Genomic DNA, 144,179 nt, shown 5'->3' on the forward strand with positions numbered 1-144,179 from the left:
CTCCACCAGGGAACCCCCCCATACAGACCAGCTTACACATCAACTCTTTTGCAGGGCTTCCCCACCTCCCAGAAGGAGAGTAGGAAGCCCCATCCTCTGTCTCTAGAACTCTTCATATTCATATTTTTATTATAAAGAGTATTGTATTGTTGCAAACATTCATTTTTATGTCTATTTCCTGTGAATTTTCCAAACGAAAAATCCTATCTTTTCCTTTCATTTTCGGGTCTATTTCCCTGTTTATATCTACAGGACCTCCTTGGGAATAAAAACAATATCTGAAACAATATTGGGCACCTTGCGCTCTGTCCCAGTGTCACATTGCTTTACTATTATAATGGTAGGTTTTACCATGTGGAAGTCATCCCTCACTACTCTTCTTTTTTTCATAATTTTCTTAGTTACCACATATATTTTTTTTCCAAATGAACTTCATATTCACTTTTAAAATGCAACACAATAACAGCAGCAGCAGCAATAAAGAACAATTCGAAAGCAGTAACAACAATAGCAAGAAGGAACTTGGTGGGGTTTGGATGTATTGTATAATAGTTATAGATCATCTTATAAATAGTTGGCATGGCTTTGACATTAAGTTGTTCCATCTGTGAATAATGGATGTCTGTGCATGTATTCCAACTCTCATTTTCTTCAGTAATTTATAGTTTCATTTCTTTTAATGATAGATACTTCACATTTCTTGATGAATTTATTCTGAACTTATGAGTTTTTTAATAGACTTTTCTGTTTTCTCTTATGCTGGGAAGCTATTGCATTTGTTCTATTTTTTTCCACTGGATGTTTTCAGGAAATCTCATTTGTTCAAATCATCTTTCAGTTGACTCTCGTGAATGGTCCAAATGAACAATCCCACCTTTGCTAAAAAATGTTACTTTTATGTTCTCCTTTCCAATATTAGAATCTTATTTTACAGTAACTTCTGTCAAGTTACATACAGCACAGCTTCTGTGACAATGTGAAATAATAGTGGTGGTGAAAGGTGTGACTGTCTTATTCCTGGCTTTGATGTGAGTGTCTCAACTACTTGAGGCTTAAGTATAAAGGTGATTATTGAGAGTCAGTAGATACGATCGTTATCATTTTAACAAACTGTTTTTCCCCAACTTCCCTATTATCATTTTATTTTTTTTATTTTTTTAAATGTTTATTTATTTTTGAGACAGAGAGAGACAGAGCATGAACGGGGGAGGGTCAGAGAGAGAGAGGGAGACACAGATTCTGAAACAGGCTCCAGGCTCCGAGCTGCCAGCACAGAGCCCGACGTGGGGCTCGAACTCATGGACCGTGAGATCATGACCTGAGCCGAAGTCGGACGCTTAACCGACTGAGCCACCCAGGTGCCCCCCTATTATCATTTTAAATGAAGGAATTAAAATTACACTTTTATCAAATGTCCTTGAGGCATCTGTTGAGATGGTCATCTGCTCTCCTTTGATTTATTAATGAGTTCCCAATACTGAGTAATTCTTATATTTTTGGAATGTAACCTGCTTGGCCACTTTGAATTGTTCTTTTAATACTTAGCTGGATCATATGACAGACATTGTATTTATACCTCTATATAGTGTACGTGACATTAATACGTGTATAGTATGAGTAGTGTGTCTGTGTGTGTGTGTGTGTGTGTGTGTGTATGTTGATGTCAGGTTTTGAATATCAGGCTTCTACCAGCTCTTAAAATTAATTAGAAAGCTTTTCCTGTTTTGAAATTTTCTGAGATAATCCCCCAAACTTAGGAATTATATACCATTACCATTTAAGGCTGGTGTTTTCTCCCCATTGTATTCTTTTTACTTTTTTTTTTCTTCCCAATTTCAATTAGCATATTAATTGAATATGTCTTGATGAGTCATTTTTTTCTGTTCAAGTGTTCAAGTTTCATAATACACTGACGCTTTTAAATGTATTAGTGTAGAAGTGTCTGTACTGTTCCCTTATAATATCAATATCTTTCTTAGTGATAGTTATATTCCTTTTTCTTTCCTAAGGTTGATTATTAATATTTTCTATTTTCTGCTCAGCCAATTTATTTTTATTCTTTCTTGCCTAATGCTTGAGGCATATGAAACCACAGTTTTTCTCTAAATAAACCGGCTATACACTATGTCTTTGATATGTTGTTTTATTGCTATCATTACTATTATTATATTTATTTATTTATTTATTTATTTATTTATTTATTTATTTATTTTTGCCTAAAAACTCTAGCACTGCAAATTTGACTTCCTCTTTGACCCAAGAGCTATTCAGGGAAGTGTTTTATCAGCTCCTTTCTAACACTGGCCATTCTCCTGCGGTACAATGAAAGGCACAGAGAGTATATTTTTAGCAGGAGATACTGAGGGAAGTCCAGCCTGAGACTGTGCTGGTACAGGCAGCGTGGACAGAGTGCCTGATAAGCAGTCTGGGGTTCCTCGGTGAAAGATGCAAAAAAAAAAAAAAAAAAATAGGGCAGAGCATGCTCCGAGGAAACTTGGGAGAGAATTCAAAGCAAACTTCAATATTTGACAACCTGTTGGTCTTGGTTCCGGCCTCTCTGGAGGTGATGGTTGATGGGTGCCGTCCTTATCTGGCTAGACCATCTCCAGACTTAGCAGCTCATGAGTGCTGTGGGGGACATCGAGATTCACACACCATCTGTCTCTCTCTCTCTGTGCTGCAGCAGCCACTCGAGAAGCCAGCATGACATGACAAGGTGTGCATGCCACCTGGGAAAAAGAGGCCTTAAAACTGCATCCTCTGTCTTTCCCCATCCGTAGGGATCTCCTCTCAGGAGCTATGAAAAGGACCTCCTCTCTCTAACTGGCAAAAGGTGGAAAAGCTGGATGATACACTTGTCTCTCTTCTCTCTCTCTTTTTTTTTTTTTCTGTCCATATTTATCCCTTTTATTTTCCCCCAGATTTATTAAGATGTAATTGACATATAACATTATATTAGTTGAAGGTGTATGTGATTTGCTACGTGTATATAGGGTGAAATGATGGCCACACAAAGTTTCATTAACATCCATTACCAGTACAAATATCTTTTTCAGGGCACCTGGGTGGCTCAGTCGGTTGAGTGTCTGACTTCAGCTCAGGTCATGATCTCACGGCTCGTGGTTTTGAGCCCCACGTTGGGTTCTGTGCTGACAGCTTGGAGCCTAGAGCCTGCTTCAGATTCTGTGTCACTGACCCCCCTCTCTCTGACCCTCCCCCACTTATGCTCTGTGACAAAAATAAATAAACATTTAAAAAGTATTAAAAAAACAAGTATCTTGGGGCACCTGGGTGGCTCAGTCGGTTGGGTGTCCGACTTCAGTTCAGGCCATGATCTCACAATTTGTGGGTTCGAGCCCCATGTTGGGCTCTGTGCTGACAGCTCGGAGCCGGGAGCCTGCTTCAGATTCTGTGACTCCCTCTCTCTCTGCCCATCCCTTACTACTTCTCTCTCTTTCTCTCGCTCAAAAATAAATAAAAACATTAAAAAGAGAGAGACCAAATATCCTTTTCTTATGATGAGAGCTGTTAAGATGTCCTCTCTTAGCAACTTTCCAATGTATGATACAGCATTATCAACTATAATCACCATGCTGTACCTTCCATCCCCTGAACTTCTCTTATAATTGGAATTTTGTACCTTTTGATCCCCTTCACCCATTTTCCACCCCACTCCCCCTACCAACACCCTGCCTCTGACAACTACTTTGCTCTATTCATGGGAGTCCAGTTTTTTTTTTTTTTTTTTTAGAATCCTTATACAAGTGAAATCATACGGTATTTGTTTTTGTCTGACTTATTTCACTTAGCACAGTGCCCTCCAGGTCCCTCCATGTTGTTGCAAATGGCAGGATTTTCTTCTTTTCAATGGCTGAATAATATTCCGTTGTGTGTATATACACCACACTTCTTTATCCATTCATCTATTGATGGAAAGTTATGTTGTTTCCATATCTTGGCTCTTGTAAATAATGCTGCGGTGAACAGGGAAGTGCAGATTTGTCCAAGACGGTGATTTTGTTTCCTTCAGATAAATACCCAGAAATGGAATTGCTGGATCAGATGATAGTACTATTTTAAATGTTTTGAAGAGCCTTCATTCTGTTTTCCATAGTGGCTGCACCCATTTATATTCCTACCAGTGGTTCACAAGGGTACCGTTTTCTCCACATCTTTACCAACACTTGTTATTTTGTGTCTTTATGAAGATAGTGGATCTGGCAGGTGTGAGGTGGTATCTCATTGTGGTTTCGATTTGCATTTCCCTGATGATGAGTGATGTCGAGCACCTTTCCATGTACCTGTTGGCCATGTGCATGTCTTCTTTGGAGAAATGTCTATTCACTTCCTCTGCCCACTTTTTAATGGGATTGTTTGTTTTCTCTTTTCTACTTGGATATAGCACCAGTGCCTTTTGCCACAAATGACACAGCAACTCCCTTTGGCAAAGATGGACTTCATTTTTGGATTTTTTTTCTGTTTTCTTTTCTCTTTTTGGTACAGCTTAAGCACTGCCTGTGTTTGGCTTGACAAGTGAACCTTCACATTGACAAGCAGTGGCTTGGAGGAGGCCTGAAATAAATGGAAGACAGGGTCAGCCTGTACCTCTTTCTTTGTCACAGGTGTTGGCATTCATTTTTCTCTTCCTTCTTTCATCTGGAGCAAGCTCGCTGGGTTCTGGGTGTGGGGGGTGTCTGCCCACCCCCTTCCTGTTGTTTTCCGTTTGTAGGTTGGATGGGGCTCTCAGAGAGTTCTGGCTGAGCCAGTGGCTTTGCTCTACCCCATACGATGGCTTTGGAAGGGAGCTTCCTGGTTGTTTGGCCTTAAACTGGCCCTTCTGTATTTCAGACTTGTAGCAGGACGTCCCATGATGGCTGGTGGCCCTGGCCAGACACAGCCTGGATTTTAGGAGGAAGGTCACAACTTTTGATCTGAAGCCAGCCTAGGGACAGCATGACTTTTGAAACAAACTCTATGCAGTAGTGTCAGTGAGTCCCAGGAGAAGTTTGAGGAAATTTATCATCAGGTCTATTCTCTTCCTTTTAAGTATTTTCTCCAAATATCGTGATGCCTCCTTTCTCCCTTTAGAGAATTTGGTATTTCTTCGTCCAGTTCACTTCTGTTCTCAAGAAATGATTTGTTAGATTCCTCCCTCCTGGGGCAGTATTTCTCCATTGTGGGAGAGACTTCCAGTTGCCCCCTGATTCCCATCCTTCAGGCCCCGAATGCTTGAGCATTACTTGGGCCTGCAGAAGCCCAGAATGAAAGACTATATTCCAGCTTCTCTCACAGCTCTCCATGGCCAAGTGGCTGGGTTCTGGCCTGTGCTGCCTCTTCTCTGCCTGCATCCTCCCTTTCCAGTGAGTGGAACGCAGATGTGCGGAGGGCCCCATTGGTTCACATGAAGGAGGACATCTGACTAGGGTTGACAGAGCAGCACGACGGATGGAGCCTGGGTCCCAGATACTGTGGGACTTCTGTTTACCCTTAGTCTCTGGTGTGGCCTGATCCTCATGATGCCCATGAGATATTGGTTGACAGGGTCTGAGTCACAAAGCAGCACCTGTTCTGTCAGAGGGAATCAGTAAAGGCAGGTTGTGGCTTTATATCACTTTCCGGGGGACTTGTCACATCTCTGATCACGCTTGTGCTCAGGGGCCCATTTTAAAGTCTATAATGATGGTCTTTCCAAGTGAGTTTTCTACTTCTGAGCTCCCTGCAATCTTCATCCAACACAGCATATGTAAGGCAGGAGAAAGCCCACCATGCTTTCTGAGCAAACATTGTGAGCTGTCCTTGGAAATTGTTCCATATACTGATGTTAGAACAGCCAATAGGGGTGCCTGGGTGGCTCAGTCGGTTAGGTGTCTGACTCTTGGTTTTGGTTCAGATTGTGATCTCATGGTCATGAGTTCGAGCCTTGCATCAGGCTCTGCACTGACAGCATGGAGCCTGCTTGGGATTCTCTCTTTCTCCCTCTCTCTCTGCCCTTCCCCCGCTTGACTTATTCCAAGTCAAATAAACTTTAAAAAAAGAATAGATAATAAATCTTTTTCTTGCATATGAAAATCAAATGTTCTTTCTGTTTCTATGAAAAGCATTTGTAATTTTAAGCAATTCTCTGGCATGAGATATATATATCAGGTAAAAATAAACAACTAGAGACCACTTCTTAGAAAATAAGTTGTGTGAAATAGTTTAGGACAAAGGTTGGCAAACTTACTGTCAAGGGCCAGATAGTAAATGTTTTTGGGTTTGTGGGGCCAGTATGGTCATTGTCACAGCTACTCAACTATGCTATCATAGACTGGAAGCAGGCATAGACAACAAATACGTAAATGAATGGCTGTGGGTGGATGCCACTGAAACTTCATTCACAAAAACATGCAGCAGACTGGAGTTAGCCTGTGGACTGTAGTTTTGCTGATCCTTGATTTAGAGTTTTTAAAACTGTTCATTTTTCAGGGAAGTTGTATACAAGAGTGTTTAAAGGATTAACTGCTTTTTGCATTCTGCTTGTTTTGAATCACAAGTATTTTGACAGTTGCATCAACAATAATCTATCTTATGAAAAGTATGTTAGCATTTCAGTAGTCTCTTTGCTTGAACACGAATGATATTACTAGTAAATTAGAAAATTTGTTTGCCAATAGGCAAACTCTCCATATTGACCATATGAGGTAAATGCTTCCAGATAGCAGTGAGGGAAGGGAATGGGCTGGGAGCCTTGGCTCCTAGATGTGGTGGAAATATTTTTTTCAAGAAAGTAGGTTTTTCAAGACAAAAAACCCCGAGTTATGAGTTGATTTCTTTCTTACAGAATTATATTTTTAATTTTTTAGAAGTTAATTTGTTCATTTACTGAGAGAGAGTGAGAGAGAAAACGCAGGCGGGGGAGGGGCAGAGAGAAAATCCCAGGCAGGCTGTGCACTGTCAGTGCAGAGCCCAGTGCAGGGCTCGATCCCACAGACTGTGAGATCATGACCTGAGCCAAGATTAAGAGTTTGACGCTTAACCAACTGAGCCATCCAGGCACCTCTATATTTTTAACTTTTAATATCATTTCCAGTAGCTGTATGGAAGACACCAAGCCTAGGAAAGAGTTCAAAGCTGTGTGCATCTTTTGTGCCTTTAAGGTTAGAGTTTTAGTGCATGCCTTTTAAAGTAGGGACTCAAGGATTATTTGTTGGTCTTTTCTTCACAAGGGAAGAATTAGAGATGATTGGACATTTTTGTGCTTTCATTTTTATTTAGGAAATCCTGACAGGAAAGAGGCACACCCATTGAGAATTTAGCAAAACCAGAGAACCATGCCATAATATTGGGGGATTTATGTATGTGCTTTCTAAGGTACTTCTGTAGTCAAGTGTCCCTGTGGTTTTGGATTGAGGAATGAGATGTTTATTTTCCTCTTGGAAATCTGTGCCTGTGCTTTGATTTCAGTTCATTTAAATTCAATGTCTTCAGTGAATACGTTCTATATGCTCATTCCATATAGGCTAAAATTGGAAAAGAATGGGAGATCCCGGAGTTTCCACACAGAAAAGAGGCTCATTGTTTTAGATCTGATGCCCTATTCCCATTGTTTGCATAGATCAGCATCCTAATATAGGAGGACTTATCATGGTTTTCTCTGCTGTTTTACATCGGTACCTAGAAGAGAAAATATACAACCCTCTGGTCCTTCAACCCATCCAAAATTGCCGGATGCTTCTGGGCATTCCCCTTCTCTCTGATGTGTCTTGTGGGCACATGATTTTTTAAAAAAGTAATGTCATCACAGTTCTCCTCAGAAAAGTGTCACCCTGTGGTACTGAAAGGGATCCAAGCTCGCCTCATCAAATTCCTGCTTCAGACCCAGGGAAAACAAACCATGTGGACACAAGATAACCCCTTCGGCAAACAGGGTGCCCTTTGAAAGTGAACACAGCAAATACTTGAGGTGCTTTTCTTCTCGCCTTTCCTCTCCTAAGCCATTTATGGCAGAGAGGCCATAAGGAACAGCCTTGCTGCTTTTAATAAAAAGAATTCTTTGATGTTGGGGACTGAACTGGCCTGTTTTGGGACTGTCGGGGGAGGGAGTCAAGGGAAAGGGGAATTAAAGTTCATGGAGGAAGCTGTAGTCTTAAGGCCAAGCTGAGATGTGACCCTCAGAGCTTGCCAAGTCCTGAGGGAACATAAGTTGCCTTTGGATGGCTTCTCAACAGCACTTGTGTCACCCTGAGTCCCAGGCCCTGTTAAGATGCTCTCTAATGTGAACGGGAAGGTCAGCCCACACAGCAGGGACCTGCCCTATCCACACAGGCTGCTAACCAGTGGCATCTTCCAAGTAGAGACTTGGAGAATAGAGACATGCATATAAAGCTCTTAGCCCAGTGCCCTAGCTACCTAGTTCTGTTGATTGGTTTCTCTTCCACCAATAAAGAGGAATGCTAACTTTTTGGTTTCCACTCCTACAGAATTCACTGGTGGAAGGTAAACTACTTTTTTCTACTTAATTTACAAGCTTCCAGCCCTCCTCAAGTCCTGCGAAAATATTTCAAATATGTCCTGCTGATCCTGAAACTCCTAAAATGACCACTGCTTTCTGTGACCCAAACTCTTGTTTTTTTAATCCTCTTAAAAGTCAGAATTGTTGCCAGGCCATAGTTTTTGTTTGATTTTATGTTTTGTATTCTCCCAGGGACACGAGGAACATCAATTTGAAAAGGGGTCATGTTTATGGTTATTGTCTAGTCAGTTGGCCTTTCTAGTTCTTAGGCACTGACCTAAGACTGTTGTGTTTGGGTTCCCAACACTACCGAGAATGTTGACATTTCAAATCCCTTTTGACAATCAATCAATCTCTCTCTCTCTCTCTCTCTCTCTCTCTCACACGCACACACACACACACACTCCATATTAAAGGAAAAGACTTTAAAAATACATCAAAAAAAGACTTAGTTTTTATTTTGCCTTTGTATCACTAGCATATTTTTAAGGCAATTTTTTCTTTTGGACTTTAAAATTAGTTTCCGGAGCCTAGACATTTGTGGTGACATGTTGATGGCCAGTCAGAATGCCTGGGAGACGTTTTAGGTCAACAATCAACATGCTCTTCCAATCTGGTTGTTTTCCAGGCCTCTTGAGTTTGGAATGCAGGTTAAAAAAGTCTTCTGCATCCTGATCTCATTTTTTTTCAGGAAAGTTTCAGAGGGATAAACAAAGACTTTGACATAAGAAAGCCTCAGGCTAGAACCTCACTCACGTTCTATCTGTGTGAAAAGTTACTTGCAGGGTGCCTGAGTGGCTCAGTGGGTTGAGTGTCTGACTCTTCAGTTGTAGTCATGAACCCAAGTTCATGGGATCGAGCCTGTGTTGGGTTGCACTGAACATGCAGCCTCCTTGGGATTCTGTCTCTCTTTCCCTCTTCCCCTCTCCCTTCCTCTCACTCTTTCCCTCAAAAACAAAAGTTACTTGTTTTCTCTAAATCTCAATTTCCTCATGTGCAAAATGCAGATAAAACCTGCTTGATATCCTTCTGAATATTGTGATCTTGTCTATAAAGTGCCCAGCTCAATGTCTGATAATAGTGCATAGGAGATGTTTGCTTGGCCCTGTTCCCTCAATCCCTCCATGTCTGTCTATTGGCCCTTCTCCTTGCAGGTATGTGGCCTATGGCCGAGCTAGCACATCACTCTGTTGTAGCCCCAGTGAGGGATGTTGAGACTGGCCAGACAAGGTTGCATGGTCAACCCAGGTAGGGCAGAGAATCCACCCTTCCTGTCCATGTTGAAGGCAAGGAAGGCAAGCTCACCTTTAGGGAGCTCTCTTTGAGCACCTTTGGGCCTTTTCTTATATATTCATTCATCCTCAGAATCAACAGCCAGACTGAGCTGGAGACACTACCACATGGGCTGGTCTGGCTGGACGGTGTTTGGCTGCTGCCCACTTGACAAGAATGAAGGATAATCAATACCTGTTCCTGATGATGTGATGCATGCTGTGGCAGGCACATGGAAGGTCACCTATCTGAGGGGCCACCCTTTATCTTTTGATTTTCTGTAATTGAAGGGTAGGAGAAATGACAAGACACACAACATTCTCTAGAGGCAGGAGGCCACATTACAGGAATGTTACTTATTCCCTCCGAACATTCAGTGTGATCATACTTGAGGTGGGTAAGTACAGTACTAGGTGTTTTTTTTTTCCACAGTGCTGAGAACATTGTTGGCATTAAAAAGAGTTGGGTTGATGAAGGAAAGGAGGACCTTCTCTTCCAGTGCTGATAGCCCCTCCTACCAAAGATGGTTCATATGATACATACTTTTTCTTTTAAATATTCTCGCTCTCCCAGAGTATGAGGGTATCAGCTAGTAAGCCATTGGCCCCTGTGCTGACTAGTATTCTCAGAGGAGTTTATTCATAGAATCTGGCCCATGTTTGCCCACTTGATATATTTCTTCTAATATCCCCTCCATACTTCTTGATCTTTGGACTATAACTCCAAATGGTTGTAGATACTGGCTCGAGTCATCTCAACTTGCCTATTTATTTGGAAGCATAATTAACAGTGCAAAACACCACAGATTCAGGCCTTAAAATAAGTGGAGTCATTCATCAAGAGAAATTAAGCCAGAATCAAGTGAAGACATATTGAAGACTGAAGGATATCACCACAGCACCAGCAGTATATTAGTTGAAGTCACCAGCACTCAAGGCTTTTGGCCATCTCATTGTCTTGACATTGATGTATGGGCTAAGAATGTTGATTAAACTAACAGACTTTAGAAAGCATCTTCTAATGTAGTTTCTATTAAATACTTCCCCTGAGTTTATGAAAGATCCCCAGAGTGCTGACTCTGACAATCTATTAATGAAAATGTACACATGAAATGACTTGTTGTCTTTATATAAATGCTTACCCAGGAAGCTGTTGTATATGGGGGGGGGGGGAGGGGGTGTTTTGTGACCAGGAAAATGCAGTCATCTGAGAGAACTATGGCAGAGAGCACTGTGTGAATAAGGAGGTGCTCCTTGTGAGACAGACCCCTTTAAAGAGCAAGAAGGGAGAGGGGGATGTGAGAAGGACTGAGTAGCACTGAGCAGTGTGGAGCAGACCTACTGAGCTGGTTTGCAGCATAGGAAGAAGGCAAGGAGAAACTGGGCTGCGATAAGGTGCCCAGAAAGTGACCTCCTAAAAGCCATTTTGTCAAGTGTCTCCCTGAGGAAGGATTCATGCCCTTGGGATCAATGGGGGATACTTTAGGTTTAATGGAAGATCTTCCAAGGACCTCTCAACTTGCTGCATCCAGCGATCTCATCAGCAATTATTCTGTGACACCATGATAGGTAGTAAGGTTATGAAAAAGTACGCATGACACTACCTGTCCCTTCACTGAGCCAGCAGTTTCTGAAGGGACCAGATCTACACAGACACACGCACAACCTTATTTGTTTCATGATGAACGTCACGGAAAGATGGCTAATGCAGTGTGGCACGTACTATGCGAAGGATGAATCAGCCTGCCAAAACCATAGTCTGATTCACTGCTTGACAATCTTTTTCTCTGACAATGAACTATTTTTTAAATGTAAATGAATTTCAGATTTCTCTGAAATGACCAAAGACTACTTTTGTTAAAAAAAAAAAAAAGCCAAGGAGCTGGCTTCCCAGTTTCTTTTTTCCCTGCTCATAAAGGCAACCATGGAAGAAGGCTTAAGAGGGGCTCTGTGCTCAGGGAGGCCACATGACATGGGTAGCAGGTTCCACCCCAGGAACTCAATGTGGCCAAAACAGAGGCAGTGGGATATTGCTTCCCCCACTGCCCTGGTATGAACTGTTCTCTGTCTGAATGTTTTACCCTTTGAACTTTCCCCCACGTCACCAGAGCCTTTTACGGATGATCTCATGCATTTACTTATTTATTGATTCAGCACATATTTTGACCCCCAACTATTTGTCAGGCATGGTATAAGTTACTGCAGATTCAATGATAGACAGGCCCAAACAGTCCCTGCCCCCAAAGAGCTTAAACTCTAGTGAGGGACACATTATAATTTAATAATAATTGCATATACTGTTTTTGTTGTCTGATTACTGCCTAAAATTACAGTTAGGCCAATTATAAGATCATTTACAAAATGCCCAGCAACTAATGATTATGAGTAGTCAGTTTCTGAAAGGTACACACATCATAATTTTGTTATAGTGCCGATGGGTGCGACGCTGGCAAAGGATAGGGTGTGATGAAAGACTGTGGTGGTCAGGGAAGGCTTTGCTGAAGAAGTGAGTTGTAGTGTAAGACTGGAAGAATGAATAAAAGTTGGTCAGGGGAAAAGGACGTAGAGATGAAGAACTGACAGTGATCCAGGCAGAGGGAACAGGACAAACAAAGTCTGGATTTGTAAACCCTTTGGGGGATGCTCCAGACTTGTCCCATTCTACTTTTCAAACAAAGAAGTTTCACAATGCCTTCAATTACCCACATCATGTACTTTTCTGTCTCCCTGCTTTCAAGTTCTCTGCCCGTAATGTTGAGCTGTGCAAGAGGCCATGTATTTTACAGATCTCCTCCTTGACCCTGGTCAGCAGGGCTTTGGTAGAAGACATAAGTGTCTAGACAAAAGATTGGTTAGTCTTTGCAAAAATAAGTGTTCCAGGTCTGACTCAACCTGACCAAGAGCCAAGAGAGATGATAAGGCTGACGGAAAAGATCTCCTTAATGAATGGTAGTAAAAAACAGCCCAGAGGTGAAGGCACGAAACAGCCTTGGCGTTTCCTCAGGCTGCTGGCCCCAGACAGGCTCTTGAAAGTATCAAGGATCAGAGGTGGGCAGGTTATTTCATTTCCTCTCTGCTACGGGTGCTTTAACACTTTCCTGCCTCTCACTCGGGTCTCCATTTCCCACACCTCCTGCTCCAAACAGTCACCCTTCAGTGTTGAGGAGGTAAGCACTATCCCTCTTAAGTTGGATTAAATGTCTAGGTTCCACAGTCTATAGGAAAGGAGATTATTCAGTCCCCTTTCCTGGTCGTCCCCTGCTTTTTAACCCTTTGGACCTTAGGATGTTCATTTATAAAATGGTTGCAGAGATGAGCCTATGATGTCACCCTGAGGGCTGAGAGTTTAAAGAGCAGATTATAAATTATATGGAAAGCTGGATATTAAAGACAAAAATTCCCTTATTATTGTCTAGTATCCACAGGTGGCCATTACCCATGGTGAAGTTGTCACCTTATGGGTACTTAAGGGATCTCACTTCAGGGGACTACTAACATACCAGTGACCTTGCAATGCTTTTTTTTTTTTCTTCCAGAAATAAGAGATATAAACAAGGTTTAATTATTAGCCAGGAGACATACTTTGGTCTGTCTTAATGAGAAAAATTTCAAAAATAAAGCCACATCTAACTTTTAAAAAACACATTATAATGTAAGAGGCCTTTTCAAGATAGTGAAATATAGATCTCATTTAGATGTCTTCCTTTCCTTTTCCAGTGATCCTTGTGAGGTAAGGAACACAGCTCTTTATATTATAGACAGGAATTGGGAGGCTTAGAAAAGTGAAACTTCTGGCTCAAGCCCATGTCACTAGCAGGTAGCAGAGATAGGTTTTTGACCTAGATGTTTTGATTGAAGGTTCAGTGATATTTCTGCTTTATTTACTACCTCTGGGCCCAGGAACCCATGCTCCTGGAATAAGAAACACCTCAGTCAATGGAGGGAACCTGCTATGATTTGTCATGGCATCCTGGTATGTTTTGGGAGCAATATTGGAAAAGGAAGATTTTTTTCCCCATTTAGTATCCTGGTTGGTGACTCAGGTCTTATAAAGGAGCTCCTGATGGTCATCTACTGGCTGGGATTTTGGTGCATGCCCTGAAGATCCTCAAAGTGATTAGATCAGAACTCAGTCTCCAGTTCTCTGTCTGGGTGGGTGGAGGTAGGTGTTTGGGAATGAAAGGGAGGAGCACAATGCAGAGAGTAATGAAGATTCGTGTTCCTTCTGCTGAGACCCCGTATGATCATCTTGCTCTACCCACTTCATGATGGAAGCACTGCTAGACGTTTAGAAACGCTTTCAAGCTGAGGAAGTGGGACTCAAAGAAACCCTTTCCATAAGGTTTAAAGGCTTGTCCTGGGCTCCCTTACTTCATCGGGAGAGACAGAGAAGTGGAATGATAATGGCCTTTGGAGTCAAGTAGACACAGGTTCAAAATTGGGCACTGCTGCTTTTGAGTTTGTGTGAGCTGAACTTCAGTTGTCTTACTGGTCAACTGAAACTAATAATACCTCTATCAGAGCATTTCCCTGAGGATTTAACTGTGTGAATGAGGGTCACCCCACAGTACATGTCAGAGGCAGTGCTCAAATGTTAATAGCCACACTCCTGCACATATGATAAGAGAACTCTTATTGTATGATTATTTATTTTACTATATAATTGTTATTTATCATCTGCCCTTCTATTAGAATATAAACTCAACAAGGGCAGTTACATCATCTCTGATGCCTACACTAGTGCCTAGAACGTGGTACATATGAATAAACATTTGCTTAATAAATAATATTATTTAAATAAATGTATTGATGCTAAAGCAGAGAGGTAGAAGTCCTCAGAAAGCTACAAGAAGATTCAACGTTTTAAAGCTAGCATATGTCAAAACCGTGAGTGGCCCAGGGAAGGACGTAGCTGTCTCAGGCAACGGCAGGCCTTGCTGGGTAGTGGCCTCCCTGAGGCGTGTGGTTAGGGGGCTCTGGAGGGTACCATCTCCCTTCAGGAAGAGGGTCTGCCTTCACCCCTGGAAGACCTGCATCCTGTAGCTACAGGGGTTTGCTTGCATCTGGGGCAGGGAGTCAGGCTGACCACAAATGCCAAGAAAAAGTAGCTCCTGTTTCAACATATATAGGATCCATCTTCCCTCCCTCTGGGTCTCTAGGATCATGGTATTATGAGCTGGATAAACCTATGTTTGGACAGTGAAGAGGGTAGCTGTGCTAAGCCTCTCCTCAGCATGTGCCTAGGAATGCTCTGTGGCCCAAAGAAGCAACTGGTTGGTATTCAGGCATCCTTGGTTTAGCACAGAGCGTGAACGGGTAGACCCTTCTGCCTTTGCTTGCTTATGGGAAAGCCCATCTCTGCCTGAACTTCTAGAATGCCTACTACTGTTACACAATCCTAGTTGGGGGAAAAGTGTCGAAGGAGCAGGACACACAGAATTTCCCAGTAGTCAGGCTGCAGATTCACTGTCTTTATCAAAGGTGGTGGCACGTGTCAAAACCATGATGACACATGGGGCAGCCTTTGGTAGTTGCTTAAAAATAGCTGAGGGTTTGGTTAACCACAGGAAAGCCTGGGCAGGGGGTAGTCCCTCCCCTCTCACGTTCCCTCCCTGGATGATTCAGGGTGGTCTCTAGCTCAGTGTCAGGAAGCCGGATCTCTGCAGGCCACCTATTGCCAAATGACAGGACTCATCTGGCACAAGTCATGGACAGTGACCAGAGAGGGCAGGGCAGAGGGGTGGAGCCTGGAGGACTCACGGAAGCTGCTACAGCCACATGCACATGGCCTTACGTTAGAGCTCTGTTGCTGATGATCCAGAAAGACATATGGTTGACAGATGTTATTTACAAGCAGGACTGAAGAAACTGAAAGAAGCAGAATTCTATGTAGTGTAGTCAGAAAAAAAAAAATTAAAAAAACACAAGCCATTACCACACCCATGACATTTACACATTTCTTTGTGTTTGGGGTTTACTTCTGAAACTCACATTTTCTTGTGGACTGGCTTGTGTAAAAAAAAATGAAAGTGAGCTCGGAGTCACTTTGATCTCTTTTGCCTCAATTTGGGCAAGTTCTTTACCACGCATTGTAGCACAGTTATTAGACAGAAGGTCTCTGCTTCCCCTCCCCCCCAAATGGTGAGCTCCTTGAGGGCAAGAGCCAGATAAGACCATCCTAAATGCCAACCCCCCCCCCAATATTCCACACATAGTGTTGTTACTGTTTTGACTTCTCTTCTGCCATTGCTGCTATGCATGTAGCATATTTTGTAGGTGAGTATTCTCTCCTCTTATGTGTTGGCATGCCACACAGAACTGGCTTTTTGTCCAAGGTGGTCCCAAGCTTGGCATTGGGATGTGAGTTCATGAGGGGAGTTGTTTGGTACTAGTCATGGAGAGGGATGGGAATGAGAAGGACAGAGGCACTAAGGGCTCTCCTCCCGAGAATGGGGGTCCTGCTGTCCATGTGGTGGTTCTGAAAGCAGACCTTCCCCACAGTGGCTTCTCTCAGATTCCAGCAGCATCTTTGGCAGGGCCTCTCAGCCTGCAGGATTGGAAAGAGCAGGCCTCGAACGGGACACCCAAGCCCTCACTGGGGCTCTGCTCTGTGACCATGCAAGCCCTGTTACATCTTTGGGTTTCAATTTCTTCATCTGTGAAAAGAAACTGCGGGGTTGATTACCATGGTGGTACTTGTTAGCTCAATATGTAGTGAACCATCTCCCCATCCAGTACTAGGCCTCCTCCTTGTATGAGTGTCTGCCTACCCACAGGTGACCTCCTGTCACAATTGTGGTGACTCTTAGAATCATCTGGCAAGTGACCGGATTCTCTTCATCCTGGCTCTCTTGGGTAAGGTCTATGTTTACAAGTGTGGGGCTGGGGTCTAGGAGAGCAATTTATGGAATAGGAAGGCGGTCTTAGTAGTACCATGGGGTGCCCTTCTTGTGGGAAGAGCTGTCACCCAGGAACTGTTGCCAGAATTCCCAGGACTGCCCTCATTCAGCTTTAGAATCTGATGTACAAAATCTGACTGGGGCCTATGGCCCTGGCCTGAATCAGACTAATGTGCCAGATGCCAATTTATAGAAATAGCAAGGAGAGACTTGGAGTCTACATGCCTATCTTCCTCTTGGTGGGCTTAGAAAAATAAGTCCATTGGAATTTACAGTAATACAACTTTACAAATGCAGACTCTAACAATTCTGTGTGTGACCATGATTCACAATATATCCATCAGAGTCCTCTGCAGTTCAGATTTTCTTGGGGGCTGGTTGGTTCACCCCATGCTCTTCTCCTTCATGCCTACCTATCTTCATTGAAATGTAGGTGAGAGTGAAGATCCAGAGACTGGCAGCTTTCCCTTTTGCTGGACCTCACCCTGTTCGCCTGGGGAGTGGGATAAATTCCTTCCTTCCAAGACTCTTGTTATGAGTAGTTTATGCAAAGCCTTCAAGGTATTTGGATGCCAAGGTAAGGCCATCCAGTGCCTTAATCTGCCCATTTGAACTACTAAGGACATTGCCAAGAAGAGCACATGATTTGACATATTTCAACGCCAATGCAGAATGGCTCATCAGAGAACCTGAGATTGCATATGGATGGCTGGATCAGGTCCACATGGCAGAAAGGCTGAGTGCTCACTCTACTTCTCCAGCAGCATTTCTGGCTCTCCAGGAGATGCCACGTGCATTGAGTTGGGGGTGATGACAAGGATATGCAGCAGGTGCTCTGTCCAACATAAGGGTCATTCCAGGAGCTTCTTTCTGAATCAAGTACAAAGCATGGTATTTGATTCCACAATTCTCTGTTCTGTTAGAACACTTGGAAGTCCAGTGAATGATCATCTTATTTGGAGTTGATTAATTCCATAAGCCTCAATTTATAAATGTCTGCAATAAAGAGCAAGCAGCGATAATTGACAGAGCTTCAAGTCTTTAATGTCACCCTTGGACCAAACAGATGAGTCCTTGTGGGTTGACTTTCCTGGTGGAGCCAGGCATTGGGCCGGTAGGGAGGCATCTGGCCTGTTTTGCAGGCCCACCGAGGCCCAACTCAGATCCCGTCTCAGGGGACCTGTTGGAGAGTTAAGACTTGGCAATGTCTTGGATATAAAGTTGGAATCTGCTTTAGAGTCTTCTGGAAGTCAAGGTCAGTTTCTTGGTAGTTTATGAAATATTAACTTTTTACAGAGATGAGAAGTAAAACAGTAACAAAAAATAACTTTTCAGCTTTATTTTTTTATAAAATTTATTTTTTTATAAAATAAAATAAAGTTCACCAAGCACCCAATACACATTACACATATGATCTGGAAACCATATCTAGGCTAGTGCAGGAGACTTGCTGTTTGCTTCTGAGGTGTGGCCTGCTTCCACATCTGGAGGTTTTTCATCTCTTATGAAGAAGTCTCTTTAGGTGCTTGGAAAAACCATATATACGTTTCTCTCGTGCCTTGTCTTCCCATCTAGACAATAGCCTTCTCGAAGAGCAGTGATGCTGTCGAAGATTAATTCGCATGCTCCATTGTACCAGGCATAGTGCTTGGCCAAACAGGTGCTCTGTGATAGTTGATTTGATGCACGATAATCCTGCTATTTCTTAGTATCTCAGGGATCCCATGCAGATGCACGGAACAGATAATCATGAGACGGCTCTGATCCTCCGTGTGAGTTGAATTCCCAGGGAAGCAGATGCTGAGATGGAGTTGGAAGCGCAGGAGGTTTATGGAGGGGAGCAATAACGCCTATAAAAGATAAAAGGTGGGGAGGAAACAGGATCGGGCAGCGAACGTGCTCTGAGATTAGTGCAGATCTCACACCTGTGACAGGAAAAGGGGGAGGAGGCAGGACGCGAGCCAAGGGAGTGGCAAACTCCAAGGCAGATCCGACAGAGTCTTGGGGAATCCAAAAGGGAGTTCCCGAGAAAGAGATCGTTCTTGCAGGAGTGCGGTACTGGGCAGAAAGGACGGGGCCCTAGCAGCCCTGCCGTGTAAGAGCTGCCCGAGGAAAGCGTGTCTTCAGCACAAAGGCCAAGGCAGATCCAGAAGGCGCCAGCACTTGGGAGGCTGTCCACTAAGTGAAAGTCACGCAGCTGGACTGCAGCTTCCTTCTGGAAGGGAGGTGGAGGCAATGCGCGTCTGGCTGCACACACTCCTCCCTCGTTTCTCCACCTCGCCTCGTTGTACACATCCATACCGCATTTGTAGCCACTGCCATTAAATTTGCCCCAAAGATATTTTGCAGGTTGGATTACTTCTCTGTGTCTCCTGCACGGGCCCAAGGGAGCGTCCTCTCTTTCCTGGACTCATAATCAATTTCATGAGAATGTGGCCAGTGCTGTCACACAGAGTCCCACATTCCAAAGGACACTCCACTTAGGCTTTTGTGCTCTGCCTCAGCTGTTTCCAAATTCTTAATTTTATCTTTGAATTTGTGTCTTGTAAGTGAAGCCTGATGGGACGGTGGAGTATGTGCAGGGTTCTTGGAACCTTGGCTTACACACATTTCCACATCCTGCTGCCTCCCTGCCTCCTCAGACGTCTCTTGGCTACTCGCTGCCCCGGTCCCTGGCACCTGCCTAGCCTTCTCACCACCGCTTTGACTACTGCCACCTTCTGCCTCTATGGGAACCTGGGAAGAGGTGTGTGTGTGTGTGTGGGGGGGGGGTTGCTGGGATTGGGTATGGGTCTTGGGACGGGCCTGGGAACGCCTGTCTCTGCCCTGGCCTGGAAGTGCCCGGATGTATTTGGCAGGTGGCTCAGCTGGGGGGAGTCTCTCGCTCACAGCCAATCCAAGGACCTAGTGTGTCCAGGTGTGGAGGTTGCAATACTTTTGAAGGTCCCTCTCTGCCATAGGCAGGCTCATGGGAAAAGGAGATTTCTGGCTCAACTTCCCACTCCTAGCTGAGGCACACATCAGTAGGGCTGACAGCATGCAGGGGCGGGGTGGGGGGTGGTGCTGGCAGCTTTTGGGCTGCATGTGCATATTGAGTCACAGGATAGGACCCCAAGGTGTCTGTGATGGTCTGCACTCACCGCATGAGTATCTCCATGCCCAAGGGAGCGTGACACTAAATAGCAAGTAGATGGGCCCTAGAACATTCCCCTCTGATCTCCGTCCCCCTCCCAGCACACCATGGCTGGGCCCCTGCACACCCCACTGCTCCTTCTGGCTGCCCTGCCCATGATCCTCAAGAGGGACTCCGGGGAAGAAGAGCCTCACATGGACCACGCTGGGTGGAAAGCCGACATCGAAGAGGAAGACGTGCAGGAGGCGCTGAACTTCGTCCTCAGCGAGTAAAACAAGACCAGCGACCACGAGAACCCCAGCCACGCGCTGCAGGTGGTACACGCCCGCAAGCAGATCATGCCTGGGATGAACTACTTCCTGGATGTGGAGTTCGGCTGAACAAAATGCCCAACGTGGACAGCTGTCCCTTCCGTCAGCAGTCAGACCTGCTGAGGAAAAAGCTTTGGTGCTTCCAGATACACACAGTCCCCTGGCTGGGCAAGACTTCCGTGGAGAAGTCCAGCTTCCAGGGTGCACAGGGGACCCTGTAACAGGCCCCTTCTCACCATCATCCCCTCTTGTAGAGCTGCTAAGCCTCAGATGGGTGCCCCTGCCCTGGTGAATGTCCCATCAGCATGCCGGCTCCAGGAGGCAAATAGAGAAGGGTTCTGGGATGTTTTTGAAAAGCTTAGTGGTTCCACCTCCTTTCTTTTCATTGCTTTCCAAATGCACCAGATGTAGTGCACGTGTTCTGCTCTGTCTTAATCAATAAACACTAACATCAGCTAATAAATAAATAGCCTGTTAAAAACATAACACCAGGACAGAGAGCAGAAGAAAAGAAAGAGCTTAATATTTTAATCTAAGCACTTTTATCCTGCTTTGTGAACCAGGGGCCTGAGGTTTCATTTTGCACGGGTCCCTACAAATAATGTAGCTTGCCCTGGATTACATCCGTAACTTCCTAGCTGTCTCTTGACATCTACCTTAGTTGCCTTCCAACCTATTCACATTGCAGACAGATTCAACGCTCCAGACCAAAATCTGATTGGTTCCTGCCTCCCTCCAGATAGGGCTGCTGATAGCTCCCCATTGGTCTCAAGGTAAAGTCCTTTAAGGCCTGTCACAGACAAGGACCATGCTCTTCCTGTTTACTACACCCGAAGGCGATTCCTCTGCGTGCAAACCGTTTTCTGCTTTCTCTTTCCCAGAAGGCATGTGAGGTTTCCAGGAGCACCCCTTGAGACAGTGGGAGTTGGGGATTAATGGTCCATCATTCTTTGCCCTCAGTGGGACAAATCTGAGGTATGTTCTACATGGTCTTTCTGCTAAGCTCACAGCACAAAAAAAACCGTGTAGCACTTTTCACTGCCTGCATTATTGCTTTCCTTTCTTCCCTCCCTGCTTCTCCCTCAAGGAGCTTTCTGGAATCACCACCTGTTAAACTACGTGAATCCATTCCTCACCTCAGAGTCAGCTTCTGGAGGAACCCAAACTAAACCTGGCCCCATCTGCCCTGTAGCCTCATCCTGCACTGTTCTCCCTCTCACTGCCCCACATACATATGTGCTGCTCTTTCTTTCTGAAAAGGATTCCTATCCCCTTCTCCATCCCAACTCCCCCTTCCTGACTAACTCCTATATGCCCTTCAGATCAGCTGGAAAAACCTCCACAGGGCAGCCTTTCTAGAGTCAGTCACAGATTGGTTTTTCAATTCTACTTTCTCAGACCCTCTGACCACTTAAATTTGGTCAAATTTGTAAATTTGTGTGCATGATTATGATAATTTTATTAATACTTTACCCTCAGTAGACTGTCAGCTTCTTGAAAGGAATGACCACATGCCTTATTGCTTTCCATTTTCTCTCCCAAAAGCACCACAAAGCCAGGCTTGTTATTGGTGTCCAATTAATATTCATTCAAGCCAAATGAATTTGAAGATATTTTAAACTTGTCACGGAGGTTACTCACAGCAATGACTCAAGAACTCTCAAATCGTTTAAGCTGTGTGACCTTGGGCACTTTCCTTCAACTCTCTGAGCATCAATTTCCTAACATGGAAATGGGGGTCATAACAGCCCGTAGGTTACAGGGCTTTCTTAAGAAGCGAATGAGATCTCGCAGGTAAAGTACTTAGCAAGGTGTCTGACACATTCTAAGTCTGAATTAAAATATTAGGCTTCTTTCTTTCCATCGACACAGTTGGTGAGAGACTGGGGATTACATGGAAGGATGAGGAAGAGCTAGAAAATAAAACCTATGGGAAAGGCAAAAATGATGGAATCAGTAGGTCTGGAAAAAAGAAAGATGAGGGATTCTGATATGCTACACCATGAATGAAAAGAGGTAGGTCCCCAGGATGTTCGAGTGGGCTCTTCTCCGTCTTCACTCAATATGAGATCTGAGAAAATTTCGACAGACGTGAGCACGTGAGATAATTTTGTTGCAAAGTAAAATTTCTATTAGGAACCCAAGTTAATTGCTGCTTCCCATCTCTTATTTCTATTCTTCAGTATTGTGATAATTTGGTCTACACGTAAGCGTCTCCGTGTTGCAAGAGGCTTGTGGTGTGTCACTAGAAACTGACATCCGTGTTTCAGGGTAGTGTATTAATTTCTATCCAGGCATAGTCAGCCAAGGCACATCCTGCCTTTGCGTGTTTTCTTTGACATGTGCTCTCCAGATGAGCAATTAACATTTAAATGTACATTTCAGTGCTTTTTAAAGATGAGGAAATGTAAGACAATGGAACATACTTGTGACATAAATTCTCTGACATAATTAAAAGTTGAGATGGGTGAACTGTTGCCTAGGACTTAATTCCTATAACCTGAATCCTATTTCATTTTTGCATGTTTAGTTTAGTTGTCTACTTACATACTATGTATTATATTTATTTTTGCATTTAAATATTTAATATTTTTATCCTGTTATATGTGTACTTATTTAGACATTGAACAAATATTTATTTATTAAGCATCTTCTAGGTGGAAGGGGTAATGTGAGGACTCAGGAAAGAGCTGGAGATATTTCCAACTCTAGAGGGCCTCAATCTGACAGGAGTGAAGAATATAGAACAGAGATAATTCCTCACGCGATCAAGGATTATTTGGCACTGCTATGTTCCAGGCACAATTCTAGGCACTGATGATACAGTCTTGAGTAAACAAGATAGGGTTTTTACTTTTTACAGGCTACAGAATATAATTCCAGATTATATATGATATGTTTTATAAATGAGCAATACCAAGGCATTCACAAATTTGGAAAGGAAAGAGTACATCCATCCAGGAGATTTTCAAGGAGGAGAGGGACCTTAGAGAAAAAATAAAAATGTGACATCTGGATAAAAAGCCCTGGGCTTTCCGGGGGGGGGGGGGGTGGTGAGAGATCATAGAGGGGTAAGATTCTGATTCCTAATTCCAGTGTGTATGGTTTTTAAAAGCAATTCTCTGTAACACCAGTTGGATGTCCTACAGTTCCACACAATTCTGACACTATCTACTGGGAGATAGCACCAGATGCCACAGGTTGAGGGCCTATTCCTACAAGACTGTCTCCACTTCAGATGCCAATCTCAAGTTCCTGTACTTCTGACCAACTGGCTATAAATCAGATGTTCCCATGCTCCCCGCTTTGGGTTCAATTAATTTGCTAGAGCAGCTCATAGAACTTAAGAACTTGCTTACTCACTAGATTACTGATTGATTAAACAAAAGATATTAAAAGATAGAATCAACAGCCAGATGAAGATATATAGGGCAAAGTCCCGAACAAAGGGGCAAGTCCTCAAGGAGTTTGGAGCTTGGCATGGTGGCAAGTAGAAGAGTTCTGGTTCACCAACTTGGAAGCTCATCCTTTTGGGCTTTAATGGAGGCTTCATTACATAGGCACAATTGGTTAAATCATTGCCCATTAGTGATTGATTCAAACTCCAGTCCCTCACGCCTAGAAGTTAGGGGTAGGACTGGAAGTTGCAACCCTCCAATCACATGGTCAGTTCTAACAACTAGCTCCCACCCTTAGGTGTTTTTCAAAAGTCACTCTAGTAACATAACTAAAGATATCTTTATCACTCTTTTCACAAGAAAATTCTAAGGGTTTTAGGAGCTCTGTGCCAGAAATGGGTCAAAGACCAAATATGTATTTCTTATTATAAATCACAGCATCACGGGGTCTTGAGTGGTTGAACACATGAGCCATGTTCAGGGGATTGCATGTTATCCATTAAAGAGTTGACTGTGAAAAAAGAAGTGGAGATAAAGTTCTAGAACTCTCTCCATAGAGCTATACAGGGTTTCTCAACCTCAGCACTATTGACACTCTGAGCTAGATAACTCTTTATTGTGGAGGTTGGTCCTGGGCATTGTAGCATGTTCAGCCAACATCCCTGGCCTCTATTCATTAGATAACAGAAAGTAGTGTAGGGGACGAAAACTTTTTCCTTCATCGCTTTTAGGTTCTTTGGCTGGTCTAATAATTAAATTGACATAAGACAGGTTAACGGGAGAAAAACAAATTTAATTACATATATACAGGAGCCCCACAAAAACATGAGATTGTTAGGAAGCAATTAAGGTGTATAGGCCATCCTGAGCTGGGAGAAGGGGATGGGGTCTGAGACTAGAAAATGGGGAAAGATGATTCACAGGAAGATGGGCAGAATAAGAGTTTGGTAAACAACTATTTGCCATGCCACCAGGAAAAGTCTTTCTTATGTAAAACAAAACAAAACAAAACAAAACAAAAAAGATATTTCTTCCTGGTACAGGCTGTCTACCTAAATTCTTTTATTAAGGGTGAGGTAAAAAAGCTCTTATTGAGTCTGTTGGGCCTTAATCATCTTCAGTCAAAATAATTCACATGCCGAAATGGTGCATTCTGGGGCAGCCTGCCATGAACCTCATCAGTAGCATGTTCCCAGTTGTGGCAAACAAAAATGTCTCTAGACATGGCCAAATGTCCCCTGGAGGACACAGTGGCCCCACCTGAGGACAACCACAATAGAGGAAGACTAGATTGTGTGTGGTGACCCTTCACAACCAAAGTAGAAAGTACTGATTTTAATTGGATGTAAAGGGCCCATCGATATCAACTCAGGATTGAGCTATTTGCTTTGGGTGTCACATGGAAGTTTGAAGACATTGAGAGGGTGTTGGAGAGGTCACTGAAGGAGACTTGGTAATCAGAGATTAGCCAGGTCATGAGAGGAAGACGAGAAAAGAAAGACGATGGTAGAAATATTATTTACCTACCTTTTTCCAGTTTCCAAGTCTTTTCCAACTATCTCTTTGTTTTATTCTTCTGATTGTTGAAGGGCTAATGGCTGAAATTTGCTCTTTGAAGGAAGATACTGCACAATGTTATAAAAGTAACTTCAATCATTTCTATGTTATAGGTGAAGTAGATTTCTTAAGGGACACTTGTGCCTTGGGGAGGTAAAGGATAGAAAATTGTGCAATTATGTGGGTTGATCTGGGACCATGGGAAATTGGAGACAAGAGATTTAGTCCTCTCAGGGCTCCCTGGTGGTATTTCCAGGCTGGCGAAAGTTGAAAAGATGTGCTTAGAAAAACTTTCCAACTGTAAATTCAGCCATCTTTATAAAAAACTTTGGAAGAACAACTCTGCATCCATCTTGTAGTGTGCGAGTTGTGTGTGTGTGCTTGTGTGCATGTGTGTATCTACATATGTGTGGTTCCTTTTTCTTGCCTTAACACTGTTAGGGCTTGAACTTATCTGCATGCCCCAGTATGGTTCTCTGTTTCAGAGTGGTCGTGACCAAGAAATATGGAAACCTGGTGGTTTCCAAGCCCAGTACTTCTGCTGATACACTGTGGGATGTTGGGCAAACCATTTAACCTCCCTATGCCACTGCTTTAGGTCACTGAGAATGAGGAAGCAAGATTCCATAAGACATTTAACTTTCAAAATAGGTTGTGGTCAAAGAGATTGAGTGTCCTGGCTAATTGGCTCTCTCTCAGTCAATCTCCCATTTCTAGATTATGATAAAATTTTGGAATGTGGTAGAGTCAACAGCTACTCAGCCTGTCTGTGGTTTTACCATAAGTTTGATTTTAAGCTTAGATATATGGGTCCAAATTGTAGCCTTTAATAAACCCTCTCAAAATCTTCCTGAGGCTCCACTGGTGGAGAGCAAGGTGTAAGATGTCAGGAAAAAAGAGAACACCTGAATAATCTAGTGGTCAGAGCCAGCTTTTAAGAAATAATTTTGCCACCCTGCTTAGACCATTGATCTTTCAGCTTAAAAACAACTTGATTTGTCTTACACATTTTTTTGGTTTAACTCAATATGTACTAATTAAGTGCTTCCTAGCACCAGGAGCTGGGCAATAAGCAGAAAACAAAAAAAACACCTGAAGTTCCTGTTGTCATGGAGGTTACATTCCAGTAGGAGGAGACGATCCATACAGAAATAAATGTTTGTGTAATTTTTATTTGGGTTATGATAGGTGATAAATAAGTTATCATAGAGGAGAAAGGATGATGGGAAGGTTTTAATCTTTTAGATAAGGTGGTCAGAGGAGGCATTTCTGAAAAGTGGCTTTTGAGCAGTGACCTGAAGGTAGTGGAAGAAGGAATGTCACAGCCAGCTGGGGAAGAGCATCCCTGGGCAGAGGGGAGCAGAGATGAACAGATTCTGAGAAGAAAGACTGGTGTGTTTGCTGAGCACAGAAGAGACTGCATGAGGCTCAGACTATGGCTATAAACAGGCTAAGGAATATCCCGAGGTCCTGAGAGACAAGCAAGTGTGCTCAGCTATTTTGTGTCCCTTTCTGTTTTTTCTATTTCCGGTTCAGAAATGTGCAAAAATACCTGTTGCTCTCTAGTTCACTGGGAAAAGCTAGGTTCTGGTTTAAGGCAGAACAACCAGCTTGTTGGAGAAAGGAGAAATTCAGAGAAAACTCTAAATGATGTAGTTTTTCTACCTATTGGAATGAGAGCCAATACAAATGGATTGGGGTTGGAGAAATGAGTGAGAGAGATTTGAGCATTATGATTACCATCTGTGAATATCAGCACCAGGACGCTGTGAACCTTTGGAGGGTCCTCTTGGCCCAGGGAGTCCAGAGAAGGTCAGCAGTATGTAGAATGCGGCTCCAATGTTTAGTTTCCTTTTCAAGAGGGGCCATGTCTTCATTTCCTGGCACCTCTGATAGCTTAGAACACAGTACTAGACAAATCATCAGCACGTAATCAATGTTTACTGAATGAATATGTTGTAATTGCATCTGGTGGAGCCAGAAGAATCTTGGGGGAGATTGAGGTCCTGGCCCTTGCTTATTAAAGTATGAGTTTGTTGCAAGGCCAGTATGAAAAATATCTTCTAAAGTTATCTCAGTATGGACTCAGTAGTCATAAACCAATAGTTTTCCATAAAGTGGACAGCAAGGGGTATTGTCCTGATAGAGATTTGTTACCAAAGCTGTAGTGGTCACAGGATTCTGGTCTCATATGAACAATGACTTTTCGATGACCACATCCATAAAACACTTGCATACTTGCCAAAATTGAGAAACACATTAGTGGCCATGATTTTCTCCTGTATTTGTACAGCATGTGAGATCTCACTGTTGAGTGGAATATTCCAGCTCCCACTCCTGGGAGATGAATATCTTATATTTTATATTTATCTATTTTTTATGAGATCTTAAGTGAAAGAGAGTCCACAAAATCACTTGGAAAAAGTGTGAGGAAATACTAGCATTCCTTTATTTTTTCTATCATCATCATCATCATCATCATCATCATCATCGTCATCATCATCATCATTTTCATTACTACTGTGTTAATTTTTTTTATTGCTTAGAGTGACCTTTAGTTATTTTTCTTCCAGATATGTTACTGAGGACCCTTTGCCATAGGGTAAATTAAAGAGTTGCTAGTTTTTTTTCAAGGAGAGTAATGATTCAAATTTCATTGATTGGAATAATAATCCATCAAGTCATGCAGAGCTGATGCTATAGTCCCACTGTTCTGCAAAATAGCATTGCATTTGTTTGCTCTTGTTTGAAACCTCTAACTTTCTTCATGACCTTAGAGTACATTATTTAGCATCTCAGAACCTCATTTTCATCACATGTAAAAACAGATTTTTTTTACATTTTAAAATTTCTTGAAATGATTGGTATATGCATTCTTTCAGGTCTTGTGAGCTGAAATCATTAGCTGTGATCATAAATAGAACTGGATAAAAACTATAATAACTGTCAGATAGAGTTTACCTATGTTAATAAGCACACTGCTTAGCTTTTTAGACATTCAAAGAGCTCCTAGGTAGACTAAAGTCTTCAGAAATAGGATTGGTCTCCACATGTTCAGACCAGCATAGGTTAAGCAGTTTAAATGATTTTTTTCCCCTTGTTGTCAACACTTCTCGCATCTGATATCCTGATTACACATTTATACTTCCCTTAGCATTATCACTCAAATTTTGATTTTTAAAAAGTCAGTATAAGCAGGGATAATCTGTACAACTATGATCAGAAAATCGTACGGGAGACCTCATTCAGCTCTGAGATTCTCTGAGCTTCAGCCCTTATGTACCATGGGGTTGGTATACTCAGTCATAGCAATTATGGTAACCATTTTCTAGAAGAGCACACTGACATGCAGAGGTATAGTAACTTCTCAGCACAAGTTCACACATTATATAAAGTGGCATTCACACCCAGGCTGACTTGACCTCAGTGCTTATTTCCTTAAATACTACATTACACTGCCCATACCAAAGAAAATTGTAACCCCTCAAAAATTCTCAGGCAATACATTTTATTTTATTTTAAAATATGAACATAGTAACAAGTCATAAAATGATGGAGATTTAAAATAAAGCAATGTACATTTTATATAATATCTGGGGGTATGGATATGGAGTTGGATTTAGACAAATGAAATAGTATCAAGGTTTCTTAGCCACTGTTGTGTTTTATTACTTTAGGTGCAATTTGACCACCATGAGTCACAAGCTAAGAAGACTGAGCAGTTCAGCTTAGTATTGTCACTTAATTCAATTACAATAAATTTGATCATACTAAGATACATATGAGTTCTGTTGTATTTTTTTGGTGAGTGGCCATAGTTTCATGGACATTGGGTTACATTTAGTATTTCAATGATTACTTTAGTGTGGATTTTATAGGAAAAATAAAACCTGTCTTCTCCCATTTTATAGTTTAACCAGTGTTAAGAATTGGTCTCATTAGGAATACTTTTTTTCTGGTGCTATGTTCTTTTTCATTGTTACCATCATCACCAGGCATATAATCACATTCGGGCCCTAGATTTTACTCTCCAGTAGAGTTCTCTGGTTCTTGATTTTGAATATGCTGTGTGCGGTGCTGGGATTTTCTGTACCCTAGTCTAATGCTTCACGCTTCCTGGCCTTCTAATTTGTTGGGGCATCTCCAATACTATGATGCAGGTCTAATTTGAAATCTCTTTCATTCTTTGCAGAATATGGGTCAGTCCGTGGACCTTGTTCAGAAAGATAGAGTCAGCATATCACATTGGGGTTAGTCCCAAAGAACTGGGTCATCAAGAACCTCTAGAAACTGAGGTTGTCTTGGGGGCCAGGTTAGGATCAAAGCAGGCCATGACTCCTTTTGAGGAATAAGATTGTCTTCAGGAAGGGGAGAGGGCCGAGTCAGAGTGTGCCCTGGACTCTGACTTTGGACAGGTGGGGCAGGAAGATGGGAATAGACCAGATACCTTCTTGCTCCTTTTGGTTAAGTGTTCTGCCACCTCCCATTCCACTTCAACACTGGAACACAATGCAACAGAAAATTTCCTGCAGGAAAAGTTTAGGTTGGAGGTGAGTTTTAGGTATAACAGAGCGTGAGGGGTAGGGAAACTTCCTTGACTTCACCAAAGCCTCCTGCCAAGATCTCCCCATCTGTTTTCTATTGTCTGAGATTCCTTTAACATATGTTTTTAATTGCATAATAAGAGATTAAAGGCTTGAAATTGCAAATACGGTAAATGATGAGTTCTTTGTTGAATTCAAAGTAGGGGTGACAAAGGGGACTTTAGAAATACATGAAAAAATGCCTGACCTTTATAATGTTCCTTGGGCCAGTCCTGTCTATTTTTATCCTGGTGAGACCCTTTGTGTAACAGGTTTTTTGTAGAATGATTCTTCATGCTCTGAACCTCTAATCACAAGTCATCAGTGTCTATTTTTAAAAATTTTTTTACATTTATTTATTTTTGAGAGACAGAGAGAGAGAGAGAGAGAGAGAGAGAGAGCACAAGCGGGGGATGGGCAGAGAGAGGAGACACAGAATCCGAAGCAGGCTCCAGGCTCTGAGGTGTCAGCACTGAGCCCAATGCGGGGCTCGAACTCATAAACTGCGAGATCATGACCTGAGCTGAAGAAGGACACTCAACCAACTGAGCCACCCAGGCACCCCATCAGTGTCTATTTTAATGGTGTTTTGCACACAATGACACTGTCATCAGTGAATAAGTCTGACACGTTGGAATATTCCAAGATTCTTTTAAAAAGTGCTTTTGGAGGATTTATGTTACCTCTGGTAGGTGACAGTGGTGTTCAATGCACCAGCTATATACATCTAGCAAGAAGGCAATCTGGGACATCATCTAGAAAATTGAAACAAAAACAAAAGGGATGTTAGTCATTGAGGGAAAAGAGGAGCATTGTCTTGACTTTTATGAGTGAGATGCTTATTTTGGATTGAACTGAGCATTTTATTTATTTGAGTGTTCATACATTCAGCAAATACTGACCCCAAAGCAATCTATAGATTCAATGTAATTCTTATCAAAATACCAATAGCATTCTTCACAGAACTAGAAAAAATAATCTTAAACTTTTTCATGGAACCACAAAGATCCTGAATAGCCAAAGCAATCTCAAGAAAGAACAAAGGTGAAGGAATAATGCTCCCAGATTTCAAAGTATACTACAAAGCTGTGGTAATCAAATCTGTATGGTACTGGCACAAAAACCAACACACAGATCAACAGAACAGAACAGAGGGCTAGATAAACTCATGACTGTATGGTAAATTAAATAAATGAGAAAGGAGGCAAGAATATACACTGGGGAAAAGAGAGTCTCTTCGATTAATGGTGCTGGGAAACCTGGACAGCCATATGCAAAAGAACGAGACTGGCTCTCTTTCTTCTACCATATACAAAAACAAACTCAAAATAAATTGAAGACTTCAGTGGAAGACATGACACTATAAAACTTCTAGAAGAAAACATAGGCAGTAAGCTCTTTGACATCATATACATATATATATATATATATCTATATATCTATAGTAACTGTCTCTTGAGGCAAGAACAACAAAACCAAAAATAAATGGGACTACATCAAACTAAAAAACTTTTGGGGACTTTATCAAGATAAAAAGCTTCTGCACAGTGAAAGAAACAACCAACAAAACTAAAAGGCAGCCTATGGAATGGAGAGAAGATATTTGCAAACAACATTTCAGATAAAAAGTTAGTATCCAAAATCTATGAAGAACTTATTGAACTCAACACTCAAAAACACAAATAACCCAGTTAAGAAATTGGTAGAAGACATGAATAAACACATTTCCAAAGAAGACATCCTGATGGCTGACAGACACATGAAAAGATGCTCAACATGACTCATCAAAAGGGAAATACAAATTAAAACCACAATGAGGTATCACCTCACACCTGTCAGAATGGCTAAAATAAACAACACAAGAAACAACAGATGTTGGTGAGGATGCAGACAAAGGGGAACCCTCTTGCACTGCTGGTGCAGCCAACACTGAATTGAAAACTGCTGCAGCCATTCTGGAGAACAGTGTGCGGGTTCCTTAAAAAACTAATAATATAACTACTCCACAGTCCAGCAATTGCACTACTAAATATTTACCCAAAAGAAACAAAAATACAGCTTTGAAGGGGTACATGCACCCCGATGTATATAGCAACATTATCAACAATTGCCAAACTATGGAGAGAGCCCAAATGTACATCAACTGGTGGATGGATGGATAAAGAAGATGTGATATATATATATATATATATATATATATATATATATATATATATGTAATGGAATATTACTCATCCATCAAAAAGAATGAAATTTTGCCATTTGCAACAACATGGATGGAGGTAGAGTGTATTATGCTAAGCAAAATAAGTCAGTCAAAGAAAGACAAATACCATATGATTTCACTCATATGTAGAATTTAAGAAACAGAATAGATGAACATATGTGAGGGGGGGGAAGAGAAGAGAGGAAAACAAACCACAAGAGACTCTTAATGATAGAGAACAAACTGAGGGTTGATGGAGGGAGGTAGGTGGGAGGTGGGCTAGATGGGTGACAGTTATTAAAGAGGGCACTTGTAGTGATGACCACTGGGTGTTGTGGGTGTTGTATGTAAGTGATGAATCACTGAATTCTACTCCTGAAACCAATATTGCACTGTATGTTCATTAAATTAAAAAAATAAAAGTAAAAAGCTTTTGCAGGGTGAAAGAAACCATCATTGAAATGAAAAGTAGCTTACTGAATGGGTGAAGATATTTGCAAATGATATATCTGACAAGGGTTTAATATCCAAAATTATAAAGAATTCATAAAATTCAATATAAAAAAACCAATTCAATTAAGAAATGGGCAGAGGACAAGAATAGACAATAGTATGGAGGTTCTTCAAAAAATTAAAAGTAGAACTTACCGTTTGATCGAGCAATTCCACTTCTAGGTATTTATTAGAAGAAAATGAAGACACTAATTTTAGAAAACATATACATCTCTTTGTTTATCACAGCATTATTTACAATAGCCAAGATATGCAAGCAATCTAGTTGCTCGTTGATAGATGAATAAATAAAGCAGATGTGCTTTATCTATAATATCTATCTACCTATCTATACCTATAATATATTATTATAGATTACATCTATCCTTTATGTATCTCTAGCTCTCCCAACTCTATCTCTGTTGAACACAAAAAAGAATGAAATGTTGCATCTGTGACAACATGGATGGACCTAGCGGGTATTGTACTAAGTGAAAAGTCAGACACACAAAGACAAATACTATATCATTTCACTTATATGTGGAATCTAAAAAGACAAATGAGCAAATGAAACAGAGACACTTTCAGGTACAGAGAAAAAAACTGATGGTTGCCAGTGGGGGGAGGGTAGGGAGAAGGACAAAATAGGTGAAGGAAATTAAGACCTATAAACTTCTGGTTATAAAAGAGATAAGACAGGAGAATGTTACATACCACATAGGGAATATCGCCAACAATTTTGTAACAAGGTCATATTGTAAAACACAGCAACCAGATTTAGTGATGAACATTTCCTAATGGATCTAAGTATTGCCACTATGTTATACACCTGAAACTAATGCAATAGCGTATGTCAATTATACCTTAATAAAACAAAAATACTCAGCACTTGTTATGTTCTAGAAAGAATACTCAGTGCTGCATTTACAGTAGTCAACAGGAAAGATGTGGTTCCTTCTTGCATAGAGCATAGTCTGGTGTCTAGAAGTGAGCCAAAAGATTCCATGAGATCAGCTGGTCTAAACCTCATTTTATAGATTAGAAAATGGAAGCACCAAGAGGTAAAGGAAATTGCCCTTTAGCATAGCTGGGTAGTGGCAGAGCAAGAACTGTAACTTGACTCTTGCAACTCCCAGTCCAATTCTCAGCTTAAACTAACCAAGTGAGTTAGCACAGGCCCACAGGCATTGTGGCAATAATCCACCAGACAGTTCCCAGTGGCCTGAAAAGGTCCCTGCCCTTCCTTAAGTCTCAAAAATGCTCCAAAAGTGACTTAAATGTTGGGATGAATTTGGTTCATGACATTGAGCACGTTGAGGTGTGATGAAGAAGCAGAGCCATGAATTCATTTGGGAGAAAGTCGTCTTTTCCCCCTCCTTCCCCACCCTTCCCGCAGCCCCTCCATGCATTTCTGGGCCTGCCTGAGCAGAGGAGTTTGGCCGACTACTGGATTGTTATTAAAATGATAATTAAAGAGGTAAGAGGAAAGGAGCACGTTCCAATACCATTCAAAAGAGTCAGCACTTTCCCTGGATAATGAATTCTTTATACCCCGGGTTATTGCTCAACTGAAGGGAACCTGCAACGCAGTTGTGTCTGGAATCAATGAGTATATATTCTCAACCAATAGATTCAAGGTTGACTTCTTGTTTATAAACAACACCTTAGAACAGGAAAGTAGGTGATGGCCTTGAATCATCATCCAATGCAATCATATTGTATCTGCTGCTGTTCTTTGCAAGGCTTTTGCAGGCAATTTTTAACCTCCTTTTAAGATTGCCTTTTAGAGAGCTCCATATTCCAGGGATTTTCCTGGAAAATAGGAGTTTTAAGATTTTATTGGGAGCTTTCTTTTGGGGCACCTGGATGGCTCAGCCGATTAAACATCCAACTCTCGATTTCGGCTCAGGTCACGATCTCACGATTTGTGAGTTCTAGCCCCACATCGGGCTCTGAGCTGACAGCATGGAGGCTTCTTGGGATTCGTTCTCTCCCTCTCTCTCTGCCTCTCCCCTGTACTCTCTCTCGCATGCTCATGCTCTCAAAAATAAATAAATAAATAAATAAATAAATAAATAAATAAATAAATAAGAAAAAAGTTTTTTGGGAGCTTTTAAATTTATTTCATATGGCACTGGAAGTGCATTTTAGCATGGAGGGTTGGGGGTTGCTCCTGCAGGCCACCCAAAGTCACCAAAGAGAAGGGTCTTTCTTGGAGTTTCTCCCAGCACCAATTTGACTAGTGGTCTTTGTGTGTGCACGCATCCCACTCCCATGGGTGAGCCCGGGGTCCAGGGAGCCACTGGGTGGCACTACCATATCTCCCCTTTGTCTCCCACTCAAGTTTCCCACTCAATGAGTTTCCCAAACTCATTTGACCTCTGAACCCTTTCTTTCTGGGTTTTCCTATCAATAATTCATGGAACTACTGTTCTGAAGAACCAAACTTGAGAAACAATGAGAAACAGACATGAAGCTGGGTGAATGTGATGATGTTGCAAGACTAACCTTGCAGCAGTTCAGTTTATGAAAACGAAACATGGAATTCACAAAATTCTGCACTTTATTTTTTGTCGTCAGTTCCCATAGGAGTTGGCACAGGACTGACAAGTGAATGGAGCTGTTAGGTCTATCGCCTTTAGTTCTGTAGACATGGGAACCACCGTGAACCCCTTGGGCTATGCACAGGGTCCACTTCTGCACCAGAGCACTTGCCCCACGGAGGATGTGCCTTAGATTAGCAGGGCTTCCTCATGTCTGTGGGCTCACCGATGCCTCATTTCCCATCAGCAAGAGAGGAAAAGCAGGCAAAAAGATAGTCACTCAATTATTAGTCATGCTGGGAAACTTATCTGTTTCAGGAATTGGTTCCTCTCAAGCAAGGGTGGCAGATATGTGGTCCAGCTTGCAGACTAACGCATTTCCCAGTACTATCACTAATACTCAATGTGTGTTATTTCCAGCTCGTCATTTGTTCCCTGGCTTGCGAAACTACCATACAAGAGCGCAAAAACATTTCTGCTCCCTTGGGCCATTTCCTCCTGACATTCTTTGATGATTACCTCTGAAGCAGTGGGGATCACTTCTTCGCTTGGTCAACATATTTAGCTGATGGCACTTTGTCTCACCAGAAACAGGCCAGCCCTGGCTGGTCCTGGCAACAAGCCTGTGCGTGAAGTTCAGGGATACAGGGTCCTGGCCTGGCTCCCAGCTAGGCTGCACTTAACAAAGCACATTTTGGAGGCATGATGATGGGAAGGTGTTATGATGGCGTGAACTGGTGGAATTATAAATATTTAGTCTGTCCCCCAGCCTCTAGCAAGAATGAATCTAAGCCAATACAGACTAGTAAGAAGCAGAGGTATTATTGAAGGTCCATTGAAAAGGAGATTCTATAGTCACCTTCCTCCCACTTTGGTAGTTATAAACTTTGATATTTCCTGGTGATGGAAGAACTAAGGTTTGCCATTATCCAGAGAATTTTCCTTAAAGTCCACTGAATTAATCCTATATATATTAATGATATAGTACATATGTCCTATATATATATTAAACATATATCACTACCTACTAGTAATAGTGATATATATGTTATATATATATATGTATATATATATGATATGTAATACATATCGCTCACTATATATATCATATATATGTATTATATATATGATATATATGATGTATATATCCCTTACATATGATATGCTTTATATATAATGTGTATTTATTTTTGAGACAGAGACAGAGCATGAACAGGAGAGGGGCAGAGAGAGAGGGAGACCCAGAATCTGAAACAGGCTCCACGCTCTGAGCTGTCAGCACAAAGCCCGACGCGGGGCTCAAACTCACAGACCATGAGATCATGACCTGAGCCGAAGTCTGATGCTTAACTGACCAAACCACCCAGGCGCCCCTGATATGCTTTATATATATGATATATGTATCCCTTACTATTACCAATAGGCACTGTGGTGGGTGTCCTTGTGAGTGTTGGGGAAATATAAAAATATATAACAGGGGCACCTAGGTGGCTCAGTCGGTTAAGGGTCCAACTTCAGCTCAGGTCATGATCTCATGGTTTGTGAGTTTGAGCCCCACATTGGGCTCTCTGCTGTCAGGATGGAGCCTGCTTGGGATCTTCTGTCCGCCCCCCTCTCTGCTCCTTTCCTGCTCTTTCTTTCTCTCTCAAAAATAAATAAACATTAAAAAAAATGTAGAACAGTCTGCATCCAAAGGGAATTTAATCTATTTAAAAATATAAGACATATGCCAGACTATATATCATAAGAACCGTGTGAGTCTGGATCGTGAGCTGGGATTATCGTGGAAAGCATTATGAAGGAGGCACATCTTCCTCTGGGCTAATGCCCAATAATACTATGATTACCACCACTACCACTTTTTAACATTTATTGGACACTTACCAGATTTCCGGTATGGTTCTAAATACCTTTACATCTTATTCTAGGCGTTTTTTACATGTTTGCTCATCATATTAACACGGTAACACAGAAGGAGGAGGAAACGGGCATAAAGAGCCTAAGAAACTTGCCCAAAGTCGCACAGCTATAGCTAGTTGGTGGAGCTGGATTTAAATCACATGCAGACTGCAAAGCCCCTGCTCCTGTCTGCCGAGCACGCTGCCTCTGATGGAAGGATTTCAATATGTGCAGAGAAGGGCAAAGGCACTCTTCATGAGGGGAGCCCGGTCAGCAAAGGAGTGGGAGTGGTAATGTTTAAATGGAAAAGGACTGGCTGGTGGCTGCTTGGTGTAACACTTGACACAATGCCCGAAATAGAGTAAGTGCTTGATAAATGTTTGTTGGATTATTGACCGAATGCTTAGAGAGAGAGAGAATGCTGGGGAAATAGGCTGGTATCAGATCATGTAGGGTTTTGAATTACAGTCTAAGTGGTTTAAACTTAGTCCAGTGGATAATATCTTCTCTAGAATGCTTGAGTTTCTGGGGAGGGCAGCATACTAGTTCATAAACATGCCATTCTAACCTGTATGTTCTCTTCTTGAGTACTTGCTAAAGAATTGCTAGAAAAAAAAAACAAACAAACATGCTAATGAAGCCTATTACAAAATCATGCTCTCTGAGTTTTGTGGAATCTTCACTGCAAAAGTCAGATGCTACTTACACTTGACAAGTCAATCTTTTTCTTATGCCTGTAATCCCTTTTAAATACATGCTAACGGGGTCACCTGGGTGGCTCAGTCGGTTAAGCATCTGACTCTTGGTTTCGACTCAGGTCATGATCTCATGGTTCATGAGTTTGAGTTCCCTGTCAGGCTCTGCACTGGTATTGTGGAGTGTGCTTGGGATTCTCTCTCTCTCCCTCTCTGTCCCTCCATGGCGTATGCTGTCTCTGTCTCTCTCAAAGGAGTAAAATAAACTTAAAAAATAAAGAAGGAGCAGGAACTGAAAGGTCATGCCGGAGAGAAGAGCCAAAGAGGACACAACAAATGGCATGTTTACTAACAGGATGAGGGAAGCAGGAATAAGAAGTAAGCAGAAAGCATGATGTAGAGAGAAATTACTTTATGTAAGTCTTGAGCCCAAGTCTTTTGATTTCAAATTCAGTTCTGGATACTTCCTGAGATTCTCCATATTATAAATCCTGCCATTCCTTGTGAGTATTCATTGTCCTTGACTTTTCAGCTGTGCTTTATGTAATTGCTCCTTTACCCCTTTTTGAAACTCTTTCCACTGAAGTGCCCTACTCTGGTCCCTTCCTCCTACCACTGCTTTGTCTTTTTAAGCTCTTCTTCCTCTATGCCCAAGGCCTGCCTGTGTCATTTTATCTATCTCCAGGCTTTATGCTTATATCACTTTGCATATGGTGCCCCAAAGTAGGTACATAATCTGCTGGTATCTTTTCTGAGTTCTCAGGGAGCTCATATTTCCAATTGTTTGCCCAATATCTCTAAATAGTTAACACTCACCTAATTAGAGAAGGCTCCATGCAGTCCCATGGTCATCTTGCTTGGAGTGTCTCATTTTCCCCCATTGACTTTGGAATGGGTCTAATTTCCTATCCGGAACAGGCTACAGCTTGCAATTGATTATGCACAATTGTTTATGTTGAGGTCACTGGATTTCCATGTAACACCTAGCTCAAGGGAGGAGACTGAGGGTCCCAAGACACTGAGGTGTGCTTTGGCTTTTCCTCTGCTGGATCATTCAGCTAAGGAACTGCTCTTGCATATCTGTTATGTACCAGGCCAGTGCTGCTGTTGAAGACAAATTAGTCACAGGTGTTAGACTCAAGAAATTATGACTATAATATTAAACTTTTAAATTCCCATCAGGCTCACATTTTATAACTTTATAATTATACATTTATAATTTTTAGCATGAGCTATAGAATAATGGGTTTAGATATCTATTAATACTCTTCATGTGGTAAGGTCAATTTTATGTAGAGGTTAAATAGGGAATCCCCATGATCGAGAGAGGGCATGTATCATTGATGAAAGACACTTTCCCCACAAGGGTCTCCTTTCACCCTTCAAGTTCCCACAATATATGTTTTTTTACTTTGTGTTTCAGGCGATAAAGATTAGCACTACGGATTGTTTTTGGAGTGGCAAATTCATTAAGCTTATTAAAATGACCATTCAAACCAGTATATCAGTTTAATTTCACCATGAAGCTCTAGATCTTTTCTTTATGAGTCCTTTCTTCTTTTTTCTTCCGATTGGGCGATTCTGCTTCCCTTAGGCTCCTACATTCTGCTATTTAAGAGAAGAAACACTAAAGGTAGTGAGTGGGAGCTTCCTGAATTCTTAGTGGAAGGATAGAGTGTGGATTCAGTGGCAAAGATATAAGAACTGTGGTAGTCTACTAACCATGAGGTGGGTGCTGAGTAAGGTACTGAGAATAGGTGAGTGTGCAAGGGTTGGCAATAGCATCAAAGGCACAAAAACAGCTGGAAAAAGTGAAATTTGTGGTCCAGTCAGTACTGTTTGGTTGTTTCTGGTACAAACAAGTAAACAGGTAGGTGGATGGTGTGTGTGTGTGTGTGTGTGTGTGTGCGCACGCGCGTGCACGCACGCGTGTGAGAGAGAGAGAGAGAGTCAAGTAGAGAGACACAGAGAGACAGAGAGAGAAAAAGAGATAGCTAGCTAATAGAAAAAGTAAAAGATACCTGCTTACTGTTCCCACTTGTCCTAGCCCCACAGAGTGACTCTAATGATGAAAATTTCAAGCTAGATGAGAGGGGAGCCCATGGACTTGCCCCGCTGGGTGGGAGGTGTTTTGGGGGCAGTTGCAACTCTGTAGCCCCCTCAAAATACTCCTTGAAACCCTCTGAAGTGCGAGGCTACCCACATTTTCTCTGGATTGAAAATGATGAGGATCATGTTGGACCATCCCAAATGTCTTGGGTGTAGCCTCAACTAGCCCTCTAAGAGATTGCCTGAGGCCAGTACATTGGAGTAATACCAGCAATACAACAGCCGCCGTATTGCAGGCCAATTCCATGGCACACCCTCACCCTAGACTTCTTTGCTTCCATGATTTCCTTTAATCCTCTCAATGAGCACATGAAGTATTACTAACGGGTTTATGGATGCAGAAACTGAGGCTCAGAGTGTTTAAGTAACCTGCCCAAGATCTAAAATCAGGGGGTTTTGATAAAATGCATTTCTCTTAGACAATGTCTTGATTCTTTCTTGACCTATGATTTCACTTAAGTGCATGGCTTTCTGAGAAGGTTCTGTATTCTGTCCTAGTGAGAAAAGGTCACAGGGCCTCAAGGTCTTGGAGCTGATCTCTCTAATATGACGCAGAACAGAGGCCTCATTTCCACACTGCCATCTCTCCTTGCATGCTAGCTTGCTACAGCTGGCTCTGTGATGCAATGTCCATCTTCCTACTCTGCTCATAACTTGGTGATATCAACAGCAGAGCGGTGGAACATCTGTCCCTTGAAGACCACAAGGGAAGCTACTGTCTTCTCTCTGACAACATAAGTGGCAGTGGAGAAAGATGGGAACTGCCTCAGCCTGGGGAATCATGATGTTAAGTATCAAAGGGTTAAGGAAGAATTGCACTGAATTTGGTATACAAGTTGTTAGTTTGGTTAATCTTTGTTTCCTGGCGAACTGTTCACTCCAGGCAAAGAATTTGCCTTTTTGTACAGAGCTTGCATGTATCTCAAGTTTCTGAATTTGCACACTCAGCTGATCCCCTAAAAATTGTCAACTGATGTAAAACAGCAAAAGTCAAATTGTTCAAATGCTCGGTGCTGCTGTTTATTCCAGTATGACAGATTTTACTTGTCTTTGGGTTGTACATCTGGACGTTTGTTCTTAATATACAATAATAGTAGTACTGACATGAACGATAAAATCCCTCCAGTCCATCCTTCCATGTCTGTGTCCATGGTTAGATCCTGCATCCCAACCCCGGGACCCTGACTCCATGGACACATGCCGTGAGCTTCTCTTCTTCAGCTTTGCAGCCCTGCTCCCTCCTTGGTTTTCCCATGGTCTCCTCAATTGCACTCTAAGCTTTGTGGGCTCACTGCAAATAGAATTTCACTCACATGGTTTAACTGAAGAAATCATGGTGAAGAGACTATGCAGAACAATTGAAAGCAGGTTTAAAGAAATTTGAGGTGCTCAGGCACTAGCAAACCTGAGAAGCCATTGGCTTCTCTGGACCTAGAGAGGCAAGGGGAGAAATAGCTTTTCTGACTCTCAGAGAAGGCTGGAGCCATGGAAGATGGGCTGCCAGGCAGGAGCTATACTAGTGAAGAAAAGTGATCACATTCACTCCTCAGAGATGAAGTAAGGAGGGAGCAGGAGGAGAAATACGCCACCCTTTTTCTTGCCATTTCCAATCTCCCACAAGGGCTCCCATTGTGTGAGAGTAATAGACAACCAGAGGTAAGGGTGCCTGGCGGTACAGTGGGAGTTGAACTCATGCAGTACAGGGTAGAGCAGGAAAAGGACAGGATGGATGTGGCAACGAGGGAGTAACAAATGGAGAAAAACCAGCATAATGTCGAATTACTCTTTGGATCCCCAGTGGATTGTATAGTGCCCAGCACTGAGTAGAAAGTTAACAGGTGTTTTTAAATGGAACAGAACTGGAAGAGATCTCAGGGCTCAGTGGGTTCAGATCCCTGACTTTATTGCTGAGGAAGCTGGAATTGAGAGATGTGGAGATGACTTACTGAAGACCATGTTAACGGTCAATGGTTAAATGAGGATCCTGGGGCAAGTGTCTGGGTTCCACGACCAGTGTTCCCTCCACACCACCACCATCTGTGGGTGAGCACAGTCGATCATATTCTCTCAGCTCATTCTTCTGCTCCTCATTATATTCATCTTGGTCTTTTTAGTCCTTCTTGCCTCTTTCACCTTACTCCCACATCTGGAACAGCTTTCCTTTTCTTCCTCTTCATGATCACATGCATTACCGAGCACCCATTGTGCACAAGACAATGCACTCAGTCCAGAACCTACAAATGTGAGTAAGTCCATGCCAGTCTCCATGCTCTTTCTGCAGCCACTCCTTAGCACTGGCCATTCCCTATCCTTTGGAATGTAATTCATGTCTGTGATGCCCTGACCAATTCCCGTCCAGTAGTCACAGCTCAGCTCTCATGCCACTTCTTCTGAGGGGCAGCCCCGACTCCCTCTTTCTGGCATTTAACTCATTGCACTGCTATTATCTGTGTATACATGGTGCTCCCTTAATTAAAAACAAGCACTTGTATTTTAGCATGGTTCCTATCACACAGTAGGTTTTAATAAATGCTTGGTGAGCAATTGAATAAAGGGTGATGAGGAAAGGATCTGCCGAGTGACTGCATTTGATACCCTTTGCTTCCCCCTCTATCCTGCCATGGCTACCTCCCAGCCACTCTCAGAAAAATCAACACTTTTTATCCTTAGGGGTGTTACTACTATTTGTGGGGCACTATGACCTGCCAAAAGCTAATTTAGTTGCCATTCGACTGGTGAAGAAACTGAGTCGCAGAATAAAGACCTGCCCAAGGTCACATGGCCAGCAGATTTGTGCTGAAATTTGACCCCAAGACTGCCTGGCTCTAAGTGTATGAACTGTGCTGCATTGTTTAATCTATCTTATGCTTATAGGGATATATTCATTGATTAACTCATGAAATTCAAATATTTAATTAAAATGCCACATGAAGAACACCTTCTCCAACATTTTCTTCATCACGTTCATCTCTTCTGCTCTAAATGTAATCATTGCCTTTCACTTTATTTTTTTGTGGCACTAAGATGGTCACTATGCTCCTACCATGTTCGTTGTGCTACATGATTTTCAAAGATTAAGATAAATATCACGTTTTATGTTTTCTGAAATTACCTTTAGTGCTCTGTATGCATACAGTGAACAGATTTTATCATCCTGTGACATTGGAAAGAGACTGAAATCTCCAGTTTTGAAAGAAGGCCAGATTGAGCTTGGTGTAGTTAAGCAATTCAGCCAAGTTCTCACAATGAATGGTGGCCTAAGTTTGACCACAACTGGGAAAAATGGGAAGCACAATTTGTTTCTTGACCTACTTATCTCAGTATCAGAACTTTTTGGGTCTTAAATATTGAATTATAATCTAAAGAATCTGTGGTCTGTCCTAAGACAAACTGCATTTTTTAAGTCCATCTTTAAGATTGGAAAAAACCCTCTAAAACTAAAAAGTGTTGAATCGAAATGGCAGAATGGCAGATAATCCCATTAGTAATTTGGGCAGCAACCAGTTGTTTATACTGAGAGTGATTTAAAACCAGCTTCACGTAAGAATAAGACCTCAGCTTCTCCTGTTCTCTGATTTCTTAGGGGTGTTGATGCCCGTCTCCACCCTTGATGGTCATTTTTTCTTCATCTGCACAAGAGCTCTGACATGACCACCAAAGTAAACCCAGGGCCGTCCAAGTCCTAGCAAAGAGACCTGGACTGACATGAGCTTGGAGTGGGTGTGATGCATGGTCTTGTAGAAGGAAACTGTGGTGCAGACAAAGCTTAACGTAATTTGTTTGATCCTGAGAGGGACTTATATTTTATATGGGAGACAAGCTGAAAGTTAAGGAATTTGTTAAGAATTTGCCTCGGTAGATCCTGAAACTGTAGTGGGCTACATAGTTCCAGGAAAGGCAAAGAAACACTTCTGGTGTTCAAATGTGTGTATCCAACAGGGAAGGAAGAAGGCAGAGAGAGAGAGAGAGAGGGAGAGGGAGAGGGAGAGAGAGAGAGAGAGAGAGAGAGAGAGAGATGGAGGGAGAGAAGGAGGAGGAGGAGGAGGAGGAGGAGGAGGAAGAGGAGGAAGAGGAGGAGGAGGAGTTTTGATCAATATCTTTCTGGTCTCTAACCCTGAGGTGTTGATCATTTCTGTCATTATGATGGGTCTGGCAGCTGACACTGTCAGGCATGAGGTCAGCAGGTTCTTAACAAGGATGATACATCCATGAATACCAATAGAGGGGGCTCCTGGCCACCCTCCTGGAGTGGCAGACACTCAGGCATGGCTGCTGCCTGGGGAGGACAAGGGAGGCCGAGTTCCCTGTGATGAGGAGGCCAAACAGGGAGGGTTTGTACACAGGTGTCGCACATCACTGACTTGCTGGCCTATTTGTGTTCCATGGGTTTGTATGTGTGTACAAGAGCATGTGGGTATGTGTACCTTTTTCTGTTGCACCTTAATATATTTTTCCCCTCGGTATATTCAGTGGTTTCCTGCATGAATTCTGGCCCTGGAATTGTTGCAACCACTGATCTTATTTTTTCACACTTCATCTACACTTTAGATCTCTGGGTACTAGAACATCATAAAGATTCATGTGTTGGTGTTTCTCATCTACCCAGCTTGGTTACTGCCTAAACTCCTGTAGGCACTGTCCTTCATTTATTTGCATTTTCCTGGTCATCTTATGTCATTGTTTCAGCACCTGGCAATTACCTGCAGGATTGGCAAATACTTTTATTATATGCACTAAGAAGAAAGTAGTCACTTTGCTCTTAATTGCCATTTCCACATTTCAGTGCTGTTTCTGGTCGCACTGCAATGATATATCTGTAGACTTTGCATGCTTACCGCTAGATCTGTGGGCTAGGAGCCTGTTTGTAACACTGCCCACACCTTATATCCTACTCTTGTTCTTTAGATTCCTGGGATAAAAATAGGATTCTTTGCTCCATAAAAAGAGATTAAAGCTCTCAGAGCTCTGTTTTGTTTTGTTTTTGATTTGTAAGGTTAGAGGTAGATCTAACTAAGATCAAGATACTCTCTCAACCAACAAATGAAACATGCTTTGGCAAAGATACATATACTCGTGTGAACAACAGGTTTCAATATTTGAAATCCTAAACTAAACCTTTCTTTTTTCATGTATAGAAACACCTTTATTTTTCTCTTCACTCAAAAATTAACTTGGATGGCTGTTGATTTCTTGGTTGAGAACTGCCATGCACAAATGTGTGGCATTATCAAATTTAAGAAAAAATATCCATCTCCCCAACAAAAATATGGCTTAAGAGTTTTTAGCCAACCCAATATATAATATTTCACATGGAACAAGAAAAGAGTAATCCATATTTATAATTTTGCATTCATTAATTTTGTAACATGAACATTTAAAACAACGTATTACAAAAATCACATTTTAGTTTGAAATACTGCTTTCTTGCTTTCTTGTTTTCTTAAATAGCTCATATTTCCATTATGAACTAAACTGAGATAAAATGTGAGGCTCTTTCATAGGTCTTATTCAGCTCTCAGATTCCAATGCAACAAATATTTATTGAATGGCTAATTTTGTGTAAGGCAAGGAATTCGCCTCTTATGATGTGGTGTCCTGTGCTGAGGACATGAGCTCTGTGCTTATATCTCAGCCTGTGGTTAGTGTCACGAGAATTCTCTCACAGAGCAGATGCTGTGACTCCAAGATGGCAGTGGTAGGGAGCATCTGCTCGGGTGCAGTGGGTCATGCTGTGACTCAGGAGCGATAATTTGACATGCAGGGACAGGCTCTCAGTTTGGAAGGAAACTTGTTTTAGATTATCCTTAGATTATTAGAAAACAAAGTCAGAGAATGGGTAACCACATTCATTCATTTGTTCAATAGACATTGAATGAACAATTAAGGTAGAAGGCACTCAGGAAAAGAGAAATGAACAAGATGATTGTTTTCTCCAGCTCTTATGGAGTTTACATTGGTAGGAAAAACACACTTTACCAAAGACCTCCATATTTAGTCGTTACATTCCAATTATAATTACTTTGCAGGTGGAACAATAGGCTGCTGTGAGACAATACAACAGGGACACCTAATTTGGATATTCCAAAAAAGTGACATTTAGGTAGAACTATGATGGGTAAAAAGAAATTAGCCCAGTTAAAGTGGTGGGCTGGAGGTGGGAGGAAGGTTGTGATTCAGGTGAGGACATGGCATGTGATAAAATCCCAAGGCAGGCAGGTGTGGTCAGGGAAATAATAGAAGGACAAAGTAGAGCTTAGTGGGTTTGACCAGGCTGAAGGAGGGTTGCTGACTATGGTCTTGACTTTAACTTTATTCTAAGAACAGTGAGAAGGTTTTGAGCGGGGGCAAAACACGAGATGTATGTTTCAAGAAGAAGGACCGGCTGCTGGTGGGAAGTGTGTTGAAAGGTGGTGAAGAATCCAGAGAAAGTGGGAACAAGGCCATTTCAACAGTGGAAACCAGGGATGTGGTTTCTGTGTGATTTGATGCGCTATGTGTCTACTGTGTTTGGGGTGCTTGATCAGGATTAATTGGTGCTATTGAGAGTATGCGTTTCATGGGTGGCTTCTCAGTGTTAAGGTGAGAGCATTAAAGGTTTGGCACCCAGTCCCTTGGACCAATGACACATCTCTCATTTGGGGTTGTGTTTAGGGATATGTATAATGATACATGTTTCCTTAGAGCTTAGCACCCTGCAAAATTTTTTATTTATTTATTTTTAATTTTTTTGACATTTATTTAGTTTTTTTTAAAGAAAAATTTTTTTAATGTTTATTTACTTTTGAGAGAGAGAAAGCAGAGTGCAAGCTGGGGCGGGGAGGGGCAGAGACAGAGAGGGAGACACAGAACTCAAAGCAGGCTCCAGGCTCTGAGCTGTCAGCACAGAGACCGACGCGGGGCTCAAAATCACAGACTGAGAGATCGTGACTTGAACTGAAGTCGGATGCTCAACTGAGCCACCCAGGCGCCCCTTAGCACCCTGCAAAACTTAAAGCAGCAAGTTCTATGAGCTCTGGCTTTTGTAATAGGCAGCGAAGTTTTGATTATTTAGCAGCTATCTGGCTGCCAACATTCTTACTCGTGTTATTTTGACAGTTAGCGTGCCATGCTATTGGACATGCCCTATCTATTGCACAACAGCAGGGTGACTAAGTGAGGCAGGATTCCCCACGTGAAGGAAACGCTCCTACCTCCTGATGAACATCCTAAATGTCAGTTTCGGGATCAGATGCGCCCGGACTCTGCAGGTTGTGTGCCCTGTCTTCCTGCCAGTGTTAGGGGTGCTGCTGCTAATGATGGAAGCTAGGCAGCTCTCCGGCCCCTGAGATGCAGCCTCCTAAAGACAGAGCCAGCTAATAGTGGACAAGTCTTCTTGCTAGTTGCTTGTTAAGTTTCATCAGGTTTCCTAGCCCTTGGTAGGTGGGAGAAACAGAGTGGAAAGACTGCAAGCTCTGAAGATAGGCACGTTTTGATTGCGCCGTATGAAGCTCTGTAAACTTAAGCACAGTGTTTATCCTCTCTGAGCCTGACTCCCCTCACCTGTGAAAAGGGGATAATACAATGTTAGCCTCTTGGGATTCTCTTGAGGACTAGACGTCACAGCACATGCAAAGGGCCCCATAGAGGCTTCCCACACTGCAGGCATCTGATACATGTGAGTTTCCTTCCCTATGTTAGCCATGTAATAACTGTAATAACTATCTCGCCTGATGGAACCCAGGGGCCCCTGTTTTGCGGTAGTGGTATCAACCACATCCTCATATTTTGTAGCTGATTTGTGAGATTGTCACTTATCTGTGCTGTACCTTCTTTCTGAGGGCGAGGTTAATTGACTTTTCAGTAGAAGCATGAAGCAGATAAGACTATCAGCTCTGAGTATATCTGACTATAATTTGTAGACTGTCAGTAACGTAATGTAGCCAGTCTGGCACTGGTCTCGGACAAATTCATGAGAAGATGCTGTGCTGCTCTCAAATAGTTAAGAGAGTGGATCTTTTATCTATGCGTTTATTGAAATCTCATCAGAACCTGTGATGCCCGTCTACCACATTTTCAGGCTCATAGGTCCATGAATGTATTAACTCCACTCAAAGAAGTGCTTTCTCATCAGGTCTTAACTTGCCTTTTGCTAACCTCATAGCATGCTCCTTGGTTCTAATATTTTCTTGGATTGGGGAATAAATTCTAACCCCTGTTTTCATTTTAGGCAGGTGAGCAACAGTGAAAAAACATGAAAAAGCACTGGCCCTGGACTCAGGAAATTGGCTGAGAATTTCATTTCTGCTGCTTGTCAATTGGATAAATGTAATTTCTTTGAGACTCCATTTTCTCGCATTTGGAATGGTGATAATGATACCTATTCTGCCCACTTTATACATTGGCTGTGAGGATGGAAGTCTATCCCTGAAAGGTACGTGAACTGTAAAGCACCAAACAAATGATTTTCCTCAGATGATGGCATCACCACAGGGGTTAAAAACAATTCAGATGTCAGTCCTCCCCCCAGTTCCACTGAATCAAGATGTCTAGTGGTGGGATCCAGGCACTTCTATTTATTCGTTTATTATTATTATTTTTTTTTTTTAATTTTTTTTTTCAACGTTTTATTTATTTTTGGGACAGAGAGAGACAGAGCATGAACGGGGGAGGGGCAGAGAGAGAGGGAGACACAGAATCGGAAACAGGCTCCAGGCTCTGAGCCATCAGCCCAGAGCCTGACGCGGGGCTCGAACTCACGGACCGCGAGATCGTGACCTGGCTGAAGTCGGACGCTCAACCGACTGCGCCACCCAGGCGCCCCTCGTTTATTATTTTTTTAATGCTTATTTATTTTTGAGAGACAGAGAGAGACAGAACACGAGTGGGGGAGGGGCAGAGAGAGAGGGAGACACAGAATCGGAAGCAGGCTCCAGGCTCTGAGCTGTCAGCACAGAGCCCAATGTGGGGCTCAAACCCACGAACCATGAGATCATGACCTGAGCCGACACCAGACGCTTAAAGGACTGAGCTACCCAGGTGCCCCTGGAACTTCTCTTTAAATTAATGAATGAGCAGTGTCTGGGTGGCTTAGTTGGTTAAGCATATGACTTCTGATCTCAGCTCAGGTCGTGATCTCGCGATTTGGGAGACGGAGCCCTTGCCTAGGGCTCTGTGCTGTCAGCGTGGATCATGCTTGGGATTCTCTCTGCCCTCTCTTTCTGCCCCTGAGCTGCTTGTGTCTCTCTCTCTCTGTCTCAAAATAAATACATACACTTTCAAACAAACAAACAAACAAACAAATGGATAATATGTATCCATACATTTAACTAAGTGTCTGAAGCAAGGGTGGAAATCCACTGCCCTGTAAAAACAGGATGATGTCGCTATTCACAATATTAGAGGCTTGATTTTTCCAAAGGATGAGCTTGACTCCTTCTGGCCCATCTTCAGCTGCAAGTCTTTGCCCCTCACACTCTGAGTATTTTCGGACTTAGCCACATTCTCCCCTCCCGTCTCATCTTGCGACAGCACAGTGCTCCAGCCATGTTAGACTAGCCTAGCCTCCGTTGGCTGAAAACCCCATTCCCTTCCTTGCCTTTGTGATCCTGCCCTGTGATTCCTTGAGAGGACATTCTCACTGGGGACCAGGGACCTGGTCTTCACATAGCACCGATAATTGAGACGTAGACATTTCAAATGGGAAGCCATCTTACGACCATTCAGTTTATCTTCTGTTTCACAGAGGAAAACTCTGAGACCCAAAGAAGGTAACAGGCCAGACCACAAGGTAACATAGCAGGTTAATGATAGAGTCAGGATTAGAATCCAGGGTTTCAGACTCCAGACCACTGCTCTTTACACCACTTACCTAAAGCCATTAATGGAACAGCTATTGTGTTGCAGGTGCTGGCATAGAGTTGTAATGTTAACATGCAAAACTGTGTCATGTATCTATCACTCCAAACACAGAACGCTTATCTCTAGCACTTAAATTTTTTATCATTTTTTTTATTTTTTATTTTTTTATTTTTATTTTTATTTTTATTTCTTTATTTTTTTTTATAATATATGAAATTTATTGTCCAAATTGGTTTCCATAAAACACCCAGTGCTCATCCCAAAAGGTGCCCTCCTCAATACCCATCACCCACCCTCTCCTCCCTCCCACCCCCCATCAACCCTCAGTTTGTTCTCAGTTTTTAACAGTCTCTTATGCTTTGGCTCTCTCCCACTCTAACCTCTTTTTTTTTTTTTTTTTCTTTTTTCCTCCCCCTCCCCCATGGGTTCCTGTTAAGTTTCTCAGGATTCACATAAGAGTGAAACCATATGGTATCTGTCTTTCTCTGTGTGGCTTATTTCACTTAGCATCACACTCTCCAGTTCCATCCACGTTGCTACAGAAGGCCATATTTCATTTTTTCTCATTGCCACGTAGTATTCCATTGTGTATATAAACCACAATTTCTTTATCCATTCATCAGTTGATGGACATTTAGGCTCTTTCCATAATTTGGCTATTGTTGAGAGTGCTGCTATGAACATTGGGGTACAAGTGCCCCTATGCATCAGTACTCCTGTATCCCTTGGATAAATTCCTAGCAGTGCTATTGCTGGGTCATAGGGTAGGTCTATTTTTAATTTTCTGAGGAACCTCCACACTGCTTTCCAGAGCGGCTGCACCAATTTGCATTCCCACCAACAGTGCAAGAGGGTTCCCATTTCTCCACATCCTCGCCAGCATCTATAGTCTCCTGATTTGTTCATTTTGGCCACTCTGACTGGCGTGAGGTGATACCTGAGTGTGGTTTTGATTTGTATTTCCCTGATAAGGAGCGACGTTGAACATCTTTTCATGTGCCTGTTGGCCATCTGGATGTCTTCTTTAGAGAAGTGTCTATTCACGTAGCAATCTCTTACTCGACACATCCCCAAAGGCAAGGGAATTAAAAGCAAAAGTGAATTACTGGGACCTTATGAAGATAAAAAGCTTCTGCACAGCAAAGGAAACAACCAACAAAACTAAAAGGCAACCAACAGAATGGGAAAAGATATTTGCAAATGACATCTCGAACAAAGGGCTAGTATCCAGAACCTATAAAGAGCTCACCAAACTCCACACCCGAAAAACAAATAACCCAGTGAAGAAATGGGCAGAAAACATGAACTTATATATTTTTTTAAATGATTCCTTTTAGTATACTTAAAAATGCCCTAAGGTGCCTGGGTGGCTCAATTGGTTAAGTGTCCAACTCTTGGTTTTCACTCAGGTCATGATCTCATGGTTCATGAGATTGAGCCCCACGTCGGGCTCCGCGCTGAGAGCACGGGGTCTGCTTGAGATGATCTCTCCCTCTGTCTGCCCATCCTCACTGGTGCTCTCTCAAAATAAATAACTAAACTTAGAAAATAAATAAAAATTAAAATGCGCTTGATCTTTAAAGTTTTTCAGGACATTATACTTTCTTCTAAGTATGTTCAGCTACCACCCACAGCCTATGCATATCTACCCGCATTATACATCTGACCTGAGTTATATGAGAGCTGGGCCTTTTCTTCAGGGATTTCAGCCACCTCCTCGGCCAGGCTCAGACCATTAGCAGAGATGGGGCTACTTCTGGCCTATTTTCCTCAGTCGAAGTGCTCACGCATGGCTGCATCACGGTCACTCTGCCAGGTTGTCTGGCATTGTCTTTAGAACGGACCCTTTAACTTCTAGTCTGGTGTCCTAATGCCAGTGCTAAAGGACTGATTACCTGTCGTTTGTTCTCAGTATTTTACTTTGGGAGAAATTTGTAAATGATGGTAAAAGAATTTGACATAAGGATTTTGTTAGGATTTACAGAGACTGGCTTGGGCCAGCACATCCTCAAGCTAACCTCCAAAGTTGTCCTGTGTATAGTTATGGAGTCACACTCTCAATCAGATTCTTAGACAGCTCAGGGCCCGAAAACTCCTAGTAAATGTAAAGACTAAATGAGCGTGTAGGGAGCGGTGGGTTAAGTTCAGGAAACTGTGATTTCTTTTCTCATTGCTCCTTACTCAATGTGGTGTAGAAACAAAGATGCAGAGTTTGGAATTGCTGATCTCTAGAGAGTTCCTCCACGACATACACTTCTCTATTTGACAACCTGGTGTCTGAAGGACTGCGTTAAGCAACGTGTGCAAAACGCACTGTCCTTTCAACATTTCCTCTGCGTCTCTGCATTTACAAGGCCCCTTTATTTCCAGCGTATCGGCAACATCAGTTTAGAAAATGAAAAATAGCGGGGCGCCTGGGTAGCTCGGTCGATTGGGCGTCCGCTTCGGCTCAGGTCATGGTCTCGCGGTTCGTGTGTTTGGGCCGGGCCCCGCGTCAGGCTCTGTGCTGACCGCTCAGAGCCTGGAGCCTGCTTCGAGTTCTGTGTCTCCCTCTCTCTGCCCCTCCCCTGCTCTCGCTCTGTCTCTCTGTCTCTCTCTCAAAAATAAAGCGTAGACAATTTTTTAAAAAAGAAAATGAAAAATAGTGATGCATCAGTAAGTACTACATGTCCTAAGATCAGATGTTTTTTAATCAAGTATAATTAACACACAGTGTTATACTAGTTTCAGGCATACAAGAGAGTGATTCAACAATTCTATGCATTTCTCAGTGCTCATCAGGATGCATGTGCTTTGAATCCCCTTCACCTATTTTACCCCTACTCCATTCCCCCACCTCCCCTCTGGCAGCCACCAGTTTGTTCTCTGTATTTAAGGGTCTGGTTTTTTCTTTGTCTCTTCTTTTCTTTGTTCATGGGTTTTGTCATAAGATCAAATACTAACATGTATGGCATTGAAGAAAAATTGGCAAATTTATGACCTCACATAAGTTTCTAATGCCAGAGCCTATCTGGTGTTGTTTCAGATAAAGCTGCCTTCGTTAAAACCACTAGGACTTGTAAGGAAGTTATTATGAGTTTGAGATCTTTAAAGATCTTTATTTCCCTCTAGGGGTTCAGAATCAGGCAAGGGTTGAAGGACATTCTCTTAAGCTATTACTTACTTTTCCTTTTTTTTTTTTTTTTTTAAATTTTTTTTTTTTTCAACGTTTATTTATTTTTGGGACAGAGAGACACAGAGCATGAACGGGGGAGGGGCAGAGAGAGAGGGAGACACAGAATCGGAAACAGGCTCCAGGCTCTGAGCCATCAGCCCAGAGCCTGACGCGGGGCTCGAACTCACGGACCGCGAGATGGTGACCTGGCTGAAGTCGGACGCTTAACTGACTGCGCCACCCAGGCGCCCCACTTTTCCTTTTTTTAAAAAGAAGATCCATGCATTTGGTTGTTACTGTTTTCTGCTACAGAAATTTGTTAAAACTTGGTCTTATCCACGTTCTTTTTTATGCTTTTTTCATGCATTGTTTTTTTTGTTTTTGTTTTTTTGTTTTTGTTTTTTAATTCAACCAATACTTACTGAATGCCAGACATGATTCTAGCTTCTGGGAACACCACAATGAACAAATGTGTTCCTGCTAGTGCAAGAAGACAAATGTCATATCTTTAAAAGGCTTAATAAAACTGATAAGCTTTTGACAGAAGTGATGAGTAGAAGAAAGAAAGAATAAATGGAATGAGAAAAGAAATAAAACCATAGATGTATATTTATTAAAAAGATAATAGTGTGTAGAACTGATATGCCATCAAATTAGAAAAATTAGGAGAAATATATAAATTTCTTAAAAATAGTACATTAAAACATACTCGAGAAGAGACAAAAACAAGTTTAAATGATCTGGTAACTATTAAAGGAATTAAACAAATTATTTAAAATCTACAAAGAGGGGCGCCTGGGTGGCGCAGTCGGTTAAGCGTCCGACTTCAGCCAGGTCACGATCTTGCGGTCCGTGAGTTCGAGCCCCGCGTCGGGCTCTGGGCTGACGGCTCAGAGCCTGGAGCCTGTTTCCGATTCTGTGTCTCCCTCTCTCTCTGCCCCTCCCCCGTTCATGCTCTGTCTCTCTCTGTCCCCCAAAAAATAAATAAACGTTGAAAAAAAATTTTTTTTTAAATAAAATCTACAAAGAAAACATTAGCTCCAATTATTTTAGGGGTGCCTTCTGCCGATTATCCAAGGAACAAGTGATTCCTTTCAGATAACATAAAAGGAGGAATAACCTCTCAATTTATCTTATAACGTGAGTAAAAACCTGGTGTTGAAACTAGACAAGGACGGATGAGAAAGAAAAATTACACAGCGGTTTCACTCATGAACATAGATCTGAAATGCTAAATGAAAATGTTGACAAACTGAATCCAGAAATATATTAACAAAATATAATAAATTACGACCTAGTTAGATGTTTTCCAAAATGCGAGGTGAGTTGAACATCAGAAAAAATATTATTGTAATTCACCATTTTAAAGTTTGCAGTAAACAAAAATATGGTCACCTTCATGTAGGAAAAACATTTGATAAAAGCCAACAACCATTCATGGTAAATATGTATGGCTAAGAAAGCAAATTTCCTGAACCTGTTTAAGAGTAGCTGCAAAAAACCTTACAACAGACTTGATACTTAATGGCAAAATGTTAAAAATACCATTCTGTTTAAAATCAGGAACAAGACAAAATTGCCTGGTAACTGGTTCAACGCAAATGGTAAAGCAGGGAAAAATAGCAGATGTATAAAGATTAGGAAAAAGGAACCAAAATGTCAGTTTGCAGATGAAACAGATTTCCGCATAAAAGCAAGAAGACTCTAAAAGTTTAGGTTGCACTGCAGATATCTTAAAGTCCTTGGACTCTCACATGTAACTTACTTGAAGGAAAGAGGAGTGTAACGGTTAATTTGTGTTGGACCTTAGCAGGTGTCAGTCTCAGTGCTAGATTGTTTTAAAATAATCATAATTATTATTATAACAGCTACTATTTATTGTACCAATTCCTCTGCCAAAAAGTAGGTGAATTTTTACAGTTACTGTTTCTAATCCTCACACAAATTACAAGTATTATTCAAGAAATTATTATCGCTATTTTACAGATGAGAGAACTAAGATTCGAGAAGTTAAGTAACTTACCCAAGTTGACACAGCTATACAGTGGCAGAAATGGAATTTCAAAGAGAGGCTTTGGACTCCAAGCCTGTGTTCTTTACAATGCATGAGGCTTCCCAAAGATACGGAACTTGTGTCCGGTGGTGTCCTAGATGCCCAATTAAGTGTCTGTGAACTGTTGCACTTAGAGTCCGAGTCAAACGCTTGTCTCACAAAAGGGTCAGCACTTCTTCAAAATCAAGAGTCAGAGCCATTAAAGCAGCTATCACTTGTCCAGGATTTTCTGGTTCCTTTGCTTTTCCTCTTGGGGCCAGAAGAGAATTTCTAGGGAGCTTTCACTGTTGGATACTGGAAAGGATAGACGACGTCTGTATTGATGTGCTCAGGCTGTTATAACAAGATACCACAGACCAGTGGCTTAAACAACAGCAATTTGTTTTCTCACAATTCTGGAGGCTAGATGTCCAAGAGCAAGGTGTTAGCAGGTTTGGTTTCTTCTGAGGTCCCTCTCCTTGACTGGCAGGGGGCTGCCTTCTCCCTGTGTCCTTCTCGTGGTCCTCTTGCTGTGTTGTCAGGGTCCTAATCTCCTCTTCTGTGGACACTAGTCATACCGGAGTAGGGCTCATCCTAATGACCTATTTTGACTTACTTACCTCCTTCATGGCCCTATCTCCAAATACAGTCACACTCTGAGGAAGTAGGGTCTAGGATTCCGACATGTAAAATTTGGAGGGACACAATTAAGTTCATAACAATATCTCAGGGGAATAATAGGATAGAGTTGCAGTCTCAGAAAGGTTGGATACTTTCGGGGTATGTGTGACTGTGAGTCCTTATGGGGAACCTCCATGGACAAAGAACAACAGACAGCAGCATCACCAGGTTACACTAGCCGTTGACGGAAGTATAGATACTTAGGCTTTAGGCTTAGAACACTACTCTCATTGGGATCATTGACGAAAAGGCAAATTCAAGTTCAGATCTCCATTGAGAACAGGAGCAACCAACAGGATATCCCTCCCTCCTTGTTTTCCCTTCATCTTTTATGAACCTGCCAAGGCTGGTGAGTGGGAGCTTCTAAACACCCACCCAGCTGGCCATGCATTCATCAATTCATCAATTCTGTTAGGACAATGAGAACTTAGTCTCAAATTTCCAGATAGATTTGGAAAATAACAAAGGTTTGACATTTCATGAGAGTATTTTTTTTTCAGGCCATGTTTTGTCATCAGAGGCCATGCAGGGGCATACAAATAGAGCATGGGAGCATTGAAGAAACCTGAATAATAAAGTCAGACTTGAAAACATCCCTCAGTGTTGCCTCTCCTTTATTCTTAGCCTCTCCCCTCCTCTCTTCCTTTCCCCCGCCCCCTACCATGTTCCTTTACGCAGAGAAACAGAGCTCCCTTTTGGAAGATAAATCTGGAGACAGTCTCGACTCCAACCCAAGGGCAAGTTCCCAAAGAGCCAGGCCCTCATTTAGTCCCTGCCCAGCCCTTCAGTTTGGTGAAGAGATACTGGAATGATCCTTATCTGCTGAGTAGAGACCATGAGTCTCTAGGTAACTTTTTTAGTCATCACCTGGATTGACATTGACCTCCAATCTGAAATTGACGTACTCATGTATAGCTGTATTCTTTAAGTGCCTTAGCATTGTGTTCACACAAGGACTTGCAGAGAATTGGGAGAATTGGAGGTTAGGTCTCTAGGGTATCAATAGGGAGAATATATGATGGTTTGAATGATAGTTAGAATATTAGAGCATTGAAAATCTTTTCTAACCTTACGTTTCTGGAATATGCCAACCTTTGAGTCATGATTTATTGCATTTCTTGACTCAGGGCTTGAACTCAGAATATAGGATGTTCTTGAACCTCACAGTTTACTTAAAGCATCATAGTGATATTAGAAAGGAAATAGTTCAACTACACAGAAGGTAGTTAACATTTATCAAAGGTTTTGCTCTACGCTTGGTCCTGTGCTGGTAACTTTATATTATCTCTTTATTTAATAAAAAAATAATGTAGTGGCAATGTTTAGCATGAAGATACACCTCCAGCATGGATTGAACCCTTGAAGGCAGCCATGTGAAATGTAAGATGCTTCATCTACTTACATTCTCATGTCTCTCCTTTCTCCTTTGTCTTCCAACTCAGTTCCCACAGGCATAGTGGCTGTAATTCAGTTATTCCTATTAAATGGTACTTTAGAACAGATGGCCTTTAGAAGACACTCTGAACTTGAACACCTCCAGTGAAAGACCTTCCTTGACCACCCTATCTAGAGAAGCCAGCAAGTATCCCCTCCATCAAATCCTTTTATTTCATCATCTCATAGCATTTCTTATAATTCTATATCTTGTTTATTACTATCTGGATCCCTTCTAGAATGCAGCCAATCTGTTCTCTACTCTGTCCAAAGGACCTCCAACAGTGATGGGCACAGACTAAGTTTCAATGGTTATTTGTTGTGTGACTCAGACAAATGATAACAGCCCCACTAGCTGGCTAACTGGAGTAGTTTGGATCATGTCTTTAAGAAATCAAAGCTCATGCTGATGTGGCTGAAATCTCAAGCTTTCCCATGAATTCACAATAATGTAAGGTCTAATCTGCCATTGTAATACATGATGTCTTATTTAGTTCACTAAAATATTCTTCCATTTCCTTATAATTAGTGTTGCCTGAATGGAGTGGAGTGAAATAGTGAGTGGGGCTTTGCCATGAACATTTGGGCAACTTTGCCTGCTATATAATATTTTATTGCTTGGATATTATACCTTTTTAAATCTTTTCACTTTTTGATGGCCATTTGGACTTTTTTTTAATACTTAGAAACATTTTCATGCGTGTCTCCTGGCAAAGAGTTCTCTAGGGCATTCGTTTTCAAATTGTGATCCTCAGACAAAGAGCTGTGTCTCCATCCCTGACCTACTGAGTTAGAATCTCTGTGGATGGGACCTAGGGATCTGGGCTTTAGTAAGATCTCCAGGTGATTATCACGCACAGTATAACCACCTATGTAACTTAAAAAAAATACCAGTAGCCAAGCCCTACCTCAGAATAGTTAAATCATAATCCCTTAGGATGGGGCCAGGTGATTCTACAGTGTTGCTGTGGAATCAGGCAACTACTTATATGAGTAGGATTGCCGTGTCTTAGGGCACAAGTTTGTTAAATTTTACTACATGAAGTCAAATTGCTTTTCCAAAATGGTTGCCTGAGTTATGCTCCTACCAGCTTTTTATTAGTGCTCCTTTTGCTCTGTGTCTTCACCAGAACTTGTATTATTTGACTTTTTAAAAGTTTATTTCTTTGTTTTGGGAGAGACAGAGACAAGTGGGGGAGGGGCAGAGAGAGAAGGAGAGAGGGAATTCCTAGCAGGTCCCATGCTGCCAGCCCAAAGCCCAATGGGGGGCTCAAACCCACGAAACTGCAAGATCATGACTTGAGCTGAAACTAAGAGTCAGACACTTAACTGACTGAGCCACCCAGGTGCCCTTATTTGACTTTTCAATTGTTGCCATTTTTATAGGTACGAGGTAAGCGTCTTGTTATAATTTTAATTTGTATTTATTTGGTTAATAGTGGGGCTAAATATTTCCTTATATGTTTAAAGGCCATTAATATTTTTAATTCTGTGAAAAATGCCTATTCGTGGGGCCATGGGTGGCTGATTGTTTAAGTGTCTAACTCTTGGTTTTGGCTCAAGTCATGATCTCACAGACCTGACACTGAGCCCTGTGTCAGGCTCCCTATGACCCTCCCCGGCTCATGTGCACGCATTCACTCACTCTCTTTCTCTCAAAATAAATAAATAAATCTCAAAAAAAGTCCCTATTCATATCTTCTGCCATTTTGTTCCCTACTGGATTGTCTTTTTATTGATTTGTGGTCATTCTTTATGTATTCTGGATGCTAATTCTTTGTCAGTTATACATGAAGGAACTACCTTCCTTCTACTTTTTGTTTTGTCTTTTCATTTTCTTCAGGGAATATTTTGACTAACAGAATTTTTTTTTAATGTCATTGAATTTCCCTCTCTTTTCTGTTAGGGTTTGTGTTTTTTGTATCGTGGGTGAGAAATCTTTCTGTACCCGAAGTCTAAAAGATATTTTCCTGTACTTTCTTCTAAATGTTTTAAGCCTTTGTCTTTCACATTTAAGTACTTAATCCATCTCAAATTTAAAAATTATTTATTTATTTAGTTTGAGAGAGAGAGAGAGAGAGAGAGAGCAAGCACAAGCTGGGAAGTGGCAAAGAGAAGAAGAGACAGAATCCCAAGCAGGCTCTGCACCATCAGTGCAGTGGGACTTGAACTCACAAACTGTGAGATCATGACCTGAGCCGAGATCAAGAAAGAGTTGAACACTACCAACTGTGTCACCCAGGTGCCCCTCAAATATTAAAAATCAGTGGTCTAAAGTAAATATTTCTTTTCACTTATATTCCTTATGGATAAGCAATTGTCTAGTACCATTTACTATTTAACCCATCCTTTGTTTCCTAAACTGCCGTGCCAGTCTTGTTTATATATCTATGTTGGAAAAATACATGGGTCTGTTGCTGATTTACGTATTTTATCTATACATGGATTTTTTAAAAAAAACAATGAGTCAATACTTCATTGTTTAATAATTACAGATTATAATCAGTCACAATACATGACCAGGCAAGTCCCCTACTTGGTTTTTTTCCAAGAACATCTTGGCTATTCTTGGTGCTATGCTCTTCAGTGACTTAACAATTAGCTTATCAGCTATCACAAAAGGCTTGCTAGAGTCTTAATTAGAAATGCATTGAAGGGGCGCCTGGGTGGCTGAGTCGGTTGGGTGTCCAACTTCAGCTCAGGTCACGATCTCACAGCTCGTGAGTTCGAGCCCTGCATCAGGCTCTGTGCTGACAGCTCAGAGGCTGGAGCCTGCTTCAGATTCTGTGTCTCCCTCTCTCTCTCTACCCTCCTCAGCTCATGCTCTGTCTCTCTCTGTCTCAAAAATAAATAAACATTAAAAAAATTAAAAAAAAAAAAGAAATGCATTGAATATTTACATCAACCTAAGGATCGATCTCATGAAAAATGGGACTCTCATTTAATGAACATAGTATATCTCTCTAGTTATTTAGGGTTTCTTTAATGTCCTTCAATAAAGTTTTATATTTTTCTACATAAAGTTCTTACAAAATTTTTTATTGGATTTATTGTCTGGATCCCTTATATTTTATTGTTATTATAAATATTACTTATACTTTTGAGTGGCATTTTAGAAATGTTGGTATCTATGTATAGAAATAAAATTGATTTCTGGATGTTAGTCTTATGTCTGGCAACCTAAATTCTTTTATTAATTCTAACAATTTCATAGATTGTTTTGAATTTGCTATGTAAACTGCTATGTTAATCTATAAACAATTAGTTTTTTTCTAACTCTTTAAAAAATTTTTTTTAAGTTTATTTATTTTGAGAGAAAGAGAGCACAAGTGGAGGAGGGACAGAGAGAGAGGGAGAGAGAAAGAATCCCAAGCAGGCTCCGCACTGTCAGCGCAGAGTCCAAAGTGGGGCTCAAGCCCACAAAGTGTGAGATCATGACCTGAGCCCAAATCAAGAGTTAGTGGCTTAACCGAACGAGCCACCCAGGCAACCCAGTTTTTTCTAATTCTTATACAATGTTTGTGTGCGTGCGTGTGTGTGTGTGTGTGTGTGTGTAGGACTGTGTGTATTTGCCTTATTACTTATGAGAACACCAAATTGTATGGAATTGGTGGAAGTGGCATCCTTGCCTTGTTCCTGATTTTAAAGGTACTAATGCTTTGAACATTTCATCATTGAGTAATCTATTTGTGGTAGGATTTTTGTCCTATTTTGTTTCCTTTCTTATGGTGCTACTTTTGAGTGGGCTCAAAAAGTTATCCGTCTTTAGCTAAGAAATTTGGCTTGAGCCGTTGCTGACTTTTATCATTTGTTATTTCTGTCTGTATAAAAATAATTATTTAGTTGTTTTCCTCTGTAGTCCATGAATATGGTGAATTATATTAATAGATCCTCTCACGTTGACTCAACTTTGCACCCCCCCTGGTCATGATTCATTTTTCTCTTTTTTACATTGAGCATTTGGTTTTCTAATGTTTTAGTTCAGGATATATTTACATTTATTTTAGTGAATAATACCAGCATGTAATTTTTCTTCCTTGTACTGTCCTGTCTGGCATTGGGATCAAGGTTTTACTCACCTCACAAAATATGTTTGGAGACTAGCCCCTCTTTTCCTACTCTATAGTTTGTATAGATAAGAATTACATATTCTTTTCTTTGTGTAAGGATTTTGTTTTTCCACCTTTTACTAAAGTGTAACATACATGCAGGGAAGCACAGAGCAGTTGAATGATCACAAACTGAACACACCCTTTAACCAGCACCCAGACCAAGGGACAAAATACTGCCGGCACCACCGAAGCCTCTGCCATGCCCGTTCCCACCATTCCTCCCACAGCAAGATTTCAAATGTCACAAGTGCTTGGATTTCTAGCACCATGTATTATTAGTTTTGCCTGTTTTTTGAATTTTATATAATGAAATTCTATAGTATGTGTAAGTCAAGATATTTTGAGAACTCACACATTTCCGTAACGATTATGGAGTTAATGTATTTCTTATCTATTTTCTTTTTATAAGGTATATTCTAAAAATGCATTTTTGTTCACCTCAGCTTTCAAATACATGGGTGTACACTTATTCAAAGTATTTTTTTATAGTTAATCAATGCGGTATTGGTAGTTAGGTTTCCATTTTACTTTATTTCTGTGATATATTTTACTAGAGCAGTTTTGTTGAACATTTGTCAATCTTACACTTTTTGAAAAGTAGCTTTTGGCTCTGTTTCCTCTGTTTCATTTCCATTATGTTACTTTCTGTTTTATCAAATTTTTTTTCTGCTTTCTTCAGGTTTATTGTATGTAATTTTTATAACTTAAGTTTTATTCTTAGCTCATTAATCTGTAACCTGTCCTCATATTTATATTTTTTAGAGATTATTTTATTTTATTTTATTTTTTTCCTTCAATTTTATTTTATTTTTTTTTTCAATATATGAAGTTTATTGTCAAATTGGTTTCCATACAACACCCAGTGCTCATCCCAAAAGGTGCCTTCCTCAATACCCATCACCCACCCTCCCCTCCCTCCCACCCCCATCAACCCTCAGTTTGTTCTCAGTTTTTAAGAGTTAGAGATTATTTTAAAACAATGAAGCCTTGTGGGTATCATTTTGGTTGTATCCAGTTTGTTTCATTAAGCAGCATTTTATTACAATTTAGTTCTATGCTTCCCCCTATATTTCATTACATGTTCTTTAATGTATGAATTACTTAAACTTTTTTTTTTCAAAATAGAGTTATCATTCTGGTTTTGATTTTTTAAATTTATTTTTGGTGTTTATTTATTTTTGAAAGAGAGAGACAGCATGAGAAGGGAAGGGACAGAGAGAGAGGTAGACAGATGATCTGAAGTGGGCACTGCAGTGACAGCAGAGAGCTCAATGCAGGGCTTGAACTCAGGAACTGTGAGCTGAAGTTGAATGCTTTGGCTTTGATTTTTACTTTATTGCCTTGCAGAAAGACTATGTAGTCCGTGCAACACTGACTTTTAGAATTTTTTGAGACTTGCTTTGTGAGCTAGAATATATTTGATCTTTATAAATGTTTCATGTCTCCTTGAAAAGCATATCTATTTTCCAGTTGTTGGGTGCCATGTTCTAAATATATACACTAGGTTTATCTTTTTAATTATGTTGTTTAATTCTTTTCTATCCTTACTGTAACAGACTGGATGGGTTAGGTTGTAACAAAGCTTCTCACAATTAAAGTTTACTTCTGGTTCATGCTCACTACTCATCTTTTCTGAGGAATCAGGCTAGCAGAGTATCCAACTCTGTGCTTTCAAAATTGCCACAGCAGGAAAAAGAACTTGTATGGTGTCTCACACTGATCTGGAAGCCAGCTTCTGCTGACATTAACTTCTCACATTTCATTGGCCAAAGCAAGTCACATGCCCCCAAAAAGCCTCACCTAATTTCAAGGAGTCAGGAAAATGTATTCCTACGATGTATCATGAAGGAGGAGAACCAGAATTTTGGTGAACAGCACTAAGGACTACCATACTTTGGATTTATTTTGTCTGCTTTATTGATGACTGGGAAAAAAGGGCCGGGGGGGGAGTTAAATCTCCTATTATAATGATGGACTCATCAATATATCCCTATATATTGTGACAATTTTTTGTTTATACAGTATAAATATATAAATATGTATATATAAATATATATTATATATAAATATAGTTAAATATATTCTGAGGTGACTACATTAGAATTCTAATGCTATCAAGGGAATTATGTAGGGATCGTCTTTGCCTTTCAAAATGTTCTTGCTTTAAATCCCATTTTGTGTGTTATTAATATTCACTCTTTGGAGAGCTTAGTAGTTGCCTTGTATAGAGCTTCCCTATTTTAATTTTTTTTTAATTTTAACATGACTATTTGTTAACAGACATGAATGTAATCAATCTCTGCCCTACTCTTTTTTTTTTTTTTTTTTAATCTTTAACGTTTATTTATTTTTGAGATAGAGAGAGACAGAGCATGAACAGGGGAGGGGCAGAGAGAGAGGGAGACACAGAATCGGAAACAGGCTCCAGGCTCTGAGCTATCAGCACAGAGCCCGATGCGGGGCTCAAACCCACGGACCGTGAGATCATGACCTGAGCCGAAGTCGGATGCTTAACCCACCAAGCCACCCAGGCGCCCCTCTGCCCTACTCTTGAATAAGGATCTCAAAACTTTGCTAATCAAAGTTTGATTCATCAACTAGCAAAATAGACACATCTGGGAACTTGTTAGAAATGGAAAATGTCTGCCCCAACCCACTGATTTAATACCTGGATTTTGCAAAGATCACTGTGCATATTAAAGATTGAGAAGCTCTGCCCTAGAACATATTAAATCCAGTTACAGCCTTTCTAATTTATATGCTTTTGGTGCTTTCTAATTTCTAATATGCTTTCTAATTTATATTGCTTTTGGTCTGGTTTGTTTTTAACTCTACAAATTAGCCTTCATTGTAGCTATTTTATATAGTTAATGCTTGTTTTAGTGTTACCCACAAATCTACCATTTCCTTGCTTAGCCATTCCTTCTTGTACATCAAACCTTTCTTGGATCTGTTCCTTCTTTCTTAGATATGACTTTCAGAAGTTCCTTTTGTAAGGTGCTATTGGTAGTGAACTCAGCTTTAGTTCATTGGAAAATATCTTTATTTATTTTGCTTGCATTAAAAAAAAATTTTTTTTAACGTTTATTCATTTTTGAGAGACAGAGCATGAGTGGGGAAGGGTCAGAGAAGGAGATACAGAATCCAAAGCAGGCTCCAGTCTCCAAGCTGTCAGCACAGAGCCCCACGCGGGGCTTGAACTCACAAACCGCGAGATCATGACCTGAGCCGAAGTCGGATGCTCAACTGACTGAGCCACCCAGGCGCCCCTATTTTGCTTGCATTTTAAAAATATCCTCACTAGATAACATTTCAAGGTCACTCGTTATTTTTCTCAGTATTTTTAATATATTTCCATTGTCATTTAATGTCTTTTATTGTTGTTGAGGAGTCAGCTAGAAGGTAATTGCCTCCCTTTGGTAGTAGCCTGTCCATCACTGTGTCCCTCTATTCTCTCTCTCTTCTCTGTTTTCTTTTAAAACCTTGTAATGCTATGTATCTATATTGATGGAAGACCTGAATCCTAAAGTTCAAGTAACCTGATGGATTGTGTGTTCAGCATAGGAGTAAATTATAATAAAAATACTGCTTAATAAAACATATTGGATGCAACTAAAATACCTACAGGCCTTAATTATTTTTGAAATAATCTTTAAAAACATATATAAGAAAATAAGACAGGCTAAAGATTAATGAGACAGGAATAAAACTTAAATTATAAGATATAAAAATAACATTAAATAAAGTCATTAGTCATTATATCTTTGAACACGGTCTTTCTTCCATTTTCTTTTCTCTTTCTGCAACTCTCATTTTGTGTATGTTGACTCTCCTAATCACTATATCTCTTAAACTTTCATATTTTCCATCTTTTTGTTTGTGTGTATTTGCCTTCTAGGTTATTTCTCATATCTATCTTCTATTTCATTAATTCTCTCCTCACCTGTTTCTCTTGAACAGAATTGTGGAGCCCTTAAATTTGCAAATGCCCTTAGAGAAAATATTAGCTGCAGCACTGGCTTTGTCTTCTTGTTCTCCACACTTCCATGTCATTTTTGGGCTATATCTTTGCTTTATTTATGTCCCAATTAGCCATGATTTTGAGAAATATATATATTTTATCCAGCTTTTTCTATTTTTATCCTGGGATAGATTTTTCTATGAAACTATTTCACCGTATTTCCAGAAATGGAAATCTGAATTTCTTTTATATTTTGTCTAGTATTTTGGGTATTTTTGTACTTACTATCATCTATTGTTGTTAGGTTTCATCTCTTTGTGGGCAAAATTTTTATCTGATCTATTTTGAAATTTCCAAATTAACTAGTGTCCTTAAACAATTGTTAAATAAATGATTCCAGTAGTTAGGGGAGCCTTCTCACAGTAACAAGACCTGCTTTTGGGGAAGTACCAGATGAGGCAATCACATGCATTTAACCATTAAGAAATCAAGCATACAGCCAGTTCAACAGGAGGAAATTCCTGTTCAAGTCCCAGATTTTCTTTCCTCTCCTCCTGGACAACTTCATGGGTTGAAGAAAGTTAGGGAAACAAAATATTTTCTCTAGATGCTGACAGGATTGTACAAAAATTTGTTTTCCAGGAATTGTTTCACATTTTAAATTATTTTTAAAGGACTCTAAATATTTTTTCGAGTTCCAGACCACAGAAATTAAAATGCAAATAAATAATACAATTAAGGAAGACACTGAAAGATAGATGACAAACAGTCTTAGAAAAGTATCCTCCCTCTGCTGTTCTGCCTCGTCTCATCACATAGCAGCTGTAGGTCATATAAATTCCAGTTGAATATGGGCTTTCCAATTTTTCCATATTTAATCAATTAAAAGAGTGAAATCCCAACATCTACATAATATTCCAAATATGAAAATTTATTACAGTCAAGAAAGGACAAGATATTAGCAACATTATCTAAAGATGACCAAGCCACTCAGATCAGATGTACCACTCTTCTCATCTTATGACTTAACAATTTAGGGTAAATCTTACCCCAAGATGAGTGTCTACTCTTAATCTCCGCAGACTGCCACACTTGGAGTTCATTTCTATTTATGGCAGAGCAATAAAATGTTCAAGCCTACAGTTATACAAAAAAATCCTAATATTGGGAAGGATTTTCACCCAATTTATAGATACTTGACTTCTGACCTAACTGAAGCACAGTGTGAGATATTCATAAGGACTGGAAAGGCATCAAAATAATATTGGTAAATCAAATGGTAATACTGATGTTTACACTTATTTCTTTCTGGATACTTAGAACAACAAGAAACCCTTCAGTATACTATATGGGACCACTTAGAAAGTTTAGTTCAGTACTGCATTAATAACATTGAATCAACTGTATCTCTCTCTATTCAATTTCTGCCACCTTTGATAATAGTGGCCAAGACCAGCTCATGGAAGATACTCATGCCTCTCTTGGTTTCGGTGATAGTAAACTCCCCTGGCTCTCCTCTTATCTTTCAGTCTGCCTCTTTTCCTTCACCTCTCCCCCCACACCCTACCCTCAGCCATTAAATGTTAGCATAATTTGAGATTTTATAGTTTGCCATGAATCATCTCATTGGATCTCACACTTGAACTAATTCCAAGTCTTTACCTCTATATATTTCTTTAGGTCTATGTTTTTAATTGCCTATTTAATGCTTCAAGCAGGACACCCCACAGATAACTTCAATTCACTGTGTAAAAAACAAATCATAATTACTCCATTTCACACCTGTGTAGCCAAACTAGAAATCTTAGCTTTCTTAATGTTTCACTTTCCTTCACCACTCATATATAATCACCAGCAAAATCCAAATAAATATACAAGCAGGTGTATTCCTCTGCTTTTGCACATGGTGCTTGAAATCCTCTTGACATTCCAGTAAAAATTCAAGTCATTTTTCAAGAACTAACTCTAAAAGTGACACTTCTGTAAGTCTCTCTCAATATCCCTCAGTGGAATGAACCATTTCTTATTTTGAATTTTCCCAGTTTTCTTTTAAATATCCCTCTTAAGAGGTAAAATATGATTGCCACGCTCTAGGCATGTGTGTGCATGTCAATCACTTCCTGCAAATTGTACAGTTTAGGATACGACCTGTCTCTCGTTTGTGTATCCCCCACGAAACTTAATATAGTGCCATGAAGTGTTAGGTTTTCAATAAGTATTTCCTAGAAGAAAAAGAGGTGTGCATGGATATTACACCTATTCCAAACCCAACTAGCAAAACCTACCTCTACTGAAAAAACAGAAGACACCATCCCCAAAAGAGCTTTCATGTTTATTTGTACTAAAGTTATTAAAATGAGAGTTGCTTTAAAAAATCCTTTTATTTACTGTAGGCTCTAAAGTCAATAGAAGAGGCAACTTTAATATGTATCAACTCTTAAATGGTGATAAGCAAAGCAGGCAGACACTAAACCAAGCACATTCTCTCTCTTCTCTCTCCCTCCCTCCCTCTCTCTCTCTCTCTCTCTCTCTCTCTGGCCAGTGCAAGAAAGACCCAATATCAATTTAAGTTCGGTGTAACATATGTTTAGCATTTACTATACATAAGGCTTTAAGGCAAAAAAGATAAATGAGACCTTTGCCAAGGAGTTTTTCTTCTTTTGCTTTACCAAAAAATTTTCTCTTAAGCTCATAATGACTCCACCATAACCAAGGAAATTTTCACATGATGCTATTGGCTGCTTGCAAAATAATTCTGTTTTCGTTGGTGCTGTTATTTGCTACTTGCAATATAGTTGCAGTTTCACAGGCTTGAAAATGGCAACAGAATGGACAAGAATAGAAATCAAGTGGGTAATCCTGAGGACCTTAGGAATGTTTCAAGATAACAAAGAGTGATATTCACTTACTTCTCTAAAATTGTCCCAACTATCAAATTTAATTGACTTGAGCCTTCCTTAAACAACTTGTCCAAAAGAGGTAATTTACAAGCTTTCCTCAATAATTCCTGAAGTATGAGCACAATAATTACGCATACAATTCTAAATTTCATGCAAAATCAGAAATAAAAATAATCCTCTTAAGTGGACTGTTTTTGGACTTGCTCTCCACTTTTAGGATCTAATAACATAGTACACTTCCATGGCCTCTGTGAACCACAATGTACATGCTGTACTGTTTACCTCCAACAGGAAAAAAGAAAAAAACTACTTCTTAATACATGCTATTTAACAATAATTGCTGGGGCTATTCATGTCTGAGTCCTAGAACTGGAATTTCCTGCATTATGGGTATTTCATGTTGGAAATATTGCTGGTTTGGCAGAATGAAAACTAGATGGCTTTGGCTCTGTGGGAAATAACACTCTCAATGGGTTCACTGTGACATCCTGGAGGCTTAACTTCTGAGTTTGGTGAGTTGGACTGGATTCTGGAAGATGAGCATGTTTGGTAGGCACCAGTAGGTGCGCTAGAAGAGGAGGTTATAAGTTGGCTGTACGTTACTTGAATTTTTTTTGGGGGGGGGGAAGAAATGGGGAAGAACAAAGGAGAGCATCTAAGCCATAAATTTATATAATAGTTTACGCTACATAGTGGTCGTATCAGTAGGATACACACTATGTTATCCACAAAGGGAGAGTTATGTCACGTGTCATGTCTATCGATAAGCAACTAATTCTTTCAGTAAATGCTTCTGACGTGATTGGGTTATGCTAGGGGGTGAGGGCACAGTCTAAGAAGTCATAGCACTGTGCTCACAGACATGATACTCTAATGATTTTAGTCTCACCAAGTCCTTTAATAGCCATCAAATTAGATGTTGCTTGTGAAGGTGGGTTGCATTCCAAGTTAGAAGGTAATTTAGCATCTGAACTTGCATAGTTATGTGGCAACCTACTATCTCTTCATCAGATATTTAAAACTAGGGTTGACCATATAATTTATCACCTAACCTGGGGTAGTTTTGAGAGTGAAAGGAAGAGCTGCTTATAATTGTGTAGTGTGTATAAACCTGGAGAGAAACTAGTTTATATAGGGTCACCCTATCTGAAACCACAGATGTTCCCTTAATCAGTAATGTATGCTGCCCAATCTGGAGCCTTCACCAGGAAGAGAAACTCCAGTTTGTCTGTTTTTCTTAATGAATGGCTAGCAGAAGTGATATTCAATGGAAAGAGTCTGAAAGACACATTATTCATTCCTTCTTCCAGGTATTTAGTTTCATCATTCCCTGATGATCAGGAAAGGTCAGAAATCACATATACGAGTCATATTAGCTGAGTCCCCAACATAGCTATCTTCTTTAAATTATGCTTTTCTGTTCTGAGTGTGTGCTAAATGTCTGTACAAGACAGAACAGTGCAGTCATGTGACCTTGCTTTTGTGTGATTAAAAATGGTGGAGATTTTCCCCACTGCGTTATTGAATGGCATGTAAGAGTTCACAGGATTTTGCCTGAATGTTTGCTCTCCTTTCAAGAACTCATGAGTGTCTTTCTATCAGATAAAGATTCATACAGGCTTCTGACTTACCCTTTTATGCCTGGCTCCCAATGTTTGGTCACAGGAATCCGTCCCTGAGGTGAAGCATTCGTATTCTACTAATTCTCATGTTTGACTTTCTGTCTTTTTTGATGTGGCACTGTCTTCTAGACTGGCTAATTTTCCTCAGTTTTATCTTTTTGTATTCAATATTTCCTAATGACCGAATAAAGTTGAAACTTTTTGGCCTGATGGTCACGGCCTCCATATCTAACCCTAAGCTCCTGGCCATTCTCACTTGCTAATCTTATCCCTCATGTATTATTTCTCCATTTGAACTACTTGCGCTTCCCAGCACCTGCCCTATATTTTTTGCCTTTGTGCCTATGTTCATGCTATTTTCAGTCTTTCGGAATTTGAAGAAAGCTCATTGATAATCTGCTGTGAGGAGTAGAGAGTTAATAGGGAGAAGATAAAAAGAGTGTCCACTGGAACACTTGGAACCTGTTGAAAGAGAAAATGTGCAACAGCCTGAACCCTTCTTCATTGTGTATGCTCTGGCCTGGTACCATTTTCCTTTCCATATGGAAGACTTGTCCTGGAAAATTCACCTCTTGAGGAGCAGAGGCTCATTTTTAATTCTTTTTTCTGAGGTGTGGGAGAAAGTGAGTGGCTTGGAGGTAAACAAATTATGTGTTGGCACAGGCCTGCTCACACCATCTGTTTCTCTTTGGGTAGTCATTCAAACCTTTTAGGCATCTGCCCCCCAAACCCCAACCCCAAGGTCAAAACCCAGGGCATATCTTAGGAATAGGATCATAGGAATTTACCTCATGTTTATAATCGTATAATCTTCTTGGGTGGGGAGGAAAGAATGGGAAACCCTTGGAGTTATTCTTGTATATGACTATGCATTCAGAATCTAGATGTTTTTGTGCAGTCGTGACAGAAAAATGTAAAATGAAAATGTGATGTATGGGGTAATAGTCACAAACCCTAATTTTTTCCATGGCCCCTTCTTTATTTATTTCCTCCTTTTTTTTTTTCCTCTTGTTCATTTTGTAGGAGGGGCTCTTGGCTCTTGTTCAAGCACATTGCTGAAGAATGGAGGAAAGGGATTGTGGTTAGTTAGGTTATACGGAAAGACAACAAAGAAATCGAATACCCACCTTGGCAGTGGCCCAGATGCCTTCCAGTGGATACTGGTTTACTGTAAGCACAAAAGACCCATGCAAAAAGGCTTGAAAATGTGGTTAGAAATCTATTTACTTTTCAACGCAGGAGGAAATTGGAAACAGAAGTCTGGCTTGCCATTGAGAGGCAATTTTAAGTTAATTAATCAAGTGAGGGAATCCAATGGCCAGGAAATGGTGGCAACAGAGTCAGTTTTGCACTTTGGACCTGCAAGCAGGTCCTCGGCTGTTCCTAGTAATACAACTGTTGCATAGTCCTGGGGGACTGTTTGCCATCTCAGCATACCTGGTCACTGAACGAATGCAAACTTCCTTACTTTTTTTTTTAAAATTTATTTTTGTTTAAGTGTATTTATTTATTTTGAGAGAGAGAGAGAGAGAGATTGCGCGAGCAGGGGAGGGGCAGAGAGAGGGAGGGAGAGAGAATCCACAGCGGGCTTCACACTATTCACGCGATCAGGGCTAGTACTCACTGAGAACCATGAGATCATGACCTGAGCAGAAACCAAGAGCCGGATGCTTAACTGACTGAGCCACCCAGGTGTCCCCTTACCTGTTTTTGTGTTGTGCTGTCACTGGTGGTTGGAAAATATTTTGCAAAGGTAGCTGTAGAGTGACAGCTGCAGAAGGATGGAAATACAGGCGTTTTTATGATGATGACAGCAGTTTGTTAGGGAAAAGTTGTAAAGACGGGAGATGAGATATAAGATGACAGTGTATTCTTTTTTTTTTTTTTTTTTTTTTTAATTTTTTTTCCACGTTTTTATTTATTTTTGGGACAGAGAGAGACAGAGCATGAACGGGGGAGGGGCAGAGAGAGAGGGAGACACAGAATCGGAAACAGGCTCCAGGCTCTGAGCCATCAGCCCAGAGCCCGACGCGGGGCTTGAACTCACGGACCGCGAGATCGTGACCTGGCTGAAGTCGGACGCTTAACCGACTGCGCCACCCAGGCGCCCCGACAGTGTATTCTTATACTGGAAGATGCATCCTAAAACAATCTTTCCATTAGCTGGCAAGTTCACTAAAGACAGAGGTTGTGTCACACTCCGTTTGAAGCCAACAAACTGCCTAGTTGGTTATCAGTATGAATGAAAGACTCTTCTAGCCCATCTCTTTTGCCCTTTGCTATGGCTTGAGTGTGTGTGTCCCCCACCCTCCCAAATTCATGTGTTGACAATCTGACTCCTGAAGTGATGTTGTTGGGAAGTGGGGCCTTTGGGGGTATTTAGGTTATGAGGGTGGAACCCTCGTGAGTGGGATCAGTAACTTTATAAAAGAGACCCCTCAGATCTAGCTTGTTTCTTCCACCATGTGAGGACACAGCAAGAAGGTGCCCTCTATTAATCAGAAGGCAGGCCATCCTTAGACAGTGAATCTGCCAGCACCTTGGTCTTGTACCTCTCAGCCCCCAATACTGTGAGAAAGAAACTTCTGTTGTTTATAAGCCACTCAGTCTATATATTTTGTTACAGCAGCTCTAATGGAAGAAGACACCCTTGGAACTATCTTTCTATAGATGTGTGCCTGATAATATTCTTAAGTATTATTAATATATTCAAGATCTCTGTGACAGACTATTCCATAACCAACTCACTAACTTATATTCCAGACTCCTTTATTCTCAAAAAAATTTTTTTTGCATTCTAACCTGGATCCAACCTGTTATTATTGAAACCTTTATTTTGTTCTGTCCTTCATGAAGATAGAACATGTTACTTTCTGTCATTTAAAATACTTTCCTTAAAAAGTGAATGGCCTTGGGGCACCTGGGTGGCTCAGTCAGTTAAGCGCTCAACTTCAGCTCAGGTCATGATCTCACAGTTTGTGGGTTTGAGCTGACAGTTCAGAGCCTGGAGCCTGTTTTAGATTCTGTGTCTCCCTCTCTCTCTGCCCTGCCCCTGCTTGTGCTCTCTCTCTCTTTCTCTCAAAAATAAATAAACATTAAAAAATTTTTGTTTTAAGTGAATGGCCTTATTGAGCCACTATTGTCTCCAAGCAGTGAGAAGACAAGATCACCATATATAAAACATTCATAAAACCACATTAGATGGAGTGGGTAAATGAATAATACATAAGCAATGTGTTGTAATAAAGAAGCAACAATGAAAAACATTTGCATGGCTATATGAGTGTTTTCTTGGGCCAGCATATTATTACTACTTTTTTGTTGATGCTCTATTTCTAAATATATATTTTTTTCTTGTAACCTTTTAATTTGAAGATTTTTAAACTTAAGACAAAGGAAATCCTTGTATGTCTTTCCTTTACACTGATCCACATTTGATTTTGCTTTCTCTTTCCCCACCCAACCCTGTCTCTCTTCCTGTGTTTCTCAAAACTTTTTTTCATCATCACTCCCTCAAGAATACATTTTACACATTTTTTTCCTAATCATGTACCCCCATAAAAATTTAAGACCACAGATAAACTGTATATCTGTTTACACCATTGTATCATCTAAGAATTTTTTGCCCTCCAGGAACCAATGCTAACTCTCTCCTTTTCTGTACCATTTGAGAATAAGTTGGAGACATTGTGTACTTTCCTCCCTGAATATTTCAGTATTTATTTCCTAAGAACAAGGACAGCCTTTTACATAAGCAAAATACAAATATCAAAATCTGGAAACTTAACACATGAACACAATATTATAATCTAAAATCCATAGTCCATATTCAAAATTTGTCAGTAGTCTCAATACTGCCCTTTGTAGCTCATTTTCCGAGCTCAGCCAGGATTCAATCCAGGATGCCACATGGCATTTAGTTGTTATGCCTCTTCAGTTACTCTTACTCTGGAACATTGCCTCAGTCATATTGACCTTGACATTTTTAAAACGTACCTGAGGTATTTTGGAGAATGTTCCTCGTTTGGGTTTTCTGATGTTTTGTCCAGAGTAGATTCAGGTTTTACTTTGTGGACCAGAAACCCATAGAAGAGATAGGTCTTTCACAGTCCAGCACGTGAGGAGAAACATGATGTCAGTGTGTCCCATTCCTGGGATGTTGACTCTGATCATGTACATAAGGTGGTACTTGCCAGTATTTCCACTGTAAAGTTACTATTTTTCCCTTGTAATTAACAAGTAATATTTTGATACTATGTTAATGTCTTAGTTCTCATAAAACTTTCCCCTACATAGTTTGATCATCTATTAATACTTTTTTATTTGTGTGTTTTGTTTTGTTTTTAGTTTCTTAATTATATATCATTCCTTCCATAGTTCTTACTTGGAATTCTACTGTCAGGAAGAGCTTTCTCTCTACATTTATTTTATTTTATTTTATTTTATTTTATTTTATTTTATTTATTAAGATTATACGATTATTTTATTAAGTAAGATTCAATATTGTATAAGTATGGACATACAGATTCTAATTTTGTTCATTGAGTCATAATCCATTGCTATCATTTATTTTAGTGTTCAGATTGTGCCAAATTTGGCCTGCGGAATCTCCTTCAAGCTGGATCTTGTGTCCTCTGATTCTCAATTTTGGGTATTAGCCATCCATTTCAGTATCTGAGATAGCTTTTCAACACATATCCCCCTCAGTTGAATTCCAGCCTGGTGGGAGATCAGACAGAGAGGGCATTGCATCTGTAATTGATAGATCATCAGGCGCTGTCATTGGCTGACAGCTGACCTTCAACTTTTGAGCCTTTGTTTGCTCATTGGTAAAATGCGGCTAATAATAGTGTCCTCACTATTTAACTGGGTTGTTGTGGGGTAGCAAAATATCGCATAAGATATATTAGACAAGCAATAAAGCTTCAATCCTATGTAAGATTTATTATTATCATTATAATGTTTTTATAATGATAATGATATAAGCCTATGTTAGCAACAAAATACTCTGGATGATTCAATAGGCAATGGTCCAGAAACAGGAATACTTTTGATAAATAGTGAGGATCTGGATATTATATTAAAGTCTTTCAGACCAGCTCCATCTTCCAGAGTACTTCATATGCACTATTTTCATTCCTTTGATGAAATCCCAAATCATGAGGCATGGAATTGTCTTTGTAGAATATTATTCCTTTAGTGGATCCCTGCCTGTCATTCACACACTGGCGCCTGCCTGACATGCAATTTATTAGAAAAGCATTCACGCACACGGGCTAGGTGAATCTCATTTGCCCTGTAATGTCTGGAAGGCCTGGGAGACTGCAGTGCAAATGGGGCTGCTCAGAAGAGACTCTTCCCCTGAGAGGAGACATTGTTTTGTTGGTTCTTTGTTTGTTTGTTCTCAGTGTGGTCCTTACTCTGTAGTCTCAGAAAACCCTTGGAATTTTTGCAGCTGTGGGGAAGAGGCGTCCCTTCTTTAAAGTTAAGTTTTTTCTTAAAGAGTCTTGGGCTAACTTATTATCCAATGAATAAAACTGTCTTTTACTTGGCTTATAGCACTTGCACAATTACCAGGGAAAAGGGAATTTTTGATAAGTGGCATATTATAATCAGAAATCCTCTCCTATTTGGTGTGGGGTGTGGGGGGGTTCCTAGTAGGACAGAGGATTTGTTTCGTATCCTCTGAGTTGAACTTTGAGTTCTGAAAAAACCTGAAGACCCAAAGGGAAAAGGCCTTGCTATGTCCTGGCTTGTTGGCTGTCAGGTCAACATCTTGCTGGATTTCTAGGTTCCAGGCTTAAGTTGGAGAAGCCTGAACCATATTTACGTTAGACCATCCATCATTTTCACAGTTCGACTAAGCCCAGAAATTACTCCTGCAAATACTTTGAAACTGTGTATTAAAGAAGTGTAAAGTAGGAAAAACCCAAACAGTATTCCCAGCCTGGAGAAGATTCCTGTTCTATGACCTGCCTACTTCTCACCAATGTCCTGTGCTAGTTTACCATAGAGGGGGAATGGTAATCAGACCAGGCCTGTGGTGGTGTCTCTCATTGTTAACAACCACATTGAATGGACACTCACTGTCTACCCAGGGCCTATGAGAAACACCAAGAAATGTCAGACATAGTCCTGGCCTTCAAGGAGCTTTTAGTCTCTTCTCTTCCTTAGCCTCACTTTGACTAGGGCTGACCTAGATAGTTTTAGTCTTTGGACCTTTGGAATCCATGGAATAAGTCCCTGACATTGGAAAATTTTCTGCTCCCGTCTTGTGGGTGCTTTAAGAAAATATTTCTATTCTTTTCTCCATGTATTTACTATTATTCAGGATTGAGAATGTATGAGGAGTGTTCTGTGGCAAACTGAAGAAAGGAAGTCTTGACCTTCCCAGTCACTTCCTCTCTCTGATACTCAGAAGTATAAAGTAAGATTGAAAAACAATAGCCACAACATTCTGCATCTCCTCCTACTGTGGCTGGAGTCTATTATCCCATCCTTGGAATTTGGGTGGGATTTGTTTTGCAGAATGGGATTGTAGCAACTTGATGCAAACAGAGACTTGTAAAGAGCTTACATGTTAAACCTGACTCTGTTGCTGCTTTTTTGGAACCCTATATTGCCACCATGTAAACAAGCCAGGGCTGGCCTGCTGAACAGGAGGGATGAGTGGCAGAATGGCCCCCATCACCCCAGCCAACAAAACCCCAGAAACAGAGACATCTAGCTGACCGGCAGCTAACTGCAAGACTTGAATCATTGGAGCTGAGGGAGCTCAAGAACTGCTCAATGGATCCCAGCCTGAATTAACAGCTCATGAGAATGTTGTGCTAGAAATAATGATTGTTGCTTTAAGCCACTAATTTTTTCCAACTGTTAATTCTGACTCAAAAACTGCAAATGTAACAAAGTCTGGTCCACCCTTCACTCAGCTTTCTCTAATGGCCACATCATATATAGTTGTAGTACAATATCAAAAGCAGGAAATTGACATAGGTACATTACTACTAGTTATACTGAACTTACTCAGTTTTTACCATGTTTTTAAAAGTCTTCATTCATTTATATGTATGTGCATGTGTATATGTAGTTCTATGAAATTTTATTGCATATATAGATTTGTGTAATCTCCATCATGTCCACAAAAGGACTCCTTACTCCCTCTTTGTATTGGCACCCACCCCCCACCACATTCCTATCCACGTCCCCTGGCAGCCACTAATCTGTTTTCTCTTTCTATAGTTTTGTCATTTCAAGAATGTTATGTAAATTGAATCATGCAGTACGTGCCCTTTTGAGGTCCATCCAAGTTGTGAATCAGGGGTTCCTTCCTTTTTATTGTTGAGTAGTATTCCATTGTTTGGTGTACCAAGTTTGTTCTAGAAACTAGCTCTTTGATGGATATATGGTTTGTAAATATTTCGCTCAGTCTTTAGCTTGTCTTCTTATCCTCTTAACAGAATCTTTTGTAGTACAGATGTTTTTAGTTTTGATGACATCCAATTTGTTAATTTTTCTTTTATGTATTGTGCTTTTGACATTATACGTAGAAACTCTTTACTTACCCCTAGCTTCTGAAAATTTCAATGTTTTCCTCAAAAAAGCTTATAGTTTTATGTTTTTAATTTAAGTCTATGATCCATTTTGAATTAACTTTTGTGTAAGTTCATTGTTAGCTTACATTGGTCCCAACAGTTTGTTGGGAAAACTATCCAGCCTTTACTGACCTGCTTTTGCACCACTGTAAAAAAGTCAACAATTGGAAATCATTAGAAAGAAAATCTACCAAATTTCTTGGTTTTCTATATTGTTCAGTTGATCTGTGTTTCTGTTAATTTGCCAATAGTACACAGCTATCATTAAGCTATGTAACTATTAAAGATCACTATATTTATACAGTTTTAAAATCAGGTGCAGTGATTTCTTCTACTTAATTTTTCTTTTTCAGAATTGGTTTAGCCATTCTAGTTTCTTCTCCTTCCCATACAAATTTTAGAATGAGTTTTTCTATGCCTCCAGGAAATCTTTCTGGGATTTTGATAGGAATGGCATTAAGCCTATAAAATAATTTTGGGGGGCGCCTGGCTGGCTCATTCGGTTAAGCGGCCGACTTCGGCTCAGGTCATGATCTTGCGGTCCATGAGTACTAGCCCCGCGTCGGGCTCTGTGCTGACAGCTAAAAGCCTGGAGCCTACTTCAGATTCTGTGTCTCCCTCTCTCTGACCCTCCCCTGTTCATGCTCTGTCTCTCCCTGTCTCAAAAATAAATACACGGTAAAAAAAATTTTTAAATAATTTTGGGAGAATTGATCTCTGTACTTCCTTGACTCTTCCAATCTATGATCACAGTGTATCTTTCCATTAATTTAGATCTTTGATTTCTTTCATCAGACTTTTATAAATTTCCGTTATAGAGTCTGTACATGTTTTTTTTTAAGATCAGTTACTCATTTTTATGGAGTCTTTCATGAGAAAATTGATAACTAATATCAAAAGCAGGAAATGGACATGCTATGGTTCTAACATCCTGACAAGGTTATAAGTGCCAAACATGGCTCAGTTCTATGGACCGATCTACTCTAGTCTCACAGCCAGAAAATGAGAGGGAAAAGTCAAAACTACAAATCACATATGGCCTGGTGGTAGAGAGGGTCAACAGGTGGGTTTTATCCCTGCTGAAAGCCCAAACTTGGAATGACAAGGCTTACACCAGGCTTCCAGAAAAAAGGCAGGACTTTACTTCTAAGACCAAAATTAGTCTGGAATTGTCAACTAAAATTTAGATTTTCCCTGTGATAAAATGTGTACATTAAAATTTGCATTTAGATTTTTCCTCAAGATGGTAAAGTGAGCACGTGTACAATCCCCTTGGCTCCTAGCAGGGTAGAATGATAAAAACTTATGTTTACATTGTCTGAGTCTGGATGGAGCTGCCTTTATGTTTGTGACTATAGCTGTACCAGAGACATTTGATTAGGACTCAATTACTCTTATAATAACAGGTTACCACTAGTGATAAATTATAGTTTTCCTTGTCATGTTGATATATCTGCTCTCTCACTTAATTTACCCTGTTTCTCATTTTTTAAATTTTATTTATTTATTTATTTATTTATGTATTTATTTATGTATTTATTTATGTATGTATGTATGTATGTATGTATGTATTTATTTATTTAATATATGAGATTTATTGTCAAATTGGTTTCCATACAACACCCAGTGCTCATCCCAAAAGATGCCCTCTTCAATACCCATCACCGACCCTCCCCTCCCTCCCACCGCCCATCAACCCTCAGTTTGTTCTCAGTTTTTAAGAGTATCTTATGCTTTGGCTCTCTCCCACTCTAACCTCTTTTTTTTTCCCTTCCCCTCCCCCATGGGTTTCTGTTAAATTTCTCAGGATCCACATAAGAGTGAAAACATATGGTATCTGTCTTTCTCTGCCTGACTTATTTCACTTAGCATAACACTCTCCAGTTCCATCCACGTTGCTACAAAGGGCCATATTTCATTCTTTCTTGTTGCCACATAGTACTCCATTGTGTATATAAACCACAATTTCTTTATCCATTCATCAGTTGATGGGCATTTAGGCTCTTCCCATAATTTGGCTATTGTTGAGAGTGCTGCTATAAACATTGGGGTACAAATGCCCCTATGCATCAGTACTCCTGTATCCCTTGGGTAAATTCCTAGCAGTGCTACTGCTGGGTCATAGGGTAGGTCTATTTTTAAAATTTGAGGAACCTCCACACTGTTTTCCAGAGTGGCTGCACCAGTTTGCATTCCCACCAACAGTGCAAGAGGGTTCCCATTTCTCCACATCCTCTCCAGCATCTATAGTCTCCTGATTTGTTCATTTTGGCCACTCTGACTGGCGTGAGGTGATATCTGAGTGTGGTTTTGATTTGTATTTCCCTGATGAGGAGTGACATTGAGCATCTTTTCATGTGCCTGTTGGCCATATGGATATCTTCTTTAGAGAAGTGTCTATTCATGTTTTCTGCCCATTTCTTCACTGGGTTATTTGTTTTTCGGGTGTGGAGTTTGGTGAGCTCTCTATAGATTTTGGATACTAGCCCTTTGTCCGATATGTCATTTGCAAATATCTTTTCCCATTCCGTTGGTTGCCTTTCAGTTTTGTTGATTGTTTCCTTTGCTGTGCAGAAGCTTTTTATCTTGATGAGGTCCCAATAGTTCATTTTTGCTTTTAATTCCCTTGCCTTTGGGGATGTGTCAAGTAAGAAATTGCTACAGCTGAGGTCAGAGAGGTCTTTTCCTGCTTTCTCCTCTACGGTTTTGATGGTTTCCTGTCTCACATTTAGGTCCTTCATCCATTTTGAGTTTATTTTTGTGAATGGTGTGAGAAAGTGGTCTAGTTTCAACCTTCTGCATGTTGCTGTCCAGTTCTCCCAGCACCATTTGTTAAAGAGACTGTCTTTTTTCCATTGGATATTCTTTCCTGCTTTGTCAAAGATTAGTTGGCCATACTTTTGTGGGTCTAGTTCTGGAGTTTCTATTCTATTCCATTGCTCTATGTGTCTGTGTTTGTGCCAATAGCATGCTGTCTTGATGATTACAGCTTTGTAGTAGAGGCTAAAGTCTGGGATTGTGATGCCTCTTGCTTTGGTCTTCTTCTGCAAAATTACTTTGGCTATTTGGGGCCTTTTGTGGTTCCATATGAATTTTAGGATTGCTTGTTCTAACTTCGAGAAGAATGCTGGTGCAATTTTGATTGGGATTGCATTGAATGTGTAGAGAGCTTTGGATAGTACTGACATTTTTGACAATATTTATTCTTCCAATTCAAACAATCCAAAAATGGAATGTTTTTCCATTTCTTTGTGTCTTCTTCAATTTCCTTCATAAGCTTTCTGTAGTTTTCATCATACAGATCTTTTTTGTATCTTTGGTTAGATTTATTCCTAGGTATTTTATGCTTCTTGGTGCAATTGTGAATGGGATCAGTTTCTTTATTCGTCTTTCTGTTGCTTCATTGTTAGTGTATAAGAATGCAACTGATTTTTGTACATTGATTTTGTATCCTGCAACTTTTCTGAATTCATGCATCAGTTCCAGCAGACTTTTGGTGGAGTCTATCGGATTTTCCATGTATAATATCATGTCATCTGCAAAAAGCGAAAGCTTGACTTCATCTTTGCCAATTTTGATGCCTTTGATTTCCTTTTGTTGTCTGATTGCTGATGCTAGAACTTGCAACACTATGTGAAACAACAGCGGTGAGAGTGGACATCCCTGTTGTGTTCCTGATCTCAGGGAAAAAGCTCTCAGTTTTTCCCCATTGAGGATGATGTTAGCTGTGGGCTTTTCATAAATGGCTTTTATGATGTTTAAATATGTTCCTTCTATCCTGGCTTTCTCAAGGGTTTTTATTAAGAAAGGATGCTGAATTTTGTCAAATGCTTTTTCCACATCGATTGACAGGATCATATAGTTCTTTTCTTTTATTAATGTGATGTATCATGTTGATTGAGTTGCGAATGTTGAACCAGCCCTGCATCCCAGGAATGAATCCCACTTGATCATGGTGAATAATTCTTTTTATATGCTGTTGAATTCGATTTGTTAGTATCTTCTTGAGAATTTTTGCATCCATATTTATCTGGGATATTGGCTTGTAGTTCTCTTCTTTTACTGGGTCTCTGTCTGGTTTAGGAATCAAAGTAATACTGGCTTCATAGAATGAGTCTGGAAGTTTTCCTTCCCTTTCTATTTTTTGGAATAGCTTGAGAAGGATAGGTATTATCTCTGTTTTAAACGTCTGGTAGAACTCCCCTGGGAAGCCATCTGGTCCTGGACTCTTATTTGTTGGGAGATTTTTGATGACTGATTCAATTTCTTCTCTGGTTATGGGTCTGTTCAAGCTTTCTATTTCCTCCTGTTTGAGTTTTGGAAGTGTGTGGGTGTTTAGGAATTTGTCCATTTCTTCCAGGTTGTCCAGTTTGTTGGCATGTAATTTTTCATAGTATTCCCTGATAATTCTTGTATCTCTGAGGGATTGGTTGTAATAATTCCATTTTCATTCATGATTTTATCTATTTGGGTCATCTCCCTTTTCTTTTTGAGAAGCCTGGCTAGAGGTTTATCAATTTTGTTTATTTTTTCAAAAAATCAACTCTGGGTTTCGTTGATCTGCTCTACAGTTTTTTTAGATTCTATATTGTTTATTTCTGCTCTGATCTTTATTATTTCTCTTCTTCTGCTGGGTTTGGGGTGTCTTTGCTGTTCTGCTTCTATTTCCTTTAGGTGTGCTGTTAGATTTTGTATTTGGTATTTTTCTTGTTTCTTGAGATAGGCCTGGATTGCAGTGTATTTTCCTCTCAGGACTGCCTTTGCTGCATCCCAAAGCATTTGGATTGTTGTATTTTTATTTTCGTTTGTTTCCATATATTTTTAAATTTCTTCTCTAATTGCCTGGTTGACCCGTTCATTCTTTAGTAGGGTGTTCTTTAACCTCCATGCTTTTGGAGGTTTTCCAGACTTTTTTCTGTGGTTGATTTCAAGCTTCATAGCATTGTGTTCTGAAAGTATGCATGGTATGATCCCAATTCTTGTATACTTATGAAGGGCTGTTTTGTGACCCAGTATGTGATCTATTTTGGAGAATGTTCCATGTGCACTCAAGAAGAAAGTATATTCTGTTGCTTTGGGATGCAGAGTTCTAAATATATCTGTCAAGTCCATCTGATCTAATGTATCATTCAGGGCCCTTGTTTCTTTATTGACCGGTTTCTAGATGATCTATCCATTGTTGTAAGTGGAGTATTAAAGTCCCCTGCAATGACCACATTCTTATCAATAAGGTTGCTTATGTTTGTGAGTAATTGTTTTATATATTTGTGGGCTCCCATATTCGGCGCATAGACATTTATAATTGTTAGCTCTTCCTGATGGATAGACCCTGTAATTATTATATAATGCCCTTCTTCATCTCTTGTTACAACCTTTAATTTAAAGTCTAGTTTGTCTGATATAAGTATGGCTACTTCAGCTTTCTTTTGACTTCCAGTAGCATGATAAATAGTTCTCCATCCCCTCACTTTCAATCTGAAGGTGTCCTCAGGTCTAAAATGAGTCTCTTGCAGACAGCAAACTGATGGGTCTTGTTTTTTTATCCATTCTGATACCCTATGTCTTTTGGTTGGCGCATTTAGTCCATTTACATTCAGTGTTATTATAGAAAGATACGGGTTTAGAGTCATTGTGATGTCTGTAGGTTTCATGCTTGTAGCGATGTCTCTGGTACTTTGTCTCACAGGATCCTCCTTAGGATCTCTTTTAGGGCTGGTTTAGTGGTGACGAATTCCTTCAGTTTTTGTTTGTTTGGGAAGACCTTTATCTCTCCTTCTATTCTAAATGACAGACTTGCTGGATAAAGGATTCTCGGCTGCATATTTTTTCTGTTCATCACGTTGAAGATTTCCTGCCATTCCTTTCTGGCCTGCCAAGTTTCAGTAGAGAGATCAGTCACGAGTCTTACTGGTCTCCCTTTATTTGTTAGAGCACGCTTATCCCTAGCTGCTTTCAGAATTTTCTCTTTATCCTTGTATTTTGCTTCACTATGATATGTCGTGCAGATCGATTCAAGTTACGTCTGAAGGGAGTCCTCTGTGCCTCTTGGATTTCAATGCCTTTTTCCTTCCCCAGATCAGGGAAGTTCTCAGCTATGATTTCTTCCAGTATACCTTCAGCACCTTTCCCTCTCTCTTCCTCCTCTGGAATACCAATTATGCATAAATTATTTCTCTTTAGTGCATCACTTAGTTCTCTAATTTTCCCCTCATACTCCTGGATTTTTTTATCTCTCTTTTTCTCAGCTTCCTCTTTTTCCATAATTTTATCTTTTAGTTCACCTATTCTCTCCTCTGCCTCTCCAATCCAAGCTCTGGTTGCCTCCATTTTATTTTGCAGCTCATTAATTGCATTTTTTAGCTCCTCCTGGCCGTTCCTTAGTCCCTTGATCTCTGTAGCAATAGATTATCTGCTGTCCTCTCTACTGTTTTCAAGCCCAGCGATTAATTTTATGACTATTATTCTAAATTCACTTTCTGTTATATTATTTAAATTGTTTTTGATCAGTTCGTTAGCTGTCGCTATTTCCTGGAGATACTTTTGAGGGGAATTCTTACGTTTAGTCATTTTGGATAGTCCCTGGAGTGGTGCAGAACTGCAGGGCACTTCCCCTGTGCCGTCTTGAAAAACTTGCATTGGTGGGCGGGGCCGTAGTCAGACCTGATGTCTGCCCCTAACCCACCACTGGGGCCACAATCAGACTGGTGTGTACATTCTCTTCCCCTCTCCTAGGGGCAGGATTCATTGTGGCCCGTCTGGGCTACTTGCACACTGCCAGGCTTGTGGTGCTGGGGATCTGGCATATTAGCTGGGGTGGATTGGCAAGGTGCACAGGGGCGGGAGGGGCAGGCTCAGCTTGCTTTTCCTTCAGAGATCTGCTTCGGGAGGGGCCTGCCACACGGGAGGGGGACAGACCTGCCTCCGGAGAGGTGGATCCGCAGAAGTACAGTGTTGGGTGTTTGCATGGTGCAAGCAAGTTCCCTGACAGGAACTGGTTCCCTTTGGGATTTTGGCTGGAGGATGGGCTAGGGAGATGGCACTGGCGAGAGCCTTTGTTCTCCACCAAGCTGAGCTCTGTCATCCGGGGCTCAACAACTCTCCCTCCTGTTGTCCTGCAGCTCTCCCGCTCTCTGAGCAGCGCTGCTAACTTATAACCCTCCAGATGTTAAGTCCTGCTTGCTGTCAGAACACACCCCATCTGGTCCCTCCACTTTTGCAAGCCAGAGTCGGGGGCTCTGCTTGGCTGGCGGGCTGCCCCTCTGCCCAGCTCCCTCCCGCCAGTCCGGGTAGTGTGCACTGCCTCTCCGCCCTTCCTGCCCTCTTCCATGGGCCTCTCGTCTGCACTTGGCTCCAGAGAATCCGTTCTGCTAATCTTCTGGCAGTCTTCTGGGTTATTTAGGTAGGTGTGGGTGGAATCTAAGTGATCAGCAGGACGCGGTGAGCCCAGTGTCCTCCCACGCCGCCACCTTCCCCTCTTCTCCCTGTTTCTCATTTTTAAAAAGAGAGAGAAAAAGAGAAAGAAAAACAAAAATTTATGTTTCTTTATTTTTATTTTTGTTAAACACAGTCATATTCAGAAACAAAAGGATAAGTAAGATCCAATGATTTGGAACTAACATAAACCTCTAGTGGGGAGCAGAGGCTAAAGGAAATTGGCTCATAGGAAACAGATACTATATACAAACAGTAGAAGCTGAGCTTCAAAGATCATTTGATGATGAGGGCTTTGCTCATCCCCCAAAAGGCAGAGCAGCTGAACTAGGCTTCCCAGATAAAGTTGAGATCAGTGTTTACAACTCACCTAAGTCAGTGGATAAGAAAAAATTCCACTAACTTTCACTGGATCCTGCTTGCCTGTGGTTCAGGGATGGAGAATGGATATCCGGGGGAGAAGGGGAATAATAGCCCTCAATGTGGCACTACCCGTGGTGGCTGGGAATAAGGAAAATACACCTCTAAAATCACTAGATAGACAGGGAAGTCTACCAGAAAAATCTCCAAAGCAAGATAACCTTCCAAACAAAAATAATAAAATAGGTAAGGAAAATTTCTGTCGTGAGGATAGTTAGCAGAACCAACAGTCTATGTAGACTCTATATATGAGGAAACAGAAGTCTGTATAATCTATAGATTTCACACATAAGGAACTAGAAATAATGGTACAATATAAAAATATGTTAAAATAAATACTTTGTAAAATGTTTACTTATTTTGGGGGGAGAGAGAGTGCATGTGCATGTATAGGGGAGGGCAGAAAGAGAGGGAGATGGAGATTCCAAAGCAGGCTCTGCACTGTCAGTGCAAAGCCTGACGTGGGGCTTGAACCCATGAACCCTGAGATCATGACCTGAGTCGAAATCAGATGCTCAACCAACTGAGCCACACAGGTGTCCCTAAAATAAATATGTACTTTGGAATCATCAAGTAAATCAAAGCGGAATGAGAACAAGGGATTATGAATCAAGAAAGTAAGGTATTAAAAGGATTAATCTAGAAAATTCTTATGTGTACTTATTGGAATAAAAATTGCAGCAGATAAGGTAAACTACACTAGACATCTGGGCCAAGACTGGGATGAGGCAAGGGAGGCACCCAGGGGGCACAATTTAGGGAGCCACTCACTGTCAGATGCAGACCTTGAACTTGCACAAGCCTGAGAGTGAGTGCCTCCTTAAATCGTGTGCCCTGGGCACCATGTTTGCCTCACCTTGTCCCAGCTCTGGTGGACATGGCTGAAGAGAAAGTTAAGAGTTACAGAAGATACAACTGAGAGAATGACCTAGAAGGCAGAAGAAGAGATTTAAAATATGAAAAGTGTAGTTGAGAGACATGGAAGAAAGTACCTCCCCCACCAATATCTTAAGAGTTCCAGAAAGATTAAGAAGAATAACAAGGAAGAGATATTAAGAGAAATAACTTGAAAAATTTTTTAACTTGAAGGTATTAATCTTTCAGTTGAGATAATTTTGTCTTAATAGAAGAGATTTTAAACACTTTATTTTTCATTGCTGAAGATATGAAGGGCCCAAGTTCCTGATTGTCCCCTGACCCAAGCCAGTTTAACTGGGTTGGGAAAACTGTATTTGATCCTGGGGCATTGGCCTATTAAAGAGGACTGTGGTTGGGGCCCCTGGGTGGCTCAGTCACTTAAGTGTCAGACTTTGGCTCAGGTCATGATCTCACAGTTCATGGGTTCGAGCCCCGCATCAGGCTTTGTGCTGAAAGCTCAGAGCCCGGAGCCTGCTTCGGATTCTGTGTCTCCCTCTCTCTCTGCTCCTCCCCAGCTTTCACTCTGTCTCTCTCAAAATAAATAAACGTTAAAAAAAAACAAACAAACAAAAAGAGGACTGTGGATGGTGCAGAGGAATTGTGTCCTCAGTTTTACTTGTCTGGCTCGTAAACATTCCACAGGTTCCGGTATTCAGGTGCTTCTGAGCAGAGGTGGCTCAACAGCGAATGGATTGGCTCATCGCTTGTTGGGGAAGGTGAAAGTCTTCTGTTTGCAATGAGTAGCTTGATATTAAGCTGGATGCATGTTTGAGAACCACTCCATCTACAGATCTTCCTTCCCCGCTATTGCATGTGAAATGTTTTCAGCCCTCTGTTGTGGTCATCTGCCTCCTCTGCCAAGGGAAATGCATTTTGCCTGTCAGGCTGCAACGCTGACAGCAGAAACTGCTTGGTAGAGAGAGTACTGCTTTAGTCCTTCAAGCTATTTGCTTTTCTTTGCTCCTTATCACAACGAAATATGTAGCTAAGGCAGGAAGCCTTATCGTTGCGGCCCAGCCAGTGCATAATTAAAGAAAGAGATGGGTCATTGCTTCTTTCTGTGCTTCATGAACCCTCATGGCAATTTAGGTCTAGTAATGAGGGCAGAGTTCACTTTCCCTTCCTAACAGGTTCTTTACCACATGCATGGTAGGGTAAACAAAGGCTCAAGTCGTGAACTTGAGGCAGGAAGAAATCCTTAGCCTATAGGAGAGGGAGAATTTTGAGTAAATAATTTGAGTAGCCTTGCAAGGCTCTTTGTTTATTTCAAGGTAATTAAAATGTTCTGGGTTTGGAGGAGAAATAATGCTTTGGGAATTACTCATTTGGTGTTTTTGAATTAGGGTTTTGGCATCTCTTTCCAGGAGTGAGTAATTTCTTTTTGTGGTGTCTGTGTGCAGATAACACAACAATCAAAATAACTCAGAGCCTGCAGTCAATACGTGCCTGAGAAGGACTGAAGAATATCACATTGTAAATTGGGGCTCAGCTGATGCTAAGTTATAAATTGTACATGAAAAACATAGAATCTAAATTAGGACACTCAAGGATTGGATCAACGTGTGTGTGAATATATGTGTGTGTGCATGTGTATGTGTTTACATGAGAGCAAGACAAAGAGGTACAGAGAGACTAAGAAACAGAGACAGAGTGGTAGGGAGACAGAAAGAATGAGAGATTGACAAAAAAACATAACTATTGAGAGTTCAATTAAAAATCAGCCAACGGATAGGGCACCTGGGTGGCTCAGTTGGTTAAGTGTCCAACTCTTGGTTTCAGCTCAGGTCATGATCTCATAGTTAGTGAGTTTGAGCCCTGCATCAGGCTCCCTGCTGGCAGCACAGAGCCTGCTTGAGATTCTCTCTCCCTCTCTGCTCCTCACTCCCCACTGCTCTCTCTCTCTCTCTCTCTCGCTCTTGCTCTCTCTCTCTCAAAATAAATAAATAAGCTTTAAAAAATCAGGAAACTGAACTAAATGAGAGAAAAATTACCTAGTTATCATAAAAACACAAATATAAAACATGAAGATCATTCACCATGTACCAAGTGTAGCATAGGATGTAAAACACATACAAAGGCATGGCTCCTTTCTAAGCAGGGGGAGTGGAGAAGAGAAGTAAGGTTGGCTATAGTTGTGCGACACACTAGTGCAGCATTAAAGGGGAACACACTGCAGAGTCAGGTGGGATCAGCTAACTTTCCAGGTAGATCCCAAGATCTTGTTTGTGTGGTACAGGGTGCTGGTTGTACAGGGCTTCGGTGAATATCAGTTTGATGTGGTGGCATGGTCTGAGAAGCCTCAAAATAGAGACAAACATCTGTCTAAATGTTTATCTTCCTCATTTGTGCCATCTCAGATAGAAAATAGATTGTATGCCAACTAAGGAATACATTCATTTTGGATTCATTTAATACAGTAATAATATTTATGTTAGGATTGAACTTGTATGTTTTACAAACATACACTTTCACTTATAGCGTCTGGTGGTCGCATCTTTAAGACAAGTCTGTATTGGGAAGATGTGACTGTTTCACAGGCAAAGAAACTAAAGCACAGAGATGTGGAAATACTTGCCCAAGGTTACAGAGCTAGGGGATGGCCAAGCCGGGCTTGAATTCAAGTTCATTATCCTTTCACTGTTCCATGTGTCTGATTGCCTGCCATATGAAATGCTATTTATGATTCTGCATTTTGTTTGATTTCCTATTACAACTATGTTAACAAAAGATTGTTAGAGTCCAGGGACTGATAGAAAAATTCCCGTATCTGGGTGGCTCAGTCGATGGAGCGTCTGACTCTTGCTTTCAGCTCAGGTCATTATCTCATGGTTCGTGAGTTCCAGCCCTGCGTCAGAGCCTGCTTGGGATTCTCTCTCTCCTCTGTCTCTCTGCCCCTCCGCTGTTCTCTCTCTCATTCTCTTTCAAAATAAATAAATAAACTTTAAAATTTTTAAAAAGAAAAAGAAAAATTCCGCATCTAAATTCTCTCTTTGCTTGAAGTTGGTGGAGACCCATGATAATTTTTTTTTTTTTAAGTCACAACTTTTACAGAGAGCCAAGAGGTTTGGTGACCTTATGTGTTAAAAATCATTGCTGCATTAATCATTTCGACATAATAGGCTTTAGGAAGGCCTTTCTGAGTTCCATTTAAGATAGTTTCTTATTAGTGTTGAGTGAATTGGTTTGACTTTTCTGTCAAAGTCTGTCCAAGCAGGAGCAGTGTGACCAGTTCCTGAGCCAAACACAGAGTGGGGAGGCTGGGCCAGGCTTGTCTCTGGCTTGTTTCTGTAGCTGGAGGAAAATGGCTCAGAAAATAGTGTGAGATGAGCACACCACATGTCCCCCCACCCCCACCCCAAGAAGGTTAGTTTGGGAATCAGAGCCTCATTCCATTTGAAACTTTTAGCTTCATAACCAGAAATTTTTCATTTAAGACTCAGAAAAAAACTCAGAAATAGGTTTTGAGGGTCAAAGGAAATTTAAGGGAGATAGCCCTTTTCAACTTGAGCCTACATAAGATGTCTTAAAGATGAAAGTAGTAGGGGCACCAAGTGGCTCATTCGGCTAAGTTTCTGACTTTGGTTCAGGTCATGATCTCACATCCACGAGTTCAAGTTCCACATCAGGCTCTGTGCTGACAGTTCAGAGCCTGGAGCCTGCTTTGGATTGTGTGTCTCTGTCTCTGTCTGCTCCTCCCCTATTTGTGCTCTCTCAAAAAAAACAAAATAAAACTTAAAAAAAATGTAAAGATAGAAGTGGTAGATGAAAATCGAATAGGCGATTGAAGATAACGTTGGTCTCTTGTTTGGCATTGCAAATTAAATTTCTCATGTGTTTATCCCATAGGTGGTTGTTTCATATTGATAGATATTGATGATCAAGAGAAAAACAAGTGTTTTTTTCTTTTTCATTCAGGCATATATTCTTGGATAAATGGCTCTGAAAGAAACAATCGTGACGATTTGGACTTCCCATAGATAAAGCTTTGGCAGGACCACCACTAACCCCAGCATTCAAATCCCTGAAAACCCTTGGGCTTGCCACTTGTTACTTCCTAGAAGATGAAGTTTCAGAAGGTTGGCACATTCCATATATCTCCAGAGTCTGAATCCATATTCTCAAGAGGACTGTGTGAATGTTAAGGCATCTCAGGCCTGTGCTTCCAGAAAGCTGAATTGGGAGGCACGATCTCATGCTTTTCAATTCAGTGTCAGTTGTGTATCCGGATTTCTGGTGGCTGATTTGACATTTCCTAATAGGAACACCTATAGGTGTTCCTAATAGGAACACCTTATAGGTGTTTAGAATGGTGTGATCACCTCCATCGCACAGACTGAGGACCGGAGGCTCAGAGACATGCCCTTTGTGACAGCTTACATGTGGCAGTGGTAGGATTGCTTCAAACATGAAGCCCTCACACTCTCTGTGACAAATCTGTGGGCACACGCATCAGGGGGTTTCACATGGTCTGAGCCCAGAGGAGCTCTAAGTCACTAGAGAACCTTTGCTTCTTCCAAAGTTGTTTTTCTAGAAGGCTGGAGAAGAAGTATCCCCAGAACTCAAACATCATAGCATTTCTTTTATAAAAAGCAGTCTGCTTCTTCTTTATTTTTGTGATTTCATGGCTACAAAATTTTTTTAAGTATAATTTTTTGTCAAATTGGCTAACATACAGTGTATACAGTGTGCTCTTGGTTTTGGGGGTAGATTTCCATGATTCGTCAAAACAGCAGGCTTCTGATACAAGGCCCAGAATAGAGGCTTTATAGGTCCTTACCTTTCTTCTCTGGGAGGAATTTAAATCATTACAAAGTATGATCTAAAATGCTCCCCAAGGGAGGCATCTAGGGGAAAAATGGAATTGGTAGGTTATCTGACTGATTTATCCAAGGGGAAAACTGAATTGAGAGGCATTTTTGCAGAGCTGTTTCAGGGTGTGGAAGGACTTATTTGGTCTGTGATTTGAATGCCCAAAGAAGGAGAAAAAAGAGTCAACTCAGGGGGGAAGAAAAGGCTAAGCAAAAAACACTCATGACATGCTGTTTAGCTCCTCAGTGAACTTTGTGTATGCGGTCACGATAATGACTGTGATGGAGCTCTACTGGGAAGACAGGAAGGCACTGTGTGCAGTGATGGTGATGGGGAGGTGACGTCATCTCTTCCATCCAAAGTCCCTGGACCGTGAGTACATGCTCTGGGTCAAATTTCACTCCCAAAGAGCAAACCACTCAGTCTCTAGATGGCTCGGGAGAACCAGCCTTATTTTGTTTTTAAATACTTTTTAATACAATCCTTGTGAAAAGACCTACACGTTTCAGCCTATATTCTGAAACCGGAAAAATGCCTTTAGAAGAACTTCTGCACATCTCCAGTTTCAGAGAAATAACCGAAAAGATCTTACTGTAAGACTTTTTGTTTTGGTGTAAAAGAGTATTAGAACTTTAACTGTCGCCATGGGTAAAAACTCCATTTTTTACAAATGTGCAGGTTGAGATCCTCTTTTCTAGGTGGGAATTGGAATTATGAAGCGATGAGCCTTGAGTTACAGAACAGGTGGTCTTTCTGTAGGCAGGCCACTTCCTCTCTGGGTCTCATACTCCTCATCTGTGGAATGAGGGAGTGGAACCAAGAGAAGCTTCATCGTCCCTTCTGGCACAATTTTTGATGGCAACAGTGTTTCTGCAGGCCTGGCGCCCTGACAATTCTACTGATCGGGTCTCCCAGGCCCCCAGGAATACCTGCTTAGAGTTAGGCCTGGGCCTGCCTCTGTGGAAGAGGGCTCCAGCCCCGGCCATTCCCAGCCACATGAGGACAAGGATTGTTTAGCAGGTCTCTGAGGGCGAGGGGACCCAAGAAGCTGGACTGGGCTCGTACCACGGATATGAGTGTTGTGTGAGGGCTGTTTGCGTCCCAACAGGCCGACTTCCAGCAGCACTTTTCTGGGGAAACATTCTTTGTTGTTATCAGGAAAAACAGGCTAACAAGATTTTTACATGTTCACACTCGGCCCTCCATCTGGACAAATGAGTAATCTGACTTACAGAGAGTGTGTTTACAGAAAACAGCCATGAAGAGTCTCTTGGAGCCAGAGTTAAACACAAAAAGGGAAAAGGCAAAGCTTTTTAGAATCCCATTGTTGAGTCAGGGTCCATCTGTTGCCACTGGGAGTGCGTCCACCTACCAAACCCTAACTGCCCACCTCCCAGCCACAGCCAAAAGAAGCAGTGTGGTCGGTGGGTGTCTATACTCTGGTGGTGTACTGAGCCCCAAACCCTCTAGCTTCTCATCATCAGGGCTCTGTAACTCATTTTAGTACTGCTTATAAGCTGCTCATCCCAGAGGCTGGTAGCTGACTCCTTCTGGCGCTATGACCTGAGATCTGTGACTCAGAAGTCCTTCTCAGGTATGGCATTGCCTTGTCCCTGACGCTTGAAGGCTGGAGATCTGGTTTGCAGGGTCATCCACCCGTGATGGGAGAAGACAGCTGGGAGCCTGAGAGACGATGGGTGGGACACTCCTCCCCACTGTTCCAGGACCAGCTGTCCTGGCTGAAGCCTCTATTCAAATTTTGTCTTTATTTTTCACATCCACCCTCATTTTCCCCTCCTAATCCTCTCTGTGTGTCACCAAAAACATACAGAGGCTGGAATAGAACTTTATAAAGATAATACTCTGTCTTTCATGGTCTTCTCTGAATCCTTAGTTCCCGGCATTCTGTTTAGCATGTTGTAGATGGTCAATAAATGTTCACTGAATTAGTGGATGTGTGAAATGTGTTTCCTCTACTGGAGTCTGAATTCTTTCACAAGTTTCCAGGGCCAGGGCTGGAGGCTCTGGCTGGACCTGAGATTATTATTTTTTTAACTGTAGAAATAAAAAAACAACTGTAGGGGTACCTAGGTGGCCCAGTCGGTTAAGCATTCGACTCCTGGTTTTGGCTCCGGTCATGATCTCACCATTCCTGGGTTGGAGCCCCACATTGGGCTCTGTGCTGATGGTGCAGAGCCTGTTTGGGATTCTCTCTCTCCCTCTCTCTTTGCCCCTCCCCTGCTTTCTCTCTCTCTCAAGATAAATAAATGAACTTAAAATTTTGTAAAATGTTCCATTTTAGCTATTTTTAAGTGTACAGTTTGGTGGTATTAAATACATTTGCATTGTTGTGCAATCATCACCAGACATGCAATTTTTGCAGCCAGATTTGTGTGTGGGAGATGCTGGAAGGAATGGAAAATAAGGGTACAAAGTCAAAGAGGGCTTTGGGAATTGAGGAAGAAATGAAAAATGCAAAAGATCAAGTCTACAGAGGCGGATGGTGCGTAAGAAAACCTAGATCTCTGTGAAAGGGACCTGAAGTGAGCTCAGAGAGCAGGTGGGCTCCAGTGAGACCCAAGGGGGCAAAATGGTAGCCAGGAGCCTTCTGTGGGCTTGTAACTGAGTTCATGGGCCGAGGTGTTGGGATGCTTGAGGAATTGGGACACTGGCAGCCATGTCTTCGTCATCTCTCTATACCTAGAATCTCCCACAGGGTTTGGTCCACGAGAAGGCACAGAATGAAAATTTTAAATGAAATTGAACTTGTGGTTTATGGTAACGGGATGGGATATTCAGGATGGGCTGTATAATCAGCCTGTGGCTACTGCCCCTCGGACTGTACGCAAAGGGTGTTTAGAATGCTCAGTTGCCTCTAACCTCTGCTTTCATTCCCCTCCAAAGCTTTGGCTCTATTATCCCTGAAGGGCTGTTTCAGCCTTTTTACTTTTCAGAGCGTAACAATGCAGAGGAATTGAAGGGCCATTGAGGACAAGAAACCAGGTCTTCCAAAGGCCCAGTTTTTACCCAAGAAGCGGGTTAGCTAGAGGAAGCAGGAAGCACATGAATGCTTGTGTCCTTTCACTAACCTCTGGCAAATCTGACAGAGCCTGTGAACCTCCTTGCCCTCTTCCCCCAGCCACCCTGCTGCACTTGGGTGTTCCAGGAGCTGTGCTAAACGAAAGACCTCTTTGTAGCCTCTGATGGGTTTTACTCTCTGCCATGTGACTCCATTCACATCAGTGATGACTTGGACTCGCTTGCCAAAACCTTAGGACTGAAAGAGAATGTCCTTTCATGGATGCTGGGAGCACAGAGGGGCCAGGGAGTGCTCCTCAGAGGAGGCAGGGAGGGGAATGGCCATCATTCTTTGTTTGGAAAAGCTGCCACAGCCAGGTGCAGAGTCAAGGCCCTCTGGATGAGAGGGAAGGAGGACATGTCAGGCAATAGACACTGGAGATAAACATGTGGAGATGGGAATTCGTACGAGGGTTTGAAGGTTGTGAAGGAATAAGTCTGGGAAGTGCAGATGAAGCAGGTGGCAAAACAGGGAAAAATAGTATAAAATAGACAAATTTTGGCCAAATAATGAGGGACCGTGAAAATTAAGCAGAACTATAGAGGTTTGATGCAACTAATTATAGGGAGTCATTGAGTTTTTGAGAATTTATTTATTTATTTATTTAGGGTACTATTTTATTTTATTATTTTTTTAACATGAAATTTATTGTCAAATTGGGCACCTGTTGGGATGAGCACTGGGTATTGTTTGAGAATTTATTAAATACATTTTCTTGTACGTTGTTCTACTTCAGATACTAATGTAGACCCTGGGGATACAACCTGCCCTTATAGAGCTTACAGTCTAGAGAGGGAGGCAGTTAAGCATTGGACAATTTTAATGCAGTATCTACATGAAGTGATAAGTTAAAAATTTACGTAAAGATGTAAACAGGAGTAACATCAGAATCGTGGAGGTATGATATGGAGCTCTGGAAATAAATGAAAACATAGGTAATGAATATCTTGTGCATGGTGGTGGAAATAGGAAGGAATGGACAGAGAGAAAGTGTATTTCTAAGGAGAGACAGTACCTGAGACATAGTTTGCCGTTAATTTGCCTTCAATATAATACTTGAATGAATGACTGAACTTTGCAATTCTGGACTTTTAAGAAGATGGCAGAAAAATCAGGTGTCTGGTTTTGAACTTGGGTGATAAAATGGAGATGTGGGTGACACAACAAAGGATTTGGGGAGAAGGGAAGGAAGGAGGGTGATAGGACATGCAGGGAAAGGGAGATGTTGGCTTAAGGCGTGTTGGGTTTAAAAAGACAGTAGAACATCCCATAGCAAATGTCTAGTTTGTAGTTAGAGAATAAAGCAAGCAAAGAAACAATCAAGCCTTGGAAGGAAGTACCGAAGAATGCATGTAAGAACAGGCTTGGAGGTACTCGTTGGGAGTAATTAGTCGAGTAATAATAATGGAACACATCAGATTGAGTTCTCCGTGCAAGAAAAATAAAACTATAAAAAAGGAGCAGCAAGTTAAGGATCATGACTTAGAAATTACTCACACTCTTCTCCTAATGAATGAAGTCTGGGCTTGGTCTTGCTGCTTGACTTCTTGGTCCCATGTATCTGCGTAAGTCTGAGGAGTCTTTTCTTGGGTGCTCTCCAACTTCAGCCTCTCCTCTGTATCTTTCAAGGTTGCCTACTCTATGCTGGGGCTGCAGCTCTCGACACAGGTTTACATGCAAGGAGCTGAACCTCTCAGCTTGTGTTTTCTGGCTTCTTCTTCCCAGCAGCTGGACCCTATACCAGGGTGAATTAGCTATAGGTAGGATCTGAATTTAAATTAGGTTGGAACTCTCTCCCTGCAAATGGCCTTAGCCCTTGCCTATCCGAGATACCTGTGTTTCACTACCACCTAAAGATTTATGCTGTTTATTTTCACACATCAGACCAGATAGCCCGGATCCAGAAGCCAGGACCCAGAGATCTCATCTGTCTGCCTTGGGGCACCCTGTCCCTTTGCACCTTGCCCCATTGACTTAACATCCCCAACTCTGACCTGTCCTGCGTTTATCTTCTGCCTCTTTCCCCATTAGCCCCTAACTAAAATGCTGGCATACCTCCATGACTGGGGCAAAATGGTGAATGCATAATTCCTGCCATGACCTTCCTCTAGTCCTGAGAGAACTGAGTCCTAATCAGGATTCTATGAGTCTGTCTGGAATTTTTTACCTCCACTTGTTTTTTGTAGTCATCTCAGGAAATTTTGAGGAGAACCCCCATTCTATGATGTCCCTGAACATCCTGGTACTGGTGCAAACCTTGGCAAAATTTTGTCCATTTCTTTTTGACTGTTTACTACCATTGGAAAATTCATGAATTCCTCTTGCAAATGAGCTGGAAGCTTAACTATTCTAATTTGGAATCTAATCTGGAAGCTTAACTATTCTACAGTAATCAGAATGTAAGCAAAGGATATCATCATGGAAACTAAGAACTGTCACGTTTTAGATTTTCTGGAAAAGAAAGTATAACATAATTTTTTTATTAGTTGTGAAATTTTCCAAATGTTCCAGTCATTAACAGTCTGTAAAGTAACCTGAAACTATAATAGGAAGCTTCATTTGCCAACTTTATTTTCAGAAAGTCATTCTTTGAGTAATATGTTTCTGAACCAAAATTCAAAATAAATAAAAAAGGGTATAGTAAAATGTGATCTCATATCCCACTCCTTGGCTTCCCAGCTCCCTGTCCCAGGCCAACCATCTTATATAATTATATAGTATACCATTTATTTATATATATTTATATAATCACCCCTTACTTATGTAATTCTTCCAGAGATGGTCTTAGTGGTTAAGCACACAAAAAAGTGTGTAAGTACACAAACACACATGCACATACTATCTCTTTTTCCTTCAAATAGCGGTATACTATACAACATTCTGTATTGGTTTCCACTTAGCAGTATCTTAGAGGCTATTCCCTGTAAGGTTTGTTTATTTATTAGTTTTTTGATTTTTTAATTTTTTAAAAAATTTTTATTTAATTTTATTTTTTAAATAGTTTCATTTTTTTTTTTAATTTTTTTTTAACGTTTATTTATTTTTGGGACAGAGAGAGACAGAACATGAACGGGGGAGGGGCAGAGAGAGAGGGAGACACAGAATCGGAAACAGGCTCCAGGCTCTGAGCCATCAGCCCAGAGCCTGACACGGGGCTCGAACTCACGGACCGCGAGATGGTGACCTGGCTGAAGTCGGACGCTTAACCGACTGCGCCACCCAGGCGCCCCTAAATAGTTTCATTTTTAATATTTGCTTTGAGAGAGAGCACGTGTGAGCATGCAAGCAGGGGAGGGGTAGAGAGAGAGGGTGAGAGAGAATGCCAAGCAGACTCAGCACTCTTAGTGCAGAGCTCAACATGGGGGCTTGATCTTACAAACCAGGAGACCATGACCTGAACTGAAATCAAGAGGTGGATGCGGAAGCTACTGAGCCTCCCTGGCACCCCTAATTTTTTAAGAGTGAGAAAGAGTGATATTAGGAGGGACAGAGAGAGGGAGAGAGAGAATCTTAAGCAGGGCTCAATCTTATGACTGTGAGATCATGGTCTGAGCCAAAATCAAGAGTCATACACTTAACTGAGCCACCCAGGCCACCCTATTTCCTATAAGTATTGAGTGCTATATTATTATTTTTAAAAACTGCAGAGCATTCTGTTGTTTGAATGTATGTAATTTATTTGACCAATTAATAAATTAAAAAGTACTTATTAATTTATTGAAGATCACATTTATGTTGTTTCCAATCCTGGCTATTAAAATAATATTGCAATTAATATTTTTATATTCATTAAGATAACCGAGAAACAATGAAAACACTGCACCTGTGCAAGTATAACCATAAAAGAAATTGCCGGAAGTGTCTCTCTGGGTCTAGTGGTAAGGGCATTTTAAATCTTCATGGCTATTGCTAAATTGTTCTCCATGTATACTAAATTGCTTTTTCTCTATTTATACTCTCTCATTTCTATTAATGTATATAAATGTCCCTTTGAACTGTGGCCAATTTTATAACACATAGAAGCTTAACAAAGTTTCTGTATAAAGTCACCTTAGTAGAATTAACATTGACATTGTCAAATAAGCTGAATATTTCCATTTAAAAAATGTTGGACATTTGACCTAAGGCTAGACTTAGCCTCAGGCATAAGGAAATGAAATAAATCACTCTATATAGTATGATTTGAAAGGCCCAGGAGACCTACTTGGTAATATTTTCTTAATATTTTCTGTGGACTGAATATTTGAGTCTCTGGCTTCCCCCCAAATGCATATGTTAAAATCTCAATCCCCACCGTGATAGTGTTTGGAGATGAGACCTTTGGGAGTTCTCCTATATTTCTCTTTTATCCAGATCAAGAAACTGAGGCTTAGATGTTAACAAGTTTATTCAAGATCACCAGGTCTAGAATTCAGGAATTCTTTCTTTTATATTATTGCTCCTGTCCCTTCCATTACTTTCTTTTGTTCTGAGAGCCAGATTGCTTGTGGCATGCAAAAAGTAAATACTCTTCCTGGTTCTTTTCTTCCTTCCTTCTCTGAAATTGTGGGTTCAAAGATTATATTTTAAGGTATACTTTTCCTAATGCATGAAATATCCAAAAAAGGTGAAAGAAAAAATTTTATGAATTGAGTCAAAAAGTAATATATAAGTGTTGTTCATTTTCCTAAACACGGAATATAGTAAATCATAAAATCGTTTCAGTGGACATTGAAAACGAATGTTCCTGAGGCATTATACAGAATTGTAGAATTTCCACACTGCAGCTCTTGGATTGATGGCCAGTTTGGTTTAAGAGTCAGGGATTATCCATTTCAAAAAGAAAGAAGTTAAGATGGCTATATGTAAGAAACTTTTTCTTATGGTCCAGGCATCTGTTGAATTGTCATGATCATCTTAACAATCCGCTTTGTTGAAACACTATTTTATTTGATTTCAGTGAAGTCTTGTTATTGAAAAAAGTGGCAGTGAAAATCCTGAAATTCCTGGAAAAGACTTAACCAAAGCCACTGAGGAAAAGAGGAAAAGCTGGACAATACAAAGTGATTCAGAAAAGAGTGTTAGCTGTAGAGACTTGGCCCTTGACAATAGACTTGATCTTCCTTCCTCAAGAAAAAATTCAGAGTCATTTTTTGTCACCAGCATCTTTACCTCTGGCACATCCTTTATTCCTTCAACAGTAAACTGAAAAAGATCTCGTGTGTATAGACCTTCCTGGAGGACAGGGGGATGCATTCTGGCTACTTTCCGATTATTTAGTGAATATCATGTGTTAGAGCAGAGGTTGGTACACTTTTCCTGTAAAGACCAGATAGCAAATATTTTAGCCTTGTGGGGGCCACATGGTTTCTGTTGCAACTATTCAACCCTGAATGCAGAAGACATTCAACTTTGAAAGGGAATACATATAAACAAATGGGTGTAGTTGTGTCGAATACACATTTCTTTCAATAGTCAGAGAGAGTTGGATTTGGTCCATGGACTGTAGTTTGCCAACTCTTGTTTTAGAGGATGGATAACTTTCTAGTCTTTCATTATTTTATTGATACATTCATCCAGTGTTTGTTGGTCATTGCCAGGTACTGTGATTTACTGTGTTCTAAACTTTACTTTGTTTTAATAGAAGAGAACCAGATAAACATCTTTACCAAGCAAATTAACAATGGCAACAATATCTGAAAGATTTAATTTGCGTTAGAAACTGAGGATTAGCCAACATTTATACTGAAACGGGTTCTTTGGTTCTAAGCATAAAGTAATTTTATATATAATCACAATACCATTAGTCTATATTGAAGGTCTGCTTGAATACAGTAGAGCAGGATTAAATACAGTGTGTGTAGGGGCACCTGGGTGGCTCAGTTGGTTAAGCATCCAACTTCAGCTCAGGTCATGAACTCACGGTTCGTGAGTTCGAGCCCCATATCGGGCTCTGTGCTGGCAGCTCAGAGCCTGGAACCTGCTTCGGATTCTGTGTCTCCCTCTTTCTCTGTTCCTCCCCCACTCACACTTTGTATCTCTCTCTCTCTCTCTCTCAAAAATAAATAAAGATTAAAAAAAAAAAAAAATAAATAAATAAATAAATAAATAAATAAATACAGTGTGTGTATTTCACATAACTCAAGGGTATGTATACGGGTCAAAGACAGTGATAGGTTGGCAATGCTATGTAACAATATTTGTAATAAAATATAATGCTATATTTTAAGTCTATTCACACATTAATATTAAGGATAAAGTGTACTCACACATAAATAATATGTATGCAGGGCTTACAATGCAAAACCAATGCACATATTATTAAGTCACAATTTTGAGAGTGTTCCAGGTCCTTGAAGCTAGCATTATCTCAGCCACCTTCCCCTCTTATAGTTTAGTATGTTCTCCTGTCAAAGGTATGGTGTGTATGGGGAAAAAAAAGAGAGGAATATCTATTTCTGGCTGAAAGGGAGAGCACTGGGTCACAAGCTTTCCAGAGTAGAAACTGTAGAACACTTGTTAACATTTTCCATAAGTCCAGTAAAACTCGATTATCAAAAATTTGACAAAGTATAAGAAAAAAATTTCACAGGCTAACTTCTCTCATGGTCATGGATATAAAAGTAATTAATAAAATGTTAGCAAAATGAATTCAGTGACATATGAAAATGATTTGATGTCATGGCCAACTTGAGTTTATTTTAGGAATGGAAGGTTAGCTTAACACTTGACGATTGACATCATTACCACGTAAGTATTACAAAAGAGAAGAACCATATACTTATATAAATGGATACAGAAAATATTTGATAAAATGAAACCCCCACTTATTGCTAAAATAATCATAAAAAGACTCTTAGCATTTAAAGATCTAAGGGGAACATTATTACTTTTAAAGTATTAAAAGGTGTTTTACCTGGTATGCAGTATTGAACAATTGCATCATTTATCACCATTTCCATTCAACCTGTATTAGAAGTCACCAGTGCAGTAGGTCAAAAAAAATGAAATCATAAAAATGGGAATATAAGTAAATAAACTGGTATTATTTGTGTGTATAGAGGATTTAAAGAATCTATAGGTAAACTATTAAAATTAATATAAAAATTCAGTGACTTTAAGAAAGTCACTGCATACAAAGTAAACGTACACAAATTAATTGCATTTCTATATGTCTGCAGCAAGCAACTGGAATTTAAAATATGAAAAAGCAATTAGAGCATCAACAACATTACATATGCAGGAATGAACATATGAAAAGAAATGCCAACACTCTAACCAGAATATTAAAAATCTTACTGACAGAAATTAAAGAAGATGTAAGTAAATGGCGGAAATCCTTTATGGGTTGAAAGACTGGATCATATATGACTTCCTTGGAGGTAAGAGGAAAAGTAAATGTTTTTTTTTTTTTTTTTAAATAGGCAAGTTGGGGAAAGATGTTAACATGCTTTATCTGTACAGTTTGAGTAGATCCAGTTCAATGTAAGATTGTAGAACACTAAGCACTGGGCACTTGGACTGTAGAGATGTTGTATGTATTTGTGCACAGGGAGCACAGCCACTTAACACAGATTCAGTATGATCTTACAATGGCATTGGTGAAGCAAAACAGAATGTATACAGGGCTATAGATACATGATGGGAGAATGGTGCATTTTACCAGAAGTTGAAGTGTCCAGGAGAAGATACTAAGATAGTGACATTCGTTCTGGTTCAGAGATGAACCAGAATTTTCCAAGTGGATAGTATGTGTGCATGTGTGTGTTTGTGCACCGTTTGGGGTTTGACAGGGAGCAGAGCGTGTGGGATTCCCAGGCAAAGGGATTTGCATAAAAAATGGCACAAGGGAGTTCAGGGAATGTATGTATGTTACTAAGCTGTAAGGCTAGGAGTATTATAATAGCTTCAGATCAAGTCAGAAAGCTAGTTTAGGATCTGTTATGAACGACATCCAGCCTTGTTAATCAACTTTTCTATCCATGGGTTACTCTTCAAACTGGATTGTGCATAAGAATTATTTTCATAAGTGTTTAACATGCAGATTCCAAGGCCATATCTCCAGAAATTCTGATTTAGTAGATATGGAAGCTTAAATTTGACCTCAGTGGCCCTTGAACATCAGTGTGAACACAACCCTTTCAGGCAAGGCAGTTTTCCAAGCAGGTGTTTTTCAGATAACACAGCACAGGTGTGGAGATTGAGTTCATGTGGGGGTTGGGAGGCAGCAGGGGCAATATGAGGCAAAAAAAAAAAAGAAAAACTTATTACACTAGCTCAAATAAGAGATGACTTTAATCAGTCACTTCTCTTGTAAAGTGTTAAAAGGTTTTTAATGGGTCTGGTGGCTTGCTTTGTGGTGAACACCATGAGTGAGGGAAACTAACCCTTGTGGTGTTTTGTAGCCCCCCGTGCCCAGCATGTGCCCTATCATTCCAAAGCTGGTGTTTTTGAGTAAATGCAGGATATGGCCTCCCCACCTCAGCAAGATTTTAAGGGCATATATATTTCGCTTTTTGGATTCTCCAGTTTCTCCTCATTTCTCTTTCCCCACATTGGATTTGGTGACACCACCATCCTGGTGACAGTGTCCTCGGGTGTCCCTGACCCTTGCCAGGCTTACTTGAGTCTGTCATGGCCTCTTCTGTGCTATTGAGTCTCCCCTCTTTCCTCCCCTCTCCTTCCCTCCTCTCCAAAAGTTTTTCTGCAGGTGTTCTCCCTGCGTGAAACTAATCAACCATTGAGTGCTTCCAGGACCCTGATTTATCAGTTGGTACTGATGTAATAATGTATTGTAATGAGCCTTCCACTGAGCAACATGTGTAGATGCACTAATGATGCAATAAGGAATAAACCTGAAGGCTGAAATTCTGGTGACTGCATGTTCACTGATGAACCATCAGTGTATCTAGCCTCATGCCTGGCATATATGTTTTAAATAGAGTTGGAGAATTCATGATGAAATGTGTGAATGAATAAATACATTTCAGGACAGGCAAGACTTTGAGCATATTGTGTCCTCCCAGGAAACCAGCACAAAGTCTGCCTTGTAGGTAGCGAGTGCAAAGATTGACTTCAGCTCAGAGACTCTCAGCGCCTGCCCCCACCCCCTTCCGCACCCCCACCTCCACCCCCACTCCAAGGGGACTAAAGGAGCTCTGGTTAGCAAGGTAGATCCTGGCAGCCGGAGCCCAGAGCATTCATTCCAGACTGCTCCCTAGACATACACACCCTTCTGACTTTTGGAAATGACAACTTCTATTTGAGGCTGAACATTGCTTAATTTATGGAGATTTGCTGGGTTGGGTTTCAGATATTTCCTAGGATTTTGGAGTCCAACATTTGTTCTTTGGATTTAAAGATGAAATAATGAAGATATAATCCAGGCAAAGCTTCTGCCTCTGGGAGAAGATCTATACACAGGATCCCTGAGTAAGTGCTGGAGACGGCAGGGGTTGACATGCTGACTCTTGGCAAAGCCGGCTTGGCCCTTGGGTGTGGATGAGCAGCCAGGAAGAGCTGGGTAGGGTCTCGGCAGCCACAGACCCCAGCTTTCGCAGGAGGAGCTTGAAACCCCTAGGGCCCTCTGCCGTGCATTCTCTGTGGCAAATTCAGGAAAGGGATTAAGTAAGACTCTCTTCCTCTTCTCCCTGCTCCCCAATTTAGACATCAGTATGGTAAAACGATCATTTGAAATGAAAACCCCTTAATGAATATTAAACTTTCTCTTTTTTGCCACAAATTAGTTTAACATTCCTTGGAGCCTCTGCCCCCCTCCTTATTTTAAGAACTTTCACATTTTAATGTCAAAACAACTCCAAGAAGTAGGAACAGTTTGCCCATAGATCCTGACTCTGGGAGGCTAACCTGTTTTGCAGTCAGATTCCCGTGGTTGGGGTGTTTAGGGTTAGTTTTAACACGCTGTGTCTTGCATCAGCTTGGGGTTGGTTTTCCATTTCAGAACACATCTCCAGTTTCATGTAGATTTAAAGTTACCACTCTTCAGTATTAGTTGGCTCTCTACAGAGAGTTATTTGTCCTATCCGTGTTCTTTGTCATCCTGGGGGTTTTTCTTGACTGATGTGAGCCTCAATTCCTCACCTGCATAATGTAGACAGTATTGCTAGCTTCCTGGTGAAGTAGCTTTGAGGATTACATTAAATGAATATGTTTAAAGCACTTAGCACAATGCCTGGCACACATAAGTCATTCAGTAAAGTTAGCCTCATAGCAATGCTGAACTGACTACAATGCTAAACAGAAAATCACTGTTCCTCCTGAAGAAAAATATCATGTAAGGTTTTATTTTTTTATTTTTTATTTAAAAAAATTTTTTTTAACATTTATTTATTTTTGAGACAGGGAGAGACAGAACATGAACTGGGGAGGGTCAGAGAGACGGAGACACAGAATCTGAAACAGGCTCCAGGCTCTGAGGGGTCAGCACAGAGCCCGACGCAGGGCTCGAACTCACAGACCACCAGATCATGACCTGAGCCGAAGTCGGCCGCTTAACCGACTGAGCCACCCAGGCACCCCTCATGTAAGATTTTAATGTGTGCTGTCAAAGCCCACGTCACATTGTATTATACTTAGTTACATAAATGCGTGACCCTCTCCTCCGTTAGACTGTATTCCTTCTGGGCAAGATGGCGGTACATTAAGCTCCAAAGGCCAGGCATCTATCATGGAGCCAACCACATGTTCACATTTAAAAACCACTATTGGGTTAAAAGCCAAAGTGTGGCAGTCAGGAAGTCCTGGGCTTTAATTCTGTCGATTCCTTGGCAAGTTACCTCTCTGAGTGTTGATGCTCTCATGTATAAAATGGAGAGGATAATACCTCCTTTGCTGAGTCATTCTGAACATTAAGGAGGCAATGGATGGCAATGTTTAGTCAGGCACTGGGCTGTCAGGGTGTGTGCTAAATAAATTATGGTTTATAACGACTAAAGAAGAAGTTGACAGCATGTCTTTTTTTAATCACTATATGCTTTTTCTCTCTGCTGCATAACCCCTTTATTTTCATTGACATGAGAAACCTGTCAGAGCCTTGCCTTGCGGAAAGGAGTCCTTTCTTCCTGGGGTGAGAGATGAGAGCCCTGAGGAAAACACTGCATACATAGGACCTTAGGTGTCCTTGATGTCAAGCAGTGAAGTCTCTACCACCAACCTCCTACTCTGGGCCCGGCCATTTTTCTGGGCCACAGTCAGCATGAAAATGTTAATCTGATAATGCCACCCTACTGCTTTAAATCACTTATGACATGCCATTGTTCTTGGGATAGATAGAACTCCAGGCCCCATATTGGTCCCTATACACCTTTCTTCTTCCTCTTCAATTACTCTCTTTCCTCTCTCTCCTCTAACCACATCTGCCTTCTTCCCATTCCCCTCACCACAAGACTTTTGCACATGTTGTCCTTGTGTTCAGCACTTACTTTTATTCCCTCATTGATTTATTAATTCCTATTTATCCTTCAGATCTTAGCCTAAAGCTTGCCTCCTCAAAGAAGCCTTCTCTGATCAATCTGAAATGGTCAGATTTTACTATTGCGTGCTCTCACGGCATCGAATACCTATCTTTGTAATGTTATTTACAGCCACGGTTTTATATTTGGTAATTTTTAACCCACGTAGAATCTTATACTTTTTGTATGAGTATTTGATTACTCTCTGTCTTGGTCCCTTTGGGCTGCTATGACAAAATATCACAGACTTGGTTGCTTGTAAACAACAAACATTTATTGCTTACACTTCTAGACTAGAAGTCCAAGATTAGCATGCCAACCTGGTCAGATTCTAGTTAGGGCCCTCCTCCTATCAAACACTTCCTGCTGTGTCCTCACATGGTAAAAGGTTCTAGGGAGTCTATAAGGTCACTTTTATAGGAGCACTAATCCCATCCACGAGGGTTCTACTCTCATGACCTGATCATCTCCCACAGGCCCCACATCCTAATACCAGAAATTTGGGGGGTTAAGACTCCAATATGTGAATTTTGGGAATGATACAGATATTCAGATCACAGCGCCATCCATCTCCTATGATATACTATGGGATCTGTGAGGTAAAAGGTCTCCTTCTATTTTGTACATTACCATATCAAAGACTCATCTTCAGGGGTGCCTGGGTGGCTCAGTCTAAGCGTCCGACTTCGGCTCAGGTCATGATCTTGCCATCTGTGAGTTCGAGCCCCGCGTCGGGCTCTGTGCTGACAGCTCAGAGCCTGAAGCCTGTTTCAGATTCTGTGTCTCCACCTCTCTGCCCCTCCCCCGTTCATGCTCTCTCTCTCTCTGTCTCAAAAATAAATAAAACGTTAAAAAAAAAAAAAAAAGACTCATCTTCAGCAGCCTACATTGGCTTGGCCTTACCAGTTATTAAACTGCTGGAATAATTCAATGCCAGTAGACAAAAAACTGGCCCCTAAAGCTCCTGAATGCCCTCTCCCCTCCTCCCTGCTCTGCCCCAGCTGCCCTGGTCACTCACCTGAAAAGCCTGGGATGTCCCCACAATCTAACAACAAATGGAATAATCTAGCAACAGCAGTGCTCCTCAAAACCCTGGTCCAATACTCTGGCTGGTGCCCACATCATACCCCTGTCTCACTCATTCCTGACTGTTTTGAATGTCACTCTCTTTTATTGCCAGTAACCACAGAGCAGCCACACGGTAAGTGTTTGATAAACATTTATTGAGTGAAGTGTATGATTACTGCAAAGGAGATGTGGACATGGCTGCAGAGTGGGACTCAGCTGGCCCTGCAGTTGTGATAAGGGCTGTGGCTCTGTTTCCTTATCTAAATTTTTTTTTTTAACGTTTATTTATTTTTGAGACAGAGAGAGAGACAGAGCATGAACGGGGGAGGAGCAGAGAGAGAGGGAGACACAGAATGGGAAGCAGGCTCCAGGCTCTGACCCATCAGCCCAGAGCCCGATGCGGGGCTCGAACTCACGGACCACGAGATCGTGAGATCGTGACCTGAGCTGAAGTCGGACGCTTAACCGACTGAGCCACCCAGGCTGTTTCCTTATCTAAAGGGTCCCAGGAGCTTCTCAGCAGAGGCGTTTCTTCTAACTATGCATACCATCCCTATAATGTCTGGTTTTTGAGGCCTCAGATTCAAACCAGGGAATGCTGCAATTGAGGGGTTAGAGGGAGAGTGGAATGAGGGGAAAAAAGGGCCAAGGACAAGTTCAAATTCTCCCCTCCTCTGAATCTCTGGACCTCTGAATGTTTGCTCCATGATGGAGGGATGAGTTGACAGGAATAAGGAGAATTGCCTCCTCCAGACAGCAATGACTTAAGCCAACCCCCTTATTTCCCTATATGAAATAATTAAATTTTGACACAGTTTAACACATTTCTTTGTTTCTTGGGTCAGGAAACAGGCATCTCAGAGCATAGCTGCCCAGGGGATATGGAAGAGGAGGCAAAATGAAGTGCAGTGTTTGGCCTCTGTCGGAAAAGTGTGCTAATTATGAAGGTGAAGACAGAGGGCAGGGAAAGAATTCAGGTTGCACCTCAAGGGAATCTCTATTTCACAATCCATGGGGGTAAAGCCCCTTTAGCTGGCCTGCCATGGCAGCTGGGAATCCTGCAGTGATAAAACTTGCAATAAGGCAAGGGAGTGACTGCCTTCAACTCCCAGACCTTTGCCTCTGGGTGACTTCCACGAGGAGAAGTGGTCAGAAGGCACAGGGATATAGAAGAAACATTTGTAAGTCAAACAACAGCATTCATGAGTAAGCCTCAGGTGCAACCTTACTTGGATCTCCTTTATTGTAAGTGGGGATCAAAAGGCGAATGAATTATAATTTTTGCTCTCAGGGACTTTGGTTTAAAAGGGAAGATGATAGTGCATAAAGATAATCGTATTGAGTATGGAAGAGTCATGTGTCCAAGGAGTTTAGACACCAGAAACATTATTTTCTATAGGGCAGATGATGCTTCATGGGGAAGGTACCATTTGGGGTTTAAAGGCTGTGTGGGTTTGGCTATGTTACGATGAAGGAGAGACTGTTCTAAGTGTTTAGGGGAGTAGTGACCTGATCCGAGCTGTAACTAGTACACTGGGCGGGTTCAGGGTGGGAGGGGAGAAAAATGTGAGGCAAAGGGTGATAATTCTACTGGTTGGGGCCACAGCAACTGAAAGGCCTGAAAGGTGGTGGTCAGCTGGAGAACTGCCTACTCACACAGGCTTTGACACACAATTAGTCTTGGGAGGAAGCCTGGGAGAAGGAGGCTGTGAAAAAAAGGAAAGTCTGAAGTCTAGGTGAAAGTCTGGAAGAATGGCAGAGCCATTTTCATAAATATGAGACCCCAGAGAAACAAAAAGTATAGATGAAGAGGTCCCATTGAGTTTGGTGTAGTTTTTGTTGCACTTAAAAAGCTAACAGGATGGAGGATGAAGAATGTCACGTGGGCATTTGGAGTGGAAGACAAGCTGAGGATGAAGGTTAGGAGTGAGCTTCACATTTGGGGGTGAAGTATATAAGGTGAAAGAGGCCCCAGGCAATGATAGATTGCCCAAGGATAGACTCCAGAGAGCAAATGGGCCATAAGCATGTACTAACAGCAATCCCAAGGAAATAGGCATGGGGGTCCGGGAACTCCTGGGGCACCCCTGGTCACTGGCTTTGCATGTGACCACCAGGGGAGGTGAACTGGGAGAAGTAGGTCTAGAAGCTGAGAAGGTTGACCTTTGGAATCTGAGCAGTATCTAGTCCCAGATTGCTGAGGAAGTTCCTGGGTTTTAGCATGGAAGTTGCAGAGTCTCAGGAAACCCCACCAATCTCAGGAAAATGAGACAGCTGATCACTCTCTCTATGTCAGACCTCACTGATGAGAACCCTGCCATAAAATTCTAGCATAAATAAACTGTCTCGCCTTCTTACCAAAGGATGAAACCTTTCTTGTCGAGGCAAATGTGCATGAGAAAAGCAACTTTGTTCACAAGTCACTCAGCAGCCCTGCCATGTGTCCAAAAGATGAAGTTTTACTTGGATGAAGCTGATCAAATTTTCCCCCTAAGGGCCAGTGTTCATACTTGAGACTTGTAAAATGGGCTCCAGCTTTGGGGAAAAATGGACAGACCATTCATGCTTTGATGTTTGTGTCTGTGAGCTTGACAAGAATGGGTTTTTCACTATTGGGTGTTCTTCTTTTGTTGTGCATGTCACCTGGTTGGACTGTGGGCCTTGGTAACGGGTGAGTGACAGAAGAGACATAAGAAGGACGTCAAGAAATATGAAATTTGATATTTAAGGCTTCAACTTGAAAGAAAACTCAGTGCAAGCGGATGTGTTCAACCAAGGTCCCCCTGCCTCACTTAATGGAAATAAGCCAACAACCATCTTTGTTCTTCCATGCATGGGGGCTCTTTGGAAAACTCTTATCAAAATTATCTACCCAAAAACACTAGATGCTTTTGATATGTTCAGCTCCAAACTAGGCTATGTGGGAGAGTAAAATAGAAGAAGGAGAAGGAGAAGGAGAAGGTGATTGTAGATTGCTTGTTTTAAGTAATGACATAGAGGAAAATATACCTGACACAAGTAGAGAACAATGTGAAAGAAAATCTGAAAATTTTCCATCTTGTGAGGCATAAAAAAATAGGTGCTCTAGGAATTCAGAAGAGGAAGTGTGAGTCGGTGAAGTCCTTGAGGACTTCATGGAGGAAGGGGAGCTTTTGCTAACCTTATAGAAAAGAGGAAGCTGTGTGAGGTTCATACTTCATTCTCTGGTAGGGCCCAGCTTCACCTCTATTTCTTTGCTTTTGCCTTATCACTAATGACTGTGTTTAAAACATGATAGATCAGGTGCTAGGTGGGAACAGAAGTTTCAACATGTTTCTCTTCCCAGGTTGATGAACAAACTGTAGCTTGTTTTTTATTCAATTTCCAAACTTTCAATTCAGCCATGTACCATTGGGTAGATATTGGTGTCATTAGTTTTTGTGTTATATTGAAAATGATGAGAATTTCCAGTGTTTCTTTTTTCTCTCTCTTATGTTTGCTGAGGCAGAGGAGTTGGAATCATATTTCTAAGAATCGTTCATTTTCCTGCTACAGTCCAATGAGATAAGATTGACTTTACTCTTCATCTTGTCAGTATTTGGTCATTTTCTCAAGTTATACCAAAAAAAAAACCACATGGGATTCAGTTTGACCCTGTTTGGCTTATGTTTCTGGATAATCTAATGTTTAGAAAATGACCCTGTCAGGCCCTTCCTTAGCTGGGACAACTGGGCTTGAGCTGGGTGCCACAGAGCTTGAGTTCAACAGCCTGCAAGGCAAAAGCTGAGAGCTCTGAGTGACTCACTCTGATTTCCTTGTGGGGGCCCAGTTTACACCACTTTCTTGGTAAAGCAAACCTCTTCAGAACATGTCACAATCACTGTGTCCTTCATTTTTTGCAGAAAAGAGGAAATGCAATTAGACACGAAGCTTATTGGAAGAAGGCTTAGAAATGGAGTGGACATGCAAAAGTGAGTCCAAGAGCCTGCATGGGTGGTACATGAGGACAGTGATGGGGCTGTGGGGAAAAGTAGGGGAATAAGACAGTACCCCTCTTCCAAGGCAATGGAAAGGGGCAAGCAAAGGGCTGTGGGGCACTCCACACAGAGTGATGAAACACCATTCACTCTTTATGTGTGTCTTTCACTAAACTTGCAAGGTTGGGCAAATAGTGTGGTTTCTCCCTGAAGGCTGATGTCCCAACTTTTGTGTTGGCTTAGTGTGACTAACATGGAGAAATATTAGAAGTAAAGAACTTTGGTGAGTCTTGACTCAAGGGGCTGCTTGAAAACCACCACAACTGAATTCCTAGTTGTTGACATTGCGTATCCTATCCTGTTCACGCTCAGTGCCTGGCATGTAACAAATGCTTGTTAATCGGATGAATCAATGCATGGGACTCATGAAAGAACTGTTTCTTTTTTTAATGTTTATTTATTTATTTTGAAAGAGAGAGAGAGAGAGAGAGAGAGAGCAAAGTGGGGGAGGGGCAGAGAGAAGGAGAGAGACAATCCCAAGCAGGCTCCGCGTTATCAGCGTGGAGCCTGACACAAGGCTCGATCCCACAACTGTGAGATCATGACCTGAGCCAAAATCAAAAGTTGGATACTTAGCCAACTGAGCTACCCAGGTGCCCTGAAAGAACTATTTTTTGAAGGAAAGGGCATGAATAACAGGCTTGCCCTTTTCTTGGCAGCCATTACAATGAATACTCTCAAACATAAAGATTGATCAAATATTCCAGCCATGTCAGCTGCCCATCATCATCTTCCCCTTGCCTGCCTCCTCATTCTCTAAACTTAAGCGTGGTTAGGTGAGAATAACTCGCAATATCTTAAAAATGTGACAGAGTGGGTCTTTGATCTAAATGTTTTTATTGAGCCAGCTTTTTTAGTGAGTCCAGTTAATGTCGCTATGGACACAAAGGATGGATTCAAGCTTTGCCTTCTGCATCTGACTTGTCCATTGCCACTTGCCACAGAGGGAAAGCGTTAGGAGTTCAAGGCCCTTTTGTGTTTACTTCAGAGTCCTCCTGCTGCTCCATTAGATGCCTGTCTAGAATTGCAGAGAACAGACGTTGGGACTTGAAAAGTTGCATATGCTGATGTGTCCGGGGCTTTGTTATCATTTTGTGGAAAGTGTTGCACTGCTCTTAAAGTTCGTGAAAAATTATGTTTTCACCACCTCAGGGGGACCAACCCAAACATTTGCTAAATTTCTGCCTGAATTGTTTGGAGTCTTTTTATGGATGAAAGATGCGTGCTTCACAACCTCCTCACTGCTGGACCTGGGTGGTAAGATTTCCTTTGGCTTAAATACACACACACACACACACACACACACACACACACACACACACATGCATGCACGCACAGTGCAAGTGGGGGGAATCCCTAACGGAGATATAGCAATGTTGTCAAAAGAAATGACTCTTATAAATAAATAAATAAATAAATAAATAAATAAATAAATAAATAAATAAATAAATAAATAAATAATCAAATATGTAGACTCAGAGCAGTTGGAGACATAACCTGGACCAAGTCAGTTCTGACCTAGGCCTGGAGGGCTTCTGTTCAATTCTGGTTAGATTTAACTCCTATTTACAGTGACAGGGAGTGGATATAAGTGTCATCTGGCTCACATTAGGAGTCTTGTCTCCCGCAACAGAACCTGTTGTACCAGGAAGAACTGAAAACTCTGGGTCGAAGTTTAATGACTGGGCTCAGGCTAGATAAGTGAATAACACTGAATTCATGTCCAACTTTTGCCAGAGAGTCAGTGCCTTTTCAGCAAATGCCAAACAAAACAGGCACATGATTGAGGGTTTGTCCAGCACTTCCCCACCCCACCTTCAGAAAGGCCTTCCCGGATAGTTCTTCAAATACATCTGATGGCTATTGGCCTACAGTTACCACATAGGTGATACTTTGGCCAGATTATATTATCCTTCAGGAAATTTATTTACTGCTAACAGAACAAAATGGAACATACACCCAGGGCCCGAGGGCATCTGCTTAGCAGATAATCGTAGCAATAAAAATTAATCTCTCCCTTTAGCAACCTTGGACCTGTAAAGAAAATGGTGAGAACAATATCTCTGAAGGCTGCCAGACCAAAAAGATGAGTCTTGTCCATTGTGAAAAGAATATCCTCCCTGTCTGGATGTCTGTTTTTGTTAGGAATCATATGTTTTTCTCATGTGAACTTGTGACCCAATAATAAACTACCTGGCTATTAAACCTGCTTTCCATCCTAAACCTCTCGCCTAGGCCTGCTGTGAATAGGTGTGCCTCTGCTTGTGGCCCGAGCCCGTTGCCTACCCTAGCTTTAAGCATTTGTTCTAGGGTACTGCAAGCACCCTTCCGCTGCCATTTGACCTCGTGTTCCTGGCTGGCATATGGACAGTGGAGAACAAAGAGAAGATCCGACCCCTAGCTGCCTCTGGCAGGGCTGATTCTGACCCGCGTTTATCCTCTGGTTCGTGTAGCGTGGATGCTTCATGAGTCCAGCTTGGCAAGCACTGTGGCCTTTCCACGTGAGCAAGTTTCAAGCTGGTCGTGGTTCTGGCTTGCTCTATGCCGTTCACTGAAGGGGTTTCTACATACATCTCAGAACCCCATGTTGACCCCGAAACCTGAGAACTGCAAAAAGGCCTCAAATTAGTTTCCTTTCTATTTCTTTCAGGCCGGTCTGTGGGCCCCTCACTTGTACACGTATGGCCCAGGTCCTCAGTAACTTCTCCTGTTGGACTCTCAAGAGTCTTAAACAATTTTCATGCTATTCCCTTTCCCTGAAACAATCATTCCTAGGTCTTCTTCTCACGGCTGGATCCTTCTTTTCCTTTAGGACTCGGTGTCTTCTGAGAGGCTTTCTCTGACTGAGTTGCCACCATGCTGTTTGCAATTTTCTATCAGAGCACTACTTTCATTTTCTTTGAACCGCTTATCAAAATTAGTTTGATGTATATGTCTATTTGTTTACCGCCTTTCTCTCCGAATAGAGAGTAAACTACCAAGTCTCTGTTATTCATTGCTTTACATCTAGCACATAGCACACAGTAGGTTGTCAATAAATATACGCTGATTGAAGGGATGAATGAGGCTATTATCAGCTCCTGAAAATGACCAGAACCCTACTTCAGTTTTCCCAGAAAATTTCAGAAAACAGCTTTGTTTCAGAAAACAACTTTGTCTCTCTCTACCTAAATTAGAAGAGTGGAGAGAAGAGTTAGTGTAAGAAGGAATAGCAAGACACTTCCAGGGAGACTTTCATTGCTGTCCAAGAAAAATATTAGTAGGCTAAGCTAACACCCTTGTGCCCAGACATGTCTTCCCCTACCAGCCACCCTGCCAACATTTCCCACTCTGCCTGGTCAGGCAGCTTGTGCCAGAAGCCCCTGTCTCCCTTTATGGTTAACTGTTAGAGTTGACTGATGTTGGCACCTCGTTTATCCCCTGGCATCCTCACAGCAAGAATTAATCATCCCAATGAGACTTGTTTGTGTGCTCAATTGATTTTGATAGTTCTGGTGCCTTCAGCAGGGGCAGCCCTTTGCATAGAGCTTGTGGAGGGCCCGGTGGTTTCTCTGTTCTGCTACCCACGATGCTCTGAGTGATGTCGATTCAGCTCTGTTCAGTTCTGTCCAACCCAACCCAATCCAATTTTTACTGAACACCTACAATGTAGGAAAATGCTGGTTACTGAATCCATTCACTAAGGCATATGAGGATTTCTTCAGTCCCCCAGAAGTGAGGTTGGCTGGGCTCATTGAGAACTTGTAGGTGCGGTGCCTCTCTCTAGATCTCAGGACCTTGCTGGAGAGTGATGCTGTGACTGCTTGTTTTCTGCAGCTGCAGAGTGACCAGTTCTGTCAGGACATGGCCCAAGGAAGGTCAGTTGAACCAATGGTCTTTTTAGTGTCCCTTTCCCCGCCCCCCCCCCCCATTTCTCTCTTCTTGTCTCCAGCCCTGATACTTTCTTTCCTGCTCTTTCTTCTCTGCAAGGTGCACATTGACACATTCAGGGATATCTGTCCCCACCTGGGCTGTGGGTCAGGGTAGAATCTGTCCTGAGCCAGAGATGCTACCTCAAAACCTTACTCATTATTTCCTTCATTATAATTCATTTCAAGTGATTGCTTTTGTTATAAATTTACTGTGATGTCTTTCAAAAGTCTTAACTGAGTTCATATAATGGGCCAGGTACTCTGAACCTTGCTTTCAAAATAATTCACAATGAGTTAAAGAAAATAGATGCTTAAACAAGCAAACATCAAGCAAAACAAGTCCTCATGTTTCTATTTTACATATGTATGTACACATATGTGGATGTGTATATACAGTGTTCTACGAGGGCTGTTGTCAGACCCTGAAAATTCTAAGTCAGGAAAATTCCAAATTCAGGACCAAGTCCCTGAATTAGTTCTTCTTGCCATATTTCTGGGTAGTAAGAATTTAACTCTTTACATAAGGGGTTGCAAATTCAATTGCCTGCATGACTGAGGTTATGAAATGACCTGGTGAGAAATGAAATAAGTTGTAGGACTTTGGTGTTTTGGAGAGAGCATGCCCAGTCCAAGGAGGTCAGTGGCTACCTGAAGTTGTCTGATGATTGTTATTCAATAATGAAAACCATGAAAATGAAACAATGAAAGCAATCAAAAACCACTATGGCCATATATTTTCATTGTTCAGGAGAACAGGGAGACCAGGATTTCTCATGTGACATTTCCCAATATTTGAATCATGCCAATGGCAATAAATGAATAAACAAATAAATAAATTTTAAAAATCCATCCTGGGTCAAAATATAGCTCATAGTCACCAATTTGTAAGACTTATTTGCACCAGAAATACAGACTTATTTATGAACATTTTAGCTCACCTGCAAACCATGTGGGTTAATTTCATGGGTTTTCAGGTACTCTGTGTTAATTCATCTCATGAGGCCTAGGGTCCTGAGCTACTATTTGTCACTGGCTGTTCTTTGATCACCCATTATTCTCCCCAAGATTCACCTGACTTGCTGCTATTCACGTACTGAGGCCTCACAAGATGCCTCTGCAAATCACTCATAGTCCTGTAGTTGCTGTGAGTAGCTCTGGCTTTCGTTTTCTCTTCCTTTCTATCTGCCTTTTTGTGAATTCTGCCTTCCCAGGTTCTGCTGTAGACTCTCCTTTTCTTTTCCTCATTTCCTGCACTCTCCTTATGTCCTGGCAGAGACTGACTAGCTGTTTATGAAAACTGTTTGTTCTTCTTCCTGGGCACCTGACTGGATCTCTGGATTCCTGGGTACATTTCCCCATCTTCTTTGAAGTTAGAGGAGACCATGTGGACTGTGTGACCAGTGATAGGTGCATGAACTGACCCAGACTACCTCCTGCATGCAGTACTGCCCCCTGCTCCACCTTTCCTTTCCTTCTCCAGTGGCTTGATGCACATAACCATGGCAACCTTAAAAGCCAAGAGTTGAATATGGGAGGGCCACAAAATGGAAGAATCTTGGATCCCTGAATTAATACTTTTAATATTTGTGGCGGGGGCGGGGGGTGGGGAGCTGCCTGTTGCACAGAACCTCCTGTTTTCTACTTTGCATGAGTGAGAAATTAACTGTTGCTGCTTTTGAGTCATTATCTGTTAGATGTGTGCTAGCAACTATTAGATGCCAGCTAGATTGGAAGCAGCATAAAATCAGAGACACTGCTCTAGTGGCCTTTTCCTAGCTGTATTCCCAGAATGCTAACACAGGAGCAGACACACCAGTGGTGCTCAGTAAATTCCTTCCAGAATGAAGGAATGAATGAGCAAATGAAATGAATGTCTCCATAGAACTTCAGAGCTGGTAGGGACTGAGGCATCATACATCCCTGTCATCATACTGTAACAATTAAAGAAATGAAGGCTCGCAGAGAGGAAGTGATTTGTCCAAGGTCCAAAAACTAGTTAATTCCAGAACAGGGATCAGCAGAGAGCCTCAGTCTGTTGTCCTTCACCATCCGTGCTTCCCTCCATGGTAACCATAGTAAATCAGCAGTTGCTAAGCAAAGAAAGGGATACTTTCATGCCTTAAGTTCTAAGGTGTCAATAAGAATGAGTTGCATCGTCCCGCAGTGCACGTGTGAGATATGTTGCGAGCGGGCCATTCTGCTTTGCTGGGTCTTCATGGGAAACCCCTTCGTACGTCACATAGCAGGAAGCCCGTGTAACTGTTGTTTGATCTGCAGCTTATACAGTTAGGGAAGCCATCCTGCAACGCGTGGACTTGAAAGGGTTTTACAGAAAGGGTTGGCTCTGGTGTGGGGGATAAAGTCTTGGAGTAGAATGCTGTGTATACCAAAGCTCCGAGTCTGCAGAGCCTGCTGTGGGCAGCTGCAGTAGTCTCAGCAAAACTGAGGCACGGTCTGACTAAAGGGCTGTTGGGAACCTCGCCAAAAAAAAAAAGGGACAGATGGATAATAATAAGACTTAAAGATTATATTTGATAATTGGTACTTATCTCTTTTATTTGAATGAAAATAATGTGGTAGGCATAAATATCAACTCCATTTCATCTCTTAACCATTTATGTAGAGCACCTTTCTCCACACATACACAGACGTATCCCAACCCAACCACTGAAAAACTGGAAGCTTCCCACAAAGACCTTGCAAAACTCAGCTCTTTGATGGAATGACTGAAAAGTACAGACTCTTCTGAGGTCATTGCTCTTTGTTGCTGGGTTTATAAATCCATAATTTTGTAACCTATGTCTTTTAACTGTCTTTCAAAATCAGGTATGTCTTGAAAAGTCCTGGTTGCCACATTAACCCTCACCATGGCATTGACCATGGAAGCCATGGAACCATCTGCCATGGAACCTCTTCGGATGGCTAGGTAGGGCGAGGTGACGGAAGCAGCATTCATGCTCATCCATTCTCCTCGAGTGGGACTCCATTGCCAACTTCAAGAGCTCAAGGTGGGGGTTAAGTGTTTTTCCTAAAAGATGCTTTGTGCTTGCAACTTATTCTTTTGAGGGTACAGTGACTATTTTGATCAGCTGATGCTAGAGAAGGGATAGGTTCTAAACCTGCCAAGATGAGGGATATATCTTCTCGAGTCTGTCCATGTTCAGAATCTTTGGGGCCAAGATGAGACTGGTTTTAATGGGTTGGCATTTTAGTCCCAGTGTGGTAATGCACAAGTGCTATGTCACTAGTAATTGTCCCAAGCCAAGGACCATAGTTCAGGAAGCTAGCATGTAGTGACACCTCCAGAGAGTCCTACCCACAACAGCGTGGGCTGGGGCACCTGAACTGGTGCCATCCCAGCTAGCACACATCGTTTCTTTACTCCTAAAAGTGAGCCAAATGCTGACCCCAACACTGGCTCCTGAGAGTCTGAGGGACTTAGTTAAGGGAACCTTGTCCTGTCCGTTTCCTAGGGGGACTGCTCTCATAGGTCACCGAGGCAAATGTTTGTTGAATTAAGTGCATGAAAAAGGTAGCTTGCCAGATCCTCAGAATATGTAGGACTTTCCCAGGAGGAGTATCTACAAAGGTAAACGTGGTTGAACTTGAGGAGAGAAGTACAAAGGAGAAGCAGGTGTATGCAATGCTGTGGAAATATTTTAGTGGCCAATTTCTCTGTGCTTACATGTGTCATGAAGTTACCTGTACTGTGAATGTTTGTCTTAATTTGTTCTACCCTGGGGATGAGGTAGGGTAGGGAGTGAAGCAGAGAATTGTAGAAATTGTATTTTAAAGGTCGCTTTTCGTATTTGACTTTTAACAAATTGCATAGAAAGTTAACAAATTGCATAGGAGGAAAGGGGAAACCCCTCTTCATCTGAGCTGTGTCATTGTGGTATTGTGCAAATTTGTGTTTCCGCAATCTCAGGGGGGTATAAACGACAGTCTTCTCTCTAAGCATGGGACAAAAACTGCTTCTCCCTATACCTTTTTGAGTTTCCCCATAGTCTTCACACACGTGCCCTGCTCCCCAACCCTCCACCCCACCCCCCCGACCATGGAACACAATTTGCGGAGCTGCAAGATTGGGCAATGACCTTTTCACACTTTTGAGTCCTGCTGGTCATTTTGCAATCAACAAACGTAATAGATGGAATCTGCCTCAGGCTCTGTTTTGAGCCTTCCTGTTTGGTTGAGCTTTGTTCAGCTCTTTGTTCTTTTGAATTGGTCACTGTTCCCAGTGTACAAGCAGGCATCTGAAATTAGGTTCACCTTATCTATTTTCAAAGCCTGATTTTTAAAAAAGGGAATCGCACTGAAAAAAGAAGCACATTTTCCCACTCTCACCCCAAGCCAAGGCACTTCAGCATTTCCAGGGTAATCTACAGGTTGGACACAGACTGAGCTTGAGAAGGTTGAGCCCAAAGGGAAAAAAGTGTTTGTGAGAGTTATGAGCAGGTGGAGAGAGGGTTTTATTTTTAATTAGGGGCTTATTTAGAATGGAAATCTGTATGTAATCTGAACTGCTGCGTGCACTCTGGTGGACACTAAATGAGCGAACAATGGGAACCTCTGTTCGAACTTTATCTGAACTTCAACTCTGTTTTCCATACCTCAGTTGTCCAGGTAACTATATTGTGGAAGGCAGTGACTTACCTGTAAGGGAGTTCTCAGATCGAGGGCAGGGAAACTGTATACAGCCCCCATTGATGGGGAGGTGGGGAGGGAGAGGGAGAGAGAATGAATCACTGTTGCAAACTGAAATGCCTTTGTCCCCCTGTATTAAATGCTTGTTTCCAAATCTGGAGCAAGTACCTAGAATTCTTTCTCTTTCTTCTGCGGAACAGAAGAGTCTTTTCCTCATGCATCTTCCTAGTTCTTGGTCATCTGACAGCTTCTAGGGGGACCGGTTAAAAATTTAGACTTGGAAATGCTTCTTCTCCCCTCCACAGCGGTGAGCTGTACTTGGTAGCCATGTAATAAACCCTTGTAAACATATTTTCTTTTCACATAACCTTCTTGACCTACTTTCTATACAATAAGATGAGAGCCAAAAAAGTACTTTGCTTCATTAGGTAGAGGCTTTGCCTGCCTTGTCCTGACTTTTCTCTGTGCATCAATATTACTCTGCAGAGGTATTTCCATTATGAACTGCTGTCCTGGGACTGCGGAATAAAAGCACCCCAACACCTACTAATAATGAGCTAAGTCTGACAGAGAGAATAACTCATTGATTCAGGGTTTGGGTGACGGTGATAGACATATAGCTATGGATTTGCTCAAATCCAGTCCTCTTGCCTATCGTCCTATCTTTTGAAATGGATGAGAGTTTTCAAAATAATATAGCATGCGGGAAAAGAGTATAAGACATTATTTGAGAGAAATCCATCAGTGTGCAGACAAACCTTGAGAAGGATTACAACGTATCACTTCAGGATTATTGTTGTGGGTTTATTAAACAGTTTTCTTTGAAGGTGCTTTAGGAAACATCTGTAAGTGAATTTGACCTGTTTCTTTCTCCAAGATCTAAGAAGAAATTCAGTATGAGTTCCAGTAAGGAGGGGTTGCCCTTCTCTTGAGGAAGGAGGCAAATAAGAAGGCAGCCTTTGATGTAGTATAGGAATGGCATCGATGAGATGGGATAGATAGAAGAGAGGAGTGGAATTTTCAAAGAGAAAACCAAGACTCAACATGACTTTAAAAATTACTTACGAAAGTTTTTTTTTTTTTTTAATTTTATTTAATAACTTCCTGTCAGTGGACTGGAGCCAATTCACTTATGATAGGTAGAATCAACTGTAGTTAAAAAAAAAGTGCTAAAGGGAAAAAGAAAATACCACTGCTTGGGAAGGAGGGAAAGCTTGTGAACACAGTCATCCATTAACAAAATTTTCTGCTCATGAAATTTAAAAATTTTCTCACATTATTACTCTCTTTGCACAATTCAAAAATGATTATTGTTTCTTGTGGTATGTAAGAAAGGTGAGTCTGAAAAAAGTATTCCAGATGTAAAATTCAGATTGTCTTGGCAGGTAATTCAACCAAAGGCATTTATTCTCTATGGTTTTCCAAGCCACTCTCCTGGAAGCATACACCTGACGGGAGGCAGATACAAAGCATGAGGTGAGAGGAGTAAGAAAACCCGGGTTGGTTTTTTGAGAGAATGAGCGGGCCTTTAGAGTCCTGTCTGGGTAGGCAGAAAGGCAGCTGTGCCCACCAAAGAGGGAATTTCAGGAAGACACAGGCAAAAAGTAAATACTGGCCATTTCAGCATGGGAATACATCCTCAGGAACAAAGCACATACATCTTGTTGGATTTGGTGGTATAACATTGGTTATACTCAGATTATCAAATACAATTCCATGGATCAGTGCCTCATTCTGATGCATTTACAAAATAAACATTTTAAAGAGTGAAAGTGGAAGCTAATATTTTTACCTATTCATCAGTGAGGCTAAAATGTTTACTAACCTAGTAATATTTGGAGGTGGGGTAGAGAAACTTAGACTTCAGTTTTGAATAACGTTTTGCCTTATCGTAACCTAACCAAGTCTTTCAAGGCCCTTTAAGGGTTTCCTTCATTGTCTGGACACTTCTATCCACCGCCCCTCGCATGCTGTTACGATCACCATGAGCTATTCATCTTAGTAAGAGCTTATGTTAACCCGTAGAGAGAGAGGAAAAAAAAGAATGAGACCAGAGAAGAGATCTTTATCTGCAGCCAGACCCAGGGCAACACCTGGGAATCTTGTAACCAACAAATTGAGCTGTTTGGAACTGGGGGCTGAAGATGGGCTCTACAAACAATTATGATAGTATTAACTGAGTGTCTGTTAGGTGATTGGTGCTAAGTGTCTTCCTGTTGTGAAGCATAATTTTTATGTGCCAACTTAACTGGGCTTCGGGATATTCAGATAGCTGGTAAAACATTATTTCTGGGTTTGTCTGCGAGAGTGTTTCAGGAAGAGATTAGCATTCGAATCAGTAGACTGTGTAAAGAAGAGCCACCCTCACCAATGTGGACAGGCCTCATCCAATCCATTGAGGCCCCAAATAGGACAAAACAGCAGAGGAAGGGTGGATTCTCTCTTTTTTTGAGCCGGGACCCTCACCTTCTCCTGCCCTTGGACATGCCCTTGGACGCTCCCGGTTCTTGAGCCTTCAGCCTCAGACTGGGAGTTACACCGTCTCATTACCCTGGTTCTCAGGCCTTCAGACAGGTACTGAATCATACCACCGGCTTGCCTGGTTCACCAGGTTACAGACAGCATATTGTAGTTTTGGCCTCCATAATCAGGAGTCAGTTCCTATAATAAATCTCCTGTTTTGCATGTACCCATAGCCTGTTCGTTCTGTTGCTCTGGAGAACCCTGACTAATACACCCATACTCTCTCTTTTAATCCTCAAAGCAGCCCTTTAGATGGAACCGCTAACCTTCCCATTTTACATATGGAAAGACTGAGCCCTAAAGGGCTTTAGCGATTTGCATGAAGTTACACTGCTCACAGATGACAGGACTAGGATTAGAATCTTACTTTGTCTGGCTTTAGAGCTTGAACTGGCCCCCAAAGTGTGAAATTACTTCTAATTTTATGAAGATTGATGTAGCAAATACCATTTACTCATAAAACAACGACAACAAAAACCCTTTAGACCAATCCTCTAAACTGGAGATTGAGTTTTGTGCTCACATTTGGTCACTCAAGTTACAGTGTTAAATTACTGACATAGGTCTACTCTTCCCAGCTCTTCTGGAAGAAGCTCTAAAGGCAAGTGATAACCAAATAAAATATTAGTACTAGAATGAACCCTAGTCAACTGCCTCACCTTTCTTTCTCCTGAGAATGTGCCTCAGTTTAATTTACTTTTACAAATATTAATTAAAAAGTAAGTATACAGTCTAGTACTGTAATAAGTGCTATGATAAGCTCTGTTCACTAAGGCAAACTAATAAAAGCAAAATGCATTGGAAACAATCAGGTAAGTATAGGAGATCACATTTGTGTCTAAATAAATAATATAATTCATGTCTCTGCTCCCCCAAACAATTCTATATTAAAATGGTCCCACAAAGGAGTATCTTTGATCTCTGGGTGATCTAATAAAATGATATTTTTCCAAGGATCTGGCTTCAGTATCCACTTTTCCCACCAGTGGGTCCATGCCAGAGGAAACTAGCTGAACCATTCTCTGAGCCTCATACTTGCCGCTCAGTAAACATGAGCCCAATAAAGGACAGCTCATAGATCAATTTAAGGACATCACTGCATGGTTCCATTAAATCAGATAAATCAGGAAGGAATAGCTGAAGAATTTAGAAAGTTACAAGAAAGAAATTAAGTAAACAGGGGGAATATAGAATGTGTTTGTATCTTCTGCTCATATTAAAATAACATTTGAGGGGCGCCTGGGTGGCGCAGTCGGTTAAGCGTCCGACTTCAGCCAGGTCACGATCTCGCGGTCCGTGAGTTCGAGCCCCGCGTCGGGCTCTGGGCTTATGGCTCAGAGCCTGGAGCCTGTTACCGATTCTGTGTCTCCCTCTCTCTCTGCCCCTCCCCCGTTCATGCTCTGTCTCTCTCTGTCCCCCCAAAAATAAATAAACGTTGAAAAAAAAATTAAAATAACATTTGATTGTTAAGATAATTAAAACTTAAGGGTGCCTGGGTGGCTCAGTCAGTTAAGTTTCCAACTCTTGATTTGGGTTCAGGTCGTTATCTCATGATTCCAGAGACTGAGTCCCGCATTGGGCTCTGTGCTTACAGCGTGAAGCCTGCTTGGGATCTCTCTCTCCCTCTCTCTCTGCCCCTTCCCCCATTAGTGCTCTCTGTCTCTCAAAATAAATAAACATTTTTTAAAAATGACAATTAAAACTTAAACTCTTACTCTTGATTTTAAAATATCACATTAATAAACTATGTGTTCATTTTTGAAATGATTCTTGAAATGCTTCTGGATTTTTTTTTTTTTTTTTTTTTTTTTAGGTCATTATGTGCCCATTCAAATATGCAACTCTTGAAAATCCTCAGTTGAGGGGCGCCTGGGTGGCGCAGTCGGTTAAGCGTCCGACTTCAGCCAGGTCACGATCTCGCGGTCCGTGAGTTCGAGCCCCGCGTCGGGCTCTGGGCTGATGGCTCAGAGCCTGGAGCCTGTTTCCGATTCTGTGTCTCCCTCTCTCTCTGCCCCTCCCCCGTTCATGCTCTGTCTCTCTCTGTCCCAAAAATAAATAAACGTTGAAAAAAAAAAAAAAAAAAAAAGAAAATCCTCAGTTGAGTTTTTCAGAAATAGTTTCTGCACTTGGTTTTGGGATCACCATCAGTCCATAGGTGTGTTATGAAGGTATTTGGATTTGTTTTCATGGAAGCCTCTGTGGGTTCTGATAAGGCATCATTAGATGGTCAGCTCTAGGTGCCAAGGAAAATAAAATCTGAATTCGGACCCAGCTGTTGGCAAGCAGACTCGTGAGAGTACAACTGGGATAAATTCAAGGGGATTGTAGTAACAATTATGACAACTGACAAGGTTTGAAGTAAAGATGGCTCTTTTTGTATTGTGGCCATGGTAATATGAAGGAGGGAACGCACTGGGGGAGCAGACCCCAGCCTAAAGAAATCTGTATAGACATGACGTGCTATATGGATTCTCGGTTTTGTGCTTCTAGTTTTTTATCGTGATTGAGAAAATAATTCTAGAACCTCTTGTTTAATAATGAGTTTGTTTGGAATGAGATTTGAACACCGTCTGTGAGCAGCACTGTCTCCCACAAGTGGCCATTATTTCAGAGTTTTATTTAAAGTGAAAGTCAGTGAGTTTACTTTTGCCTTTTAAGGAGAGGTGTTACTAGACCCAGCCTTTGGTTGTTATTTCCAGAGAAAAGTTTTGTTATTATAATCCTCATTGACCAATAAATGGTCCGAGGACACCCTGGTTTTGGAAGCCCACCTCTCTTCTTCACAATGAGATTCCCTTGAACTTTTGATGAGAGAATTCCTTGGGGAATGAGAGAGACACTGAGGTTGGACATGGTTTCCTTGTGATGATTCTGCAAAGATACACTGCTTAAAAAGCCAGTGTGCGAAACAGTTGTTTTCTGACTTAATAATCATAATAAAAATAAAATTAATCTAATTGAGTTCTCTTAAATCCCCCATACTTTATATATGTAGTGTCTCTAAATCCTACACAATTCCTGTAAGGTAGTTGGTATTATTGTCATTGCATGTATAAGGAAGCAAAAGCATGTAGAAGTTAGGAAATTTGCCTACGAGCACACGGCTAGTTTGCTTCCAAAGCCTTTTCCAGGTCTAAGACACTCATTGCAACAAAAACAAAACCTGCTCCTTGTTCAAAATGGTCACACCACACACACACACACACACACACACACACACACACACACGTGCGCACACATGGTCTCTCTTGGGATTGATAGTCATGTTCATATCATGGGTAAGTGGCACAAGTGATGTGTTCCTCTAGTACTGGACATGGATCTGATGCTCTGTGCTAAATGACACCACCAGAATTTGGGATGAGCGGTAGTGTTTGTACATAGTAGCAGTGAAATGCAGAAACCGTGCCCCACACCCCCTGTTCAGAACAAAGAGAGGTGACCTGCTGAATTGGAACAGGTAGCAGTGAACAGTTCCTAGTCTCCTTATAGCTATAAAGCAGCTGATAAAAAACAAGGCACACAGAGACATAAAAAACCTTTCCTTTTCTCTCTGGGACAATTCTTGAGTATACTCAGATTATATACACACCTCTGTGATCACAATGAGGCTCCTCAAGGATTCATTCCCTGCTATAGATACGGCAGTATGGAGTAGCTGCCTTGTGTATTCAGAAGAGTTGAGTTACGTAAGATACAGACAAGCTTAAGGTTCATCTGTGGTTGGGGAAAGGGGTTTAGAAGGCATTTCTCTCTACCTGTTCTGCATTTACACAGGGCTATGTCCCTCCCCACAGACCATGTCAGACTGCAGTAACTTTCTGAAATTTAAGTGGTTTGTCTTGACAAATCTCTTAGAGGACTGCATCTTTCTCCTTCCAGCTGCCTTTTTTGCATGTAACCTAAGACTCCTTAAGTAGGACATTCTATCAAATGTTCAGTTGACATTTATGCAAATGTCCTCCTCCCAAGGCAAAGGCAGCTGCTTTTCTGGTATCTTCTCGAAGACTAGACAAGAGGACAGATAGAACTAGATCCCAGTGAGAGAGACACAGAAACAGTTGGATTAGCGCTTCTCACATGGAAAGGATTTGGGTCAATGCTGTGTAGCTATCAGGGTAGATCCTCAAACTCTGCAGTACTGGGGGCTCTGTGATGCAGTGGGAAATCCCAAGAGCTCTATTTTAGATGAATGAGTCACTTGGAGCCCTGTTATTGGTGGTGGGAATCCCGACTTGGCAGGAAATTAATCATTATGCAGGCATGTTCCTAAGTGTCCATCTATGATTGAGCCCCTGGTGGGCCCTTCCCCAAGTTTCTGTCACACAAGCCAAAAATAAGCTAAGGAACCATGTTAGAAACTATGTGAAAAATGTTCTGGAGAAAGCATTGAGTTTTTCACTCTTAAATTCAAACGGCACCACATTTCTGGTTTAGCTTTGCCCCCTAGCTGAATTCCTTGCTTCAGGGTTTGGGTATCTCTGGCATGATCTTTAGAGAGATAAATTAATGGTTGTCTTAGCAATCAGGGGTTCTGGATTTGTTTACATTTTGTAGTCTGTCAAAGCAGAAGACAAAATTGTATTTTGGATCTCACATCTATCCTTTCTTAGTGATCTGACCTAATACACATTCAGATGGTCTCCTTGGACTAGAGTTTAGTCTCAGCCATTATTCTCCACATTGAGTGTCTGGAGGAGATACTTCTTTTCCCTACTATGTTCCAGTTGATCAAAATTAACTGGTGCTTCACTCTGAGCAGTGACATCCCATGAGGCATGAGTTGGAGGCATCCGACTGACTTTGGTTTTCCATTGTTCTGACTTAATGGACATACAGTTAATGACTGCTTTTGTTGAACCAGTATGTGAAGGTCCACTATTGTGGATCCCACTGGCATCCTTCTCCAAACACTTACAGGATTGAAAACCAAATAAAAGAGATATTAGACTCACTGCATTTAGGGGAAAAAATGGCATCGTCTCTGTGCTGGATCGAGGATATGAAAATAAGTAAGCTGTGTCCCCACTTTCATAAAAGTCATAGTCTGTATGCATTGTGGGTTGAGCCATATAAATAAAAAATTAAACTCAGATCAAAGGAATAAGCCTGAAAATAGAAGTATGGTTAGCTGAGAGGGGGGTTGATTTTGTTGGATGAGGGGAGGCTTGGGGAAGACCAAGAGGTAACCCAGAGGTGGGATTTTAGAAGATAAATAGGGCCTTGACAGACATGTAATATAATGAAGGCACATTTCTGGCAGAGGGAAAACATGAATGATAACATGACTGGAATCTTCAGAGAAATGAGAGCACTCAAATGCATGAACAGCATGAAGTGTCCGGGGAAAAGGTAGAAATGAGAAAGTCAGCGAGAGCAAGATTGTGCAGCCCTCTGTGCCAGTACTCAGAACTGTGAAATTCACCTTCTTCTTCAGGCAATGAGTAGTCATTGTGGGCTTTTCAGTAGGAGAATTATGTGACCATGAGTGCAGTTTCTTTTTTTTTTTTTTTTTTTTAGTTTACTTATTTATTTTGAGAGAGATTGAGAAAGACAGCATGGGTTGGGGAGAGGGAGATCGAGGGGAGAGAGAGAGAAAATCCCAAGTAAGCACCACACTGTCACCGTGGAGCCCCATGTAGGGCTCGAACTCATGAACTGTGAAATCATAGCCTGAGCCACAATCAAGAGATGCTTAGCCAACTCAGCCACCCAGGTGCCCCATGATTGCAATTTCTATTGCTGACTTTCCATTATTGATTTTCAAGGTAGAAAAGACTAGAAGGTGCGTCTGGCCCCACCTTTCACACTGTCCCAGATCTGAAAGGGATATAAAAACTGTGGAGACTCAGCCCAATAAAATTTAAAAATGGCATTTCTAATACAGTTTCCTAAAACGCTTTTTCCTTTGGTACTATTGAGGCACTAATTCAAATTGATAGTGGCAACACTTGAGTGCTATAGGCAATGGGGAAACTTTATCCCCTCCTTTTTTGTTCCTTCACATTTTTACTACTGAATATTATGAACTTGAGAGGCCACTTGGTGCCAGAGGTAAAGCTTCCACAGGCAGACACAGAACTGAAATATTAAAAAAAAAAAAAAAAAAAAAGAGGGAGGGGCTCAGGGGTGCCTGGGTGGCTCAGTTGGTTAAGATCCAACTTTGGCTCAGGTCATGATCTCAACATTTATGAGTTCGAGTCCCAGATGGGGCTCTGTGCCAACATTGAGGAGCCTGCTTGGGATTCTGTCTCTCTCTCTCTCTCTCTCTCTCTCTCACTCTCTCTGTCTCTCTCTCTCTCTCTCAGCCCCTTCCCCACTTGTGGGTGTGCACTCTGTCTCAAAATAAATAAGGTTTAAAAAAAAAAAAAAAGAACAGCTTCTTTAAAAAAAAAAAAATTGGGGCACCTGGGTGGCTCAGTCAGTTAAGTGTCCAACTTCGGGTCAGGTCATGATCTCACAGTCTGTGAGTTCAAGCCCTGCATCGGGCTCTGCGCTGACAGCTCAGAGCCTGGAGCCTGCTTCAGATTCTGTGTCTCCCTCTCTCTCTGCCCCTCCCCCACTCACATTGTCTCTCTCCCTCTCTCAAAAATAAACATTAAAAAAAAAACTTAAAAAAAACTGACTTACTTTTAAAATAACTCTTGCTAATGTTATTTGTACTCATTGTCTATCTTCAGTATGTTGTTTGATAATGTCTTTACATCAGAGTACATGCTTATTGCATTCTAGAAGTAAAATGTGGTAGTATCTAAAATTATGCAGTACTGTTGGGTCTGGCATATAAGAATACCCACTATGGAATGAAGTAAGTATCAAATAATTAGGTAGTTGGTGAATTGTAGGTAGATATTGCATAGTGTTTTTAGTGATATTTGGGAAAATTGGCTGGAAATTTTGGAAGAGTTGGGAACACCATGAGCTGCTTTATTCCTATTTAAAATAATGAAACCTAGGGTCCTACTGTATAAATTCACTGGCAGGCTTTCAGGGATGGATTAAGTTTGGATTAAATTTGTGAGTCACGCAAATCTGTTACCAGTTTTGACTTTTCATAATGATGTACTCAACTCAGTTATGTCAGAAGGCAAGAGGACAAGGATGCAAATTTACACGTCTTCCTTATTTTGCTTATCTTATGAAATACATTAAAAAAAAATCTATAGTTGGGTAAAGGTGAAGAGGAGGAAGGATGGGGAAAGGGAGTGATTTCTGGTAATTGTTCTCAAAATAACATTATAGATTTTTAAGGATATTGGTGAAGAATATATACAGTGGGCCCTTTTCACCGACTCAGATATTCAGCTTGATTTTCACATTAACTGTCTCTAGTGACACACACTGGCTTGGAACGCATGTTCCTACATCCTCTGAGAACTTCATGGAGTTTATTCTACTATGACTAGAGACTAATAGTCTCTATGCTTGTTTTATCTTATTCTCCTTTTGTGTACATTTCCCAGTCTCAACTTGTGGAAAAGCCTTATGGGAAAATGATAGCAGTAAATATATTCAATGCTTCTCATATGACTAATAAGTTAACAACCCATTTTGAGTAGCTGGAATTTTGAATTTTGCCAAGGGCTTTTCTTCCCTTCTGGGTCTTTGTTTGGCTTCAAAACAGACTTGTTTGACTTTAAAGGGATGGCTCCTTTGATACACATGTTAAATCAAGGAGATAAGCTTCTCAACTTCTCAATGAATGAGAAGTTTTTTCTTGAATGTGTAAGGTTAGATTTTGTTTGTCTGCATTTCATTGTTTTTGGACTATTTTATATACCGCCTCAGCGTCGGTTCTTCAACCAATAGACATTGCCCAGTGGAAGTACTCTGGAAAAAAGTTTAGTATTACTTCAAGCAAATATCATAAAAGGCTCTTTGAGGCAACTTTATGGATAAGAAAATTGGTTATGAAAAATCAAGTTTTACTTACTTTTATTTTGTTAATTTTTTAACTTTTTTTTTTAATGTTTATTTTTGACAGACAGAGAGAGAGAGAGCGAGCAGGAGCAGGGGAGTGGCAGAGAGGGAGGAAGACAGAGAATCCAAAGCAGGCTCCAGCCTCTGAGATGTCAGCATAGAGCCCGACATGGGGCTCGAGCCCACAGACCATGAAATTATGACCTGAGCCGAAGTCCGACCCTTAACCAACTGAGCCACACAGGTGCCCAGCATTTGTTTTAATGCTTACTTATTTTTGAGAAAGGAAGAGAGAGAGATTGGAGGAGGGGCAGAGAGAGAGAGAGAGAGAGAGAGATTGAGAGAGGGAGAGAGAGAGCGAGAAGAATCTGAAGCAGGCTCTGTGCTGACAGCAAAGAGCCTGATGCAGGGCTGGAACTCACGAACCTTGAGATTATGACCTGAGCAAAAGTCAGACGCTCAACTGACTGAACCACCCAGGCACCCCTAAAAAATCAAGTTTGAAAAGATTAGATAATTGCATTCATGAATGACTGAAAGGATTTCCATTTAGGATAGGCCTACCAAAGTCTCCTTTGCTGTCAGGAAATGGGCACCTCCAGGGAAGTTCTGATCACTAGCCTGGTGTTCTGTTTATTACACCATGTGGCTAATGAGTCTTTGTTTCCGTTTGCCAACAAAAAAATCATATTCAGAATCGTGAGTGAGATAGTCATAATAGTGCGTTATAATGATAATTCCCTTTGTTTTTTTACCAAAGAGATTTCATTTTTATCATTCCTTTTTTTTGAGCCAGGTTGGTGAAATGAAAAGAGCATTGGACTAAGAGCCAAAGGATCTACTAAAAGCAGCTGGCACGTCTCTCCCTGGAGAATCTTGAGGGGTCAGTTAGGTAGCATGAGGGATACTCCATGCAGTGTTACCAAGGTAAGAACTTTTCATAGGTCCTTTGAGCTCTCTGAGTTTTGATGTCTTCCTTGATAAAATGAAGGAGTTAGTTGGCCACTAACAGTCTCCACCTTTCTCACTTTCATATTGTTATTGTTGTTAGACTTTGGGAGGTAAGTAGACTAAGGATGGGTGATACTGTGATTTAAAATAAGAAATAGAGTTTCAGTCTTCCTCCAGATTCCCGGCACAGAGCTCCTAAAACCCTAGGAGCTGCCCTGGGGAGGAGAGGCATAAAGGTGTCTTTTGTTATGTTAATGAAACGACTTCCAGAGGAGGGTGCCAGTTGCCAGGGAAACCAACTGTGTATTATTTGCCCCTCCAATGAGGGGCAAAGGGCTAGGGATTGAGTTTAATCACCGATGGCTAAGGATTTAACCAATCGTGCCTGTGTAATGAAGCCTTCATAAAAATCCAAAGGGGCAGGGTTCACAGAGCTTCTGGGTTGGTACATCTGTGGAGATGCAGGGAGAGCAGGGTGCCTGGAGAGGGCATGAAAGCCCTGCCTTCCCACATACCTTGCCCTGCGCATCTCCTCCATCTGGCTGCGCCAGAGTTATATCCTTTTTTTTTTTTTTTTTTAATTTTTTTTTTTTTTCAACGTTTATTTATTTTTGGGACAGAGAGAGACAGAGCATGAACAGGGGAGGGGCAGAGAGAGAGGGAGACACAGAATCGGAAACAGGCTCCAGGCTCTGAGCCATCAGCCCAGAGCCTGACGCGGGGCTCGAACTCACGGACCGCGAGATCGTGACCTGGCTGAAGTCGGACGCTTAACCGACTGCGCCACCCAGGCGCCCCTATCCTTTTTTTTTTTAATTAAAAAATTTTTTTTAAGTTTATTCATTTTTTGAGAGAGAGAGACAGAGTGTGAGTGGGGGAGAGTGTGAGTGAGAGAGAGAGAGAGGCAGACACAAAATCTGAAGCAGGCTCCAGGCTCTGAGCAGTCAGCACAGAGCCTGATGCGAGGCTCGAACTCATGAACAGTGAGATCATGACCTGAGCCCAAGTTGGACACTTAACCGACTGAGCCACCCAGGTGCCCCCGGAGTTGTATGCTTTTATAATAAACCTGTAATCTAGTTAAGTAATCTTTCTTTGAGTTTGGTGAGTTACTCTAGCAAATTTATCAAACCCAATGAGTGTTGTTAGAGCCTCTGATCAGAAGCCTTTTGGTCAGAGCACAGGTAACAAATTGGACTTGTGACTGGCATCTACAGTGGGGGACCGGGCAGTCCTGTGGGTTCTGACACTATTTCCAGGTAGTGTCAGAGTTGAGTTGAATTGTGGGACACCCAGCTGGTGTCCAAGAATTGCTTGATGGTGTAGAAAAAAAGCCCACACACTGGAATTGAGCACAGAATCCCAAGATGGTTAAAAAAAAAAAAAAAAAAAAATCCTCTTCACTGAAGAGGAACTGAAACAAAGAGGTAAAGTGAACATCCTGATTATGGAGAATGAGATCTGAGCAATCACTTTCCCCACCCAGCTGTGTTTTCTTATATGTGTTAGAAGCTGATGGGGCCTGTTGTATTCTATGAGGAACTCTGTGGCCCCCACTGTGGACAATGTTTCACTAAATGCAAATGATTTTAGAATAGAAAATAGTAAGGTCAGACTCCAGGTGCGTCCTAGAGGAAATCTGATCTCAAAGGAAAGATACCGAAGCTGCTTCTCTGGGTAAAATGGAAATGTTGGGGGTCTGAGCTGCTTGCATCTGTGAAGAGCTGGCCGGACCATGAGCAAGGACAAAAATTGTCTTTCTAGGATTTGTCAGTTGTCCAAGAAATAGCTCTGTGAGAAATTTAAGCTTGGTATTCTAAATCAACCGTATTTCTTTTTAAAACCAATGGTTTTTATCATTTTGATCCATGAACTGCTTTGAGAGTTTTAGGATGGGTCATATGATCATTTTACAAAAATACAATATGAGCCATCACAGAGAATTTTTGCAAATGATTTCAGTAGGTAAAAAAAAAAAAAAAAAAAAAATCCTCTGAATGCCATGGATTGGTTTTGAAAATTCACTTCACATAAGAACAATACTTGGACTCCATTCTCAGAAATTCTAATTAATTAGATACTAAGGAGTTGGTCCTAGATTCTGAATTTTTATAAGCACCCAAGAGAATTCTGATTCAACTGAGCTGGACTAAATACTGTGAAACATTATGAGGGGGGGTCCTTGTCTCTCAGTTAAGAGACACTGCCTCAGATTGCCTGAGAATTCCTGTGTTCCTGAGTATTCAGGAATTAATCCCCCAAATTAATATCATCTTTTCCAATTTCAACCTAAAAAGAACCCCAAGCCTCCCATCAAATGAATTAGCCAAATGGGAGCAAAAAACCAAACACAAAGTAAATAAGGTTTTGTACTGATCGAGCCAGTTTGCCTGGCTTCCTAGCTGGGCATCACCTGTTGAGTGTTCGATTTCCAAGTCACTGGGTGACACGAGGCCTGGCTTTATACAAGTATGGGTGCTTGTCAGCTGCATTGTACAGTGCAAGAACAATCACATAAGAATGGGCTAGTCTCAGTGAGACCATGAGTGGTTTGTTCGGAAGCAGCATAATCAAGAGTGATTGCAAGTGGGAGTTGAGATCAGAGCCAGAGAAGTGGTGTTGAGCAGCAGATCTGGAGTAAGGCAACACAGTCAATGGAGGGGAAGTCAAGGCCTCATAGGACTAGCCCTCAGTAACCATTTGGGTAATGGAATTGGAGTTGGATAGAAGCAAGCAGTTCAGGAGGGAGGCTGTGAGCAAAATGAAGTCATTGGTCTGATCAGATCCAGGCCAGTTACACACACTAGACTTGACTGGACGTAAGATGTTGTATATAGACATTCACTGATGAACACTTACTATGTAGAGGTCCAGAAAAAGAAACCATTGTGGATGGTAAAATTTCTCCTTTCATCTTATTTCTGATGACTACTTCTTAACAATGAATTTACAGAAACACTAGTTACTTCTATGCAATCTCATTAGCAATCTTCTTTATTAGGGTGTTGTCTAGTTCAGGAGGTGGAAAGTTTTTTCTCTGCAGCACTGAATAGCAAATATTTTAGCCTTTGTGAACTACAATACCACCTCTGTTGTTCATTCTTCATTTTTTCCTTTTTACAAGCCGTAAATAATGTGAAAACTATTCTTAGCTCTCTGGCAGTACAAAAGAAGCAAAAAAACAAAAAACAAACAAACAAAAAGGCACAGAATGGATTTAGCCCCCAGGCTGTAGTTTGCTGAAGTTCCACTTGAATATCCCAACAACAGCAGTAAGATTATTGTGTTTTTACATGACATTTAATATTTTCTATTAACAATTATAGTTCAGTGGGAAAAAATAATAGTTACTTATTTCCCATTGAGAATATGTCCCCTCCCTTATGTACTGATAGGAGAGCCTAAGGCTGTGGGATGAGAAATACTGTTTTCTAAACTTGAGTCCTTTTGGGGGCGCCTGGGTGGCTCGGTCGGTTAAGCATCCAGCTTCAGCTCAGGTAATGATCTCACCATGAGTCGAGCCCCACTGTCGGGCTCTGTGCTGACAGCTCAGAGCCTGGAGGCTGCTTCGGATTCCGTGTCTCCCTCTCTCTCTGCCCCTCCCCTGCCCTCCCCTGCTCTCTCTCTCTCTCTCCTTCAAAAACAATAAACATTAAAAAAGTTTTTTTTAACTTGAGTCCTTTTATAGCCACCTAATATTAAAATCTGTAGAGACAGAGTTGAATTTTAACTTGGTGTCATTTGACATAAAAATTCAGATGTGACAATGGTCTATTCCTTTTGGGCTCTATTTTAAAAACTAGCTAATGTGATTTTTGGATTACTTGGATGATTATTTTATTACTTGAGTGCTACCATGATATTTAAGTCCAAGTAGACATTTGAACATAAGATCCTTTTGCTTCTCAGTAGTATTACCTTAACTGTTGCCACATAATGAGAGAGGAACAGAGGTAAGTTGAATAAAGGCCAAGTGATTTCACAGTCTTCAGGTCTTTTAATAGAGGAAAAATGGTTGGATATTGAATTATCATATAACACATGGCCTGTTTAACACCAAACTAGAAAGATCCTGCAACATAGATGTTAATTCTGTACCCTAAAGGAAAGGATCAATTTCAGCAAAAGAGCATTCTGGTTACATCCAATTTATGTTGTTTCTTTGAATTTTGGTGATGATGTATTTGTAAGTTTGTGTATAATTTGTCCTGTTAGGAATATATGAATGTGTGTGTGTGTGTGTGTGTGTGTGTGTGTGTGTGTATGTACTCAATTTAGATCAATCCCAGAGGTGTTAGGAGACTATCACAGTGGTCAGTGTGAAAATGATAAGAGTTGGGCACAAGGTAGTTACAGTCAGCATGGTTAGAGCAGGTCTCTGCTGGTCCATGCAGGACCATTTTACACAGCAGCAAAAGACACCCCTTCCTCTGGGCAGATGAAGAGGCACGTGACCTATAGCAGTGATCGACTGGATTTTAGCCTCATCAGTTTCCTCAGCCGGGCACTCTTGCTCAGGGGTGTGCTCCTGTCCTGAGTAAAAAGCAGTGAATCTGAAAGAGAATGTGGAAATATAATATTCAGGACCTGGTAGCCAATTAAATCTAGAAGTCAAGGACTGCTCCCCAACTTCTGGCTTTGGTGACCATTGTTTTCAAAATAATCTGATTTACTGAATCGTTAGCAACAATTGCAATAATTATTATTAGCTTTTGAAAAGCTTTGATGTAGTCAAGGAAAACAAAACCCATGGAAAGGCTATTAAAAGAAGACAACATGGCAGCAATAGGAATGGACAAGACACTCACTACAAAGTAGAAACTTGAAAGACTTGACCACTTCCTCTTTCCTGTGTGTTTACTTGAGAATGTCGTAGGCATGAATCCATAGTGCCCTCTACTGCCTCACCATGGGTCTGGGGCAACATGGAACAGTGTGACCTACTGTCACCTGTATGTTTTAATGCCACCTTCCTTGTAGATGACTTGGAGCTGTGGTTCTGGGAAACAGAAGCATGGCTGAGTAGAAGTACCAGGAGAGGCTTTGGTTGGCACAGGCGAGCAGCTGAACCTTGGCCTGGTCATCCCTTTCCTCATTTCTCAACAGACAGATAAAAATATTTATTTTGTGCTGGATGCTCGCTAGGTCATACAAAGTAAAGATGACTTTACTTTGTAAGAGAAATGAAAACACTATTCTTCATCCTTTAAGAGCTTATGCCAAAGTGGGAGGCAGAACCCACCTGCAGCACACTGAGAACACTTAAGGAAGCAAACATGGGCAAATTAGTGTCTTCCACTCATAATTGGTCTTAATAACCTTCTCACAGTGTCCTCTCACCATGAGAATATAGCATTCTGTCTGTAGGAGGAATGCCAAGTGAAGATGAAGCCTGAGTGCAAGCATGGGTTTGTGAGTGCCTCTTGTGTGTGTGTGTGTGTGTCTGTGTGTGTGTGTGTGTGTGTGTGTGCATGTGCATGAGTGTATTCTCTTACATTAGGGGGTGGTGAATAATTTGCAGATGGCTTAGAGGGGGATACATTAGGTCCGTATTTTTGAGTATGGAGAGGAGGGAACAAGAAATGCTTAGTGGAAAGGAGAGCAAATTCAGAGGTAAGAATCAACAGTGAAGTTCAAACACAGTAAAAGGAGAAGTTAACAGCATTTCCCAGCTGGTTACATATGACTACTGTCTTATAAAACGTTTCCATACCCAAAGTCCAATCACCAAGAGCATGAAGGTTTATGGCCCCTTAGCGGTATCGCGGTATCTTCTTTTTTTTTTTAATTTTTTTATTTTTTTAAAAATGTATTTCTTAATATTTTAATTATTTTTGAAGGTGAGAGAGACAGAGCATGAGTGGGGAATAGCAGAGAGAGAGGGAGACACAGAAATCAAAGCACGCTCCAGGCTCTGAGCTGCCAGCACAGAGCCCGACTTGGGGCTCGAATTCACAAACTGTGAGATCATGACCTGAACTGAAGTCAGACGTCCAACCGACTGAGCCACCCAGGCACCCCTAGCGGGACCTTTTTAATGTTGAGCCAGCCTTTTGCTTGCTGGAGGCCTGATTACTGTAATACTTGGTCTAATTCTTTTCATCTTGAGCCCTTGGGCTTAGGCAAAGCTGAGCAGCTGGTGCATATTTTTGTTCTCTTGTGGTGGTGAGCACTTTAGCTATTAATCTTTGTAGCACAAAAACAAATGGCAATAGCTCTTAACCAATGTCCCGGAGCCCTCAGTCAAGTTGATGTTTTGTTTGGTTGTGTTATAGAGAGATTTAAGGACAGTTTGCATCGTATCCATTCCTTATAGTTGCATATGTTAAATGCAGCCCTAGAACAAGGTGTAAATTATTGGAGACATACTTGGAGACAGTTTAGTGATGAAATGCCAGGTCTTTAATAGGCTTTGATGGGATTAGCTTAGTAATAGTTACATGATGTGTGATTTGTGGCAATGAAAATGCTAAAAGGGACAATTGCTTCCTCATAATTGACACACCTTTAACAGAATGATATTATCTGTCCCTTTGCAGTGTTCATATATGTTTAAATGAAGGATACTTGTCATCATGGCAATGGCAAGACTAGCTGGCAGGGATCATGTTGCAATTCTGCTTCAGCCAGTGAGGACACAGAGCAGCATTGTAGAAGCAAGACTATGGCCCATGGAATCAGGTTGCCTGTTGGCATCTTGGTTCTACTGCTTGCCGAGCAACCTTGGGCAAGTGACTTAACTATTCTCTGAACCTTGATTTCTTAATTATAAAATGGGAGTCATATTAATGTGTACCTGTTATGATGGGAATCAATGGAGACAGCATGCGTAAATCACATGCAAGTGTTAGGCACGAAGTAAGTGGAGTGTTAGTTTCCTTATTGTTGTTGGACCTGTTACTTTCTTGTACTTTATTTATCTGGAATTTAAAATGGAGGTAATGCTTCCTGGGAATGTTTTAAACTTGTACAGTTGAGCTCTTCCTGGAAGACGGAGTAAAAGGACAATGTACGAGAAGAATTGATATGTTTTGATTAGAAGCCTAGTACCTAAACCAGCTACTGCCCCGCCTCTATTTCTGCTGCCCAACACACATTTTCTGCGTGTCCAAACTTTATTGCCCTACCTCAAGAAACATATGCATTTAGGAGCCTTCAGATTGAACTGCCTTCACCCTCTTGCCCAGGCTACCACTCCAATTCCAAACTCATTTCCCAAATTTTTAGTCCATAAATTTGACCTAAATCCTTTTGGTAGAAGAATCTTTGAGATGTGTTGTTGTTGTTGTTATTGTTGTTGTTGTTGGTGGTGGTTCCAAGCTGAAGAAGAAACATGCATGTAAGTCCTCCTAATTGAATGAAGGTCAAATCTAAGATACTTGTCCATGTGGGTCAGACTGTCTAGGCTGAGAAATATTCTAGATAATTTAGGCCATATGGGCACACTTCACTCCTTTCACCTTTGGAGCTCAGCATGCATCTACGTATGGGCAGAGCGTCTTCCTTTCCACAGGACAGCCAACACCTGAGCTGATTTTGACCCATTGCTGGTTCTGAGGCTTTAGGAGCTTGACTTTAGCTTCTGGAAACCTGCCTGTGCTGGGCATCCCTTTTCCAGAGCCCTGGAGCACTCAAACGTTAAGATGCCAGAAAGACAAGGAGGCAGCAGCAGAGGGGATTGAGGAGAATCAACCAGTTGAAGTAAAACAACAGTAACCCAGGAGACTGTGGTTTCCAGGAGGTCAAATAAACTATTTCAAGATTGAGGAGGGGGCCAATGATATCAAATGCTATTAGTAGATGTAGTAAATGAAAACTAAACATTGGTTATTGAATTTGGCAACACTGATTAGGTTAGTAATGCATGAATTTCATCTTCTTTTTAATTCTGGTAAAATCTCTGAGAAGATTACTCTTTTGTATTTTTTGCAAAGAACCTAAAGATACAGGACACATAACCTGTCCAGATTCACACACCTGGAAAATGGTAGAGTGAGGCTTGAACTCAGATTTTCTGATCCCAATTCCCATTATCTCTGATATTAGCTACTTACATTTTTGTTTGACTTTAAATCACAGATTTCCTTTTTCCAAGGAAGTCACATTTTAAGACTCATTACACAGTGTGGATATAAGATTTTGTTCCATTTTTATGAATCTTAAGTGTTAAGAATCTGGTAGAATAAATGCTTTTAGGAACCCCCTTTATTATCTGGGAATAAAGCTAGGCCTGAGCATGACCACCTTTAACACTCAGCCCTCTGAACACCCTGAATGTTTTGTGGAAAGTAGAATGGGAACAGGAAAATGTAAAGAGAGAGAGAGGATTCCTGCATCCTCAAATGAATCCTTTTCCTGAACACAGTTAGCTGGCCTCCCCTGAAGAGACTTCTAAGAAGGTCAACGTGTATTGGTCATGGTCATTCTGTGCTGTAGGCAACATGACAGGCAGCTAATAAGTCTGGAGCTAACAAGTTCAAAGATTCTGGAAGAAACAAGACCTGGGTATAGAGTCCAATTTTATTGTTTCTATTTTGCTATGAACAAGCACATGTATGAGACTACAACAAAGTCATCTCACCTCTGTCTACTCCTTCCTTAGCTTAAGACTATCCTAAGTATTTTCAAAGAGTAATGTACATGCAAAGGGTTGAACATTTGTAAGTATTTGTGCACAGCATTGAAGTACTAGAATTCAGGCAGTAGCATCAAGTGGTTCTTTTTTTTTTTTTTTAATTTTTTGTAATGTTTATTTATTTTAGAGAGAGAGACAGAATGTGAGTGGGTTAGGGGCAGAGAGAGAGGGAGACACAGAAGCAGAAGCAGGCTCCAGGCTCTGAGCTGTCAGCACAGAGCCCGACACGGGGCTCAAACCCACAAGCCGTGAGATCATGACCTGAGCCGAAGTCGGACACTCAACTGACAGAGCCACCCAGGTGCCCCCATCAAGTGGTTCTTTTGTAGCTCAATGATTAATGCTATAAAAATGGAACACTCAAATAAGGATATGCCTGTGGCTTTGGAACAATGCGAACAGGACTTCTGTGATAAGGGACAAATGATTTTTTTTTGTCTGTTCATAAGCCCAAATGGTTGGGTAGATTGAGAAATGCCGTAGATATTTATTTCTTAAGGACTAGAGAAGAACAAGAGGGAGATTTATTTGACTGATTCATTGGTTTTCATCACTTTTGTTCAACATAGAGATTTCTAATTGTTTCTCTTACTGAAAAAAAAAAAAAGTCACCGGTGGCGTTAGAGATACGGTAATGCTACAAAATGATGGAAAAAACAACCTGAAGATAATTGGAATATACATGAAAGTGGCTTTCTTCTCACAGATATCAGATTCATAGTTACCCACCAAATAATTTCAGATCAGATGTCTTCTGTGTGTATTTCTTTTGCTTTTCCACAAGCTACAAAAGATAGCTGTCATCATGAGCTTCATCAAAACCTGAAAAAAGTCATGCTAAAAATTTGGCACCACAGACATCAACGTAATATTTAGGACATTCAAGACTGGAAAGAATCTCTTAAAATTTAACTTCATTTTGAGACATAAAGTAACGGAATTCTAGAATTGCAAAACGCTAACAAACAGAACTCACTAAAAACCCAACATTAATTAAAATAACCCAAGTCATGGGCCAATTCTAAGTTTTACAGGGCTGTTTTGAATAGTTTTAAAAAGCTGAGACTTATGCTAAGTCAACATGCCTGGTCCATCCAGAGCCCTGGGAGTGTCCAAGACAGCCACAAAAATGCTGAAGAGAGTCCATAGCCTTGAATTCAGAGCCTCCATGACTGTGCCTATTATTTGTGAATGTGGTTGGAAACTAGAGCTCAAGCCTCAACGCAGTGAAACCTGCCTGATAAAGAAAGGAGTTTCTGAAATGGTAGTGCCTTGAACAGACTCTGGAGGGTTGAACGGCTCCAGGATCTAAAGATTAAGGATGGATATTAGGTAGTTAATCTGTTAGTGCTTGACATGTTGGTCTAAGGTGGGTGGGGCAGGATGTAAAGGCATCACCTCAAGTAGAACCAGGAATTCATCCACCAGCCTGCCATTAAGTAGTTGCACATCATCTTGGCTCACTCTGAATCTCTCAGTGGTTCTGTTTTATTACTGGTAAAATGTGGGGAGAGTGATTGTCACTGCCTCTCCCAGGATTAATGAGGTGGTATTCACAAAGAGCATTGTACCCTTAGAAAGGAATGCTCTGTGGCCAGACATTATAGGGCAATAACATTAAGCATGTTTGAAACATGTGCCTGCTGTTACCAAATGGATGCTACGGCTGAACAGTCTTGTATCTCAAATACAAATTAATGCATATGGAACTGCTTAGGGGTAACAGATGACAGGCTGAATGAGTGAGATAGTTGATTATTATACAGAAGGTAGTTCATGCTTAAAAAATGCTTTATGCCTGCTATTTCATCCTCAATACACTGAAGACATACTTGAGAAATCCCATTTAGATAATCACTAGCCATTGATGGCGGAAATTAGAAATGGAGAAAAGGATTGGGTCACCGAAGCTGTTTCCTGGGAGACAACATGGAAGAGGCAATTCCAGCAACAATGCCTGGATGCTCCTGCTGTGTGTTAACGTAGCTTCATAAATTTGCCTCTGTAACTGTGACTGTGGTAAATGCCAGACTGAGCCCAGGATGGCTACCCTTAGACTTAATCTTCACCGTTGCCTGAAATCTTTTATACAAGGACCACACTGTAAACCTCTGGGATCCACAAATAAATAGCAAGTCTCTATCATCAGAGCGGCACCTGTGAACATCCCCCCTTGCTTGTGCAAGTTATTCAGACACATTTCCATTTATCAGGCAGATAATAAGCCAGCTGCTTCCTAAAGAGCATCTTTTCCTGTATTTGGAGGTTCTGGGATTCATAGCACAATCAACTTGCTGAAATTAGATAACTTTATTCCTCTAATTAAAATTCTCTAATGGATTCCCATTGCACTTAGGAAGAATCCCATCTGTTTACCACAGTCATCAGGGCCCTAGCAGAGCTGGCCTCTAACCTTGTCTTGGACCGGGTACCCCTTGTTTGCCATTTGGTATGTTCAGCTCATTCCCAGTCTAAGACTTTGCCCTTGCTACCCCTTCTGGCTAAAGTGCTCTGTCCCAGGTTATAAGCTGGAAGCTTCATATCTCAGCTCAAATGTCAGTTTCTCAGCGAGGCCTTCCCTCACCATCTGATCTAACATCCTGCCCTCCCCATCCCCACTTTTCATCATATCACCTCAGTATATTGTCTTTCAAAACACTTACAGTAATGGCAACTACCTTACTCATTTGTTGCCTTGATTATCGTTTCCTCCTCATGGAAGTAGACAGTTTGACTATCTTCTTCATCACTTTGTAGCCCTTGTGCCTGGAAGAGCACTTGGAACATAAAGTAAATATGACTTCAGTGGATGGATTAATGGACAGCATTCATGATTTAGATTTCTGAATTCTTTATGGGATTTTTAATACTGCTCACTGTGACCAATTCCTCATGGCAATATGCTTGCTCTGAGAAAGTCTTTCATCCAGTGTATAGTTAAGATAGTCTGGGATCATTCCATTCATTACAGCTTAGCTTTATGGACAAGAGAGAACTTATAAATAATGGGATCTAGAGAGACAGCTATTTCTGGAGTGGTTAAACCTGAAAAGACTTCTTACTAACCTACTTTTAGTTTTCTACACAGATAGAGAGTGTTAAAAAAGACCAGTGCTCAAATTTCAATTCTCATCCTTACCAGCAAAGGTTTGGAAAGAAATTTAACCTTTCTGACTTCGTATTCTCATATATTGCCTGCCTGATTTATATCTGAAGGACCAAGTGAGACAATATGGCTGAAAGGCTCTGAAACCTTTAAATTGCTATTTGGATGTAAGGTATCAGTGTTTACACATGAGAATTTTGAATAATCTATCTGTTGACTCCTTTCTTCCTCACCAAGTGATCACTTTTTACTTCTTTTTGTATTTGTAGTACTCAGTGCAGTAGGTATTCAACACATCATCAAATGAATGAATGAGTGAATACTATTATCATTCCCATCTTTCTCTTGGCCAACTCCTATCTCTTTACTGTAAATCTTATTGACTTTGTATTTATTTGTCACTCTGTCTTTTTTTTGTAAGCTATTGGCCGTTAAACAGAACAGTTTCATAGGAACTGACCCAGTGACTTTCTGCTGTTATTGTCACTGTACATGGTTTGCACATGGGTTTTAGCATCCTAGGGTACTATAAGGGAGAGAGGGAATCTGTCCAATAAACAAAGTGAAAGGCACAGATCTACTGGCCATGGCCTTCTATGGTGTAGACTCAGAATATCTGAGACTCTTTATCAACCACAACCCCAGCCCACTCCAATCTATGTGCCGTAACCATTGAGGAAACTGAAGTCAAGACCTTAGTGAATCATGTCCTAGGCTGTTGGGCAATACCTTTATTTTGGGATTTGGGTTATTTGTAGATTGCCCTTTTTTAGTAAAATGAGCATCACTGTTTGTTTCCATTTTGCAATAAAGAGCTACTGGCTATTTAGCCAGAAAATAAATATTTTCATTTTGAATTGCTTTCTGGACATTTTTCCAAGAGTTTGATTCGAAGCTGTGAAACACATTATTCTCCTTCCCTCCTCCCATTATTCCCCCCCACCCCATTTCCTCTGAGGTGGATCAAAACCAGTGCTTCAAAAAATAAAGCCAGTATTCTGTGATTGCTTCTTTACTGTATGAAAGGATCAGAGAAGCTGAAATAAATGTTTGAAGAGATCCAAAATCCTGCAGTCAAGGAAAGTCTGCCAGCCAACCAGGTATTCCAGAATATCTTGCCATAAGGCCAGCCTGCCCAGGGACTGGCATTGAAATATGTCTGGGCTTTGGTATTTTCTGTGTAGCTTAAAATGCTATCTTTGGGCACATTTATTGGGCTGCATAAGAAATATTGTACAATCTGCATAGTGATGAAGTTACGTATGTCTTAAACATGTTCTCCAGTCATAGAATATTCCTTTTGCAGACCTTTGGATCCCTTAGGTTGTTTTTAAATTTAATTTTAATTTTCTATTTTTCCATCTGGATGCACTTTCCACTCTCCATTTCTTTTACTAAAATTTTCCAGCTTGTTTGGTTCTTTATCCACTGAAAGCCTTACCTCCGAACCTATGCCCTTTACACAATAGCACGCACACACACACATACACACACACACATACACACACACACACACTTAAAAACAAATGTTAAAAATCTTAAATTTAAGAGTTTAATTTCACTTCCAGCTGTAATTTACTATCAGTAGCCTGATGTCCTCAATTTTAGTCATTTCCACTCCTGCTTGGTTCAACTCAAGGCACTCAAATCCTGATTGACTCATAGTCTAAGTATTTAGTAAATTTGTATCTCTCCTTTTTATTTTGGTGACATTGCTTAGGTATGCCCTGCCATTCTTGACATAGCTGATAATGAGAAGCCTTCAAAAGACATTTTTCTTACTTTTTAATAACAGCAAGTAATAGCAGTTGAATAAAAAAAAAGAATAAAAGAAAAATAACAATAATCTCCAAAAGAATCATCATGAACAAAATAGCAATGAATTGCACATTTTCAGAAATGGATCAAGGATTCGTATTTCAGATTCCTCAAAAGTAGGTGAACTGCTTTCTTCTCATTTTTTCCATAATGTCCTTTAAGTAGAGGATGAAGGATGCTTTACAGAGGTGAATAAAATTCACTGCCCTATCATTATGAAGGGCTGACTCAAACTTTCAAATATTTTGAGTGGTAGGAAAAAATAAGTACAAGATGATTTTATGAGTTTTAAAAGTGTTGTCTGACCCCCAGGGAGAGATCCAACTGGACCAAACCTGCTTTATCCCTCCTGGATGCATAACATGCATTGGGAAATTAAAGACTTTGAGAAGTCCCATAGTAAGGAATCTTGTTTCATATGGTATTTCCCACACTTCTCAGACTATGATATTCTCTTCTCACAGAATAAGAATGAACTCTCACAGAAAATGTCCACAGAACATAGTTAAAGAAAGGTTCTGATCATTCTAAAAGCAGAGGGTGGGTGTATGGGGCACTGTCT

Source organism: Leopardus geoffroyi, chromosome B3 (genome assembly GCF_018350155.1).
Source record: "Leopardus geoffroyi isolate Oge1 chromosome B3, O.geoffroyi_Oge1_pat1.0, whole genome shotgun sequence".
Lineage (NCBI taxonomy): Eukaryota > Metazoa > Chordata > Mammalia > Carnivora > Felidae > Leopardus > Leopardus geoffroyi.